This window comes from Neolamprologus multifasciatus, chromosome 13 (genome assembly GCF_963576455.1).
Source record: "Neolamprologus multifasciatus chromosome 13, fNeoMul1.2, whole genome shotgun sequence".
Classification (NCBI taxonomy): Eukaryota; Metazoa; Chordata; class Actinopteri; order Cichliformes; family Cichlidae; genus Neolamprologus; species Neolamprologus multifasciatus.
The window spans coordinates 28,328,264-28,450,159 of NC_140451.1; the positions used below are offsets into that span (position 1 = coordinate 28,328,264).

Below are 121,896 nucleotides of genomic sequence, written 5' to 3' on the forward strand. Positions count from 1 at the left end.
TGGGTACTCCCCATGGCTCTGGTTGGAGCTCACTGTAGGGAAACAGGGAGAGATGGAGATCAGGGTGGAGTGTGTATTTGTGTGATTCAGTGTGTTGAATGTTCCCATTAAAATGATTTTAACTACTTTAAAAAATAACTGAGGTTTGAGAAAGTGCACCCTTAAAGTTAAATATTAAACTGTTTCCAAAAAGCCAACAAAATAATGAAAAAATGCAAAAAACAATAAAACTTGATAGTCAACACTAAAGAAAATGTAAAAAGCTAATTTCCAAGAATTATGAAGTGTGGGCTTAATAGCTTTCCATTTCTGTTTCATTAATAAATACTCATAGACATACAGCAAATGGTACAATTTCCCCACATCTATCACAAAGAGCAAAACAGTCTTCTGGTGCTGTCTGTCCATCTGAACATTAAACATGTATCCAACTTGGTGTTGTGAAGCTGGAGTTGTGAAGCCAGTATAACCCAATGACACATTTCTCAAAATCAGTCATCACAAGCTGCACTGCTGAAACACTTTCAGCTGTCATCTCTTGCACTATCCGCCTCCTAATCCGTCATAAATGGCATCCATCTATTTTGTGAATCAGTGAATCAATTCAGGGTCAAAGGAAAAGCAGTGTACACCTTAAACGTGTCACTAGAACATTACAAGGCTAACACTGAAAAAGACATTTACGTATTTATGGCACAGAATCGCCAAGAATCACCAATTAATCCGACATTCATGTCTTTCCATTGTGGGTAGAATCCATAGTTTCCAGATGAAACCATTGTCCTGTACCTATAGGTGTAATGAGCTGCAGCGCAGCTGGATGTTACAGCCATGTCAAACATCCCATGGCTTGTAGAACCACCTTAAGCAGCAATCATTTTCCCTATGACTTTATCAGTTTCTCACATCACTGTGGAGGAATTTTGACCCACTCTCTTTTACAGTGATGCACTGGTTTATTGACGTTTTTGACATTCGTTTGTACACAGCTCTCTTAAGGTCCTACCATACCATTCCAATCAGATTGAGGTCTGAACTTTAACTGGACCATTACAACACCTTTTTCAGCCATTTCGTTGTAGATTTGCTGCTTTGCTTGGAGTCATTGTCCTGTTGCCTCATCCAATTATGTCTGACAAATTTCCTCACATTTGACTCCAGAATACTTTGGTATAAAGAGAAGTTCATGGTTGACTCAATGCCCAGGTCCAGCAGCTGAAAAATCAAGGTTTTTACCAAAGTGATGCTGTGCATTACTTTTCGCAAAAGGTCGGCATTAAGTTCTGTGAAATGTCTCTTTGTCACATGACTGTGGGGGGCTTTGTTTCTCAGTAACATGTGAGTGCTTTAAATTAGTATAATAATAATAATGGATTGGATTTATATAGCGCTTTTCAAGGCACCCAAAGCGCTTTACAAAGCCACTCTTGCATTCACACACTGGTGGTATAGTCATGTCCTTCCTGTGAAAAGCCCTAATATTACATTATGGAGCATCATCATACATCATCAGCAGTGCATTTGTCTGTCTCTTGTCTTGTGCAGAATTTAACTGGTTTGTCAAAACCAATTTTTCGTAAAATGAACCATTGTGTAGGTTGTGGTAGGTAAAGCATGCTTTACCTACCACATATATGGAAGGTAGAAGCATTTGTGGTTATTCTCCACCACCAGATGACACCATAAGTTAACATACAGTGTTGTTTTCTGAAATTTCCTTCCTCTACATATTTGGATTTACTTGTCCATGCATAAATAAATGAAAAATTAGTCGAAGTTAAGTTCTCTACCCATCATCCGTCTGTCGATCAGATATCTGGTTTTATGACCACAACAGTATGCCAGGGGCTCATGTTATGCAACTGTTGTCTTGCCCTGTACACATAGTACTGCCTCCTCATTCTTTCTCCTTCCCTTCGTCTCCCCCCCTCTTTTCCAGCTCTCTCTCCCCGAGGACTTATTCCATTTCCGTGTGTGACAGATAATTAGACCTAGAGTCTAGGCACACAGTCCCTCTCTCTCTCAGTCATCATCATCATTAGATTACAGACCGATCCTGTTCCTCTCCATTTCTGTTTAATGTCTCATCTGTCTGTTTGTTCTGCTTCTCCAGCATCAGCCTGTTTCTCTGTCTGCCTTCTTATCTGTCTTCCTGCCAATCACTTGGAATCAGTCTGTCTACATTCACAATGCAGGTGAAAGAGAAGACTTCTTTATTCTTTTCCTTTATTTTTCTGTTGCAGTTGTTTTGTTCACTCTGCACTAAAAGTGTTCCGATATTGTCAAGCTATTTATTCTGTTGTGGATAATTAATGCCATTTAGATTTATTATTTATGTATCACTGTGTAGTTTAGATGTTATTTCTCCATATTATCGGAGGATGAGCTCATTGATGCTTCTATTAAAGGACCATTGTGCAATTCTATAGCTCACCCACTGTGTGTACTATACCAGTTCCTCAAAATAAAGTATGTATTCTCTGATTTGACCTTAATTATCTTCTTAAATAATGCAATGCTGTTTTTATGTATTGTTAAACATGGCGTAAATGTACTGTGTTTATTTATTTAACTGTAGCAACACAGTGGAGATGAATATTTATAGAATCAAAACCTTAAAATTCAATTTACTTTTCATGTAAAATTGACTCATCATGTTTCTTTTTGTTTCTTTTTGCCTTTAAAAAGGCAGCAATTTAAACAGAAACTGTATTTATTTCATATATTGAAGTTAAATATCAATAGAAATGGTCCCATGATCCAGTCACGTTTTGTCTAGTTTGTTTTGTTTTTTGTGTTGCTGATGATAATGGTTTTAAATAAAAGCAGTCATCCTAATAATCAGTTTCACAGTTTAACAGGCAGGGTAGAAGGCCTGTAGAAATCCGTGGGATAGAGGCAGTTCGAACTGGGCAAGTCCCTTCACCCATCTGCTCCATTTGAGCTCTGCACTGCCTCCTGGGTACGACTCATCGGATCAGAGACTGGACTATTTAAACAGACGGCCGATCCAAACTTCCTGTATTGGGGTGTCGGTTCCACAGATCGACACAATATAACAAAAGTTAGAAAATAATGATGATAAATGAATGAAAGTGCCTATCAACTATTTATTCACATAACATGCACATGCAAGAGACAATGTGGATACTGTGCCCAGTAAATCACTTCCTTAAAATTGTTTGTCTGCTTGCCAATCAATTCCACTTGAACTTGCGGTACAATCAGCTGATTTCAGGAAAATAGTGACGCAGTCTACAGCACGGCAATGGACATCGCTTTTACTTTTTTTTTTTTGCACGAAAGGACAAGAGCATGATGGTAAAGTGCAAACTGTATCCAAGACAGAACTTTGAAGCACACAGACAGCATCCTAACACTAAGCTAGCCAAAACCCCAGAGTGATGTTAAAGCTGAGTGAACCGATCTTGAACTTCAACAGGTAACAAAAGCAGTGATGAAGAGTCAGGCTACAGCCTCCATTTCTACCTGTTCATGTTTCTCAGGAACCCAATGGGAATCAATAAGAGCAGTGATAAGGAGTCAAGTCGATAAGTGATGCTGACAACGGAAATGGAATTGCTAAATTCTTAATTTCAATTAATCCTTGATTTCCATCCTTTGTGCACATATTAATCACAAATTCCTTCTGGAGTTCAATGAGCGACTAAAATATTATTATTAACTTTTGTTTGTGTCTTGCTTGTATGTGCATTTGTGTATTTTAAAACATGTTTAAAACAATTTAACTATTACCTGGACTCAGTATTCAACAAATACTGAGGTCGTGGAGGTGCATTTGCATGCAATCCTCCTTCAAACCCACAACACAAAGGCTGTGTGTGTTGTGCTAAATGAAACAAAGATGAAGGAAGAAAGGATGGAAATCTTGGTTTATATTTATCCACATCAGAGGCAAAGCTAAAAAACAAACACTAACACAAATCAGAAGTATAGCAGCCCACGTTACCAGTTGCCTGAAATATTTTTGGCGGTGCAGCCAAGTAGCCATGGAGAGATACAACATATAGAACTGCGCATTTAAAGCTTTGCATAGCATTTAGACCAAAACAACACAGGAATATTTTGGAGTCACTAGAACTGGAGTCTGGAGACACAGATGGAGACATCCATCTGACGTTGCCTTGCTGTTTCCTGTTAAAAAAAAAATTTCTGTCTTTAGCTGCAATGAATGTAAAGCAGGAGGAACAATCAAAGTCTCTAAATGATTTACAATCACAATATTATTTTCATTTCAGTCTCTGGGCTTCTCCATTGCTTTTTCCTTTTCTCTTTCTCCCTTGAATGTCTACGTCTATAATTCTGTTGTCAACAGTAATTTGGTTTAACACATTTCCCCGAGAACAGGAAAATGTTCTCTCACCCCAAATGATTCTCAGCGGACCTCTTTACTCTCTTGGTAATGTCTCCTCTCTCTCACACTTCTTTGTCTCCTCTTTCTCTCTCCCCTAACATGATTTTCTCTTCAATTCTCTTCTCATCTCTTCCTCATAAACTCCATTTTCTCTCATTCTCTCCAGAGAGAACTCACAAGGAAATCTATAATTGTATAGATTTAAATTTGCATAACCCTTGCTTCCATCCTTCCACACATATGCACATAAACATCTACCTTTGTGAGGAGATTCACTGACATAGCCATCACAGCTGAACACCTAACCCTAGTCCTAACCTATAAAATACACTGCACAAAAACACTGCCTTAAGGGGACACTAAATCACAACAAGACAAAAACAAAAAAGTCAGTTAAACTTCAGGAATATCAGTCTCTGCAGTTAGGAACCATAAACAATTGTGAATCCAGTTCACCTGCTTTGACGCATATGAAAGTGACAACGGGTGCACTGGAAAGGCAACAACAAGCCAATACACCCCACAGGGAGTAGTTTTGCAGGTGGTACATCTAGGTCCATTCAAGTTGCACAGGCAGTCTAGCTCATGGCACATCAGTAGGTGCTGTCACAAGAAAACGCCTCTCCCAGCACAGTGTCAAGAATGTGGAGGAGATACCAACAGACAGCCCTTTATACAAGCAGAACTGGGCAGGGCCATAATAGGACATCAATCAAGCAGCAAGACCAGCATTTGCTCCTTTTAAGGAACATGAACAATGCTTACACAATGATCTCTGGCAATCTATTCATGTGCATGTTTCTGACCAAACTATCAGGAACACACTCCATGATGGTGGTAGTAGACCCCAGGATACCTTAGTGGGACCTGTGCTCGCAACGCAGTGTCATGCAACTGGCATTCACCAAAGAACACCAGAAATGGCCACTTAGATTGCAAACATCCTAAATTTTGCAACTGTGTCTCTAGAATCTTTCAAACCTGTCACACGTGAACCTTCGCATGTTTGATTCTGACAGGTTGGTCAGAAACATGGACATGAGCAGTACTCTGCTGAACGTTATTTTGTAGAGCCCTGGCAGTGCTCCTCCTGTTCCTCCTTACACAAAGGAACAGATACCAGTACTGCAAAGGTTGATGCCCTTCAGTGATCCTGTCCAGTGCTCCTTGTGTGTCTTGATATCGCCTTCATGCTCGAGACTATGCTGGAGGACATGGCAGATCTTCAGCATGTAAGAATTTGTCATCCTGTTTGAGCTGGACTAACTATTCGGTTTAGAACTATTTCGACTATTTAAAATGTTATCTTTAATGTCAAATATATAAAATAATAATCTAACACATCTGTTCATTTGCATACTTAAATTTCTCATCTGTTTCCACTCACAGTGGCAATCACTTTTGCTTAAATCAATAAAATATTTCAATAAAATCCATCAATAAAATAAAGTTTTCTTAATGACAAATAAAGTGTGACTGGTGCACATGTGGGACATATTTGTCGGGGGTCTCCTAAACTTCTCCGGAACAAATGCAGGCATAGTCAGGAACCATTCAGTGTGTATAGTTTATTCCTCCCAGGTGCACAAAAGATTGTTTACAAAGAAAATAAACAACTGACTTAATTCAAAACAAAACAAAAATCTGTATAGAAAACACAAGCGGCTGAGCCAGTCTGCATGTTACCCTCAATGTAACATCTCACAGAATGCCCAGGTAGGCCCCGACGGCCCCACTGCCCCTCCCACCAGGCATAATAGTCAAACCCCTTTATCATTTCTTTCCCCCAAACACTCTTTTTTCCTCAGCATGTATACACATATTTATGGCCACTTCCAGGCAGCCTACAGTGTTTCACAATAACAAAAAACAAAACAAAAACAAAAACAAAAACAAAACAAAACAAACCAAAATAATGCAGTTCACGTGACCTTTCCACTATTTGAACCCCGGAACACCATACCATCGGCTTGCATAACCACTCGTACAATCGGCGATCACGAAGAGTCTACGCGACCGGCTTTATTAAAGGTAAGTAAAAAAAAATATATATGTTTGCCACCCTCTGTGCCGCTCAAAATATACCTCTTACCCCTTCCTGTTATCTGCCCGGTCGACTAAAAGACGCGCAGCCCCGGTAACCCAGCGCTACAAGTGTAGAAACTAACGGTGGTGGTGCGTGTATGCGCTCAGGTCAGCTGTCTGCGGCCCGGGACGGTGTAACTCCGTCACATATTTAACAGCTGGTTCTCGCAATTGGTCTGCAGCTGACATTATTTACAATTCTGTGTATTTTCACAATTAGAGATTATCGTGGTAATTTAAAGACCTCATAATGTACCTGATGGGTGATAAAAGCTATGTTGTTAAATCCCTGCTATAAGGAAAAATTGCTCTTGGACATTCACAATGCAAAGTCATTCATTTGAGCTTGCTCACTGGGATCGGTCAATGCTCTCTTACATCGTACATCATCATATAGCTTCTTACTTCTTATTGAGGAAGAATTTGCTTCATACAGCACCATGGATTTTATTGTCCTATAAGGCAGCTGGGCAAGGCTTTTGTTCTTTCCACTTTAATATGATTTAAGACAGAAGGAGAACTTAAGTGATACACAGAGTAATGTAAGAGCGCAGGGAGAAGGCAAGCACAATAATTTTGGAGTGAGGGCGGCAGGAAAAAGAAGAGGGAGGGAACCCTTGTAATAAAAGATGATAGTGTTATATTTCACAAAACCCCGAGGGGACTGGATGCAGCTGCAGAGATAAGGTACAGAAGGATGAGAGAAATTTTGCTTGCATGTATGTGTTGGTGATTCTGGGTTAGATGAGCCTTAAAGTGTAAATACTATTTAAAAAAAATTACATTTAGATAAATAGGTTATGAAGCTTTGACAATGCAAACTTCCACCAAAGCTCACAGGGAGAAGTTTAGTTCATAAACTCAAACTTTGTTAAGAGAAGCTATAAACTTACTATGGTATGGAAAACATGTGGTTTTGTGTTAGAAGGTTTATGCCTATTATCCCCAAAACAAAACATTTGGCTGTATTTATTTGTATTTAATCGGATGTATTTATTGGAAGTAAATTAATGCAGACTTTAATTCTAAGAATTTCAAATATACACCAAAAATTATCATAGTAAAATAAAAGCCATGCAAATTCTGACACAATAACCTGAAAAAAGAGAAAATGCAGATTAAAAATATACACTAAAGGTACCGACTCACTCAAGACAAAGCATAAAAGTAAAAACACTTGAGCACCTGTCTTTTAGCATAAAACATGAAGTAGCACAAAGGACCACTGTGGCGGGGCGTGGTCTGCGATGCCGCTGCAGGCGAGATGGACACACCTGCATGGCATTTGCAGTCATGCCTCACCTGCATAAAAAGCTGGTCCTGACTGCCATGATTGTTGTTGTTGGTATGTTGGTATGTTGAACTGGCAGTGGGAGAGCTGCAGCTGTGTTTGAACAGCAACCATACGTGTGAAAACTGGTGTTAATAAAGATGCTGAAAAGCACAGGAATGTCATCGGGTCTGCCGTGGTTTGTTACAAGGACTAATAATAAAAATTCCAGACAATTTAAAACAGACAGAGGGAATGAAAAATAAGTAGGAGTCATCACAAAGAGCACTTTTCATACAACAACCACTAAAATTATCTTGAAATTCATTCTGAAGCAGACAGGAAGTCAATGCATGGACATCATAACTGGTGTAGCCTGTAAACCAGGGTGTCATCAGCATAACTGTAAAAAAAATTCAACCAATTCTTGATGAAAATATTGCAGTTAATTTTAAATTGGTTGAGATGTTCAGTGTGATGACTTGCAAGCTAATCTAGAGATTAGTACATCACAGTCATAATGGATTTATGACCTCAAAGTTTGACTGGACAGGAGCCAGGCTGACCCACCAGTAAAGGGCCTGCTGAACCTCACAACCAAAGAACAACTGAGTATCCAGTTCTTATTTTTACTCGTGTTATTATTTTATTAATTTAATTTTAGTTTTTGATAAAGAAAAAAAAAGTTTATTTCTTTCTTAAATATACACATCCCAAACATGCTTTTCGTGAAAAAAGCTCTCTGAGCTGTACTTCATTATTGTTTCAACTCTTACCTGGGAGCATAACTGCAAGAAGTAATATTAGTGCCACATTAAAAAGAAATATATTCATAATTTTGAGATTGAAATCAAAATACTATTCTAGGAAAAAAACTAAAAAAGAGAATAAAATCAAAATGTGGAGATTAAAGTTGTCGTTATAAGCCAAACAACTGCCACGGCTTCTGTGTGATCTACAAAATGCCTTGTGTTGATGTATTAGTGAAACAGCTGGATCAGCTGTTATATTGTCTCTTGTGATACAACTACATCCTCTTTATTGCACAGGGGTGTAACCATTAGTATCATGCCATGCCTCCTGATAACATTTCCTATGGGGAGCATGAGATTGTTCCCATTTCACATTGTTATTATTTTAAGCTTTTCATTTTTGTACTTTTTGCACTGTACTAATATATCTACTTTTGTATTGTTTTGACTTTTTTTCAAACTGTTATTTTGATTTTAATGTCAAAATTTTGACTTTAATTTCAAAATGAACTATTTTTTTTCCTGAATGTGGCCCTAATGCCCCGTTGTAGTCTGTGTTTATATATGTATGTGGAAAAACTTGGAATAAACATAGCATTTTAATTAGAAAACAAACAAACAACAAATAAATAAAAGAAAGGTCTGGCATGTACTTTAGAGGTTTTATTAAAGCTGTATTTTAATGGTTACTGGAATTTTTTTTCCAATAAGAATTGTGCTGTGTACATATATGCACACATTCCTGTTTCATATGTCTCATTACTGAAGAAAAGAAAAAGTCTGATCCTCCAAACAAGATGGCTAGGGCTTTGGTGCCTAGGCTTTTGTAAGTTGATGATTCGGGCATGAATATAAGCATGTATCTAATTTCACAATTAATCCTTGGATATTTATCTGGTGTTAAAGGTCAAACTGCGTCTAATAAATGCATGTGTACCTATCCAGACTGGTGACTCACTAAGGGTGTCATAAACTATAAAGGTTAGAAGCTTCTCATATTGACTGCTGTTGTGCATGCTGCATCACTTTATACATTAGCTGCACAAATTATACAGAAGCATCAAGCAGCTGCTCAAATTCAATCTGACAGCTTGTCATTATGCGTTACAGCCACCTTCTCTTCAATATAAAGTATACCATAGCACTGACTCAGTGTACATCCATTGACACTGAGGCAGAAAGAGTTTCTCCCGGAGAAGGGTTTAATGGTAAAAAGAAAAAACTAAAGAAAAAGAAATCAACTCAAGCCAATAGTGACATCTCTGTCAGACAAATAGGATCAAAGAAAATATCTTAAGGTATATAACACTGAACTCAAAGTGTGCCTTATTTTACAATAAAGTTTCACTGTGAGGAAGCATGACTGATTCTCAAAAAACTGCTATAGGGCTTATTTGTTGACTCCAAACGACTTAGGAAAATCATGAAAACCTAAAATGGTATTTTATCAACTCAAATCATAAATAAATTACCTTTTATCTTTTCTCTCATCCATCTAAAAAGTTAACATTTTCTTAGTACATCTCAACTGAAAGCATAAATTCATCCTTTATTGTGGGTAGGGTTTTTTTTTGGCACACTTTAGCACTTTTTCCATTAGTAATAGTAATAATAATAATAACTGTATTTATAAAGAGCTTTCAAACAAAGTGCTGTACAACTATTTGAAACTAAAGAGACAGATAAAATAAAAGTGATACACAATGTCGCTCATACGCCAACAGGGAGTGGGTTTTTAAAACTAACAGGGACACCAGTAAGAACACAAAACATAAACATTGCAGAACCGAGAGACTGCGTGCCATGCCCCCCGTGTCATCTTGAACACATACTCGTATCGACTCATCATGGGTTGCCACGATTCTATTCGGATCGACTGGTTTTCCATTACAATCCAGTACTACCTAATGTGCGTGATTTCGTCATAGCAACACTGCAAAGCGGGGTGGGACACTCTCACGACTCATCGAGTGACGCTACTGAACAGCCAACCGGTGGCATGAAGTCTGACGACTTCACATTTTAGTACCTGCTCAGATCACTTGGAACCCCGGCCGAGCAGGTACTAAAAAAGTACCTGGTACCACGTACTATGACCTACTGGAAAACCCTGATGAACTGTTGTGAGTCAATCCGAGTAGGTACTAATGGAAAAGGGGCTTTTGTGCTCCTTAGTAACCATCTTCTGATGGCTGCTGACAGAAGGATAACATGCCAAATCAGAAAACTCACACTGATTTCTTGAACAGCCTCCATGGTCACCAGATCTCAAGACAATAGAGCACATTTGGAATGTGTTAGAAAGGGAAACTGGCATCGTGGATGTTCAGCCAACAAATTTGCAGCAACTGTGTGATGCTCTCATGTCAAAAGAGACCACAGTTTCTGGGAAATGGTTCCAAAACCTTTCTGAATCTTTGCCATGAAAAATTTAAGGAATTAGGTCAAAGTGGGTCAAATCAAGTGCTAGCAATCTCTAGCTAGTACTGGATTAGTGATTAGTTATATTGTTATGAAAACAATTATTATATATACAATATTATGACATTTAGTTTTTTTGTTGGTGTACTGCAATATACATTAACATAACAGCTCTGATGAAATATGATTAGCCCTGTGAAGCCTTAACCATTAAATAATTGCCAGGAAATTATATTTTTTGAAACTATAATATTTACTGAACATTCCAACAAATTAAATTAAAAGAAATAAAATATCAATTTTCATAATTTTGTATCATTTTTACTACATTTTGCATTTTTCTGCTCACAGTCAGACTGTGTGTGTCTGATTGGTTAGCTACAATGGCAGATAAAGCTGTGTCATATAGCAGATGTGTATGTTGTGAAATGTTTATTCTATGTGAGTAATGGCAGAAACACAATCTCATCTTCAAAGGAGTATTAAAGTTTGACCACCCTTTGTAATAATTATTTAGAAAAAAAGATTATGAAAATATGGTAAATCAAGATGCACTATACAGTAAGTCATTAGGAGATGTTTCTCATAACATAACATGGAGGATTGCTGTAGGCAGTAGAAAGATGAATTGGTTTTGGTGATTTTTCTCTTACCTTTAGTAACATACCAAGTTAGTCCTGTTCATCTAAATATTTGTGTTATTTATATAAATAAATGCATTTCTTGCATATAGTTTTTTTTCTTAAATAGGATCAAAGGTAGAGTTTTTCCAAGGTAATAACACACGATCAAAAAATTGCATAGGAAGTAAGTGAGTTGTTTTTAGGTGACTGATTTTTTTCAAAATCTCTGTATGTCTAGAAAATGTGTCTTAAGTGAGCTCATTCATTAGCTAATGGACAACATTTAGCACATTTGACACTGAGGGGCAATTAAGGCAATTACACATAACAATCAGTATCAATGCAATTCGTTCAGGATGCTCATTAGGGTGCATTATCATCATTGCAAGTGTCTGACCACACAGCAGGGGTTTCAAGCCAATCAGCCTAAGTGATATTGAAGACATCTCAACCACAATATACGGCCATTTACCTTGTTAGCATGCAGTCAATTAATTAAACGTGCTTTTCAATTTGAAATGGGGACATTTTGACAGCAGTATTATGGATACATTTACAGTTGCACATCTTTTGATTTAAATACTATGACTGATTTTGTGTCATTCGGTATTCTTTAATAGCTGTATGTCTGTTTCTTTTTGACCTCTCCAGTCTTCAGCGTTAAAATAAAATCTTCCATTAGTTTTATTTTTATGAACCTTTAAAAAAAATCAAGAAACTCTTTGGCATCCAAAAAAGGGTTTAATAAATGAAGCGTTTTCTATCATTGAGGAACACATACATCCTTTCCCTCCAATTTTTATGCACATTCAGAATTCGGTAGTTACAGGCAAATATGCTTTGAATGTTCCTGTTGTTGCATTTAAGACTTTTTTGTGGATGGCTATAGCAGAGGTGCTAGAGTGGGGCATCTACAAATCAAAAGGTCAGTGGCTTAATCCCTGACTCCTACAGTCTATGTGTCAAAGCATCCTTGGGCAAGATCCTCAGCAAATTCATCAGTGTGTGTTTGATATGTTGTTGTTTGATAAAAGTAGTCAGGTATAGGTAAGCTAAATGAAAGTGTGTGAATGGGTTAATAGATAGTAGAAGAACTATGAGTGCTCAAACTGAGTAGAAAGATGCAGTGCAAGTACCAGTATACCATTTGACAATATTTTGACTTTGAAAGAACTAATTCTATTCTAGAATTTGGGCCTAAGGGTTAAGAGCCGGCATTGTTGTAGGATAAGATAAGATAACCTTTATTAGTCCCACACGTGGGAAATTTGTTTTGTCACAGCAGGAAGTGGACAGTGCAAAAGTTATGAAGCAAAAATTAGAATGCAATAAGAATAAATACAGTACAGAATAGAATAAAATAAAATACTATATACAGTAGAATAAAATAGAATAAAATATACAATAAGATAAAAATAGAATACAAATGCTTTATACAACTGAGTAAAAATACAACGATGCCAGAAAAGATTATTGCACATTAGTGTTATTGCACGTTTGTGGATGTGTGTGTTTGATCAGTTAAAGTCTTTGTTGTGGAGTTGTGCATCGATCATAGGTAGAGCCTAAGCGAAGCTTAGCGGACCAACATCTAGATGTTGCTGCTCATTATCACCAAGGTCCAGTTTCAAAAATATGTGGAACAATATTTCTGTTGGATATTCTTGCTTGTGCTCTTTTGGGTCTTTCAACCAGCTGCCCAGATAACCAAAGTTGTACCATACAAGAGTTCATGTGAAACTCAGTGTTAAAAACAATGGAAATTACCACTGTCTGTGTTTCTCAAGCTGCTTTTTTGAAAAATGTTTATTCTTTTTTTTTTTCTTTCCCCCTTTGTAGTAAATGACACAGTTGCTTCCTTTTCATGGTCAGGCCAAATTTTTTGCCAATCAGTATTCAACCTGCACAAAGCATCATCTGTGTCACGCTAAGCCCATCTCACTGTTTTGAAGAGTTCATACAAGCACATCTGGTTATGTACGTGCAATTCTTACCTTTCCACAGCTAAACGGACACAAATGCACTACTTTTCCAACCAGACAGCACAGACATATTGCCGTGGTTATCCACTGTGTCGATACCGGAAAGCAGTACATAGTGAAGATGTGTGTTTACTTATTAGGAAGAGGTAGTTCCTCTACTGTTTATTGCTGCTTTAATATGAAACATCTCTCTCTGCACAATCCACACAGAGGGATATTATAGTGTTAATGTACTTCTCATTCACAAGACATTGAGGCAACGTCGCTTACCTTTGCTTCACGGATAGTCTTTCTCTGAAACTATGAAAAATTGCCCTTTTCTTTTCAGTAGAGCTCCAACGATTTAATGCCAAGGCACAGTGAACCTGTGTGTGCTAGCTCACAACCTCGCAGCTAGTTTTAATTGGTTTCTCTTTGACTCGTTACCTGACTGTGTCTTTAAAACAGCTAGTGCTCAGCAGGACGCTAATGAAACTAAGAACATGTCACTTTGTACACATATTCTGAATCAGCATGTTTATAATTGTTTTTTCTTTCCTTGGCACTGAATCGTTGGTGTCATTTAAACATGATACAATCACATTCTTGTAAATTTCTTCTTCACAATGACTGACATTTTGACACATTCTGTAGCGGGTTCATTAGTGTATCTAAAGGTATACAAGGGAGACTACTGAGGGTTTATTAGTCTATTAGATGTATTTTTCATAACCACATTTTTTAAATAATTGCTGGCAGTGTCTGGTCGGGTGATTTGTTTTGTTTGACATGAAGCCAAAAGTGTTTGTGATCCACACATTATTGTTTAGTTAATTAAAAAAAAAGACTAGAAAGAATAGAAAGTTGGCACTTTACTTCAATATGTCTAACTTACCACTGCTGGGAGAGTCTTGACATGATTTAATGCACCTTTGTACAGAGTTTTCATGCTTAGCAGGGACTGCGGAGATTTGAGTGTATTTGAAAACCCCTCTGTGTGCATCTAACCCATGCTGGATTTGCATCAGCTAGCACAGACACTAATTAACCTCTCAGCTGGTGGGGTTTTTTTTTCAAATGCAATGTTACATTTATTTGTTTATCATTACAAAATAAGGAACATTTCCAAACTAATTGTTTTTGGTAGAAGCCTTCAGGGTCTCTCTTACTTTGGCTATGAGCTTTTTTTGATGGTTTCTTTCAGTAAGACACTCTTCCAAAGTATTTCATGAAGCTTAAAACCCCCCAAAACTAGTGACATACATTCACGCAACTACACATCTGCTCCTTAATGCAAGTATTTAATTAGCGCCCTGATGTATTTAAGAATGAAGACCTGCTAGATGGGCTTTTCTAAATATTTCACAAACTGGAAATTTGCAAACAGCCATCTCTAGGGTTTACATAATTTTATTAGGGATTATTAAAGTATTCTGATTCTGATACAGAGAATGTTCTGAAGAAGAGAAAATACCTCTTTATTACCCATTGAGAAGCAGCTCTATGGGCCAATATGCCTTGTTAAAGTCACAGGCCAGAGGAGAATAGCCTTTGCTTTCAGCAAAAGGATAGGATGGCAAAAGTAATTCAAATAACCACTTGTTACAACTAGAGCACAATAGCAACTCTGACTTCATAAAACCTTGAACCTTGAAGCAAATGGGATAAAACAGGACAGGACCTCACCAGAAGTCACACAAGTTAGCTAAGAACAGGAAACTAAGCGTACAATTTACACATGCTCACTAAGTTAGACAATAAAACATTGGAAAAAATGATGCTATGTCTGGTGAATCTTAATTTCTGATGTGACAATTTCAATGGTAGTGTCAGAATTCAACATAAACAAAGTGAGATCCATCCTGCTTTCACATTTCCTCAGGCTGCTGGTTGTGGTGTAATGTTTTAGGGACACTTGGTCCTCTTAGTATGAACTGAGCACCATTTAAACTCCACAGCTTACATGAGTAGTGTTGCTAACCATGCCCATACCGTCACGATCACAGTGTACCAATCTTCAGTTGGCTGCTTCCAGCAGGATAACACACTGTGCCATCTCGAATGGTTTCTTGAACATGAGGATGACTTCACTGTACTCAAATGGTCTCCAGTCAGCAGATCTTAATCCAATAGAATTATTGCAGCAGCTGTATGATGTCATCATGTCAATATGGACCAGAATATCTGAGGAATGTTTCCAGCCTCTTGTTGAATGTATGCCACAAACAATTAAGGTACTTCTGGAGGCAAAAGGGGCCCAACCAATAATTGCAAAGTATAACTAATGAAATAGCCATTTTTACACAAAGCTTATGTGTCACACTGTGAAGTTAACCTGCTGCTTCTGATGCTGAACACTAGCGTTCAGCATCAGAAGCAGCAGGTTAACATCCAGTCTGTGAACCTCTCTGGGTGGCAGAAATATTGCAATGCTTGCAGAAACAATATTTTTCCTCCTTTTCTAACATGGGATCAGTCTTGACACTAAAAATATTGCTTTCAGAATGAATCAAGCCAAACATGGCTATTTTATATGGGATATTCAGGAAAATGAAAAACCTGTACCTGTGAATTTCTGAAAGTAAAGAAAGAGGCTTGCAATGAAAAAATAAAACAAAAGGTAGTTCTATGTTGTCAATGTCCTTCATGTAACTAATTTGCAGATAATAATAATAATAATAATAATAATAATAATATTATTATTAACATTTACAGTCTTATGAAAAAAAGTCGATCCTCTAAATGCAACAGGATTTTTTCAAACAATGTCAATTTGTGAGTGCTGCACTCATGACATTAAATGACCGATGTTATCTCTTCACTTGTGCAGTGACTGGAAATGTTTTAAGCTTCCTACTGCCAGGTCAAAGGACAACAGGAAGCACAAAGAGAACATCTCTCGCTCATCCTCCTCTCTTCCTCTCTCTTTCAATGCTGTCTTGCTCTTCTCCTTCCCTTTCGGTCTTTAATCCTTCCTGTTCTTGTATTGAATGAATGCCAGGAAGACTGGCATTGGACGAGGGAGAACATTGTCCATTAAACCATCATGTTCCATTACCAGTGGAGCAGGGGATGGAGGAGGAGTTGGAGAAGGAAAAACAGGAGGACCTTAATTCGCACTGGAAGAAAACAACAGCAAAGTGCCTCGCATGTGCCGAAATACTTTCTTCTAGTTTCGGGTTCGGAGTAACTTCACACCTCACAAAGAAAAGCTAAAGCACTCCTGTTCTCTCTGAACGAGAGTGTCAAGTGTGCTTGGGTGTTGTGCTTTCTGCTACATCCAAAGTGATGCCACTGAGTCCTGGAGTACATCCACTACACCACGGGCAGAACGTCAGCCATGGGTCACAGAAGCTGTTAGTAAAGCTTTCTAATGTTACCAAACTGTATACTGTTATTTCTGAACACAATACTTCAGTGTGTGTCCAAATTAGAGTTCCACTTCAACAATTAGTCATTATTTTCTGCTTATGCTCAGCCGAACTTGGTTTAAAACATAATTTTATATGTTTTTATATGTTTTTTATAAATTATATAACTGTGGATTTTATGTTAGAAGCAGGGTTGGCTGTTCCTCGTGTTTAGTGATCCTTGCTCAAAGGTTTAAAGTATTAAAATACAGCACTACAAAATCATAACAGCCATTAATAAATACTGAAGATTACATAGGCTACACCATTACTTCTGCTTATTCTGATCGATTGGACAATATAATTAAAAAGCAGTGCATTAGGTGAACTATTTATATTACACAACTATCCCCTGTGTATAAGCTTATTTATTGTGGGCTGGCTGGTTATGTCTGTATTCACAGATGCAAGAAAGTGAAAAATAATGGTAAAAGTAAGAAAAGAGTAAAAAAGAAAAAACATAAATGCATGCTTTAAGCGACTCAGGAAGATGGATGAGGGTGATGCCTGTTTAAGGCATTTTTCATTTATCATATACTGAGGATTTGTTTCTTTTCACAAAGCTTTATGCAAGCTTTACACACGTCATCCCGATGAACGTCATCAAGATGATGGACAACTACAGTAGTATAAACTGAGTGATGACTTGGCTACACAACGCTGATTCAGCAAAGATGTAAAACAGGCCAATGTCCAATGTCTTATGAACAAGAAACAAGCGCAAACAACTCGGCAGGGCTTATTCCTGCAGTGTGAGGAATGATGCTTTAAATCACTTGCCCATGGGCCTGTGATCTATTCATATTAAGCTATTGCGTTGCATATTAGGGTCTATACAACTACTACAACTATTCCCAAGAAAGGTTGTACAATCATTGGTAAGTATAGAAATGATCCGATTGCTCTCTGATGTTATCATGTAATATAAGTGTAAAACCTCTTAAGTGCAACATTGAAATGTAATAAAATAAAATATATTATCCACTATCAAGTGAGCTGCCAGCTGCTTTTGAAAGCAAACCACAGAACATAACAGAATGTAGGTTAACCAGCTTTAAAAGCTTCATAATCTAGGTACAACTGTGCGTTCATCCTTGATAACGCACAGAAAGCAGTTAGTCACACACATGTTAGTATCACATTTAGATGTGTAATTTGACGAGGTAGTATGTGGGTCACAAAACATGCTGTGTGTGAGAATATGGGTCAGAATACATCATACATCCCCTTAATCGCTCTCTGTCTCTCGCCCTCCCATGTGAGATAGATGACAGAGAGACATATTATCACACCCTGCTGGCCCATATTCCTGCTTTCCCCTCATTTAATCATCAACCTCTTTTCTAATTCATTCATCTGCTACCATCCTTTATTGTTGCGTTAATCGCTTGTTTCGATTGCTTATCTCCATAAACAACTGCTGGCACACTAACCAGATAATTTAGATGATATTATCAATCATGAATTGTAAAAAAATAATCTGTCAGAGGATTTAGGTTATCAGTGTAGCATTGTCAAACTAGCCTAAATACTATATCTGCTTTGTTAGCATTTACATGATGAAGAATGAGTCTGAAGCATACCGAGGTTCACACTTGGCATCAAATTAGAATTTTTAATTCTTATTGTATTTTGGCTTACTTGTTATTTAATCTAGGAGGAAATAAATACTTACAGCTGTCAAATTAGGTCAATTCCATGCTAATTATAATGTGGATATAATGACGTAAGACTGGTGCCACTCTCTATATTGGTGATAGGCAATTAGCAAAGATTATCCAAACCCCGAAACATAATTTAATTAGCTAATTAATACAGATTATAGCCAGACATAGTTTCTGAAAACAAGGACATGGTCATGGTGACACCAGCCAGTGGTTTCTAGGCTTCATAACCCTCAAATTTAGTGTATTGCCTGCTATGTTGTTGGTTTTTGGAGCTAGAAGTTACTTTCTTGGACACAAGAGCAGCATTAGTTAATGTCAGGGTGCAGGTGCTAAAAGACTAATAGAATACTAGTATGTCACTAAGCAAAACTAGAGCACAAACTATAGCTACACACACAGCACACACTGAACTTTAAACCTGATAAAACTTGCAGTTGTTATAAATGGGGAACCATAAGCATATGACAGGTTTTTATAGCTAAAATTAGGGAATTCAACATAAGTGTCTGCGGGGATCTGTGGTTTCTGGTGCTTTCACATTGGCTTCATTTTTCAGTCCTAGAACATGCTGATTGGTTATAACATGCAAATGTGAGTGCTCAAAGGGTTGTTACAAGGTAACTATAGCCAACTATTTGTGTCCATTGGTTGTAGAAGCAAATAGGCAGTGTTGGGGAGTAACGGAATACATGTACCGCCGTTACGTATTTAAAATACAAAATATGAGTAACTGTATTCCGTTACAGTTACCGTTTAAAAAGGTGGTATTTAGAATACAGTTACTTTGTTGAAATAAATGGATTACACGGCAGTACTTCCCAGTTTCATATTGTGGCGGGTCAGGACTGTTCGGGTTTTGTTTGACAGCTATGTTCTGTTGTTCCAGGTGGCAGCGTTACGGTTGCCATGGTTACAGGGTGACGCTCTCTCTGCGTGTTTCCTGGGTGAGAGAGGCCTTTTTGTTGTTGTTGTGCTAAGCTAATAGGCAGAATGCTACCAGTATAGCTCTAAAGAATGTAGCATCATAGGCAGTGTAGTCCGTGCTGCAGGGAGAATGGACTGCCATACCCGTTATGTGTCTGTGAGCGAGGGAGGGAGAAAAAGGAAAAGTACGAGCTGTCATCGAGCAAAAACGGGAGCTGGAAGCATGTAAATATAATAACCACTGCAGCCAAGAAGAGAGCCTGACGAGCCCAGTTGTAAGTAAGCTATTAAGACTCGGCTGTACACCGTGTTTGTGTTTTCCAACAAAAACAATAAGTTCTGTTGGAGCAGCCTTTCAACGCCTCACTCTGTCTCTCGCTAGCAAAGTTGACCCAGACAACTAAGTAAAGCTAGTTTTCGGCTACGAGCCTGACACGGAACCCGACGTATTAGCCAGAGGTCCCTTTACTACGGTTCGGAGCCGCGGACCTTCAGTAACAGTAATAAATCACAGCAATAGTACATTCATGTAGTTGTAAACAGCATGATAATATATTAAGTAATCCAAAGTATTCAGAATACGTTACTCTCATTGAGTAACGTTACGTAATACGTTACAGAATACATTTTGGGACATGTATTCTGTAATGGAATACATTTTAAAAGTAACCTTCCCAACACTGCAAATAGGCTACCATCGTGCTGAACACAAGCATAATACGACAGCTGATTTTACACGGCTCCAAACAAAATCCTTCACTGGTCCACTTAGTTAGTTAGTTCAAAGTAAAATGTACTTGCAGCTGTTGGCGGTGTTGATTTGGCAAGAACCAGGAAGGGAAAGTTTTTAATGAGCAGGTGCATCAGAGACCTGTGAGGTTTACTGGGTGTCTTGTGAACTAGTTGTGTCAATGTGCAGAGGAACAGGAATATGTATTAATATTCTTTCGTGCACATATGAACCACATAGTCAGACTGTGGTGTGCACAACACTGAATAAATCCTTCCACTGATTGCAGTATATACTTTTTGTGATTGGTCAGTCATCCCTGGAAATCCAGTTTTGATTTATAATAACTGGAAATTATGATTGCTCAGTGAGCAGGATGGAGCCAGTACAGACTGGAAAATGAGCCATAGGAATTCAGGGAGCACTTTATATCCAGCTATGATTGGTAGTGTAAATCAAGACTGCAAAAAATAGCATGTTTGCACACACACACACAGACACACACACAGTAAGCACACCATACTGTCTGCTGTGTGTTCCCATGTGCACCCTTGACCATTTTCACTAAAGTCATGTGGGAAAATTCGCTAAAATAAAGTGTTTTCTCACAAGAGATTGTGAAGCTCAGATGCATTTGTAGATTAAGTGACTAATTTCCTGTCGCTGAGTCCTTCCACAAGTCACAACATAACACCTCCAGTCCCCTTTGCCTTACCAAGTGGAAAAAAGGCTTGAGCATAAAGGATAAAGGATAACATTTTACTGTTACTTACTGTTCTTACATTTTAGAGCACTGTCACTTCACACAAAACACCTCAGTTGAACTGGTTAGAGTTTCTGCAGGGCTGTTTCTTCTTGAGTGACAGGTGCCTTATCCTATCGCGCTTGACTGTGAGGTGACAGCTGCACCTGCTTACCCCACTTCTGTTCTCTTGTGGTTCCACATTGTTGCTCTAAGCAGCTGACAAGATGGCAGTACACCCTTACTCGCTTGAGAGTGTCCATCACTGTCTGCTTTCATCCATTTCTGCTGTGTCTCTGAAAAGGCACCCTGGGATGCATGCTGGGGCGAACACCAGCATCACTAAACCTCTTTAGTAAGTAGACCAACTGAAAAAGAAACTTCAGATTTTGAAAGCTGCTGGTGATAAAAACTGAACAAAGAGATTTTAAGATTGAATACTTTGTGGAACTGTTTCACTACAACTTACTTTTTTTTTTTTTAACTTGAAAAGATGCTACATTTCTTTTGTGCAGTGCATTTTGGGAGCATTTGTGCTTCAGTAGCACAAAAAAATAACTCAAAATAACTCTTCTAACAGGAACACATTACAAACTAAAAACCTGTTTAAAGCAAGCGTGTAGATACAAGGTGCAAGAAAGTCAGGTCACGTGGACTAAAACAATTACTTTTTAAAACTCCCGTTCTGCTTATATTACCAGCCATCCATCAGACTTCACGACTTGTATGAACGCCAAAACACCATGAAGTCAAAAACAACAGCTGTGGCTCAGGAGGCAGAGCCAGTTGGAAGGTCGGTAGTTCGATCTCCAGCTCCTCCAGTCCACATGTCAGTGTCCTTGGGCAACATACCGATCGCCCAAATTGCTCCCAATCCGATTAAACCCCCATGCAGAGTTTGAAACTGTGCACGATAGGCAGAGAATACTTATAAAGCTCTGTCAATGTCTGAATGTGATCAGAGTAGAAAGGCACTATGTAAATAATAGTTAATGTATCTATGTTTTATTCTTCTTCTTATTTTATTTGGTAAGTTTACCTGATAGAGTAGATTTGAAAATTTGAGGTAAGAATTTTGTTATAAAACTTTCAGTTGATATTTTACCTTCATTAGTAACACTGTTGCTCTTCGGTTGACTGAAAAAAAGTGGTCACATTGTGAGTTCCAAAAAAATGACTTTTTAACAGTTGTGTGATGACTTTCCTGTTACACAATTATCTCCATAACAACATTATCGCCTTTAAAGCCTGACTGAACAGATAAAAGCTGAGAAATTGTTCTGACATTTTAAAAAGAAAGAAGCAGAGGCAGAAGTGTCCACTGAGAGTTTGACAGGCAGCCACATGCCCAGCTGGGCAGTTTTTAGCCTCTGCGAACAACACTCATAAGGTTAGGTGAAAATTCAACTTGGAGTTGTTTGGAAACGGTGTTGAAATCTATAACGTTTTTTTCTTTTGCAGCTGTATACTATCTATTACATCTAAATCTGTCTGCTTCTCGCAACTTGTACTGTATCTGATATCCTGTACTTGTATTGAATTGCAGTAAATGCGTTTCTGTCTTTCTGTCAGGTCACTAAAGTACGATTATACCAAGTCCAGCAAGTGCTGAGTGCACAGGGCCAACTGGAGCAGTCTCATAAATAAAAAACCAAAAAAGCCGTAACATCATATTACAGAATTCCATTTCAGACAGACACCTCCCCTTTGAATTAGAAGACTGATGTCTTTCTTTCCCTGACCCTTTTCCCCTCACATGCTGTCTCAGTCTCTCTTTGGGCTTCAGTGTGTAAATCCTTGTGTTGCTTTGCCCTTTTAGGTCTTTCTCTTTTTTCCTTCTTTGTCAGAAGTGCTGTGCAGGGGATATAAGCCAGAAAAGGGTGGAGAGGGATAAGATGATAAAAAAAATTAAGGGAGGGGATGAAAAGCAATGTTTTAAATTGTGTTAAAACAGCACCTGCACCCCCTTTCCCGTCTGGACTCAGTCATAGACTTATACTAACATTTCCATGGATCAAGATGTTACATAACATGATGGTGTGGTATGAAATTGCATTATGAACCACCAAACATTAATTCCATCAATCAATACAATTGACTGTCGTGAGGAATTAGATGAGTAACATCCTCTGCCTTTGACTATCTAAGTAATCGTTACACATCTAGCTAATTTTACATGTGACACTGTTAACCATTTTTGAATGTATTCTAATGTTTGGCTTGATTATCTACCTCTATCTTTCAGAAGATGGAAGCTGAAAGTTGAATGGATGGATTTTTTTTTTTTCAACTGTCCCACCTGTTCCAAATTTGGTTAATTGACATTTCACTGTTACACAGTCCACCCTGTCAGGAAGTAGCCTTGAAAAATGTTTGGCCATCCATCCGTCCGTCCGTCCATCCGTCCAACCATCCATCCAATGTGATGACAATGAACAACTGAGCCAATAGGTCCATTTTCTAATGACAGAGCTAACGATCTGAAGAGGATGCAGTGAGTGTACTAAAGTCAGAGGGAGCCAGTGTTAGTCAATATTGGCACCAAAGACATTAGCAAAGACATTTACCCTTCACTTCTCCTTCCTCTCCCCTCCCTTGCACTTTCTCTTTTTTCTTATTCTTTAAATCGTTCCAAGACACCTCATCCAGTTTGGCCTTTTAATCTTAGAAGAGAAGCAGTTGTATCACTCATTTTAATTTCAGCCATGATTCATCACTTCTGTCGCTCATTTCTTCAGGTGGTGATAGATAGATAGATAGATAGATAGAATTATTTCTCATACACAATCACTTATAGACATAACTTTGACCACCTGCGGTATGTACTAAATGTCTACGGGCCCTGAGATCAGGGGTTAGTGAGCTGGAACAGCTTTGATATTTGCTGACCTGCCGGGCCGTGAAATATCCCTGTATATGCCCACGCCTCATATCCATTTAAATAGATTTAAATAAACAACCTCATACTGTGTCTGGATTGGATGAGAGCTCAGACAGATGGATGGATGGAGGGACAAAGAGAGATAGGTAGGTGAGGTAGAAGGTAAAATGCCGTTAAATGCAGTTTTTCCTCCTATTACCATAAAGCATGGGAATGTGATGATTGATGGTTTGGTGGCGGGATATGGCAAGCGCGGATAGACGATGTGTGCAGTGAGGAGGAACGGAAGAAGATTCTATTTCAGATCTGCCTTCATCTGACACACACGCATGCCATTGATCTTATATGTAGATTATGTTTGGCTTTTATCTCCTGCACAGACTTTTTCACTTAATACTTAGACAATCTAAGTGTTCACTAGAACATAAATTCTCTTAATTGTTCAAATAACCTTTATGACATTGTTACATCTTTACAGTTCAAGACCATTAACGATTTCATTATTATACCTTATGATACATTTCAATAGATGCCGTTTATTATATGATCATTAGCAGTTAATGTTCTTAACATTTATCATTTTGAATACTTTCAGCTCATTGAATAGCCATTTTCAGTTGCTTTTTAATTTGGTGTCATTATCTTCCTACAACGAGTCCTTTATTACCTAATCTTAGTTGAATGTTGGTTGTTTTACTGCATTGAATGGAAGTTAGAGTTGGTGTTCAGTTTAATATAGCAACAAAACTCCACCTTTGGAGACTGGTGACAGTGACTTAAAGCACTCAGTTGTAACATGAGTTTTAGTGTCAGCATTCAGCTTCAGTACTCATTCGGTACTTGGTTTTAGTTTGGGTTAAAATACACCCATTAACACCTTACTATGACATCTACACAACGAATTTATGGACATGCTGAAGGTGGAAGAGTGTCTGAATAAATCATATATTTACTCCATGAATCTCTTCACTGACTGCATTTTCCTGTCTTCAAGAAAAAGAAGACAGATGTGGATGTTTTTACTGGCAGCTGGGAAATGCATGCCCTTCTCAGGGGCACAGCTGCAATGAAGCTCAGGGATAAACTGCTGCCATGTGTCAGCCTCAAAACAACCAAATGCAGTGACACTGAGAGCTCAATAAAAAAAAAAATCACAACATGTTTTGAAATTCAGTCAAATATTGAAAAACACTGCAGTTAATATTGCATTTAAGCTCACTAATGCTGGATACTACGCTTCAGTAATGAGCAAAAAAAGAAAGAAAAAACATTATAAACAGTTCTGTGTTGAAAAACTGCAGCAACATTGCAAATGCTCTCCTTTTCAGCTCTGTCTGAATGCTACCAGCTCAGCCTGGAAGAAATACCTTGGCATATCGATAGAGCCACCCATACCAAAGCTTTTTTATCTATCTCTTCACTCTGTTCTTTTATTCATCATTCTATTTCTTTTCCTGGGAGGGAAGCACTGTCGGTGGAGGCCTAAACACCCTGAAGGGGATGGAGAGATTTCAGGTGTCAAGGGAGAAAGAGAAGAGTCAGAGAGGGATGTAAATAATAGATCAGAGAGGAGAACGAGAAAGTGGGAGAGAGTCAAAAGGAGAGAATGACGGCGATATTAAAGGTGTGAGCAAAAGAGTGGTGAAGAGAGGGAAAGAGAAACCGATAAAGGAACCGAGTCATATTCTAGAGGAAACTAGAGAAATTTACAGGAGTGAAGAAGGATGGATCCTTTTCTCGAAGGGCAACCTTGACAGAAAAAAACACATCTGCAAGAGTCATGCATCTGTCCATGCATCCAGCAATCCATCTGCTTCTCCATCTATCTATCCATCTGTTCCTCTGTCCTTCCATCTCCATCCTGTCTTCATTGTGGTCAGGAGTTGTTGCATAAGACAGCGATTCATCTTTTATTGAGATGGGGAGCTTCTATAAATATGTCTAACTCGTTCTCTGGGGTTTAAAAGCTCAATCTGTAATCCAACTAAAAATAAACAAAGGATTACCTCAATAACAAAAACAAATCTCATTATGTCTGGTACCAGTACGACATAATAACTTTGTTATTTCGCCTTTTTCTTGATTAATTTAAAGTAAAACTGATCAATAGCATTGTTAAAGACAATTTATGTTATGTTTTTTTTTTTTTTTCCCCACACACTGTCTCCAGACTGCATGTGACCAGGTTTGGGTTGGCTGTGTTTTAGCTGCATGCTAAATAAGACAATTTCTAGAAAATATTCCATAAAAGAATCAATTTTCACCTTTTGAATGAAGTCCCATAGATGCAGTTTGACCTTACAATTGTTCATTTACAGGCTTTTGAATATCAATATGCCATACTTGTTCCTTACCTGAGCAGATCAATTTCATCAGCATGAACCCCTGTTCAAAGTGTTTCCTATTGGCACATCTCAACAGGCAGGAAGCCAACTTCTACTGGTCTGTATGACACAGTGCTGCTATACATGTAGCTACAAAGACAGACAGAGAACAATGGGAAGATCAGCACATTAGTGAGAAAAAAATGTGTGGTGTGAGCCTAAAGAGGGCAGGGAAAGAAAACAAACGGCAGGCGGGAGGATGGCCAATGAGAAATACATGAAAGAACGTGAGAGATGCTGTGTTGCTTTACTGAGAGAGGGAGGAAGAGAGGGAGGGAGCAAAGAGTGATGTGCGAATTGCAACCTCCGAGCTTGGCTGTTTCGAAAGCCCCAGGCCACATGTGTGTGTGTGTGTGTGTGTGTGTGTGTGCAGGTGTATTTGTCTGTCTGTGAGGCAGTCAAGTGGCCACCCACACCATCCTTTGAGTGTATCTATGTGTACATTTGAATGTGTGTCTTTATTGCTCTTTCCAGAACATGGCCAAAGGGTTGAAGCGTTCCAATCAATAGCTGAACGACACACACACATAAAGGCAAATACTAGTAATTTACTACAATCTAATACTTGTAATACTGTATACTGGAGGCTTTAACTCTTCTACTGTAGTTGGACAACAGCTATGCAAAATAACAATAATGCCAGGAAAACACGTTAGCATCAAAAGTATAATTTTTGTAAGTACGACTGGGAAAGACCCTTTGAAAAATCTGAAAGCAAGAAGAAACCTGTGGATAAAACTTCCTCTGATTTGCTTAACTTTAGAGCAGCCTCTCTGTAAAATGATTACGCTTATTCCTCCTCATAAAGCCTTGTATTGCTAATTTATTTTCAGGAACAAACACCAAGATGCCAGCTTGAAGATTTCTTTGTTATATTTACTTTTTCCATTTATTTTCACCACAACTAAGCTAATGTTTTTCACATTTCAGAAAATGTATTAGTGTTGCTTAGGCTGCTTTTACCTCAGGCATGCATTTTGCATTAATCAATAGAGGCACTTCCTCCGTTTCATTACATGTCGACTTCTGTCATTCATCACGTCGCTCCACCGACTCACTATTGACATTAATGACACGGCCATTTTTAAAACCTTTTATTCATCAAGAAAAGTATTATTGAGGGTCAGGCTTCTTGTTTTGGAACTCGGAGATGTATTGCATGCCATCCGGTGAGGGAGGATCTCTATTTTTACACATCCAACAGGCTTGTTTAATTGTGAACATCTTTTTTTCTTCTCAAGAATCATGAACAGCTGCTGTGAAGCAGTGGAGACGTAGGTCTGTATCATGCATTCAGATACAGAAATTGGAAAAGGTCATTACAGACAGAGTTGAGTTTGGTAAACACATCCCGTGCTGTCAAACACATTGTCTTTATCAAGTCGAAGCGATAATATGTCACGCTACATTCTGATAAATCGTGAACACGTGGAAGATTGTAATGCCTCACTTCCTGTTCGCAGGGAGAGTGTTAGGAGCCTGCATGTGTGTGTTTGTGACTCATGAACCTGTGATGCTTTCTGCATTGTTATTATATAACTGTCCCTGCACACACCGACCGATATTACGGACAACACACTCTGGCAGCTAGACGGAACGATCTCTCCTCTCTCACACATTCATAGTGAGTTGTTCTCACTCCAGTCTTGTCCTGGACTATGTTTACATGTGTGTACGTGTGCGAGAGAGAGCAGAACTCTCAATCCCAAACAAACATTCAATAGGATGAGCTGAAGCTAAGAGAGGAACTGCTTAGAGGGATGAGTGAACTAAATTTAGGGGGGGGGGGGGGGGCTGTCTACTGATAAAGCACACTAAATTTCAATTAAATTAAGTGAAGATTTTAGTTTAGTGTAGCTTTGTCTGCTTTTTTGCCTTTTTTGTAGTAACATGTTACACTGTGGGCAGCATGGTGGTTCAGTGGTTAACACTGTCACCTCACAGGAAGAAGATACGAGGTTCCGATCCGTGTTTCCGTGTTCTCCCTCTGGCTTCCTTCCAAGTCGAATGAGGTGGGCGTTAATTTAATTGGCGATTAAAAATTGGGTGAAGCTGTGGAAGGTTTTCTGTTAGCCCTGTGATATGTTGGTAACCTGCCTATGGTGTACTCTGTCTCTCCTCCATGACAGCTGGGATAGGCTCCATCTCCCCCGTGACCCTGAATTTGATAAGTGGAAGAAAATAGATGGATGCTGCAGTGCTTGGATTTTTGTGTTAGCTGTCAGCCTTTAACAAGACAACAAAGCAGCACATGCCTTGTCCTTTTACTGCATTTTAAAAGTTTAATTCATATTCCATACCTTTTTATTTTTGATTGTAATTTCCCAAATCAAACTTGCAATCTACCATCAAGCATTTCCATAAAAGTGCTTTAAAATAAATCCTTTAAATTATTCAGTACCAAATTAAGACAGCAGAAAGTAAAGATTACTTTTGTTTTTTTGTCAACATGTAAGCACTTTGGCCTCAAAATATAATTTTATGTATATAGTTATGTTTGAATTCACTTTACACGAAGCTCTATTACAGATACAACAGCAATGCACATCATATTTTGAAGATGCACTTTATTTTTTATTGCATATATAAAATGTTATGTGTAAAAGTTTAAAAGCTCTAAGCACACAGAAATATATAGCTTTTAAAGGAAAACAAGGGAAGCAAATGGCTCATCACATCACAACAGCTACAAAGACAAAAACAAATACTACCCCCACACAAACAGCATTATATTTACACACAAGTTACTTCAGTGGGAAAATGGACCGGATTATTTAATCCACTTTATGGGCCAGATTTAGCCCACTGAAGAGTCCAGCCTGGCTGGATGTGTTTTTAAAACACAAAACTTCACAGAAGGACTTGTGACAAATTTTCTGAACTACTACTAGTTCACTATTTTTATTTTTTCTTTAACTGGTTTCTTACAGACAGTGACGTAACCAATGTCATGCCAGACCACAAAGCATAGAGAGATCTGGTCAGGGCTGGACTGGGACAAAAAATCGGCCCGGGCATTTTGACTAGAGACCGGCCCACCAAAAATGTGACGTCATTCAGGGGTAAAACCGCAAAGAATTCTGGGAACTTGTGGCAAGAGGTACTAGCGCACGCAGGCTTTCAATTGAACTCAGTTACACAGTGATAAAAAGAAACACAAAAAATGGCAAGAAGCTGTTGTATTATTAACTGCAATAATCTCCTCCTCTTGCCTCCCCTTTCCCTTATCCACCTGCTGGCCTCCACCACTTGCTGATGTTGCTAAATCTGTGGAAGCGATGCCATAGCTACCACCAAACAATTCAGTTATTTTTACACATTTGGCAGCGTCTGCCTGAAGGGCTTGTTTCTTTTTGGCCCTAATTTTTTCTGCACTTCCTTCCCTTTTTTTTGTTCTCCATTTTCTTTAGTTCGTCTATAAGATTGCTAAACAAGGGGGCGGGTGCATCCGACCTCCTCGGCTGTAATTGGTCCAGCCCAGAGTCGATCATGACCAATTGGCCAATCCAACACCTTTCATTATTTATACCCTTCCAAAAAAAAAAAAAAAAAAAAAATCGATCGGCCCATAAAAACAAAGAATCGCCAGCGGCCCACCGGGCAAATGCCCGGTATGCCCGATGGCCAGTCCAGCTATGGATCTGGTGCTGGCACAGTTATATTTACCTTCAGTGACATTGCTGAGATATTATGGAAATTTCATGTATTTTGCTTAAGACAAAAACAATTCGAGTTGTCTGTCATTTGTTTTGTAAATGGACTGTTCATTATTGTGATTTAGGTCTTTTCTTTTCATTTCTTTGGTATTTTTTTTGTGGATTATTATGCAATGGTTTCAGTGGCCTGGCCCTCTTGGGATCAAACTTGGCTCTATGTGGCCAATGAACTAAAGTGAATCTGACACCCCTGATTAAATAGAATGCACACAAAAGGAAAAAATACACTAGATATTCAGTTTTTATAGCTGTAAATTTCAAAAATAGGAATAATGTCATTTCTTCACAGAGCTGAGCTCTACGTAGTTGCCAACACAAGACAACTGCCAATTTCTCAACATTCCATGTAAATGTCCTCAGAGAGAGTTTGTTGGAGATGAAAGGCGTGTGAAAACTCTAACTGGACAAGCAGAGTGGGAAATAGTATTTATATCCTTTAGATTTTGTAATCAAACACAGAAACTCATCTACTATGCCACAGTTCTCCAGAGCTTCACATATGTTGCAACACATGACAACATGCAGACTGACTGATGACACTAAATACTGTTCTCTCTCTAAGCAGCCAAAGCAATAAAGCGTGGCAATACTACATGCATAACAGAATAGGGTTACTAATAAAAAAAATGAATAATGATAATAGTAATAATAACATCAACATCATTTGGAACAATAACAACGATTATTATCAGTTGTAAATTGAAATGACTGTTGCCTCACAGCTGACTGACTCGAGTGCTTCTATGTGAAGGTTGCATATTATTCTCTGTGTGCCTGCTTGGGTTTTCTCTCAGTACTCAGGCTTCCTCCCACAGTTTAAAGACATAATTTTTCGATTAAGTGATTCTTAATTGCGCGTGGCTGTAAATCTGACTATGGTTGTTTGTGTCCCTCTATCCGTGGTGTTCCCTGCCTCTCGCTCCACGACAGCTAAGCTATGCCTCAGGTCCTCTGCGACTCTGACCTGGAGGATTTGGATGGAGATGGATGAATGTATAATTGTTAATATGAACTAAATAGTAAAAATAATTTTGTATGTAATGAACTGCTTAGTTATTGTAAAGTGGTGTTTAAAACCTTTGTTAATAAATACTATGTAGTGAGTCTGTTCTTTTATTTAAATGCTATTATAAAGGTACCATACACTGTATGTAAAAGATGGACATAATCACTATGACTTCAGTCGGCAAATAGTGAAGTTGTGAAGCCTCAAGCAGAGTTTTTTATAATAATGATAAGGATGATAATAATAACAATAATGACAATATCAACCTAATAATAAATAATTTAATAAAAAGAATGAACGTTAAAGGCACTTGTGCTGTTGCGTCACTTTTCAGACCCAGAACCTACGCCCATCGTTTATGCACCGTCAGTGGTTTAAATTAATGATTACAATACTATTTTAGAAGATGGTGATAAGCAAACCTGCAGCTTGTGTCTCGTTATACTTGCCATTTTGATTTTTTTGATACTTTAGTTTATTTGTGCCTTTACTAGCTGGTTTGGTTTAGACACCAGACTTACTGGGCTGGGTATTGGTGCAAAACGGACATCACAGGCTTAATGCTAAAGAGAACGTTGTGTTTAGGCAGCTTTGACTTAATAACTGTATTTTCTGTTCTGGGAGTGAGAATACATGATTCATAAAACATACACCAACCAATGACTGATAAACATTTAGCATTTCATTGGTTGTTAGCAGTATTTTATTTCCTAAATTTTAAAAACTAATAGTTTACAATTTATAAGCAATTTTAGTGGTTTTATACAGAAAGTAGGGCCCATTGTCACAGTAGCTATCACACATTTCTAAGGTGCTACACTCATTCTGTAGCAAAACAGCTCCAGACACTGTGCAGAGCTTGTAATACCCCATAGATTAGAGAAAAGCAGACGATGATAGGAAAAGAAAAGGGGGTGAGGGTGAGGGACAGGAACAGTTAGAGAAAGAGAAATTGAGGGAATCAGGTATTGCCTGTAGCCACAACAGCACTCCATCATTTCTTCATCTCTATTTTCTGGTATTCCCTCTCTCTGATGTTCTTTCGGTGTCCCATTCTCCCTCTTCTCATCCATCTCCTCACAGCTCTCTCTGACAGTCTATTTGGCCCACACAGCCCTGTCATCCATTCAACCTGTCAGTCCTGGGTACGCCACCAATCTCAGAGCAACTCCTGATTCGAGCTGGGCAGACAGGACCCTTGGTTAGAGTGTCCAAACCACCCTTTAAAGCCCAGGAGTTCAGCTCCTGTGACGGGTGGGTCACAGAACTGAACCCCACAGTGAGGGGATCGGAAGTTCAGTCCCTGTGGAGCTCAGTGTTCATCGCTTGTTTCAAGGTTGTCACTTAATCTACGTTAACCCTGTTACTGCATTAAAGAATCCCTTCTGTGGAAAATCACTAAGTTGTCTTAATAATATATCACATACAACGCAACCACATGTATCACATTTTTAAAGACATATGGTGACATTAGTTATGTAATTTGTAGCATAGAAAGCAGATAAAGAGCATCAATTAATCTAATTCCACTGTGAAAGACACTGTAAAATTACTTGTGCACACAACTAACAAATAATATTTTGCTTCATTAAAGAGAGATTAGTGGGGTTTATGATAATTGCAAGGCTCTGTCATTTTTCCACATCCTCATTAAATCTTTGGATTCAAACATGCAAACATCAATTTCCTAAAGTTAACACATGTTCTTCCTTTGTTCTGCTTGCACCTCCAGGCACATTTACACTGAACTATTTAACCTGAAAGGTCCCTGCACACCGATACCAAACATGAGATGTCATAAGTTAAAAAAAAAATGTCTAAATAAATTTTTAAGAAATCTCTCAACACCAGTGTTTACTCCAACTTTATTTAAAGTATTTGTTAGAAGTTACAGTGTATGTGTCAGAGTAAAGTCAAAGGGCTTTTTGCAGCATTGACCTTCATAGCTGAGTGGAGACAGGCACCACTTAGATAACCCATGGCAGAGCTTTAATATTCTCTGGGGACTCTGAGCACTAAGAAGTGCCTGCAGCCCTGACACAGCAAGTCTCTTTTGATCAAACCGTCAACCCACATGTCACCGAAAATGTCACACATAATAAAACTGGAAATACGTCTTTTAACACAAGGACAGAGCTAACTACACTTTTACCATGTCTGGGGAATTTCATGTTTTTTGTCTTCTCTAGTTGTTAAGCATTTATTCTTTGCTATTTTGATTTCTCTTATCAAGTTGACCTATATGCTATCTGTACTTCTTCTTCTATGCCTTCTTCTATTTGTTACACAACCTAGTATTTGATCTAAGGGATAAAGTGACATTGGGCTGCAGCATTCCTCTTTGTTAGTTTTAATGTAACTGCAGGGTTGTAAGGCTACTGTACTCCACTGCTGAAACAAAGGAGTTAAAGTGTGTGGGAGGAAAGCCTGGGAGGAAAGCTGAGCAAGCGAGATAGAGATGAGCCTATCCAAAAATCACTACAACACGCCTACAATACTCCTATAGGGACCTACGGTGTTTGTGGTACCCAACAGTAAATTTGCCTTACATGTAATTGCCTCCTACAATTTGTGTTTTTTGTGTTTACGCTTTTATTTCTCCCCTGTGTCACAGAGTTCACCAATAATGTGCCAGCGTGGTGGATGTTAGATAAATGTAGAGTATGAAAATATATTATTTTACTCACAATGTGCATTTATTCAGCATTTGTTCATCTTCACGTTACAACTCGTCAATATGAATTAATACTTGGACACTTTTCAATTAATTCAACAGTTCAAAAGCCCTCTCCCACATGTAAAAGTTTAAAGTATAATTAACAAAACTACTTAAAATAGCAGTAAAAGCCACTAATTAAGCAGTGAGATTCTATTAGAGTTACTATACATCAATTTATAGACTATAACCACTAATGTGACAATTTATGAACAGCATTTGTTTGCAAGTCATGCTGTAGGATATATTATGTGTTGTGTGTATGTTTTTAATTTAAATGATCAAGCATGCAGTGACTTTAGTGCAATGTGTTTCTAGAGTTTGTGTGCAGTGTGCATGCAATTAATAAAATAAATGTACTTACATGGCACCAGCTAACACTTTATAGATTCTTGTTAATCTCCTCTCTGTCCACCTACTGGAATATTACATAATGTTATTCCGTGGGAGGCAAAATACTGTGAGGAGGAGGTCAACGTGAACTTACTGCAACCACCCCTCCCTGTAACTCCCTATTTAGTGTTATATCTTTCCATAGAAGGGTGTACGTGTTTGCAGCAATATGATCACCAGAGACAGAGAGAGTTTTTGGATGAGGAGAGAGACACAGAAAGCGATACAGAGCAATTTGCTGCTTACCTGCAAAAATGTAGGAATATGTGTCAGGATTCCTTTCACCAGCTCCTTAATGTCGCCTCACATCACTGACAACAGAACAACAACATCCCTGCTGGATCACCGGCACTCAGTCCAAAGGTCCTCGGAGAGCTCTCTCTCTCTCTCCCTCTCTCTCTCTCCCTCTCCCTCCTGGGACTTGGCCCACCTCCTCAGAATAGCGCTTCGTTAAACTCTGGGTGATACCCGAGGTTTTACCCTGCACAATGATCAAAACCGAGCGAGCAGGTGCTCCGAGCGTCCGAGCATCCTCGCCTCTGCGGTCCCGTACTCACAATCCAAACTGCCTCACGATCAGCATCACCACTGTTACTATCCTCCGATCCGGCAGAGCTTTATTTTCCGTTCTTCTTCTTCTTCCGCTTCTTCTATGACCATTCCTTCGTCGATAGCATCATCATTCTCATCTTCATCCCCGTCTTCGCCATCATCATCGTCATCTGTCGCGCTTTTCTTACCCGCATCCTCACCTCCCTCGCCTGCTTCTGTCCTCTTGCTTCCTCGCCGTGTTTCTGTCCCGTGGCTCTGCAGCCAAGTAAGTGTGTCATGCCTGGGAAGAGAAGCGCATCATCCAGGGCAGGCATATGCCAATAGTAAGACAGGCAGCCAGGAAATCCCTCACCAAAAACAAAGCGCAGTTACGCTCCGATACATTTAGGATAGCATTTAATTTAGGATGTATGAAATAATCAGTAACTGAAAGCAAACTGTTGAAACCATTAAAAAAAAAAGTTTGAACGCTAATATTTTAATGATGCCCTAACACGCAGTGGCCCACACTCGGTTTATCTTGGAGGTTTGATGGAGGTTACTCTATTACTCTAAGGTTATTATTTAATGTTTCTCACCTGGACCACCCAGCCTATAAATGATGCCCCGCTAGTTAACCTGCTATTAGGCTTCTGCGTTTGCACTTTGAACAACCTGGCAACTCATATGGCTCACAATCACTCATTGCCTTGCTGAAATTACTGACTTTCTCATATATATATTTTTTAAATTTAATAAAATACATTTATTAAAACTAAACTACATCCCTTGCCATTTCCAGCTGGCCACTTTCCCAAAGCTAGTTTTTGACAAATGGGGGCCTGTCCTGTATTTAAACCCCCAGGACCTCCTGCACACCAAGAAACGATCAATATTACAAATCCAGCAAATGTCATAGTGTGTTTAAAGCTTGCAGCCTGGAGGTTTCTACCTCAGTCCTCGATGTAACGGGAGCTTCTTTATCACAGATCTTGAGGTCAGACTGTACATTCCCTTGGGCAGCTTCTGTGTTTGTAGAAAAGAAAGCTAAAGTATAGCATTCATGTATTTTTCAAATACGTCTATGTTAGTAGCATCATTTTGCACCCTTGAAAAAAATGAAAATGATGTTCCCAGTTCAATATGGAAAAACAGGCAACCAGGGCATAGAGCCTTAACCTAGACCTCATCCAATACTGTTGGGCTTAACTGCACCCCAACTGTTAGCCAGGCCTTATCACCCAACATCAGTTGCCAGACCTCATTAATGCCGTTGTGGCTGAATGGAAATCCCTTCAGCCATGTTCTAAAATCCTGCAAAAAGTCTTCCCAAAACAGTGCAGGCTGTTACAGCAGCATGCTAATGCTTAGGTGTAATACTAAATCCCCACAGGTGAATTTGATTTTTGCTGGTTAATTTAGAGGCATATGCGACTGACTTTTCTGTTTGAGCAAGGCTGCACTGTCACAGTTGACCTTCGCATTGCTGTAATAATTATATATCAGAATAGAAAATAAAATGGAAACAAAAACAAACAAACAAAATAGAAAATTCTATTAAAAAAAACTTGATCAGACCATAAAAAAATATATTGTGAAGGATTTTCTATTAAAATAATGCCTGTTTTGGTGAGACAGTGGAGGTGTCAAACTGATGTAATGTCATCTGAGATTAATCTTTTAATCTGAAATGGGATTAGTGTTTTTAATGACTGGGGTTAGAAGCATGTAGTAGTTCAGAAAGTTGATTCAAACATGTCTAGAAAGACGGGGAGAAATTTAGATTGACCATAAGTATGATCTGTTCGAGAAAGAAGCTTCAGAACTGAGGCTCTTCACAACAAGTATCTTAAAATTTGCTTTTAATCTATTTTCCTTATTTACATTTTTATGAGTAAGACGTCTGAGTCTCCTGAGAGTTCTTATAGTAAATCTCATCTCACATAATTTCCAAAACAATAATAAGTAGCACTTTTCCCTACAATATTTGCTGTAATCAAGGACTGTTTTTATAAATGTATGTTAACGTAATGCTGTTGTAGATTCACCAACCTTATGGTCTCAACTGGCACCAAATTTCATTCTTCTTGTTGTCTATTTGTCATAATTCTGCCTTGGGGTTTGCCGTTATTGGCCACAACATCGTGCATCACGCTATCCACCCACCAGATGTCCTCAGTCTTCCATTGTTTTCTACTAGTCACCTGTCTGCCCGAACCCATCGCACCTGGTTCTAATCCCCTTCAGTCAGCTCACCTGCGTCCACTTCCTCGTTTTGGTCATCCCTCAGAACATAGTTCCCCACTCTCCACTTACCAGGTTGCATTTTGACCTTCATGCTGCTGCATATAAGTGACCATCTGTCTGTTTTTGACTCTGAAACCTGGACTCTGGCTTTGACTGCTCCTTTTGACTGCTCCGTTTTCTGTGGTTGCATTTTGTTCTTTTGATGTTAGACATGACCGGTTTGCTGTATTACTCTTTTCTGTTATACCTAAACAACAAAATCCCATAAACAACATTTAGTTGGGAGATATAATGTGAATATAATATGGAAATTTTCTTTAGATGTATTCACATAAAGTGTCTCAGTTTGGGGTGCTTTTAAATAATCCTTTTCTTGAAAGGAAAATCCTGTTTCATATCATAATCAGGATATCTTTACGTAACGGATTGAAAAGTACTATTATGTCTTACTCATCTTCTTAACAAAATGAACCAAATGTCTAGGAAAAAACATGGAAGGATGTATTTAATGGTTTGAACCACAGTGTGGAGACAGCGCACTTCCAGTTTTCTTGTAGAGCTAGCTGTCTGCTCAGGTAGTGCTGTTTCCCCTTTGCTGGTAAACATTGTATCTCATTTCGAGTGCACATTAACAGTATCAAAGATACAAACCTGTGACAACTGCACCCCTGCTACAATGTTCACTCCTAACCAAAAAAGTATGTATGCAGTGCTTTTCTCCCTGTACATCAATGCACATTTCCATCATATCTGAAATTTATATTTCATGCATAATTAATCAATAGTTAAGATAAAGCTGAACTTTTTTTGTGCTTTCATTATTTGCGCTGTCATCATTGGTGCAATATTTTGACATCATTTAAAATCTGCTTCGATTCAGCAGTGCCAGCTGTTCCAAGGCTCCTTAACAGGATATGGAGAAAACAAAGAGTGTTGAGCATGGAGAGGATGGAAGGAAAAAGAATATCTTTTTCTTCACATTGTGAAGCGTTTATTGTTCACAGGCAGGATGTTAGTCAAACAGGTCTCCTTGTTGAGTGGGGAAACATCTCGTAGTGCATTCTTCACTAGAAAATGCCTCGTGTGTCTTTTCTTTAGTCAAACAGGGAACCACGGCATGTCTGTTGTTCCAACAAATATGAGCTTTTAGACATGGGCAGTGTCTGCGTTTGTGCTCCTGTTTTTGTAGTGGCTGTTTTGAACTTGGGTTTATTTGTCAGTGTGTCATTGGGATGTTTGATGCAGCTCTGCTTTTGTGATGGTTGACTGCAGTGCTTTTTAAACCAGGAATGAGGGCTAGGACTGCTGCCAATGGGCATACATTTGGGAGGGGTACTGGTAAATTTCAGTAATCTGCTCTGCCATGACTTACACATTAAACCTTTACATCTGGCAATTCCACGATCTACCTATTTATCTACATGCCACAGCTTTATTTCTTGCCATTACAAAGACAACAGCACATCTGCTTTACAGACCGTCAGAGGACATGAAAACAAAAGCAACCCAATTGCAAATCCTCGTGCACAACACGAGGCCAGAACCTTTGTATGTCAGTGTTTAGTCTGTAGATGTTTGTGTTACACCGCGCTGAAATATTTGCACAGACAAGCAAAAGAAAACATTTTTCTCCTTCTGCAATAACAACAGAGACAGACCGTTTTATTTACGAGATTTTATCGAAAGAGCTTGGCGAGAAGACGAGTTGGAAGGCTTTATAAAAAACATCAGTTTATCTGTGACAATGGAAGAAATTCTTCACGTTTGATTGGACAGAAAGAAAATCCATTTTTCGAAAGATTGCTCCCTGTTAAAGCCCATTGACATTTATATTGGCTTCTTTTTACTGTAAGATCAAAGTGTTTCAGATCCAAAATACCACAGTGCACGTGTAATTCGGCACAGGTGCATGACTGTGGAAGGCACAACATGTAGATTTATTCATTTAAAAATAGTTTTTTTTAATGTCACCCTCTTTATGCAACATTTCTTTGAAAGTTTATTTTAAATGACTTCTAAACGAAAACATTCTTTGGTCGCATCGTAGACATTTTCTCTTGGCTGCACATGAGTCGGAAAAATTGAAGACATTTGTGCATTTCTTTTCCATTATTTTCTGCTGAGTCATTTTAGATCTGAGATCACAGTTTTGACAGTTTGAAGTATTCTTTAACTTTCATCTCGCATCTATAATGAATGTCTAAAGGGCTGGTGTCCTGCAGGTTTTAGATGTGTCCTTGATCCAACACAGCTGATTTAAATCGCTAAATTACCTCCTCAACATGTTTTGAAGTTCTCCTGAGGCCTGGTAATGAACTAATCATTTGATTCAGGTGTGTTGACCCAGGGTGCTATCTAAAACCTGCAGGACACCGGCCCTCGAGGCCTGGAGTTCGACACCCCTGATCTAAAGGGTCTAAAATATAAATGTTTCTTCTTACACTAACAATACTCTGTGTAAACTATTAGACCTACAATCTGAAGGATAATGTAAGGGTAGATTGCTAGCTCTTAGCACCTTTAAGCAAAAAAGCCATGTTGAAATCTTGAAATAAAGCTGCAAATATAGAATATCAGAAGGAAATATAATGCCTAAAAACCTACGCATATCATATACCTTAACCAAAATAATCTGAAGCAGTGCGAGCACTTAAAATGTTTCCCTTACAGATACCTGTGCCACTCTCTCACATTCATCTGTGCTATTTTTTTATGCCAACGAACAACAACAGCCGCTCTTGACAAGACAGAGCGCTCTCTAACTGGATTACATGCTGGAGTCATGTAAACAGCTACCCGTATCAACTCCTTTTGCATGTAAACACATACTGCACCCCACTTCAAAATTCAGACTTTCTTTGATCAGGCTTCAAAGGATTATCCATTTGCAGTCTCCATGTAATCTTTTTCAAGTATAAGCATGCCTCACTTTAATAGTCTGATTTTTGTAGTTTGACCGTAGCACAACGTTTAGCACATGGCTGCCGGCTAGTCCTGTCCCATCCTCACCACAAATGGACCAAAGTTGAGATGAGGCTGAGACACGAGTAGAAATGGGATGGAAGTATTTCTCTCTCTCCTCTCTCATTCAACATTTTTCTTTCCTTTTCAGTCTCTCTTCTTCATGCAGACATCTGTCACATCTCCCAGCTATGCTGCTTGCCTGAATAACTGATGACAGACTGGATTTGGTGTCTGTGCATCTCAAAAATCACAGTAAAAGCTATTTAAAATCATCCCACTTTCTTATTAGACTGAATTAGGGTGTAATTGTAAATGTGAGAAAATATGAAAGCTTGAATGCTGATAAATGTGCAGGGCTTGAGGGTCGTAAAGTCATTGTGCTCTCTAGAAGTTCATTGTTTAAACATGCAAAGGAAAAATATGTTGTTCATTCAGATGCTGAAAACCACTAATGACTGCTGGTTCTCCATTCTTAGAAGCAATGGTAAAAGTAGGGTGGTATAGAGTGTAGGATAATCAGTATTTTTAATGTGCATATGAATTATTTTGTAAGGCTAATTATGTATTCTGATGTTAACATCAAACGACTTGTGAAAAGGTTTATAAATATATACAGGTATTAGCTTGTAGGTCGATATAAGGCCAGTAATACTGCACTGAGTAAAGCCTGAGGGTGTAAGAACACTGGTCCTAATTTATAGCGTAATTTATCAGCTAGATCAAGATCACAAAATTTCCACTCTTGAAGTTTTAACTGTGTGTGTGTGTGTGTGTGTGTGTGTGTGTGTGTGTGTGTGTGGCTCGATGTCACTCTGGTATTTCCTTCTTATTCACGTCTGTGTCTGTTTCTCTGTTTTAACCCCGTGGACATGTAGAATGAGTCACGTCGCATATGGACATGATCACATATGGAGGTCTGACACCCAAATCCACTACAGGCCCTACAACAATAAAACTGCACGAACCTGAGGTGAATTTACGCTCATGTTAAAAAAGGAGAAAAACACAGGATATCCTCCAACTCGCATCTGATCGCTTGTCAAGGATTAAGGTGAGGGAGATCAGAGCTTTTCCTCACACGGCCCCACCATGTGTAATCTTTGACATGCTGGATCATTTTACACAAAGGAACAGAGCTGGTCTCGCCGTGTTAGAGAACTTGCTAGTATTTTGGTTTTTCAGACCCATGTTGACACTTTAAACCTGACAAAAACACATTTAGTGGGTTATCCTGGTAAATTCCACTTTTTCTTTGCATGAGACTTGCAGACACACCACATGGTACCTGCTGTTCTTTTTCTTTGTTTCTTGTTGTTCTTCAACAGAGTGATGTGACAGAAAATATTGTTCATGTTCGCCTCCTTTTCTCTTGGATTTCTTTCATGAGTCACAGGCACTTTTGATACTGAGTAAAACCTTAAAAAAATGTAAAAACTTGAAGATTAGTTAGGTGTTTAAGAATTCTCACCCCTATCATATTAATTTGTTGAACAGTATCTGGCCATTAAGGATCTTGGGATTAAATTTGGTTGATTATGTAAACAAAAAAAAAGCTTTGTGTTGAAGGAAATCACCCCATTGAGTTGTTTTTAGCCCATCAAATTGTTATTATCAGTCCTTCACATATATGCATATACTATAATCTCAGGGATTGCTATTACTCTGTGGAGCATTAAATATTTTCAATATGTAGTTTTTTAAATGTTCTTTCAAGCTGTATTGTAAGCCTTCCAGTATAACATGCTCTAGAATAGTCTTAAGTCACTCCTCATTTCTTTATATTCTGCTTGCAAAATGGCAAATATGTGCAGCTATCTATTCGATAATGTGCAAACACACATGGAAATACACTATATGAGGCAAAAACAGAATTTGTACAGTTCCAACAAACTTAAAAGTCAATATTTATTATCAGCACCTTTATTCTTCAGTAGAGTCTGAACTCAAGTCAAGTCCTCTTCCAATTTCTTTAAGTACTCTTAATAGTAATGGTTCTCCAGGCTTCTTGAAGGACGTTCGAAAGCTCTTCTTTGGTTGCTGGCTGAATTTCTCTGTTTCCTCTGTATTATTGTAGCGTCTTTACTTTACAATATAAAGCACCTTGAGGCAACAGTTTTTGTAATTTGGCGGCATATAAATAAAAAGGAATTAAAGTGCCTTTAGTTCTGTCAAGATTCCACAATACTTCAATAATGTTGAGTTCTGGGCGCTGGAGAGGTTATTCAAAGTGTGTTTTTCTGTCCAGGTATGCTTTTACTGTATTAGCAGTTTTCTTGGCATCACTGTCATGCTGAAAAGTTTCTTAAGGAAATGACTTTCACATGTTCATCTGCTGTAGATAGTCTTTTTTTTTTTCTTTTGCCCTTCACTTGTCCAGTTTCATTTCATTTTTAAGGACGCCCTTGACACCTTGCTGAGATTTGCCAAGTTTGCAGCTAATAGCTCTTTGGGATATTATATCCATTGATTCGGCTGAAGAAATCAGAACAAATTATGCATTTTTGCGACAGGCTGCTAATAAAATGCCTAAAGATACAATTTACAATAATTTTTCTTATAGTTGACTGATTCATAGGTCAGTTAAATAGATTAACAAACACACCAAAAAGCAAACAAACAAAATCATTCCACTGAAAATGGCCTGGGTTGAAAAAGAATTAAAAAGCAGCCAAAGAGTTTCAGAAAATCTATGAGGAGGACTATTGCTCAAGACCACTTAAAAATACAAGAACCTTTGGCTACTTGAAGTCATCTGGGGGTGGCTCAAAACTGGAGGCAGCCACTTACTGGCATCATGTATCGTACCATCAAATAGTGGAATTTACAAGCTGATGCAATTTGATATGGTTGTCAGAGCTTACTTGAATATTTTTTTTGTATAAAAATAAACCGGTGAGCTAGTACATCCACATTTATTCAGCACAGATGTCTTGGCTGTAGCTCAGGAGGTAGAGCAGCTCATCTACTAATTGGAAGGTTGGTGGTTTGACCCTTGGCTGCTCCATTCACCTATTGTACTATCCTCGGGCAAGATGCTTAACCCAAGTTGCTTCTCAAGCACCCAAGTGTGAATGTTTGATCTACCCTTAGGTGTAGAAAAAAAGTGCTTCTCTGAATAGGCGAATGTTAGGCGAAACAACATGTCGTGTAAAGCTCAAGCAGAGCAGAAATGTGCTGTGTATAAACAAGTCCATTTAACATTTTATAGTTCATTTGGTGAAATATTTTCTTCTGTCCCAAAGTGTTGGTAAAAATCACCAGATAAACAAAACATATTTGAGTGGATTTTTATTCTTCTACACTTACAAAAATTCATGTAATAAAAAGTAGTTGCTGTACACCATAAAACACTATAGAAAACATCGTGTTCACCATCAAAAAAAAGCATTTTTTCTTTTTCTTTACATGTTTTTTTTTTTAAAGAGTAAAGGCACATGTCGCTCCCTTGCAGACCTTAATGTTTTCACACAAGAGAAATGTGGTTTCTTTCCCTTTTTTGTTTTTTTTAACTGGTCTGATACTTGTTTGTATATCTACATGGGTACAGTCATGGTACAATCACAAGCACCCTTGCACACACACACGCACACACACACACAAGTGGACACACAAGCAGAAAGTTACATATTCACTCGAGGACTCATTCATGCATCAAACAATATTTTCTTTCATGTGCTGAAACTGAATCTAGTTTTCCTTTATACAGCAATTAAAAAAAGAGAGTGTCAAGTTTAAAATCCTTTAAATACAGTTATTTAGGCAAAAATAATAGCAACAATAAGAAAAAAATAAACAAGGTGAGGCCAGAGAAAGATCCCTATTAGGCACATTTTTTCTATATACATTTCAAAATAAAATCCCTTGTTGAAACATTAGACAGAAACAGAAGAAAAACACTTAAATGTTGTCTTTTAAACCACACTACATATTTTTGTTTCTTCACGTTCATGTGAATAGCTTTTTTGTGTTGGGATCCCACCCTGAGAGGTTTAATTTTCACTGCTTCCAAGGTGACTCCTGCAGCACACAGCAAATTCAAAAGTGTTAAATGTTTTGGTGTTAGTAGTCTTAGAGTTAATTTTACTCTAAGTAGAGTCACATTCTTTTAATGTAACTCTGAGGTGTAAAATAATAGTAGTTAAAATCGAGTGTTAAAAATGAGTGTTTCTATTTCAAATCTGGAGGTGTTACAATGGAAACATTAACTCTTGACCTCTTAACTCTGAACTCCTACAGGGGCTATGACACCAATAGAGTAAATTCACAGACTCCGCCCCCAGCACGGCTCCGATCGAAGCTGAAGTGAAGCCGTTTCAGAACATTTTGCTCTACATATTTGAGTTGTTTGCCATGCTTGGTAAGTCATGTTTTCAAAGATTGTTTCAATTATTGTTATTAGCTTTTACTTCTGTGGCTCTTTGGAGTTGAGACAAAGCTGTGTGAAAGGCATTAGCCATGTTGCTCGGTGATAGCATAATATTCTGTTTTAGCTAGCTGAAAGGTATTGTTTGCGGGCAAATACCACAGCCTTGAAAAAAAGCTTGCATGTGAATTTTCAGTCAAATTTCTTGGTCAAATACACTTAAAACAATGTCTAGAATGTGAAATGTTGATATAATGGTGCTACTTGAAGCCTGAAAACGATCTCCCATAAAAAACGAGCAAACAGCAGTAGCAGATGTCCCGAGTCCCGACTGAGTTCTACGTTAGCACTTAGATTCCTCCAGAGTTTTGTGCACACGGTTTAGGTAAAAATGAAAAAGGTTGAGGTTTTACATTTAGTTCAGTATTACCTGTTGTCTGTGTCCTTGTGTTTTGGGAAAATACTTTACACAAGTAATGGCTCAAAAAGGATTCCTTTTTTTTTTACTGTGCTGCAATTGATTTGTGCCATTAATTAGTGTCAACTAATTTTTATTCAATCTCCACATAGGATATGCTTGAAGATGGAATATGGGGGAGAGCAGAAGTGCGTTGAAGTTCCACAAAGTGATGACTGAAGGACATGCATATTGTATTTTGTATTTATTGAAATAAGTGATGAGAATGCTGTTATTTGCATTTACCAGCTCACCTATGTCAGACCTTTTGATAAACGAAATTCTAATGAAAGTGAGAACATGTACACTGTTACATCTTTCAGAAAATGTTTTGAAATTGTGGTGCACAGTTCAGAATAAATGTTTTTCAAAAACCATTACGTCTTTTAGTAAATGTTTATTTCCAAAATAAATTTCTAGAAGTTCAGAACAGTAAAATTCCCGCTTTTTAGAATTAATTAGAAGATAACTCTTATGTAGTTAAACTAAAATACTCTTTGAGAGTTAATATATAAACTCTTAACACCAAGTGTTAAATTATCAACTCCAGAGAGATTTGGTGTTTAACACTAAATCAGAGTTAACATACTAACTCTCCAAAAAGAGTTAAATTAACACTCTCTGGTGTGGACCCATATAGACACTTTAAAAGTGTTGAAATCAAATCTGACAGTGTTAATTTGGACATGCTGGATTTGCTGTGCAGGGGAGGTAAATGTCCTCCCACAACCACTGATAACCAACATATCAAATCAATTATGGCACTCGTATGGCTGTCATTGTCCTGTAGCGTGTTATTGTAATACTTGGAAAACGTTGGAAGTTGCAAAATCTGATGAATAAGTGTGGAGAAGCGGGTGAAGAGCTCAAGAAAATTCCTAAAAATGAAAGCATGCTGGGCATGATGGATTGAAAGAAACATGTTAGTCTAAACCAATATGTCCAAGTCTTGGTCCTGGCAGCACACAAAGAAAAAATAAATATGACACGCTCTGGAAAATATTACGCCATGTCTGACTATACGGTCCATGTTTTGGAAGTGTTTAATGATTGATGTATTCTACTAATGGATTTTTGTCATAAAAATGTATGTGCTACATTTTTATATCGTTTTGGAATGAGCTAAACAAGTTGGAAATACTGCTGGCCAAAATTGCTAGCGAATGTCCATCTGCCTCGAATAATGTGCCAGCTTTTCTCACCTAAGTACAGCCAGCACTTGTTTCTTTTAGGAAACTAGATAATAGAGCACCTGTCTCTGCTACAGCCTGCTGGTGTTTAACAATGAAGTTTTTCTTTTTCACGGGCACACCTTTTAAATAACAGCCATGATTACAATAATGGTGAACATACACACACGCACACACACATTAAAAAAAATTACTGTTACTTTTAGAGCCACGAAATAGCTTGAAATAACAAGACAAAAAGTTTTCCTCTCACTGCACAATGAAGCAAAATTGAACCAAAGTTTGCAAAGTTTGTTTCCATTCTTTGACTCAAACAAAGATGTCAGACAGAAAAATGAGCCATTGTTTGTTCACCGAGCGAGGACATGGATTATAAAACTAGCTAAAATTCTTAGATTCTAGAAATGTTGTTTTGTTTTGTTTTTAGCAGTGGTGCTTGTTGTGCCAGAATTTTTAAGAGATCTTTGAAGGTTTTTTTACACTTACAAAAACAGTGGGTTGCTTTTGACTAAGATCATGAGTGCAGTGCCTAAAAACAATGAGGAGAAATTAACTGAAGGTAAGAGTACTTAAGATTCCATTCCTGCCATTTTGAAGCCACAAAACTGAGATTGTGTTTGTTTGTTTTTGTTTTTTTAAATAAACTTAATATTTACCGGTGGGATCAGCCTTCTTTTATGAGGATGGCAAATTGTACAGATCAAAAAAACGCATCTTTGCTCTGAGGTGTTTCTGTTCGGCTGGAAAACTAATCATTGCTCTGCATTGTTCTTTTCGTCTTTCTTTCTTCTTAACCCCCAACCTCATCCTATGCTGCTCCTTGCCTCGCTCCCTCTTCCTCTTCAAGCCCATTTCTCAGGCTGGACTTGCAGGAAGTGAGCACAATGTGTTGGCCCAGGAGAAAGATAACACAGACAGGAAGAGGCGGGCACAACCTCCCAGATGGACAGGAAGTTGAGTCCACTGTTTGGTCTCACTGATTAGACGATGGAGAAAAAGACAGCGCCGAGGAGATACGGTGAGGCAAACAAGGAGAGCAAAGCTGAGACTGAGGAGAAGGAACTGGCTAAGTGTATATATATATATATTTAAACCCCAACAGGAAGGCGTTGAGAGGACTTCCAGCTATTGTCTCACTGTTTATCAAAAGGCATTCCAAGCAGGACTGAGTTTTAAGGGAACAAGTTCAACTCCGATTCCTGGGACTGAATAGCAGGTTAAATAAACTGAAATGAAATTACTTTTTTTAAAAAGGAAAAAAGAAACACACTAGGCTGTGTGTGTTCAGTAGGGTGGTATTATCAGCAACAATTGGTACTAGATTCACAGATGTCACAATAATCACAGACAATGGTGACCTTCTACCTTCGTGGTGCTTTATGAATGACTGCAGAAACAATGGTTTATTTCCTGGGCATTTGTTCGTACAATAATCTAAAAGATCTGTGATTATTGTTTAAACGCTACCGAGTGCGGCCTTGCGATTGGTTGTTCCTGATTACTTAAGAGACGGGGCAGGCCAAATATCCAGCATATCTGGAAAGGAAAAAAAGAGCTACTTTGGTTTTTGAGAAACTCTTGTGGGTATTTCTCATATTTATTGACATTTTATAGACAAAACTTCAATTTGACGCCAAGGAGTGCCATATCCGTTGCTAAGTAGAATATCCTTACTATCTAATGCTAAAATTCAAGGTAGAAATAATCCTACACAACTATTAGGAGAAACTATTACCTAACTTTTAGTAGCTATATTAAGTAATCATCTAGACTATCAAAAAGTTTGGGGGTATTTTTCATCTCAAGTTTTATGATCTGATAGCAGCCAAGAAGGTTTAGAGGTTAAAGTTATTCAAGCCACCTCAGAGTCATTGTGGCTGCCCAACTAGCTGCTTTTCCAGCTCTGTGCTTCCTGAGTTGTCTGAATTACTTTTGTTCCAGTAGGCCTCTGAGAATTACGCTTTCATCTCAACAATAACTGTGATGATGGGTTCTGTCAAATAAACCCTCGGAACATGCTGTAATTCTGTCTGAGAAGCAGTAGCGTCATTTCCTTTCTGTCCGTCTGTCGATTGTCTTTTCTCTTTTCAGAGCAGAAGATAACTGAGAAAATGGGCAAAATGACTTACTCGGAAAATGACCTTATTCATATCAGAGGGTTGGTTTTAGGAACACAAAGCGGGAAAGGTTTTTTAAGGTTTTCACCTTAAAAAACAGCAAAAAAAAAAAAAAAAATCAGGGACTTCTGATGCTTCTTTTGAATTCTGTTGACTACTGTTCAGACACCTGAGGTCATGTCTGGACCTCAGAAAAATCACGAACTCAGTGGGCACGTCACAAAATAACCCATCGGACTTAACGCTCTGATGAACAAAGTAGACTTTACAGAGCTGAACTTTCCTCAGAGACGGTCTCTTCTAGTATTTCAGATGAAGAAAACATAACTGGCATCTTGCTGTGATCAAACACTTCAAACCCCTTTGAGCTTAAACTCGTGTGGCTGCTCAGTTTCCCAGTACAGTAACCCCCTCAAGCAATCATATTTACAAATCAAATCATCAACTACAGATCAAAAATAAAATCACCTCGTTCTCCCCATGTTCGTGTCCCTTTTGTCAAATTTATATAAAAAAAAAACACACATCAAAGTTAGAAGAGATCACACGCCGTATACCAAAAGAGACAGAAAAAAAGAACGAAGGGGGAAAAAAAGATCAGCAGTGAGTTGCTTTCACAAGCAGCATTTTGCAGCCCCTGTTGGATTGAATTATTACGATTCCTTTAATTCTCTTTGTAGCAAAATGAACTAATCTTCAGAGTCTGCCATATTATATTAGCAATACATTTTAATGTTAAACAGGATATAAGGATTTAAATATATGAATTCAGTTAATCATACATTAACAGGCCAATATGATGGGGAAGGTTAATGCTTATTTTAGGGGATACAAAATGAATCGTTATAAACTTTTCATCTTCAATAGTCTGTGTCTTTTGCCAAAGTCACCACAGGGGAAAAAAAAAAAATCATATTTCAAAATGCTGCTGCAAAATTATTAAATGCAAAAGAAATTAAGTAATTGTGTAACATCACTGAAAGGGACTGGATTATCCATACCCATCCATACCCAACCCAACTGGCTTCACCTGCTTAGACCTTTTTCAGAATAAAAGGGTTACCGTGTAAAACTCACAACACTGCTGTAAAGGAAAATCCTCATGGTGTGGATCTCGTATTGTCACCAAATAATCAGTCCTCTTGCAAATGTATGAAGCCACTATTTCTATTATTTCTATCAAAGATGTCCTGGTGTTCTGTTCCTTTAAAAAATTTCCAATATTTCACTGGAAACAGGAAAAAAGAAGAGCCTCCTTGACTCAACTTCATGGAGTTTCCAGGATTTTGATTAAGCTTTTTCTTTTCTTTTCTTTTCTTTTGACTGGGAGTGAACAGACAGAGGCACAACACACTAATGGATTCACTGAATTACACATCATAACAGAAGTTAGTCATTGTTACTGGATAAAAGCTCCCTGATTTTGTTTTGAGGAGCTGGAGAAGTCTCTCAAGAACACGGTTATCTACTGTAGGTCTGTTTCTGTGCGAATGTGTATATTTCCTGCATGCTTCCGGTCAGTATGTGAGTGTATTGCTATGGCTCTTTCTGATTACTGTATCAAGCTGTATGTTTGTTATGTATGTGTATGATTTGTCATTATGTGGTGGTATGTGGTATCAGTACTGATGGTAGTAATCTGGGCCGTCTACACCATAGAGCTCCGCCAGGGTCCTGAACCTCGGGCCCCAATCGTTGAGAAAGTCATAATCCAAGTTCGAACCAGTAGAGGAACTTCCCAGAGAGCTGAGACTTCCGGCTAAAGACTCGGGTCCCTCGTAGCCGTAGATGTGGAGAGTGTCATAAGGGAATCCGTCTCGGTCGTGATCAGCTTCGTCTTTCTTTACCTCAATCATCGCTGCCATGTCGCCCTTACATGCGGTGGGCTGAGTGTGGTGGGGGGGTTTCTGGACCATGGCGTAGAGTGAGGGGTGGGGGCGGTGATCTTGGTGGCGAAGCAGGGAACCGTCGTGGCAAGCGGAAGTGAGGATTGAGACATCATAACTAAAAGAAAAGAGGATAGAGTGAGTAAATTTGCTGATCACATTTCTTCATCACAGAGATTTTCTGGGTACGGACTAGAGATGGCACGATACCACTTTTTTATGTCCGATACCGATACCAATATCATAAATTTGGATATCTGCCGATACCAATATGAATCCGATATAGTGTTTTTTAATCAATAAAACTGTTTTTTTAATATCTTGATGCATTTTGTATAAGTTCATACTCAAGTTTAAATAAACAACAACACTAAAGCTATTCTGTTATACCTGTATGTAAAAAATACACTGCGTCCAAAATATTTCATAGTTCAGCAATACTGATCAATCTAATAAACTTAAACCTACACCATCCTCCCTATTCTGGTATTTTAAAGAGTACTTAGCAGAAATATCAAGCAACCTAACTAATAGGGTTGCAAACTCCCAGCAAAAAACAAAAGAAATAGGGAACCACCCCCCACCTCATGATGCTTAATCGACGTAATCAACTTTAATTTGATGCAGTGTGGAAAAAAAAATGCACAGAAATAAATTATTTTTCAAGAATAATTAAATAGATTCAACATCTTTCTTCAACAGAATTGCAGACTGCACAGATGGTACCTTCCCAAAGGAAAAAGTACTATAGCTTGTGCCCCCTTTTCCCTGTTCATGCCCCACCTGCCCCCCTGGCTAAACTTTGCTAGACCCGCCCCTGCACAGTTACCAGTCGTCAGCTACGTAGAAAAAGATCCTGGTGTAGAAAGTAATATTAAATAAATTCTAACAACAGCTTATCAAGCTTAAACGTGCTGCTGTTGTTCAGCCGCTGGTTTCCTCTTTCTGGCGCGAAGTGGGCCAAAGACAAACAAGAGAGACGGACTCGACAGAAAAGCCGATCAGCTGATCATTAAGCAGTTTCACGATTGAAGTAGCAGCAAGAAGAGGCAGTCGCTCCAGGTATTGGTTGTTAAGCTTAACGCGGGAATGCTTTACAAACATTCAGAGATGAATGTACACACTTGCTTTACTTCTCTCTGGGATAACTTCCTCGGACATGAAATGCTGGTTTGGTAGGGAGGCTTCAAATACACACAGCTGCTCTATCACCTGATGCATACTGCTCCGACGGTTATGAGCCGAGTTACGCCATGTCGCAAGTTTTGTGAGGTTTTTTTTTTTTTTTTTTTATATTTAATGGATCGGATTACATTTTTTTATTTCTCTCCGATATCCGATCCAGTAATTTACGTCAGTATCGGACCGATACCGATACGTAATATCAGATCGTCCTTCTCTAGTAAGGACATTTAAATATGTCCACTGACATATTTATTACAGAATGCTTAATGCTACAGCTCAACTATCAAGTTATATTTTATCTTTTTGTCTTTTTAAAAATATTTTAGAAAGTCACCAATAGTAATGCAGTATCTTAGCTACTCTGCAACTTAGATATTCTTATATTAACTTGCGTTTGTGGCTTTTATCGGCAAACAGTGAGTTCTGGTACATTTAATATGGAAAGTTTACCTGAATTATGTGGATCTCTAGTGATATTTAGATTTAGATTAGGTAAAATTAAGTCAGTAGATAAGATTAGATTAAAGTGCAGATAAATGGAGATATAGGAGGTAGCACACTTTATTATTTGTTGTCAAGGATTTTATAATAATAAAAGGATTATGCAAAGAAACCATAAAAAAGCATAAGAAAGGCTGAATATATCTGTTTCATTTATTTTATTTTAAAAATAGGAATATCAGGATGTAAGCAATAGAAACATAGACAGTATAAGGTAAAGAGGAATGTTTAAATGTTTAAAAAGCTGTCTATGTTCCCAGTAGACAGTTTCAATCCTACATTTAAATAATTAAAGCTCCCTTCAGTTTTTGTGAGCTGGTTTTTTTATGCATGGCAGCCACAAAAGAGAAATTAATGACATAAAAAGAGCATTAATGGCCTCACTGGCATTGCTGAAAGTGTGAGTAAGAAGCAACATTTATTTTACATTTTTACTTAAAATTGATTTTCTGTCATTCTTTGACAAGACTTTATAAATTCTTGGGTTTTTGAGGTTTCATTCAGAGGTTACAAATCTTTCCTTTGAGAGGTTTATAAAGAAAATAGAATCAAATGTAAGTCTGCAAAAAGAGGGGGGGCTGCTGATAAACCATGTCAGCTCATTTCAGTTCTATTCAAGTTGTCAGTTTAAAAGTGTATGGTGGTGCTTCTTTTCATCTGCATACCCATTAGTGTCCATCTCTCCTCCTCCCTCCTCATCGTATGTGACCAGCTGCTCGTGAATCTCTCCGCTGTTTTTCATATTGGCCAGAGAATCCTTCTGGTAGCGTTTCCTCATCACGAACAGGATCACTATGACTTAAAAGCAGAAAAGAAACGTGTGTTTAGAATCTACTCGGCTGACATCCAGCACAGCGAATCAAAACTGCTGTTGGTAGAAAATGAAGACATCAACAGTAAAACAAAAAGACAGACTGCATTTACTCATTTATCCTTTCAGACCAATGGCTCTATGACTGTGAAATCATGATAGAGACTCGCAACCAAAGCAGAATAAGAATGGGGCCAGGAAACAAGTGAGAAAAGTAGAGCACTGACAAGGGAATGAGACTAGAGGACAGTGCAGTGACGAAGGAGAGAAAATGAGGAATAGATGGTTTAAGGTATCTGAGACGTTCGCCCCAAGCGTGAAAACCTTAAGTGAATCTACTCAGCCAGAGACATGCACAGAGTAACTGCACAAAGAAAGACAAGAAAGGGGAGCATAAAAGACAGGAAGGGAATTTCAGTAAACACAACAAGGGAAGTGGAAATGAGTGTGAGAAAACAACGTGCAGGGGTGTTGAGAAGGAAAGGAAAGAGAAGCAGAGGACGATGAAATAAACAATTGTGAAAGAGAGAAACGGGGGAGGAGGGGGTGTAACAATGGGAGTCTTAAATCACAAAATCAATAAAGAAAAACATTTGTTTCAGATCAAGAAACAAAGACAATTATCAGACTTGAGACTTTTAATTATGTCTGTCTCAAAAACAATCGAGGTAGCATGCTGTGCACAGGGAAAAATATTCTAGCAGAACAAGGCCTAACTCTAAACCTAATTAAACGTGCAAGATTATAGATTATATGAAAGTATAATCTGACTCGAACTGTGACATTAGTAACTTTAAAAATTCCACTGGAACATCAATCAATCTGTGTTCCTGTAGTAAGCAGCTATGAACAAGTATGCTGTTATTTATAAATGTCTTTTAATTCCACACAGGAACCCAGCTGTGAGGGAGGTGGGTTGCAAAGTGGCTTAAACATGTAGAGCAACTGTGGGAAGGCTGAAGCAGCTATGCATTTGATTAGATATCAACCAATTGGATGTGTAGAAGGATAACAGCTGAGCTCGACTTTATAGTCTGCATGAAATAGCTCTTTGCTATTGTGTGTAAAACAATCTCGGAGAGAATGATGGGCAGCCCTTTACGATAATCCCCTTATGATTTTATCTACAGGCCGTTACACTAGAGCCGGTCTGATCTTTCATAAACTGAAGCTATAACTGTAATTGTTTCCAGAACAACCAGGCTTACTCTAAAATTAAACGAATTGACTTGTACACAACATTATGATGACATTAAAGTGAGTTCAAAAGGCCAAACTGGTGAAAGAAGCTCAGTAAAGTTTTTGATTACACGCTGCATGTCAGTGGGCACAGAGTACAAAGGACAAGGAAGCAAGAGAAAAAAGAAGAAAACAAAAAAGGGGGGAGGGCACTGATTGAGGGGAGGAGGAAGTGGAAGAAACTGGCGACTTAGGGGTGAGGAAATCAGGAGAGAAAGAGAGCAACAAGGAGAGAAGGAAGGATACATTTGACATTAGATTAGGCCCAAGCCTCGGTCCCGATATGAACCTCTTTCTCTCTCAGCGGACGGGCAGCATTAGCCATGCCTTTTAGTTGAGGGTGAGTGGGACTAATTTAAGTTTGCATGGGAAACCAACAGATTAATCTTTTACAACACATGCTCTGCAGTTTAATAAGCTCTGGAGATATCAGACTTAGAGGGACAAGAAAAGAGAGGGGGGGGAAAAAAGAAGCCCTTTCTTTAGAGAAGAAGGACTGAGAAAAAATGTCTTTTCGTGTGTCAAACCCAGCTTCATGTGAGAAAATGTGCCTGTGAATGGGGAGCACGCTAAATTGCTTTGGGCCCTGACAGATAATGACAAGTGCATTAAATAGTTAATCTAGCCTGTGTTGGGGCTGTTTGATAAAGAGAAGGAGAGATAGAAGGGGGAAGTTAGGGAGACAGAGAGACCCACAGGGAAAGAAACAGAGGAAGGGGGAGATGAAGGGAAAAAATGAAGGGGAAAAGGCCCGATAGTGAAGGAGTGTATTAATAGTTAATAGGTTGAGTGTTTGGTGGTGCTTGATAAGCAGACGGCACCTAAAGAACTGATAAACTCCCCTCATTACCACTCCTATTCTTCTGCTGCTTTTCCCACAATTCTCCTCTTCCGTGTCTCTCTTCTTTAACCTCTTTCTGTCTCTCTGTCACTCAGCCGGTCTCATTCCACCTCAATTCACCGTCTTACATCTGTCCGCCTGTTTCAGCACTCTCCACATCCAGTATCTAAGTCTTGATATACACTTTTTTCCACGTGTCACTTTGCCTCCATCCCTCCTTATCTTAAAGTTGTCTTCTTTTTTCCTTCCTTCTTCAGTACATCTCATTCCACATCCCTCTTGTTTGGCCAAGTATCTCCAGTGTGCCTCTCATCCAACATGACAACTGTCTCTTTTTCCCAAAGAAATACAAAAAAAGGCAGGGGGCGAAGGTATCAAAGAGAATATTGAGCGCACAACTACAGGCATTATTTTCACATCCGCCGCTGCATTATTCATAAAACCAACAACACCAGAAGGGGAAAACGTTCCCCGCAAAACACAAATCTTATTTATCGCAAAGCAAGGGCAAGTGAATCTGTGCACGTGTCCCGATCACTCAGCACTGGCTTTTTGCATCTATCACTGATGCTATCTTCATGAATTTCTCTCAGAGAATAACAATATATACAGAAGTTCTCTGCTTACCGGTAAAAAGTTAAAGAAGAATGAAGAAAAGTACTATTTTTACATTACTGTCTGTCTAAACATTTAGGCATCTATCTTTGATTCAATCTTCAAATATTTCACAAAAGCGTGTTTATTATTTGTTGTGTGTAAACGCAAACAAACCCAAAACAAGGCGAGTGAAAATGTTGTTTTTTTTCCCTGTTGTTTAGAATTCTTTTTCAAGTCCTATTGTTCATTTTTAAAACTTTTCCTACTTCCAACAGCAACATTTTTTTTATCCAATCTCTATTCCAGGCATAAACATGGCTGTCTACAAAGTGGGTTAAAATGTGACATGTTTCATTGCCCTTTCTGTTTGTTGTATCTCCTTTTTCACTTCCAGATCCCCTTGGGTGTGCTTTGCTTCATCCATACCCAAATTATGTTTTTTTCAGCTGCTATCTCATTAGTTTATTTGATTTGGCACATTTTTTATACCCCTCTCATTTTTCCAAGCATGTGACCCCTTTCAGCATTTTTTGTGTTTCCTCCTGGTCTCAAACCAGAGATCTTTCACACATAAGGTGAAAGTGTTAACAACTACACCACAAGACTCCAGATCACACCCTGGAGTACACTTCAGTGAGTCTCTGAGGGTGAGAAAACACATCTGACCACTGGAGAACAGTGGAAAAATAGATTTTTAGGTAAGATAAATTTCTAGCTTGGAAATCAGTCAAAATGCTTTTGCATTTCACGAGCCAGACCGAGTGCAGAAATTAAACGATTCTGCAAAATGAAAATGGTTTTGTTTCTGAATGTTTATTGGCTTTGTTATTCCAAGCAAAACAGGAGAAAATATTTTTTGGAAAATAGTCAAATGTTGGAAAAAGCCAAAAATAATTACTATTGTAAGACAGAAGATGACATTAAGCAGGTCCTCTGGTATTAAAGGTGAAAAGCTATGGTCTTAAGAAAAAACAAACGTCATTTGGATATATGGATTTTCCTGTTGTATTATAATCCCATCATTATGTGCACTGATATTGCACATGCCATTATGTGTAGCTTGGACAGATTCTACAATACGAATGCAAAAAAATGCAATAAATATTTCAATGCATTTCCCAGACTTTCAGCATAAATGCAAATATTCTGGGAATGATATGTTTTCACCTTTCTATATATTCTAACACAGACAAGCATAAATAAATTTAAAACAATATAGAGATAGTTACTCAAGCAAATTCACATGCAACCAAATCAGGATCTATTACCTAATATTATAACAACTTAAAACTTCATTTTCATATCATATTCATGATGGACAGTCTAAAAAAGGATGCTGAAAAAACAGATATATCATTATGCTTTCTTCCTGTCAAAACCTGACACCTACAATACCCAGAATGCAACTCAACCACTGATAGATCTGTCAGATATCTGTTCAGGTTTCTTTTGGCCTCAAGCAAAGATGAGCAGAGAACAGACGTCGTTGATTTTTATTAACTCCATACCTGCACAACTTCTAGTCATCTGTGACATCATTGAGGTTCAGATTTTATGCCGCTAAAAAATAATTTTCTTATAAAGATTAATACTCTTAAAAAAGCCTGTACACAGACTATAGCATTAAAAATCTCAAGGTTAACCCTTTAAGATGGTTCTAAAAGTCAAAACAATGAAAGAAGGTAGAAAAAACAAGTAGTATAAAGAAAAAAGTAAAAAATAACTTACCGAGAATTGTCAGTATGCAAAGCAAAATGGCTGTCAGAGCATGAACACTGACTCCCATTCTCCGAGCCTCAGGTTTGCAATAAGTACGATTCCGGTTGGGATCACACTGGCATATCTACAACATATTACCAATCAGTCGGTCAGTACCTTGCCTGAATGTCCATTTACTGAACATTCATTGAAGCTACATATTTACTGCATTAAAACTGAGTTTACAGAGACAAAACATTTCATCTTTGCAATTATTTAAAATTATCAGTGCTAAAATAATCTCAAGCAGCTTTCAATATCACGCACACAAAAAATGCATACCCCAACTGATACTGTGGAGACGCTGCTCTTGGAGGGATGTCCTCCGTCACTGACCCTTATATCCACCTTGTAATTCTTGGGGTCATCCAGGCTGAACGGGCCCTGTTTCACAATGAGAGCTGCTGTGCCATCTATACAAAGAGATACAAGAAAACACACATAGCAAGTTAAGTACAAAATATCACACCACCTTTGCTTCACCAATTTGCCTCACTCATCACCTCGTTTCACTAAAGCAGAACTAATGCTCACCTGCTCAGTCTACACAGTCTATTTATGTGAGTCATGCTGAACAGATAAGACGAGATTTGAGATAAGACAGCGAGGAGAGAGTGACTAAATAAAGGCAGAGAGATCATTTGTGGTTACGGCTTTGATGCATTTCAGATTGGAGTCAATTAGGATCATAAATAATCACAGAACATAAAAAATCTGCAAAAGCAAATCCTACAAGGAGCCAAGGCTGATTTTAAATGAAGTGGCAGAACAAATGTATTAACATAGATCACTCTCCTTTGCAGAAGAATGTTGTTGTCATTGGAAATATCTCTTCATTACAGACTACTCTGTATGTAATTTGGTCTGTCAGTGACCAGACAAAGTCTGATACAGAAAACTTTAGTCATCTCATTGCCATAGTTTACATTTCGTGGCCTCTCATCGATTCTTTACTGCTTTTCTTGCCCCTCACCCCCCATTTCCTGGCACATGGGAACCCCCAGTGTTAAGACAGAGGTTTGCCTTCTCACTCCCATTCAACAAGAGTAATTGCCATATTGACTTGTTGTAATAATGTATGCTCTTCAGTTACAATAAAAAAAGGCACCTTGAGATTACTGTTATTGTGACGTCATTAAAAAAAAGCTATTAAAAAAGAACTGAACTGAATTGCAGTTTTAGTTAAAAGAAACTTGTTGAGTAGATTACATCGATGTCCTTTTCATAGACCTGAGCAACAATACAGTCATTAGTCAAACTCCTGGCAGGCAGAAATTTCCTGCCAAACGCTTTCCTCCACAATATCCCACCACTAGAGGAATTTCAGAGAGCACAATGGCAGGAAGGACCCTTCTGACTACTCTCAAATAAAGAAACACATCCAGTAGCTTTGGTTTAAGGTCAAGTTCAAACAAAAACAACTTTGCGATTTTTGACATTTGGACTTGAAGTTCAAATCCAGAGTGTTTAACAGAAGCCCTGATTTTTCACCAGCACGAATAACTTCCTGCCTGAAAGCATTTTCACAAACACTTGCACAGAGTAAAAGTATGTTCTTACACTTAAAGTCCTTTAAAGAGTTGCAATTCTTTTTCATGTACAAGTATTTCCAGCGAAAATCAGGTCACACTGTCTTGTGTGATTTGTATAGGGGAATACTGAGAATGTTTACTGAAAAGATCTATTCAAGTATTTGTCCCATTGCGTGTTGAACACACAATCATTTCTACCTTGGAAATGAAAATATATTAAATACCTGCACCACAATTTATTTATTTATTTATTGTTTTTAAACTCTTCGTGAAGGATATGTGACATTGTTGCTCTTTGAATTTGCAGTTGAAAGAGTGCTCATGAACACAAATGAGTATATAAACTCTAAAATGTTGCTGCAGGTATTTCAAGTGTCCGTGTATATGGGAAAAGCAGCAATAATGAATACAGGAGACGATTCAGTTCTGTAACAATTCCTCAATGCTGTATAGGAAATAAACAGTGATGACACTCTGGTGGTATCCAACCACGTGTTGGTCCTTTTTGCATTGATCTTTAACCTATGCAGAGATTACAGAGACACACTTGTGTGTATTATTCCAAAAGGCCAAGAGCACATAACATGCAGGACAGTGGAGCTCATTTCAAAGAGAAAAAAGTACATCAAAAAAACAAAAAACCAAACATAAAAAAAAAAAACATGCTTGAGAAGACCTGCAATTTCTATTGTTTTTAACCATTTATCTTCGCTACAAATACATTCTGTATCTTCTGAATTCTGATTTCTCTGCACGATGAACTAAACTAAATGATGGGACAAAAACATGAATGAGACTAGTCTATATACACAGAGTCTTCCACATAATTTTGACTCTATTCCCAGTCACAGGACATAGGGATGAACAAGGCTCTGCATATAAGGTGCTTAACTAAGTTTACTATCTCAATAACCAAGATAAACCAGATAAAGCCTGTATGACAACATCTGCAAAGGTATGTGTGGAAGGATATGGTTGTAAATGAAGCCTTAACTAACCGAATAAAAGATGAAACAGCTTCTGTCCGCCCTTCATCTCATCCCTCCTCTCCGTCTCGTCTCCTGCTCCGTTTTTGTTTGATTTAATCTCTTTCCTCTCTCTCTCTGGATATTTCTCACTATCCTCTCTTTCTCTTTCTATTTACATATTTTTCTTCCGGCGTCCTATTCATCTTTTCTTATTTTTTTCCTTGTTTTCCTACCTCTCCTTCCCTTTTGTCTGTCCGGCATTAATGGGCTAAGCTTCATGTAGTCGTGTGGTCTGAACATGGAGTTGTGTCACTTCACTGTGCAGCTACATTGACTGTTGGAGTGTGAGATTCTTTGTGAATCCCATAATGAAGGTTGTTTTTTTGCAAGTTTTAAAGAGCTGGTAGTCGATGAATATTTCAAAAGCCTTCACTTTGCAGCTCTTGTTGTGTGTGTGTGTGTGTGTATGTGTGTTTGTGTCTCTAGGCCATGTTTTAGTTTGTGTGTTAAGTGGTGTGAGGTGTTGTCAGATGGGTTTTGGGGGCACAGTCTTGAGCCACAGAGGAAAACATCGGTTTGCACTGACAACCAGCACTTTATCAAACAGCTACCTTCTTCTCTCTTCTCTCCTTTTCTCTTTCCCACCTTTCTTGCATCCCTGTTTCCTCTTCACCTTTTTAACCACTGCTCTTAAAATGTGGTGTTTCTAATGTTCTTTCATGTCCTCATCTTCTCTTACTACTTTGTTCTGCAAGTGTCCTTATTTCGTTTTTCATCCCATGCTCTTCTTTCTTCTCCTCCCCTCTCAAGGCACTGCTTTTCCTCCCTCTTCATTAGCTTTAGTCCTCTTTTATCTCAGGTTCTCATCTACTGTTATTCTCCTTCTTCACCCTGGCGTTGTTCCCGCTAGTGCAGGGTCCGCTCTTCGGCAAAGGTTTCTCCATTTGGTTCTGTCCAAGGCGTCCTCAGGTGATGCAGTGACGGACTTAATGTCTTCCTTGATTTTGTCGGTCCACCGTTCCTTCAGTCTGCCTCGTTATTCTCTATTTAGTTGTTTTGGATTTCCTATTTTTCCTTTCCTTCTTTAATCTTTACCTTACGTAAAGCATCCGTTTCAGTTTTATCTTCACCTTCTTTTTTTCTTTTACTGCTTGTAAGTCTCTTTTGGTTCAGCTCCTCCCTCTCTCCTCTTAGTTCTGAACTTCTTGCCTTTTTTAAAATCTTTTCTTGCACCTAAGCCTAATTTTTCCTTGCTTTTGCACTACTCTGTCTTTCTTTCCTCCTTCAGTTCAACAAGTCAACCCCTCTGGGCACGTGCACGAGTGGAATTTGTTGAGTAAAATTCACATCATTTTTCTGTTTATCTTCTTTTCAATATGGTTCAGGTTTCAGATTAGATAGATTAAATACTAACACCTCACCTAAATCTTTCATCTGATTACCTTAGGCTTTCATCTACTTATATTTTTCTTATTTCTGACTGCAACAGTTGGTATGAATTTCCCTCTGGCTGTCATGGATAATAACTGAATATGATGATAAAAATCATGACTGCACTTTTACTTGTGCTGTTATGTATCCTATATTGAATGACCTCTCCCCTAAAGCTGATGCCAACAAATTTCTCTCAGGATCACACTCTCCATATGTCACATCAGTTAATTCAAGCTAAACCTTTTTCATTTGTAAATATACACCTACATATTTTCCCCCAAATGACATCAGTACTATTCACTCTTTGAGCTCTTTGCATATGGAATAATCAAAATGAGATCTCTGCATGCTGGTGCCAACTAGCTGGTTCATTTTAGTGTCTACAGACATACTACATCCTGAAAAAGACCACTTGCATCATTTAATGAATAAGAATCAAACAGTAGCCATCATGCCTTTGAATCCTTTGACTACTTTGAAGACATTAGTTACAGAGGTTTTAGTATTGTGTGTGTTAATATTAATAGGTTTTCTCTGATTAAAATTCTTGGTTCATCCCCAATATATTCCAATGTGTTAATTACTCCTCATTTAATGAGAAAAACTAAAGCATTATATAGATATACTAAATTAAATGAGCAAATTAGCATGTCAGCACAATCCACCCCAAAATACTAACAATACTGGTTAGTTTTACATGTGATCTACAGCAGTTTCACTGTTTTTTAAGCACAGGCACAGACAGTTCATCTTCATGTGCAAAACACAAGACGTGCTTTTTTTTTTTCTAAATTAAATGTAATCACAATTAGCATCACAATTAGCACTAAACCTGTAAATCAGTTAGCGTGTCTAATTTAGATATTCTTATCTTTATATTTTGCGGCTAAAGAACCAAATGGGACAGGCAAAAAAAAAAGAAAAGATATTCTTATCTTTATATTTTGCACGTTGAGAAAGGAACTCCCACTGAGAAATTTTGTCACTGTGCTCTTGGTAAATACCCAAAGTAATTTTTTTATGCCAAAACCCAGTTTGCAGTGCTACAAGTTATTAGTAAACCAGGCCCATAAAATATATATCACCAGTCTGTCACAGGGGGATCACATAGAAGCAAACAACTCACACATACAGCCTATTTAAATTAACCACTTACTAATATGAATGTGTTTTGCCGTACCTGGTGAGAACCCGAGTAGGCACAAGGAGATCATGCAAACTCCACACAAAAAAGACCCTAGCCAGCCACTGAACTTGAGCCCAGGACCTCTTTCTACAGTTCCCATAGTTAGTAATTGTCCTCTTGATGTAGTTTCTCTTTTTTCCGTCCTTGAATGTATTATAGACCTCTCAACAGCACCACTTTGTGTCACTATGCTCTTTGAACATCATCAGCTGTGACAAGGTTACAACACAGAGGGAGTTATCTTCAAGCCCATCAAACCAATAGCTCTCGTTATTTCCAGTCTTTGTTGTGCATTTTAGATAGTACTTATGGTCCCAGACAGGCTCTCAAAATCTCCCGTCTGGCTTAAAGAACCGAAGGATGTTTTTGGAAGTTAAAATAATTTTACATTTCAAAAACAGAGCATTGGGCTTCACATAGAGTTCCAGTTGTTGCATAGCAACAAGTTCCAAGGCTAGTGCTTGCTCAGAGCACCATTTAAAGCAACAAGCAAGAAAAGAAAAGTAAATAAATGTTCAGTACACAGAAGGACTTACTGCCATAGTTTCTGATGGAGAAGTTGGAATTCTCACTCGCCAGACTGAAAGTGAAGGCAACTGGCTGATCGTCTTTATCTGTGGCAGTCAAGGTTCCAATTATCTGAGGAAAGACCAAAAAATGACTCTAAAGTTAATCTTTCTGCACATTGACTGCACATTTCTGCAGTCAATGTGTGCAGCCCATATATGTAAATTATATATGCACTGATTTATGCAGACATGTATGGCATGCATGTGAATCATTGAGCCATCGACTGCCATGTACATGGCACGTGACAAAAACACTATTTTAGGTTGGGATCCAAATTTCAGATTATTTATATTAAAGTGACAATTAGAAAAAAAAATCAAATAAGAACTTAATTGTATAAATAATAAAAATAAATAATGGAGAAACCTATTGTAGCTTCCCAGGCTCCGTTATTGAGGAGACAGACAGTTAAATATGCGTTTAGGCTTTTATGTAAAACGCATTCATTACCCCAGCTCATCACATGCTTGGCTTCACGTGAGTTTTAATTCAGAAGACATATCAACAACAATTCAGCATGATCTGTTGGCGTTTAGTTTCCATTAAGATGCATCCTCTAATAATAAGAAACAAGCTTCTCCTCATGTTTTCTCCTAACCTCACACAGCAGATGGCTGCCCTTCCCTGAACCTGGGTCACCAGAAGTTTTTCCTTCCTACCATCACAAAGTGCTTGCTCATAGCAGATAATTTGATTGTTGTGGGATTTTCCTGAATATTTAGAGTCTTTACCTTATAGTATAAATCCACTTGAGGCTAATGTTTTTGTGTGATTTGGTACTATATAAATTAAAAAATATAATTAAAATCTATAAATAGTATAGGTATAAAAACTATCACCTCTTACCGTATTAGACTCGTCGTTCTCACATATATAGATGTCGTCAGCTCTGAGTTCAGGTTCATTGTCATTCACATCCTGAACATTAATGTTAACTTTTACAACTGATTCTAAACCTACAAAGGGAAGAAAACATCAGATTAATGACACGTCTAACAATGAAAATAGTCCAAATAAATGCGCAAAAGCTGCAAACAGAGATTCAAGAGGGCATTCAGTGATAGTATAATTTAGTCTCATTCAGTATTTGTTTAGGAGATGCAAATGTGGAAACAACTGCACTTTTTGTTTCTGCAACACTTGTCAACTGTGTCATTTATCTTAAAATACTGAAGCCATATAGAAATGAAATACAAAAGTTCTTAAACTAAGGATTTAGTTGTAATTTACCTTGATGCGCCAATGTAACAGTGATTAACTATGCTGGAGATTAGTGTGCATATCTTTGTCACTGAAGGGCTAGATTAAAGGTCAAGTAACTGAAAGGATTTCTATTTGTGAGCTGTTTGTTGGACAGCTATTTTCGTCACATTAAAACATCTTTTACATTTATTTTATATCACTGATGTTCTTTTTGAATATTCATCTTTTGATAAATATGTGAGTCTCTTTTTTTGTCTCTTGTACTAAGATTTTGAATCTATCTTTAGTACAGAACATGTACTGTATATCGAGGACCTTGTCAAGCTCAGGGGACCATTGTCTCCCTTAAACGCTGTGACAAGCCACTAAAATAGATCTCTGGATTTCATTCATTGCTGATCTAAAAATATAGAGTTTGGTTCAGAAGCTGGAAGTGAACAAAGAGGCAGTCTAATGTGATTTTCCTGCGTACTCTCTCCTTCTCATGTGGGTCGACCAGGTGTTATGGTGATGTGTTAAGTCTGTAAAAATCCCTGTTAATGTGTTACACTCCCATCCTTCAATAAATCTACAAGAGATGTTCAGCCAAGAGAACAAACTGTCTTTTTTGGCCTTTGTACTTTAACTCCCTCCCTGTATGCACATTGCTGTTGCTGTAAAACACGTGGTTTCAATTTTTCATGTGAGGATGTATTGTTTAGAGGAAAGGGATTAATAAACCCCCGTACAGCTCTTATGAGAGTGTGTGACATACCACTTGGCTCCTCTTGCGCCTTAACTTGAAACATGTGTGTGGGCTTATCCTCTCTGTCCAGATTTCTCAGAGTGTACAGTTGACCTGTGAGTCGGTTGATACCGATAGGACAGTCCGGCTGCATGATGGAGAACCTAAACAGAGAGACCAAGATCACTCTAACAAACACTTTACAGGATTAGTGACACTATTACTTATTTGGGGAATGCGTGCAGCATACTGTATGGTCTTGTTGGCTCTGTCAGGATCTCTGGCTTTGATGAATCCTATGTTGTTCACGTGTATTTCTTCCTTCACGTTAAAGCTGTACATGTCCTCAGAGAAGATCGGTGGCTCATCTACATCTAACACGTTGATGTTGACCTGGCAATTTTAAATGATTGCCAACAGTTTAGACCAACATTGGAATTTTTATTTTTTCTATAATCCTTTACACAGCATCACACTGTGTCCTGCTAATCCGAATCTGTGAAAAGTATTTCTTGACAGTGAAGCATTAAATACATTCCTCAGCATTGATTCTCTTTTTTTAGAGAATGAAAATCAAGTCGGCAACTGGCTTTGAAGATGGCTAAAGTGATCAATAAAATAAAGTAAATAATCAATTTGAACTGCAAATCACAAACATTCACTTGCTGACTCGTGAAAGTTACAGTTGCCCTGTTTGATATTTACCTGTGCACTGGTGATTGCAGCGTTTGTGTTGTCAGCGGGAGTTCGGACATTTTCTTTCATCCGGACAGTGAAAGAATAGCTGTTTGTCTTCTCAAAGTCCAGAGCCTAGGGAGCAAAGATAGTGTGAGTGAGCAAACAACATGTCAGTGCTAATTAGATTAGAATTGATAGCTGTGACTCTAAGCTTCAGTGCAGAGTTGATATCTTTATTAAATAAATATACACAACAGTGTCCGTAGTGGAAGGTTGCGCTCTTTTAAACATTAAATATTTCAGATTTTTGTTGTCGTTAATTTCCATTTTTTTTAAGGCATCTGAAATTAGATTATGTTGTTTGTTTAAAGCTGTCACTAACACAGAACTCAACTGTATGCTGTGTGAATCTGATGCATTTGGGTTCTGTTACAATTTCTTTCAGTCTTCCACGAAATTAATAGTAGTCCTTCAACAATATGTTACTCTTTAAGCCTGTCAACTTTAAATCTTTTGACCTCATTTTCCTTGTAGGTCTTTGCTTGTAACTGGGGACACACTCCATTAGCACCTTAGTGGGGTTTTTTTTGTTGTTGTTGTTGTACACCTGCATCAGTCCACCAAGGACAACTCACGATTTCAGGTGCAAAAAGGCTGTAAATGTTACAAATCAGTCTATGCAACCTGTGTAGCTCACTTTCCTCAATTTTTAAAAGGTTCTATATTTTTGGGTGGGGGGCAAAAACAACTTTTAGTTGCAAAGTTTTATGGAAACATTTTTACATTGGCAAATATAAGAAAGCTTACTGCCATATTCACATTGGCACTATAATTTATTTCCTATGTATTAGAAATACACAGATATTCTTATTTTTTCTGCCAGACTCTTTTATCAGTGAATGGGACACTACAGGTAGAGAGGAATATTCTGCTAACTGGATTATTCATGGTTACAAGGATAGTCAGTCCCAAGGTATCAAAGGCATTTGTAAACAGCTTAACAAGAATAAGACCTTAACCACAGTGTGGCCAACAGCTGGCTTATTCTGTATGTGTAAACACAGCCGTTGAGAAAGATGAGAAGGGCTCGAGAGCTGAGGGGAAGATTGAGGTACGATTTGATTCCAGGCCAGCACGGGTGCAAGCTATTACAGAGCTCATTTCATTAGAATACATTTCCAGCTCTCTGATGTCCTAAATACTTTATCTGAAGAGCACAACCCAGTGAAGTCAACCTGCTAGAAATCCCGCAAGCATAAATATCTTTAGAAACCAGAAGGAGGCCAGGTTTCAAGTCAGTCTTAAACACGTCACACCTTATACATCCTGCAGGAAAAAAAATCTGAAATTTGACATTGCACCTTTTAATGTTATATGTAATTAGCGGCCATGCGGTGGCAGAGTATGCAGGAAGGCTTCAGAAACCACTTTGAAAATGTCAGTACATTAGTATTTTGAATTTGTGGAAATCCTGTCACCATGCTGTGGCTATGATCCTCGTTGGTAATGGTAGACTGCAAATCTATTTTTGTGCTAAAGCTGTTTGGGCATGAGGTCCCATCAATTTGGATGCTGTAAAAAGTGTGAGGATACAACACTTCCCAAAACACTCTGATTTACTTCTGTACATATATAAATAAAAATAAAAGCGAGTTGCCCTTTATGTATTTTGGGATATGCATCCATTTCCTGGTGCTGCATGGAAAGACTAAGCTAGTTTACATAGCACATTAAAACTAAATTGATTACATAATATTTATGCGCAACATGTGTTTATGAGGAAAATGAACACACTAATAAGATTTTTAAAAATCCATGTATTGCAAAATAAGATGATACTATGATACTATGGTAAGTAATAATATTTCACTAATTTCACAGTTTTTTGTTTGTTTGAAATACAGAAAGAAAACCCACATAAAAATAATGTCTGATGCACATTTATAATATGATTTACTACAATCCCTTGATTGGTAGCAATGGGTCAAGTAGCTAATTGAGTTTATAAGCCTAGTACTGATTAAAATTGATCATGTATAATAAATTTTTAAAGGCAATCACTCTGGAATGGTGCCACTCCTCGTGGTAGCATGAATGATGAAATTTCACCTTTATCATATTTTGACCAACAACCAAACAACTTTGGCAGAATAACATGTTTGAATCAACTTAAATAGCACAGTCAAGGTTTGTTTCAAAATAATTCAAATTAATCCAATGAAATCATCATGTCTTTTAAAACCATAAAATAAAGATGAGGTTGAGCAAATCAGAGCTGTTTACGTGCACAGGAAAAAAAAATGCTGGGAACCATGTCTCTATTTTATCGCCAAACTGGAGACAGTAATTACAAGAGAGAAATCACTCTCTAAATGAATTATACAAAAATATGGGACAGCCATGGCAGTTCAGGAATGTTAAATTGAAATACAACAGAAAATTATACGTCAAATATGGCTGCCCCACATTCCTCTTATAAGCCAAACCAGGAAATGAACCAGCAGAGCTGTTGGACAATTTCAGCTGGGTGGTGACAAACATAGCTATATACATTAATTGTAGTAAAAATGCTGATAAACATACTTGTAATTCCATCAGTTAGACATATCCATAATATATACTATATAATACTAGCATAGATTTTATTAACATAAGATTATACACGATTGATGGGGAAAAAAAACCCAACTTATTTTGTTATGGTTATGTTATGGCTCTCTTTCTACCATTTACACATAAGTCTCTTACCTCTTTGAGCACGAGGTTTCCATCCTTGTTATGGTTGGGTTCAATATTGAATATGTTGCTATTAAGATTTTGAATGGTAAATATGGGCTCCTTATTCTGAATCTCATCTTTATCCACCAATTCCAGAATCCCAATCGTCTCATCCACTTTGTGGTTTTCTGGAACGTTCAGATCATATTTTGCTGTGGATGGAAAACACACACTAATTAAGACTGAATATTTCTGTTGATTCTGTACAATTTGATAATGTAATGCTTCTAATGGTTCTAGAACCTGACTGATGATAATCTCTTCTTTTTAAGCATCTCTTTATCATTACTGTAAATGCTCATAAAACGGTTCCTTACTTCTGGTAAAAGAAGCAATGTTGTCATTGATGTCAGTTATCTTAATAGTGACCGAGGTGGTGGCTGTGCTGCCAGAGGCCAATCCTCTCATGTCCTGAGCTTTAACCACCACCAAATACTCCTCCCTGGTTTCCCGGTCCAAAGTGTTTATCTTGCAGCTGATCACACCTGCAGAGGGACAGAGAAAGAGCGAGACATTCGGAGAGGGTGTTATCTTTCAGGTCAACTCTGACTCATATTACAGTAAAAATAGCTTGAAACCCTAAAGTATGATCCTAAATTTATTTGCCAGGGTGAAAAAAGGCCGCTACAGCATGGCAATCATGGTGGGTACCACTGGAGTCAGCCTACCTGTGATGCTGTCGATTTCAAAGGCTGAAATGTCTCCATGGGTCAAAGAGTACCTGAGTTCTGCATTAGCAGTGGTGGGGTCATCTGCATCAGTAGCTTTCACCTCAACCACTGTTTTTCCTGGAAGAAGGAAATAATATACATGTATGATAGAAATCATCATAGTAAATAGCTGATCATGTTTAAGTATATGTGTTTTGCAGATGTGAAATGGTTAATGCTTCATGACTAAGTGCCAACACTGTAATTAAAGTCACCGAGTTGTGTTTTTCACAGCGAGATGTACTAATGATTGTGACAGGTGTGAGCATAATGTTTCGTTTTTCTTAGGATTTTCACACTTCAGTCTATTTTGAATCTGTCTCGTTACCCCTGTTTAGCAGATGCCACATGCATACTTAAAATAAATAATGTTTAGCAACTCTGAAAATTGTGTTTCTGTACCTTTTCTTTCTGAGTTTGGGTTCCTTCCTTAACATTAACCACTACTTGAGAGTGTGATGCCTCATTATACTTCAGCTGGAAGTCTACATTTTAGATTATAACCGAAAACCCCTATTAACTCTACACCACGACCTTCCTTGCCATTCAGCCGTGGTAGGCTGCGTTAACCTCATGTGTGGTTACAATTCGCAGGAGGTGCACGTGGAAGGCTACAATCTAGGGTTAAGAGGGGTTTCCAGTTACATCGTAGGTTTCCACTGCACAGTTAAGGCACGAGGCAGTACAGATAAACGTAAATGCATGAACATATTTTTTAACCTGAAATAAGCTGCTGGCAATTCCTTCTACAAAAATAAAAAATCCTTGATAATACTTACCTATTCTAGACCTTTCCTCAATGGATCCATTGTATGATTGAGTGAAAACAGGGGTGTTGTCATTGATATCTGTCACCTGGACAACAAATTCTCCAGGGTTTTCTATTGGGTTGCCATATGCATCTGACATCATAGCAGTCAAATGGTAAGCATTCTTCTTTTCTCTGTCCAGAGATTTGGTGACAAACAGGTCTCCTTTATGATCCACGATGAAGATGTCGTTTGCTCCTTCACCATCTATTTTAAAATGCCCACCTGTCATACTCTTGTCTGACTTGAGCTGAGAAAGAAAGAAAATAGACCTTTTAATAAATTACTGCAAATAAACTATTCTGAAAATAAAATATTCAGATATGCATGAAAGAGATTCTCTGCAACAGATAATGCCCCAGATTCACTTTACATGTTATAGCTTCAACCTGAGGGGGCGTGGCAAAATACCAAAATGCTTTCTCATAGACAGCCATGGCAAGAAGAATTCTGTTTTTGACTCTGAGGTGAAAATACTAATAATATACCCGTCCTATCTTGAGCGGAGTCACAACAGGTTTCTCCTCTTCTACATAGAGAGAGTTCCAGATCCAGCTTCTTTTTTGCCTGAACAGCACAGGATGGGATTCCTTCTTGACAATGTCAGCTGGGCCGAGATTCTCTCTTTCTACCCCAGGAAGTCCAGAGTCTTGAGCAGTGATGACAGTCAAGGCCATAGTGGCCATAAGTCCTGTGGTCCACAGCTGGAGCCAAGCCATCATCTGGACAGAAGAGGATAGGATCAAGAAGAGAGAGGAAAGAGAGGAAGAGAGGGGTAAAAGAATAAAGATGAAAGAAGGAAGAGGCAAGACAGGAGTGAAGGATGCAGAAAGGAACATTGGGGGAGTAGAAAAGAGAGAGGAGAGAGGGACCAGAAAGGAACAGAGAGAGGATCACATTAAAACCACTTATCAGCTACGGACAGACCCCTTCACTGTGCACGGGTGAGACTTAGAGTGAAGGCCAAGGACTCTCTGTCCTCCCCTTACAGTCAGCTGCTGAGCTCGAGGTCTAGCTATCATTTAGGACCAGGGCTCTTAAAGCTTTTCATCCTGGGACTCCAATGAAACATTTAGCCCCTCATCATGGGACCTGGAATGAAAGCACATCACCACTGTGGTCATATGGGGATCTATTAAACATAGGCTTGTGACCTATTTTAGGTCTTGACCCACTGGTGTAGTGCGAGAGAGCGGAACAGACAGAGAAAGAGAGACTGACAGAGACGAAGACGGGAGACGACGCTACAACCACTTACGATGTCTGTCTTAATCAGCCATTAGAAAGGCCACTTTCCATAAAGGGACTTTTTGACATTTGGATTTCTGGATTTTCTTTCTGGATTTTCTTTGTTCTTTTTCAATGTAAGGTAGCTCAGGTTTTGTATTCAAAGTTGAATAATTCCGGCAACTCATCCAACAGTTGTGGAGACATAATACTCAAAGCCAAAAAGTTAGCCAACATCATTATTATTCATCAAAAATGTTTGTACAAAGCAACTATAATTAATATTAGAGATGGCACGATACCACTTTTTTATGTCCGATACCAATAACGATATCATAAATCTGGATATCTGCCGATACCGATATGAATCCGATATAGTGTATTTTTTAATCAGTAAAACTGTTTTTTTTTATATCTTGCTGCATTTCGTATAAGTTCATACTCAAGTTTAAAAAAAGAAACAAACACTAAAGCTATTCTGTTATACCTGTATGCAAAAATACACTGCACCCAAAATATTTCATAGTTCAGCAATACTGATCAATCTAATAAACTTAAACCTACACCATCCTCCCTATTCTGGTATTTCAAAGAGTACTTAGCGGAAATATTAAGCAACCTAACTAATAGGGTTGCAAACTCCCAGCAAAAATAAAATAAAATAAAATAGGGAACCACCCCCACCCTCCGCCTCATGATGCTTAATCGACGTAATCAACTTTAATTTAATGCATGTGTAAAAACTTTTTTTACAGAAATCAATTATTTTTCCACAATAATTAAATAGATTCAACATCTTTCTTCAACAGAATTGCAGACTGCACAGATGGTACCGTCCCAAAGGAAAAAGTACTATAGATTACTAGGGTATATTAGACTTAACAGTTACTATATACAGTAATGGACTTCTATATATTTTACATCAGATCAAAACTTTGGGTGTAACATTCAGATAATTATTTAATAAAAGCTAGACATTTTAAATGAGAATAAGAAAGAAAAGTATTTCTTTGTATCCCCCCTTTTCCCTGTTAATGCCCTACCTGCCCCCCTGCATAACTTTGCTAGATCCGCCCCTGCACAGTTACCAGCTGTCAGCTAAGTAGAAAAGGATCCTGGTGTAGAAAGTAATATTAAATACATTCTAACAACAGATTATCAAGCTTAAACGTGCTGCTGTTGTTCAGCCACTGGTTTCCTCTTTCTGGTGCAAAGTGGGCCAAAAAGAAACAAGAGAGACGGGAGTTGCGACAGAAAAGCCGATCAGCTGATCATTGATCAGTTTCATGATTGAAGTAGCAACAGGAGAGGGAGGGAGAGAGAAGAGTCGCTCCATATATGGGTTGTTAAGATTAACGTGGGAATGCTTTACAAACATTCAGAGATGAACTTACACACTTGCTTTACTTCCCTCTGGGATAACTTTCTCGATAAATGAAATGCCGCTTCAAATGCTCAACCAGACCGCTGACAGGTCTCACAAGCCATAGCCGCTCAATCACGTGATGCATACTGCTCCTACTGCTAAGGTTATGAGCTGAGTTACGCCATGTCGCAAGTTTTGTGAGGTGCTTTCGTGATATTTAATGGATCGGATTACATTTTTTATTTCTCTCCGATATCCGATCCAGTAATTTAGGTCAGTATCGGGTCGGATCGGACCATCTCTAATTAATATATATGAGACTTTGCATTGCAATTCATTCTGATGCATGAAAGTTAATCATGCTGCTAGTGTAGTTAAAAATATGAAAAACAATGGGATTAAAGACATTTATAATACACTGCACGGAAAAGACTGACGCAACCTTCAGATCTAAAGAGTTAAACTAATGCAGAAAAGCCTTAAACCTGCATTATTTCTCATTGCCAGCAGGGGCAAGTGCTCTGGTTGTGAAAAGACAATCCTATAGAAGTCAACAAGAAAACATTCTCACTTGATTTTTGACTTCAGTAGGCATTATCCTGATGTCTTCATGGTCCCAATTGTTTCACATCTTCTTTATTCCAGAATGACATTAATATTTAAATGATGGTTCCTTTCAAAGTTAGATAAGCGAAAAAGCAGGATATGAAGTAGGGACTGGCTACCTTGTAACTGACAAGTCACTACACTATGAGAGTGCAAACCCTCACTCATCGCTTCTGATTTCAGTCGAGCGATATTACCAGTATTAACTGATATTGACCATTTTACATACCTCAGCTTTTTTCCAACACTTGTAAGTCTTACTGTTTTCTCGCATTTCCCACCACTTCACTCATAGATTGCATCATAAACCATTGACGTGGTGTGTACTGTAACACATGCAAGCGATTCGCATTTACCTTGACCCAAGCTATCTAATCATGAACAACAGCAATCACTGGATTCATTTATATCAAATTCAAAATTGCTTCCATTTATCGTAAAAACTTGGGCCCAACTGTCACCGCGTTTGATTTATGGCTTTTGACTGATTACAAGTTGGAAGGCGTTTCAGTGCGTTGCATCACTTCTTCCTGCCTTCAAGGCATTTAACACCATTTAACCAAAATGAAAGTGTATTTGGTACACAAACACCAGCAGTGCAGCAAATCTTCACTTTTGTTGCCAGTCTTTCTTATACTGTTTCACCCTCTCTGTCTGTGTTTGTCTTCCCCATCGTTCTTGTCTCCCCCCACTGGGCCCTATCTAATAAAGCAGAAATGCCAGGGAAATAATCTTCAAAACACTTTAGTCTATATGCACTCTGTACTTCAGTAGATATTTCAGCACAGCCCCTCGCCATCCCAGCAGAGATTAGTGCATCTTATTGTCTTCCAGCCATTAGCAGCAGGGAGGAAGAAAGCAAGATTATGATGAAGGGATTATACTGGCACAAAGTCTCCTCACTCTAATGGTCTAATCTCATATTCGCTGACCTCCCATGACCTCTTCACACGGCTCCCCGCAAATCAGCTCAGACAAAGACTTAGTAGTGTTTTTTGGCCTTTAGTTGACGTCCCTTTGTTTGGGTTTTATTTTTTTCTCTTGTGCTTTCTTTCTTTAGTTTCCTTTCAGGACTAAATTAATTAAACAGAAGTGCATTGTGTTCTATTGCAGTCTAACAGAGACTTGAGTGAACATCTGAGCACCATGTTCATAAAAGTGCATTTGTGCAGCGCTAATAAATATTTGTTTTTTCCTGGCTGTGGATCCCCATACGTCTGTCCCCGTGGGCAGGTAATAAACACAGTGAGATCAAAACTCAATTAAAAGTTAATACCACTGAGAAATAATGTTGCCTCCTTCACTTGCTATTAACCTTCTTTTGCTTTATGATTTTTGTTACCTTTAAGTAGCTTCAGCATCTGTTTTCCATAACACTGTTATTCTATTTTCTAAGTAAATATTTTTTATTACTTTTACTATTATTTTAAAGCAGTAATCCAGGTATTTGGTGATTTGACTTGATAAAATTACTATTTGTGTCGCTACATTTAAATTTGCCTGTGATGGCAGTTTTAAATCTATCAGGCAACCTACATTTGCCTTATTGGAAATGTCCCCCAATCATCAATCACATAGGCTGATGATAATCACCTGTAAACACCTAAAGTTAGAAACACTGACGGATGGGTAAATGTGACATCAGAGGATACAAGGGAGAGTGTGAGATAAAGGCAAGTGATCCGCTGGTGTGACCCCTGTCAGGATCAGCCCCCGAAAATGAGGAAGACTTTGATCTTCGGGTTCAGGCAGCTGTGGCAAGTAGCTGTCTGTTAGGCATCACCTTTTCTAATTTGAATTACTAAAGTGTTCATTTTTTGTTTGCGGACAAGTCAGCATCTTCCATGCAAATTATGGGAAACCATGGCAACGACAAGCATGGCAAAGCTGCCAAGGAGGTCTCTGTGAAGCACCTTAAACCCCTTTGAGACCAATTTTATTGCTAGCGACAGCCAAAAGCTTCTACCTTCCACTTGCCAAATGGTCACAGAAAACAGTCCTTTGGTCTCTAGACCTGCGTGAATGGAGCTTTAGCAACTGATTTAAAAGCAAATGCCAGTAATCTCCAGTATCCACTTTCAGTCAGTCAGGTCTAGACACTGGTTGCTTCAGGTTTCTAGACCTGTGGTAACTGAAAATGAATTTTGCACTAATTAGCAAGTATGTGTGTGTTTGTCTGTGGAATGAAGCCCTACAGTCTATTACTGTAGCTTGCCAATCAAGCTTGTTAGCTGATAACAGCAACCCATTCCAAGTATGATCACTTCTGGCTCCAACGTGACAAATATGCCAGCCTTGAGGTTTTGAAACATCGGTTTGGGCCACAAACCAATGAATGATGCACGGCTGCTACAGCTGTCTCTTATGTAGAGTTGACAAGAAAAAAATGTCAATGATGATCACGAGGAGAAGAGTCTGAAACTATTAAATATTGCCCCTTTTTTATTTTCATGCAATACATTACATCTCAAAGTTTATCTTAATTATATTTCAGGGGTGAGTGTGATGTCACAATGCCAATCTGTAAATGGATGACAAGGTGATTTATTTCCCATTCATTCCGCTCCTCATTCCTTTCAAGGATTTGAGGAAGGAAGGGTCCATTAAAGGAGAATTAGCTAACTTTCTCCTTTATAACTTGTTTAAAAAGTTAAAACATGAAATTCCACATGAGGAATCATATGAAGAGCTGAGTTGTGGGAATTCAGATGTTTTTAATAGTGTTTTTCTTTCCTTTCTTCTATTTTGACCTCAGCACGTTTAGCTAATCTGTCTTTCTGCTTTCAAATTTTGTCCATTTCTGATCCATTTAAGTTTTTTTTCCTCTGAAAAACTGGAAAAAAAAATATGCATTTGGTCCCTTCAAACATTTACATCTTAAGTAAATCATATATTAACAGTACATTTCTAATCACTGTATCACCTTTGTTTAGTTTGTCAGCTTCTATGCTTCTTCTTGACATAATCTGAACAAAGAAAGCAATCACACTTTCTGTTGCCTTTAAAACAAAAAACTGTACTCACTAAACTTGCCTTACCTACAATTTGAAGAAGAATGTTTTACATTAAAACAAAATAAAATAATGCAAAAAAAATATTTGAGAGTTAATCAAACTTATTAACCCTCCCTAAATTTCCACAAACACCATAAATGAATCAAATTTAAAATACATAACAAACATAACATAACATAACAAAACTTCTTAGGTGACCAAACCTGTGATTTGTCCCATAACTGCTTAAGAGGACTGCGACTCATTCAGTGTATTTTGATGGCAAAATGAGCTACTTAACTATTCGAATATTTACTTAAACAATTGTTGACTTTATTTATGTTATTCCTGAGCAATAGAGTTGAAATAAGCACTAAAAAAAATTAAAGAATTGCTTCACCTTAGTCTCAGCAGCAGCAGGGGGACTTTTTAAACTGACAACTCAAACATTAATGGAATTGTGAAGGGTAAATCCCCACCTTAGTTCATAATTTAGTGAGTACTTAAAAGTAAAAGACCGAATCAGAGATTGGCGTTATTTTGAGTCCTGTGATTCACACCTACTTGTTCATTTTGTGAGTTGTATGTTTAGCCAATATGAACTAATATACCACAAATATAAAGGAGTTTAATAATTAATTACTAATAACCATTAATCATTATTACCTTTAACATTTCCACCTTAGAATGTCGACCAGTAGTTAGAATGCTGCCCTTGTATTTTATTTATTTATTTATTTATTTAAGTGTCCCCACAGTGTAATAATTTACACATTTGACTAATAACCGAATGATCCCCAATTCAGTCATGGAAGGAAACACAAGTCCCCTGGATTGTGTCAGGAAAGGCATTCTGTATAAAAATCTCCCAGATTAAACATGTGGAGCTTCACACTGTGGCTACTAAAAGTAGCTTCAGATGAATAATAATAATTGTTTGACAAAGCTGACCTTTAGCTGTGATTGCATACTGAAAAAAGAAAGATAAAAGTCAAATATCTCACCATCACAACTTAATTTTACACAGAAATGTCACACGTTCATTCACAGTTATTTCTGACAGAGAAAAAATCTGTTGGGGGCGTTTTCCCCAAAGGGGCTTTTCTTTTTTTGAAACAGCAATTCCTCCTTCTCTTTATCAGCAAACAGGAAGTGTAAACACAATGCCTTCTGGGAAATGCTGTCGGGTCTACTAATGTGGGGTCATCATTAGTAAGTGGACACACCCTTCCTGGTATTCATTCCTGCTGCTGACTGTACATTTGTCTCAGTTTCAGACTCAGTGTCTCACTGTGTTTGACTAACATTTTGTATTTTGTTTCATTCCTTTTTTAGTTTCCCCGTCTCTTTCTGCCCGTTGACACCTCGCTGTCTCTCTTCCCTCCACGTCTTCTTTCTTTTCTTTTCTCTGACAGTGCTTTCAATACATTTTTCCTCTTAAAAGTCTCCACTTATGGCTTGTTGTATCTCTCAAGGTGAAAGTTGCATGTTGTTTTCATACAGTCTATTTCTATCCCCGTCTATCATTCCTTCTCCCTTTTCTCACCTTTTTTCTCCCCCTTTCCTTTTCTCCACCCCCATACTCTCTCTGTCTCACCTTAAAAGCAGATCTAGCACCTTATAAGAACCCGGATAAATAAACACACCAGTGCACCCAGTTTACCCAAGTTCACCCCTTTTTTTATAGTTTAACTCAAGTTTTTTAATTCTTTGAATTAAAAATGTAAAAACAGACATGCAGATTGATGTATGAAAAGTTACAGGAGTTTTCACTTTAAGTGTATGTTTGTTTGTTTTTTTAAATACATGACAGTATATATATAAGCTTATATAATAATCACTTTGTAAACTGCAAGTGTCAGGCACACACATCTCACTTGAGGATTATACAAAGTTATTTATGGCATCATTTATCAAAGGCATCTTTCGGAGCTATGAAGAATAAATAACATTCAGGAATATCTGTAATTACATCTGTACATTGTCCGCAGGCAAGTGAGTGTGTGTGAGTGTGACAGAGGAGCAGAAACAGACAGACTCAGAGATACAGTTGTCATTCTCCGGGATGTTTTGTGACTGGCAGACAGGTCTGACCTAGTTCTTCAGTCTACCAAAGGCTAAAGCACAGAAGCGAGTCAACAAGACTTCATAATCCTAGCGGTCGCTGAAGGGTATTTGAAGTTCACGTTGAAGTCCCGTTGTCGCGTCTGTGTTTTTGAAGATGGAAATATAATTTGATTTAATCCTTTCTCACTATGGTGGGACAAGAAATCTGTCTTTCCTTCAGTCTGTCATTCAGCATATCTTGACACTTGGTGGATTTGAGTCAATGACTTTTTCTCACAAAGAAATTCGGGCAGATTTGGATTTGCAAGAAGTTAATTACACTTACCAAGTTTACTTCTACTTTTTCCTATCTTTGTCTTTTACTTATCCTAAACCAAAAGTTTTAATTAAGGGTGCCACAGTGATAGGATGGCTCCGCGACTCAAAACACCACCTCTAATGGGCAGGAAATCTGAAGACAAATCTTAACCTAATAACTCATAACTAAATAACTGATGTAATTTATGATGTAGATAAGTAACTTGATGTAGTTACTTATCTAAGGTGGAAAGTTTTTTGTTTTTTTGTTTTTTTCTTGTTTGTTTGTTTGTTTGTTTTGTTTTTGCTTTGTTTTATTATTTGCTTCGAGCCCTGTGTACAGGAGCTGCATGCTAAAAGATCTTTTGTTAAAAGGGTTGGCGTAATAAGCAAATGCTTCAGCCAATACCTTTTGATTAGCCTTGTCTCATGCTTTCTTGCTTTGTGGTAGATCTTTGTTCTGTCTTCACTGAGATATTTGAATGCTAATCAATAAAAACATATCACTCAATAACTAAAACATTTAAAATGACTAAGATAAAAATGTGTCCATTCAAGTTTAACTAGTTCCAACGCTCTAAAATCACATCGCTTTTTTTAGTTGTTAAAACCAACCTGGTCTTGAGAATTGGCATCTGTTCCTCCAGTATTAAATTGACTAAGTAAGATCCTTGATGATGATATAATGGTAAATGATAAATGGCCTGTATTTGTATAGCGCTTTTACTAGTCCCTCCTAGGGACCCCAAAGCGCTTTACATTTCCAGTCATCCACCCATTCACACACACATTCACACACTGGTGGAGGCAAGCTACAGTTGTAGCCACAGCTGCCCTGGGGCAGACTGACAGAAGCGAGGCTGCCATATCGCGCCATCGGCCCTTCTGGCCATTACCAGTAGGCGGTAGGTGAAGTGTCTTGCCCAAGGACACAACGACCGAGACTGTCCGAGCTGGGGTTCGAACCAGCAACCTTCCGATTACAAGGCGAACTCCCAACTCTTGAGCCACGATCGCCCCTTTCAGATGATTCCTTTCAGATTCTTTTTGCCATAATATAATAACATGTCTACAGATGAAATTGTAACTCATTTATGATTTCAATATGCATAACTTGAGCATATAAAATCAACATTCAGTAACATCTGTCCAATGCTTGTGTTGAAGCAAAAGATCTCAACAACAAATCACCACATAGACATCATATCTTTGCTGTGGATAATCATCATCTGTACCTTTAATTAAAATAAAACTAAACGTTTGTGTGCAAAAGCGGGATCATGTAAGTGGCATTTACATGGTAATCTATTAAAGTTATCAGCTGGTTTATTTAACATGGAGACATTATCGTAAAATGAAGCAGGTTTAGTATGAGATTTGCTTGGACTCCAAATCTTTTGAACCAATTCTCATAGCTAAGAGCTGATGAAAAGCAAAGCAGAGCCGAAAGCATTTTAATGAATTCTATCTCACTTTACTGATATTATTGATCACATTTAAATTCATGTCTTTATCTGTTCTGTCTTCCCCAAGTTTGCATATTTTAATCATATTTTGTACATTAAATAACAAATTATACCTGCAAAGGGACACTAGTTTCTTTTTAATGAACACATCACCATCAGTCTTTAGGTTGTGTTACACAAATATCAGTGTTTGACACTATTTAGCTTTTTTTTAGCCGTTTTTGTCACCTTAAAATCAAGAGGTTGTTTATTTGTGGGCACTAGGAATGCAGAGTGATTTCACAGATCTGTGATCTTTGCCTATTGAATAGTGTAGTGTGTGTTGTAGAGATTAAAACAGGTTTAATCACAGAGCAGCTTCTAACAATCTGTCTGCCAGAAAGTCACACCAGGAGTCATTCACACACACACACACACACACACACACACACACACACACAAACACAGCGTCCTCGCTGACACAGTCACTGGGTCACATCAGACAAATCCCATTTCCATACAGTGAATTGGTTATGACTGATGTTGGCCAGCGTATAAGCGATGGTGATAACAAACAGTCATTTGAAAGTAATTTAAAGCCTCAAGTCTTATCCTCATTGGTTTGGACTCAGCTGTCAGCCCCTCTGCTGAAGGCAAATTTTGCAACTACAGCACTACATAGCAGATAACCAAAAATAAATGAGTCTAAATACTGGACATATGAGTTTCCTTTCATATTAAACATAATTTAAATGACCAAAAAATACTATGAGCAATATTTATAATCTAATTATTTCTCAAAAATCGAGCTTCATCTCCAGTAAATACTCCATAACTCTAAGTGGTGCTGACTGAATGTAAAAACAATAAATACATGAATGCTGATTTGCCAGATCAGATCAGTTTGCTGCACTGGAAAGCTTTTAATTCCCCACAGTGGGCATAGTAGTGTGCGAGCTGGAGACCAGTTGGATTATTCCTCCCTTTTATTCTTAATTTTATTGATGGCATTTTCCTATTAATCAGTTTCTTAAGCAACCACAAAAAAGAAACAAAAAAGATTTCAAAAAATCTGAAGTAACAAATGACATTGTGCAGATACACAATGGAATAAGGTATACTGTGTAAAACAAAGAATACAGGTCAGTCCCTTTAAGTGAAACCTTAACTGGGTCTTTCAGTAGTAATCAGTAACTTCAGCTGAGCTAACATCGCCACAGCTGGGCAGCTTGTCAACCACACTGACATATCTGAATGAATGAACGGCTCTAATCATGAATCTTGTGTGTGTGTTTGTGTGTGTGTGTGCGTGTGTGTGTGGGAGGGTGAAGTCTCCCAGATGGCACCCAAAGGATTTCTCTCTCCAGGAATTAGACCACTGGGTTTAGTTGCATCAACGGCTTTCAGTGTAACAAACAAATCAAATCACTTCTATGACTTTGAGCCATAGATCCAGAGTACTACAAAACAACTGTTCCCATATATACAGGGCATATATGCAGGTACACAGAAACACTTTGTCTGGGTAATGATAGCCACAGGCAACTACAGCACACTCTGAATAACCCAATAGGAATTAAAATGTTACTGTAAGGTGTTATTTTCTCTATCCTTTCATGTGCAGTTTGGCATGAAAGGTTGATAAGAGGGAGCCTAAACTCACTATAACGCAAGGAAGTCTTCTGCTCACAAATTGACACCACTCAACTGACAAGAGCTACGCTACTTTTTAATATTAGATGTGCGTCATACTTTGTTTCATCAATATTTAATCACAAATGAACTTGACATCAGCTTGACAGTTAAGTTTTTTTTTTTTCATTGTTTAACTCCTCAAAATTGAATAACTGAAGACCACCCGGTGAACTGAGATTGGTTCTAATTTTTTTCCTGCTGTGTCTCCGGATCATCCTGTATTGTTTTAATGGTTATAACCTCTTGTCTCCAGGAATGACAGTGCAGCCTCTGGGGGGGAGAACAGCACTCAATTAAAGCATTCAAATCTACACAGAGCTGTCCGAGATCATTGCCACAGCATATGTGAACAGTGACGGGGGCTGACAGCATGTCCTTAAAAGGGGTTATAACCATCATTTTCAGTTATTTCTGTACCTTCTTGGAGGCAGTTTTACCAGTATTCATGAGCATTTCACCCTGGAGTGAATGGGAAAGTAGCCTGTAGCGTTTTAAAGGGATCTGGGCTACATTTTCTGGGTACGCTGCAGTGCACTGCTTTTCAATCAGAAAGAACTGCTTCACACTTTCCATTTGCTGAACATGAAAGCGCACACCCTTCACCAACTCACATTCTCATTATTCAGGTACAGACACACACGTATATAACGCACATGCACAGTATTTTTCTTTCCAAGACATAAAAAGAGAACTTACCAGTCAAACTTAAGTCGAAGCCAGGCAGAACTGCTGTTCAGATCTTTGTCGAGGTATAAAATGAAGCCCAAATCCTTCAACGTGTTCACTTGCTCCGACTGGAGTTATGCTTTATTAATTTCGCAGGTAGAAATCAGTGGTTGGTGGGTGGTCATGAGCTGAACAGAGGCAAAAACCACCTACTGATACGACTACTTCTTTTCCTCTCTCGTACTCCTTTTTTTCCCCCTGATGTAGAACGAGAGCAGCAGGTGTACAAGCAGGGATTTCTCTCTTTGTTAGATTTTTACTAGGCTTCTGTACAAATCCCTTCCTGGACTGCCAGAGAGATAAGAAAGTCTGTGATGATGAAAAATGGGTTGATGCCTCTTAAGTTGTATCCCAGAGATGGATTTCCAAAGAAAAACTGAGAATAAAATATATAAAAAAACCACTCATCAGATAATTATCAGTTTTTACTCAAGTGGGTATTACAGTTGTCTCTTAGTTAGTAAGATTTTTATCAAAAAAGTAAAAGCTCCAGCTACTCCAACAGTGGAGTTTTTACCCCAAAATGTCTTTGTCACCCTCTTTCTCTTCTCAGGTTGTCGAGGTTTTTCCGCAGGTGTGAATCCAACAGGTTTCGAGTCTCTCCTGTTCTCTTTTCCTCTCTCCCCTCTGATGTGGTTTTCTCATCCAAGACCCAAAAATGGTGAACCACAGCTGTCTGACCGCAGTCCTCTCTCACACAGGTCACTGCCCACTTCCTCTTCCTGTTATTCTGGTCAGTGTTGTCCGCTGGTGCTCCCAGCTACTGCTCCTTTTCCTGTCCTGGAGGGGAAAACAGAAAGAGATGGAGGTATGGGGTGGATTGGTGAAAAGACAGAAAAAAAGGGAGAGAGCAAGAGAAGCAGAGAGGGAGTGCATATGTCAAAACAGCTCAAAAACACTAGGAGAGGCAGAGAAAGCAGCCGGCTCATGTTCATGAAGCAGATGGAGTGAGTGTGTGAGATAGGAGAAGGGAGGGAGGGTGATGGAGAGTAAGGTGAGAGAGGCGTTACTTCTCGGTCCTTCTCAGAGAGCGGGAGAGCGCCGGGGAGTGGGGGAGAGATTTATTATTCATGTGTGTGAGATAAGGATTAAGTTAAACAGGTTATTGGGGATAATCCTCAGAGATTTCCCCACATGAGGCTAGTAAATATTTCAGAGGGCTGACTTTGTGTGTGTGTGTGTGTGTGTGTGTGTGTGTGTGTGTGTGTGTGTGTGTGTGTGAGTGTATCTGACAGAGAGATGTCGTCTAAGCTCGAAAATGAGATGAGAGGGACGCCTTGCCACACGCACGCACGCTCACACACTCCTTATCTTACTCCCCCCGTCTCTTCGGGGGTGAGTTGTTCGTCAGTAATTTGGCGAATTGGACAGGAAAGCCGGCTGTGTGTTTTTAAATTGAAACCTCTCCTGTGGCACTAGCAGTCCAGCCTTTCTTTTTCACTCCCATCTCACCCTCCCTCCCTCCCTCTTTTTCCCTCATCTTTTTCTCATTCTCCCCGCTTGCTCTGTCTCTTGTTTCTTTTATATTTTATTTTGCAGTTTCAGCTCAGTTCTACATAAAATATTGTCATTTCATCTGGGAGCAGCTTTTCCAGACATCATACATCAACATTTACTTTAAATCTACTTTATGTAGCACTTGTGTATGTACAGTCTCTCTCTTGCTCTCAGTTCTCTGTTCTCTGATCTGATTAGTGAGGGCAATACTGTTATTTTTTTTCTCTCTAGACACAGTCCAAACTTTAAGACAAAAGGACTGTTTGTCATTGCTTTTCAAATAAGAAACAGACGGCCTTCACAAAAACAATGCAAGCTTCTTCTAATCAGGAACTTCTATAATTAATGAAGGATTTTCTGTGAAGCCTTTGCTGTGTATGTTCTATACATGAGGATTACAGACTTTACAAAACAGACAAATGTCATGTATGAGGCCACACCTCAGAAAGCAGCCCCACCCACAGCCCTAATTTAAGTTTTTTTCACTATGCAAACACAATGAAAAATCTGCTAGTTTCTCTGTATTGCTAAAACTGACATCAGCACTGCATGAAGCACAGCAACAGTGCAAAAAGCTCGAGGAGAAAAGAAGTGCAGAGGTGTGAGATGGCTAAACTCTGACCAATCAAAATGATAGAAGCACAAATTTCTGGCCATTTAATTTGCAGTGTGAATACCTTGTGTGTGCAGTTTTTTCCACTCCATTATCGAAATGGAGGATGAAGTGGTCTTGCACTATTATAAAAACATCATCCTGCCTTTGCACTCGAGAGTCTTGTCTGCTCTGTTCAGTATTCTTGTTCAACCCTGGTGAACCACCCTTCCTAAGTGTTTTCTTGTTTCTGACCAAGAAGTAACATCAACCTTCAGGGAAAATCTTTCACCCGCTTCACTCCTTCTCTGTCGGAAAATGACTGTGTGTATGTGTGTGTGTGTGTGTGTGTGTGTGAGAGAGAGAGAAAGACTGTCATTTTAAACAGATAAAAAATAAGAAACTAGTGACTTGAATGGCAGCTGCACATCAGGGGGAACAAAGAAAGCTTGAATGATGGTGTTTTAAAATGTGTCATTTTTATTTGTTAGTCCATCGTTAGATTTAATGAAAATTAAGATTGCATCCTTTACATTGTGTGCAACATTTAATGACATTTGGAAGCTCACATCATAACCATCTTTAAATCACCCATTAATTGGGCTCAGTATTACAGAGCAGAGGCAGTGATGTACGTGAATAAAGGCAACAAGCGCAGGAATAAGAGAGGAAGATTTTTTCCTCGTGTTGGCTGTCTGTTTTCTTTCAGTAAACAAGGCGACATGTACAAGACTGATGGTTGTCTCAAGAACAAACAAACAAAATGTCACAAATATGATGGAAACTCTCTTGTTTACACATCTCTTTCCCTCTACCCCTCAGTGTATCTCTGTCATTCTGTCTTTTCAAAAATCCTCATGCTCTTGGCCTACTTTCCTAAATAACACTTTGGCACTAAAAATTGCATCCTCGTTCCACTCATGACATGTAAGGAAACGGGCGATATTCCCCCACTAGTGGTTTGACTGGAAGAAGACCATTGGGGGCTGAACATCAAGGAGCACTGAGAGGGAAGAAAGAGAAGGATGAGCAAGAGAGGAATATGTCTAACATGACAGATGTTTTTTAAATAGTGTCTATGTGCCTAGAGGGTCCACTTTCATCATTAACACATATAATGTTTTTCCTATAAATATAGATCCCTGTTGAAAACACTACCTCAAAGGTGGGTCCACGTGACACAGGACTTTCCCTACTTATCTGTTCCAGTATGTTCCCACTGCTCATTGCTGATTAAAAGCAACAATGTTCACAAATATCATTCTTTTAAGGGTTCAGTTGCAGCTGACCTTTAAGCAAATTCAGCTTTTAAAAGTAAAAGTAAGTTGTTAGAATTTCAGAGAAAATTATTGGCTTTTTAGTTTGTCCAGCTGACTCCCACAGGCGTCAACAAGGCATTTATTTTAAATGAAGATCCACCCGATTTATTTTGACTTAGTTTTCAATAATAAATTAAAAGTTTGAAAGCCACGCTCGTACTGTAAGGAACCATATGTTTTTTCCCTTCAAATAATTTTTGTTTTTCAAAACTGCCAACAGGGACTTGTAAATTTTGTTTGTTTGTTAATTTATAAGCAGAAGACTTCTTTAGGAGAAAAACTGCTCACAACTGGGCTTGATTTATATCTGTGTAATTTTTGCACAATGAATTCTGCTGCTTCATGACTCTGCGGCTACACCAACCATGTAACATATGCAGACACATGCTACATCATTATGTTACTACCACAATATGTGAAAGTGGTTACGCCGACATATGCACTGCTAAGATCTGCTCAGATAAACCAGTCTCTTGGTTTTATTTTTATCTTTTACCTACACTAGCATTTGGTATTTAGCATTTTGCCAGCATCAGCGCTAACACCTTTCCTTAAATACTCTGCTGTCTCAATCATTTTTTATTGTAAGCAAAGCATGCAACTGTGCTGTCATTATTGTAGTGAAGCAGTCAGTCAAAGCAAATCCAGCATTAGTTCTTATTTGCTGGTTATGTTGGTTTGGTTCTGCTTGGTTTGGTCCCACCTCAACATACAGAAGCCATGAGTTTGGGTCTCTGTTGGTTGTTCTGTTTGATCTTAATCTTGATTAATTTCTAGCTTTATTATTAATACTTTTGGAGTCTAGTTAATGTGTCTCTGTTTCGTTGAGATTGTGGTGGGTTTTCTGTAGCATCGTGTTTTAGTTTTACTTGCTGACTGTCTTCCCTTTATTGCTTTCAGCAGCTCTTTATTAGTTTCATCTGCATTTAATTTACACTCCTATGTTAAACCCCCCATTAGTGTGTGTCTATAAATACTTCTATAATTCCTTTGTTCAGTATTGCATCATCCATTTAGCTGGGTATCTGCAGCAGTTTGTTCCTGAGCTTGTGATTCTAGTGATTTTTGGATTTCTTGATTCCCTGGACTTTGCCTTTTCTGTTTTCTTGGATTAGAAGATTTTGGACTGTGTATTTCTTTGACTTATTAGCAATAAATGTTTATTTTTGTACATCTTCCTCCTGCGCCCTACACTCGACATAGAAATTTATTGTCATGACGAGCTATGTCGAGCGGGCAAGAATGATGAAATCTATCTAAACACTGAAAAGAGACATAAAAATTAAGTCATTTTGTTAATGAGCAGTTTAGAAGATAAATGTCTGTATTTGTTAAGCTTTCTGTGCCTCAAATCTTTGGCTCATTCTCTAAAAGAGTGCATCTTCCTTTAAATTATAGTTCCCATTTCTATTTTCTTTGTTGTTTTGGACAGTTTTCATCTACTCTTGAGACAAGCATCATATTTTATCCTCCTCAACCCTTCATTATAAGAAACAACCATACAACCATGAATCACAACAAATTCCATTCCCTGCATTGTTATCTATAAGCACCAGGCAGCACATAGTTAGAAAAACAACAGACTAGAGCATTGTAATCTGCCCATCTGCCCATCCTGTATATCAGAATATTACCTAATTATCACATAAAACTAAAATGATCACCTTACGCATTTATGCCTCCAACAGTCAGTTTAACATCATGTCAGTGTGGACAACAGTCTAGAAGAATTTAAAGCAATTTAATAGGTGGGCATCAAATCGGTATCAAATCAAATTTAAGTATACACTGAAAAAAAGGGATTGGCCAGCTCTTGGATTTACGTAAGCATCTTGTGTGTATTTAACACAATTGCCTCATGCTTTAAAGTTAAGTGTAACTATGTAGTGTAGAAACTACATGATATGCAGAGAGGGTAGATTAAATTGTTCATATCATGTTCAAGTGAAGTAAGTCAATAATATAGCAATGTTAAATCCCGCGACACTGCACGGGATTTTAGTCTCGCACTCTTTGGATCGTGGTTTCAGGAAGGCATCCATCTCAGTCAAGTCGAGCAGCCACCTCTGGGTGGTTGTTACATTAAAAAAGTCTACCTTGTAATTTGAACACAATAATTTCATGTTTCTTTGAACGTAATTAAATCATGTAGGATTTGCATGGAATTCAAAAACTTAATTTGTTCTTGTTGAGATGACACGATGCAATCTAGTAAGAGTGGTTAGTTGCTGAACTCATGAAATTCACAAGATCGCACAAGATTTCAAACTGCAGGAAAATCACTGGAGTTATAAGAGGCAGAGAACTACACACACACCAAATGCATGCTATTGCTATTTATTGTGGATTAACCTGTCGAGGACAAAAACAAAAAAATTCTGCATCAAATACAGGAAATCATAGCTTTCCTGTATTTCCTAGATTGTTGGCATGGTGGTTAGTGCTGTTGCTACACAGTAAGAAGGTCCTGGGTTCAAATGCACAGTCTGGCTAGTTTGCAGTGGCTTCTCTCTGGGTATTCTGGTTTCCTCCCACAGTTAAAAGTCATGCAGTTATTAGAGTTAGGGTTAACTGGTGATTCTAAATTACCCGTGAATGTAAGTGCACGTGGTTGTTTGTTTCTATGTGATAGACTGGTGAGCTGTCCAGGGTGTACCCTGCCTCGTAACCTATCACTTCAGGGTTATTTCCCAGCCCTCCTGCAACCCGGAGGATGGTAGTCATTGTAAATCCATTCAATTTTTATGGTAACCAGACTGTAGATTTTGTTGAACATTATGTAATATGAAGACAACATGTAGTATTTAAGTGACCAAGTAGCATTTGGATAAAAGTTATTGAATAGTGTTGAAATAAAATGACAAAATTGTGAAGGATTAAAATATTCCAAGAGCTCAACTTACTTGATCTGAACATGTTTCAATCGTGTTTTATGAACACAAAATGCACAGGTTTACTGAATATGAAACAGTTGTGTTGATTTAACTCAGTTGTTTAGGTTTCTGCCAAAGCAAAACATTTGTGTGCAACAAATGTCCACTATTGAATCAAGTAAATCCAACATGGCCTTTTTTTCAGTGTAGTGTGAGAACAGTAACGGCATTGAATTAGATTTTTTCGAGAGAAGTGGACCTTTTATCATGTGGACATAAACTATCATCACATCATTATCATTAGACATTTGCATGAAATTTCTTGAGGAAGGAAAAACATGTTTGTGAGGTCACTTGACATTTGATTACTAAATTCTATTGAGGTTTTCCATATATATGACCACTAACCACATGAAGTCAACATGTAATCATGGTGAGACTATAGGATCAAGTGAATAAAGCACCAGTCACAGAAACCTAGAGACCAGTCGGTGACCCCTTGGCAACTATCTGTTGCTAGGGAAAAATGTGTATTCTGTAACTAGTCTGCAAAAACATCCTTTTTCTGCTTTGGTCACAAGCATATTGTTGCATACAAATTTTAATTGGAACCAACTGGCTTGTCTATAAACACCGGTGAAACTGTTTATAGACAAGTGTGAAATATGAGAAAAATAATACACAAACTGGACCATAATGGTGACCATTTGACTTTCAATTAAATATGCTTGTGAAACATGTGGGCTGTAGTGCTGAGGCAAAACTCTTACTTTGAAGGCTAACCTCTATTTCTGCTTTGAGTTGACATTTGTCCTAGTTTTACTATACTGCTCAGGAAGTAGTAAGTATTTGCAGACAAACATGGAAAAAAAAAAACCATAGGCTAGCAACCAAGCGATCAATACAAGGTTTTCATTGTAGCACCTTCATTGCAACCAGTTTCACTCAGCAAGCTCCAGGAACCACTGCTAAGTAGTTGGGCGATAGAAGTTTCCTTACTGGTTGTATCATGTCCGATATGGTTGGGAACCAATCTCTGACATCACATGAGAAACCCCAACTGACTTCAATTTCAAAAAAAAAAAATCTTCTCTTGATGCATTACTGAGATTCCCTTCCCCAGAGATACCTCATTTGCAAGAACGGGATGACCTTGACTGTTGACCTGTTACCGTCTAATCACTTCATCATTGAATGCGAGTGTAAATTTCCATCAAACTTGAAGAAATCCCTTCAAGGTGTTCAACAGATATTGCTTTCAAGAGAATAAGGCAGGCAGAGTGAATTTTTACTATGCCTCTAGCCAAAGTTTTACTCTACTTCAAAATATGATATACACCATTACGCTTTGCAGTTACCGTTAAAATGTATTTTTTATATAATGTTTTATTTTAAGATGACTTCATTGGGGAAAACTGCAGTTTCTTTATCTCTCCTCATCAAATTTTCACATTTTTATCTGATAAAGAGAATGATTACAACTCTTGTGACTGGAAGGAGTCTTTCTTGCTGTCATTTGGCCAGTGCTTGCATCATCAGGTGTAGGATTTCAGGTTGTGAACAGAGCCTGCCAAGAAGATACAGAATATTGACAAGTGAAGTGGAGTATAAAGGCATGTCATAGGATGACAAAAGCATGGAGCTACGGTTGAAGAACTGTGAAGTCGTTACTGAAGTCCTTCCTATCTCTTTAGTAAATAATTTGAATCCCATTCATATTGCTAACAAATACTTTGAAAATATATTTCCAGTGCAACAAGTTCTGAAAAGAACATTAAAAATCTTCATTGCACCAGTCAAAATGAAGCTAGAAAAAGATTTCTTACTGAAAGAAATAAAGATAAAAATAATTCTATTCAAGTCAGGACACCAAGGTTAGATTTGTAACTTTAAGGACCTGAATGGGTAAATTGATTTGGAAATGTTTAACCTTGAAATCATCAGCCTAAAACTACTTTATTTTGTTGCAGATTACACCTCGTACATGCTAGAGTCTGTTAAATCCTCCGCGCTATACGCCCACCTCACACCATGCCGAATAACAATGTTTCAATGCTTACTGCACAAGCTGATCACTAAATACATTTCAGCATGTAAATTCAGTCATGATTCATTAGTCATGCTGCAACACATTTGTTAATCGCCTAACCACCACAAAAAGGCTGTTAGAAAAGCATTATGTAAATGGCTGTCAGTAAATTTCAGCATAGTGACTGAAATGGTTTAATGGTTGTACAGACCTCCTCGGTGTGTTGTTGCATCAGATTCATTTCATGTGAAAAAGCTGCATATCTTTACTGTTAGATCATTCTTAGCAGCTGTTGTGCATTTAGGTCAAACATACTGCGATTAGATGACCCTTCGTCCTGGCAAGCTTGTATTAGAGGCTCATAGCCTCCATGTTTCTAGTCACCCAAATTATGCACCTCAGCCCTGATTTCCACTAAATGTTGTATTTTGGCTCTCGTTCCTAGAGCAAGTTGGGAAGAATTATCAAATGCCATGTCTGATGTTTCTTTCAAATCTCTACTTTTTCCCCCAAATCTTAGGTCCAAATATTTTATATAACATAAACTGTAACTAATGCAGAAGACCCCCCCCCACACACACACACACACACACACACATATTTACAGTAATATAAAGTTAGATTATCTACTACAAAGCAGATGGCTATTTCCCATTTATAGTCAGTGTTGGCTTCATTTAGCCATCTTGATCCTTGTCCATTTTCAACCAACTATTTATGAACACAACACCAAAGCCCCTTTGACTCAACATAGATCACACACACACACACACACACACACACACACACACAAATCTTCTAAACCACAGTTAACAACAGCTTTTTTTCACAAGCCATCTTAGCTCTTACCAGCAATAAGTAAGACATGTTTCCACTAGGTGTTGGACTCTGCAAGACCTGCACTCTGTCACTAATTCTGTACATAATTATTATAAACAGGATTTCAAGGAGTAGTCAATGGGTGGAGAGTATTGGGTTAGATGGTTTCAGGAGCTTATTTCTGCTTTTTTTTGCAGATAAATCGCATCTTCTGGCTGGTTTGGGAGCACCTTGGTCTCACCAGAGGCTGGAGAGAAGGTCTGTGCATCTCCACTTAGACTGCTGCCCACAACACAGACACCGGTGATATCATAAAACCGGTTACATTTTTAACAATTATTCTTGCTAAATAAAGCAGATTAAAAAGCTCATCTATATTGTTCTACCTGCCTGTAAGAGGAAGTACAAACCTAACCATCCACAGGGAGAACATATAAAATCCACACGCATGCAAAAATAAAGTGTATCATCTGTAAAACAAAGATATAATGGAGCTTCCAGTAAAAAAGCTCTTGTATGCCGATCCACCATATATCTTAAATATGTTATGGCTACAAGTGAAAAAAAAAGATTTGTGGCCATAACATCATTTACTAGCTATCAAAACCCAAATTAGAGCCAAACAGACGAGTTACCCTTTTCTGCTTGGCTGCCTCAGGCAGACTGTGGGCATCTTGCTTCATCACCGCAGACAGTTTTAAAACAGGTCAGACTGAGTTGCAGATGTATGATTTAGTGTTTGTGTCTGTATCTGAAAAGCTGAGGTATCTAACTCTCCCTCATGCTGTCAGTCAGCTGTGACTCTAAAGCTTGCCACCTGTTCTTGATTTCTCATCACATTAACCTATACAATTTAGGAACAGCAGTTAAAACAAGGATTGAAACCAGCCTGTTCTGCAAAGTGTACTAGTATCTAGTTTCCTGTTAAAAGACGCAGTATAATATTTGTTCCACTTTGCACTTAGAAGGAAAAACAGAAGAATTTTCTTTAAAATTTAAGGGAAAAAAGTCCAACCTTTAACCTGGAGACTGACTTGATTTGTATCTTTAATGTTATTTTTTGAATTTACAGTAAAATCTAATGTATTGAGAGCTTTTGTAATCTGAAAATGTTGTGAAAATGAAACCAGGGCAAACAAGGCCTCCCTCTCCTATGACCTCAGTTTAAAAAAAAAAGTCATTTCAGTTTTAACCAGCTTGAATTGTTACGACACACCAATCAAGAGAGATATATGTTAGGACATTAACCCCTCCTGCGTGCATGCGTGTGAAAATCTTTTGTGTTACTACACATGCGTCTAACATCATTTGTGTGTGTGTCTTTGTGTTGTGTAAATAGACAAGATCCCCGAGGACAAATGATGAGGAGATGATATCTTGTGAAGTGTGCCCTTTAAAAATAGCAGGGTCGCTGTCAACATTACTTGGCTCTGGATGAGCTCTTTGTTTCTGTGTCCATTTGTCCGTGTTTGTGTGTGTATTCCAAGATACCACAATGATCTTTGTGTGCGCTAATGTATGTTTATTCCTGCGCTGTATCATTCTGTGTTTTCTGCATGTGTTCCGATGAGAAAAAGGATCAGTTTTCAAGCATGACTGATCACTGCATGCCCTTTGTGTATGTGTGTAATAATAAATATGTGTGTGTGTGTGTGTTTGCAAAGAGGAATGAGGTGTATTCATCCAGAGCTAGTGTGTCTGATGTACATAGTAATGTGAAATACTGCCCCGGGGTGACTCAGGAAGAGAAAGAAGGGGATGGGGGGGTAATAAAAAAGGTAGATGAGGAGCCAAAAGAGCAATATAAAACAAACATGCTAAGTATTTATATTTGTATGTTAGCTACATGTAATTTAATGTTCCTCCATCTCTATTTTAATCCCCACAGTTTTTGACATTGCTTCTGTTATTATCGCCCCATTGCATTTAAATGTGAACAGAAAGAAAGTGTCACCTCTATAGGCTAAATCATACATAATCCTAAAAGCTCAAATGTAAAGCATCCACCGCTCACATCATAGGTGTAGATTTAACATTTCTGTGGGGGTTGGGGGTGTGCATAAAAGACAAGATTTATGAATCAACTGTGAAGAAAAGGAAGGGTCTTTTTACTCACAAAACATAAATGATGAGCTCACATAACCAATCTTTTGTGGTAAACAACTGTGACACACACAGAGGGAGTTTTGTGATCTTAGTCAGCAGCTGCAGCATTTCATCTGGTGTTGGCAGTTGATGATCAGGGAGGAGGCACACGGAAAAAAGGGTCGAAAGTCAGGTATTCTGACATTTTTCCACAAGTTTAGAATTGTTGCTGTTTGCAAACCAGCTTGTCAGATGGGTTCAATCATTACATGCTGACTGTCACATCTGGGGGAGTGAGCATCAGACAAAACACAAAAAGGCAGAGCAAATTTATGCATATATATGCGTTAACTCAGTAGGGATAATAAAAACAAATAAAAACAAAAAGTCAAGAATATTTTTCCCCCAGGACTCAGGAAATTGTGCCTGCAGCTCAAAAATGTATAGGGTGTAACCCCACCCGACCCCTCCTCCCGATGCTGAAATGAAGCTCAAGCCCATGACTGTCATTATTAATTATCTTATCTAATTCTGCATACATCACGAGTGGAAAAAAATGAACCAAACAATGAAAGAATTTGATTTTTTTCTAATCAGTCACTAATGACAGATGCATGGCTGTATTAGCTGTCTGACAGTGCAAATTAAAGCTGCTTAAGTAAACAGCTTTATCTTAACACTGAATCAAATTATGTTATTTATGAATACAAAGCCAACAATTTAGCAGATAAAGATTTACAGGAAATCTGTGGCAATCATTTCTCTGAGGAGTAAATGAAAGCCAAATGTTGAAAGCTAATGTTGGACCTTCAGGGTTTGGTTGAAACGATCCAAATCCAAAATCAGAGGCTGATTAAGATAAAGTAAAAGTAGCCTTTTATTTAGGCTGAAGGAAAACGCTCAAAAAACAAAGAAAAGACGAAGAAAAATTCTAAACAAGAACACCGAGACAAACAGGTCAAACTAGGGAAACAAAAAGGTGATCTCACAAAAGCAAAATCTACACAAAGACACACTGAAGGTAATCATGGGTAAGAGAAACACCTGAAACCAATCAAGGATAACAAGACAGGGGGACAGAGAGCTGACAACATGATGACATAAAGGAGGCAGAATCCAGCAAAACAGAACACACATTAAAGGAAATAAAAGCTACACAAAGAAACGTGTTTAATTTTTAGATTTTTTAAGACTCGTTAAACTAAAGTTCGTTACACCAAATAGACACAGAATATATTTAATTTTAAATAAAATTCCTATAGTGGCATTTGAACCTTCCACCCCACCGATCCAACTGCCAAGAATATAAAGAAAAACAGCAATAAATATAAAAACGGGAAACAATAAAACAAACAGAGCAAACAAACAAAACATTAAAAAAAAGAAGCGCCATATAATACCTCAAAATCCACGGTCCCGACGCTACCTTCACTGGGTAGCCTGAATCACATCTCCAAACTGAATAGCATTGTTGGTATTTGACTGTGTGACTTAGCCAGTTATTTGTTAAGCTGTTTGTTAAAAATGTTTCTGAGAGTAAAAGAGTAGCGTAACATCCTTGACCTAACAAAGTACTGATGCAAAATGATTCACTGGTAATAGGTGCTGCTGTGCTTCAGCTGCTTAAAAAAAACAAAATTGGAAAACTGGAAACATGGCAGCAACTTAGAGGCCTCAAACCAGGGTGTTACTTTAGTTGAATGACTATGTACTTTTCATGTTATCCAGAGATTAATATAAAATAATTCATGTTATTTGGGGTATTTTAAAGCAGAAAAATGACCAAGCATAGAAATATTTTCTTCCAGCTGATCTCATAATATATTTAGTAGCACAGTTTCCTCGTGACACCAGAAAATACTACTTGTCTTTTGTTCTGGTGTTTTGAAAGACAGTCTCTAGTGTAGAACACTAGGGAGAAAATATGGAGGTGAAGAAGGGAGAAAGGGAGGTGAAAAGAATAAAGACACGCTAAAGGATACAGGACTCACTTTCTTACACGCACACACAAAGGATTTATATGCAACATCCCCATTAAAGTCCAGAGATAATGACCTACAAATTTCTCCCAAACAGACTTTCCTTCCTTCTGCCTCCTCTTGTTTTACTCCCCCATATCTCCTTCTCTCTCCCACCTGTCTGTCTCTTATTGCTGCTGTCTTTCATCACCCCCTCCACTCTGTGGCCGAAACCTATCAGAGGTTGAATCAATGACGAGATGTCTGAGGATGTCTCTGCATGTATATCTGAGATCTGAGTGAGAGAAAATGTGTGTATGCATTTGCACATTGTGAAAAGAAATCTGTGTATGTGTTTCTTCCTCATTATTGAGAGATTTTGCGATTGTGTGGTTTAATGTGCTCTGCCTAGCTCCCATTTCAGTATTTCATACATCAAAAAGTGTGAAAAAACACATTTACGTGTGTGTGCGTGCGTGCGTGCGTGCGTGCAAGTATGTGTTTTTGCATGTGTTTGAGTGAGCTTTTTCTTTGAGGATGCTAACTAGTGGATGCTAAATAATGCAGCATTCTGCCGAATGCCTCTCCTCCCCAACAACATCCTGATTAGTGATTCGGGGTTTGAAAATGTTAATGCTTTTAACACAGTCACTTCTCATTCACATCAAACTGTTGAAAACAGCAGGACTGAATAGGCTCACATATAGAGCATACACAAACATGGACAGTGGTAGAACCAGATAGACATACTTGTACCAACTCACATGTAGGCAGACAGATAAAAGCATGGAAAGATACCCCTTCAAAATATAGAAACTGACACTTACATTATTGCATATCCAGAGAGAAACAGGATTAAAAAAGACATTGGAAGAGCAGGTTTAAATTATTAGCTTTTGTTTGTTTCTTCATTATTGACCTTCATTAAACTATTAAGTAGTCTTTACTGTTGAAGAGAATTTAATTGAATTGTCTTTATTTATGTTTCGTCAGCTTCACAGACAGAGTTACATCTGTGTCAGTTTTTTCGAGTAGAGCCATGATGTAAATTAGCCTTTATATGTTTAGTGTTTCCTGGCTTCTTTAACCCTGATCAAGACAACATACTGAAGTTCAAAGTGAACATCAGAATGGGGAAGAGAGGTGATTTAAGTGACTTTGAATGTGGCATGATTATTGGTGCCAGACAAGCTGCTCTGAGTATTTCAGAAACTACTGATTTACTGCAATTTTCCCGCACAATCATCTCGAGGGTTTACAGAGAATGGTCCTAAAAAGAGATAATATCCAGTTAGCAGCAGTTCTGTGGATAAACATGCCCTTGTTCACGTCACAGGTCAGAGGAAAATGGGCAATGGGAACTAAGATGTGCGAAAGAACATCTCAGAACACACGACACACTGAATCAAAAACAGGATACTAAGAGTATAATTCACTTAGGTGAGTAGATAATACAGCAGAAGATTGGAAAAATGTTGAATTGATTAGTTTTGATTTCTGCTGCAACAAAACTTGGTGTAACCAACACGAGAGAATAGAGCCATCCTGCTTTGTATCATTGGTTCGGGCTGCTGTGGTGGTGTAAAGGTGTGGGGGATAATTTCTTGCCACACTTTCAGCTTCTCGGTACAAACCAAACATTGGTTGTACTCCACAGCCTGCCTGAGTATTGTTGTTGACCATGTCCATGCTGTTTCCACCATTGTTACATGCCTTTTCACAATCACCTAAAACTGTTTTTGTGAGCATGAAAATAAATTTAGTCTATTCAACTCACCTTCACAGTCACCAGATTTCAATCATAAATAGCACCTTTCGGATATGATGGACCGGGAGATTTGCATCATGGATGTGAGGCCAATCAATCTGCAGTAACTGTGTGATGCTGTCATGTCAATATGGGCCAAAGTCTCTGAGGATTATTTCCAACTAGGTCCAACCCAATACTAGCAAGATATACAAAGTGGCTGGTGAGTGAACAATAGGTCCACTTGGTAATCATATGTTGTCTGTGTATGTGGGGACGCTGTTCCCTCCTCACCCCTAACCAGTGATGGCAGACTGCTCCCCCTCCCTGAGCCTGGTTCTGCAGCAGGTTTCTTCCTCTTGAGAGTTTTTTCTTCCCAATGTCACCAAGTGCTATCTCAAAGGGGCAAGTCTAACTATTATTTGTCCCTCTATTATTGTAGGGTCTTTAACCCAAAATATAAAGTGCCTTAATTTTATATGAATAAAATTCATTGAACTGAACTGAATTGAATTTAAAAAGCTATACTGATTAGCATTTGGATAATTTTTCTGTGAAGTAGAGTTTAACCGACTGTATTTGTGTCTAGCTTTCTCACAATGCTAATGTAATGCAAGATTCCTGTCTATGTATATTTTATAATTTCCATGAGGTTCAGACATTTTCTCTCTTTCTTGCATCCCAGTAAAAGTACTTTTTTATTCAATATTTATTAACACCATGTCCAATGTGATCAGCTCAGTTTCACTAGTGGTGAGAGAGCAATGCAGACTAATCAGCATGTAAGTATAAATGCAAACCCAATTTTTTAAATTTAACACATTGACCAGCTGTGATGAGCAGAGTGAAAGAACTGTGTTTAACCTTCACACTACTGGACCACCCACACTACCTTGTTTAACACATTCTCACTTTAAATGACAAACAAGGTAAAGTACTACAGCAGTACTTTCTATTACAGCTCAGTAATAAAGTGGTAATAGTAGGGAAACAAGAGAGAAACAAGATTCCACAGGGGAAGATCAAAGGTTTTTCAGTCAATAGTTTCCCCCATTCACTCTGCTTCCACTGCAGTAAAACTAAAGAAAGAAAAGGTACAGCAGTTATTTTGGTTTATTATGGATTTATATGAAATGTAATTAATTAGTTTAATAATTTATGTTTTCCTTATAGTTGTGAGTGTTGGTCACTTTAAACTGTCCCCTTCAACACTAGGCACTGCTGGAAAGAGCCACCTGCCAGGAGGTGGCAGAATGCTGGGAGTTTGCACTTTCTGTTTTATCACTGGATAAAGACAAAGAAGAAGTGGGGCGCCACCTGTTAACTTTAGCCTCCTTTTGCCCCCTTTTTGGCTTGCCTCATAAATCCATGCTCGTATAAACCAATCGATTATAACACAAATATCTGGAATCAAATCCACATGCTAGCTACGGCTGTACTGCAAGGTGAGTTATATTGTCTTGTTGTTATTAATTTAAGCTACATACTATTAGCTCACACTAGAGTATCTAACAGTGCCTTAGCATCAAATTTTTAGCTTAGTTCTTCAATAAAGAAATAAAAACTCAGAGTGAATAAAAGTAAGGTTGTCTTGAAATAAGTTGACCATTATTATTGTAAATAGAGAACTAGAGCTTATTAGAAAAAACTACCATAGATGTTTAATCCAGAGCATTGAACATAATATTTAAATTATTGCTTTTAAGCAAAGCAGAATGCTGGGAACCTACGGTAGGATTCTTTTAAGCATTGTAATATAGTAATACTGTCCAAATATGACATGAGCCAATATTACCTAATAATTCTGAGGTTATTACAGTGAAAACTTTAAAAATGTGAAAATTCAAACCCACAGACATTACTTTCTTATTTCTAGCAGGTTATCATATTGCTACCTAAGTATTACACTACTATCAGCAATTGGTTTAGTCTCATGTGAATGTCTTTATTTCCACATTATTATCCCCAGTTTGGGGGTAATATTGGTGTAATATTACTCAACTGTTAATATTTCTTGGCTATTAAGTAGTCATTACTTTGGTAATTGAGTAGTAATTATCATGTTATTACATTCTTGTTTGTGCCTTGTTACCCTACTATTACCACTTTTTTTACCGAGCTGTAACAGAAACTGCTATCAGTATTACATTTTAAAAAAGTATTACTATTTAATATTTTTCTAAACTGTTTTCTGTCTTCTTGCTCTACAGTCTCAGCATTAGCTTACAGAGCCACAACATCCGCATGAAAAACAAGCGATATTTCAGATGAAAACAATGTCTCATTGTCTCAGCTCTCAGCCTTTCTGCCTCATTGTGACAGAAAGGCTGAGAGTTCACTGGAACTGTAGTCAGCTTTTGAAATAACCAGTCATAACAACAGTGTGAGATGGCAGTCAACTACACCATAGCTGCATTTCCATACCGCAATTCTGCCTGTGCATTATTTTAATCAAAGGTATTTGAAAATCCTTCACTTGGAACTTGCAAAATCTTACAACTGCACCAGTGAGCAGCACATATCAACACTTTGTTTACAGGCAAACGGAGTGATGCTCAACTTCTGAAATGAGGCAATAGAAAACCAACTCGCACTGCTGCATAGAGTATTAAAATGCAGAACCGTGAAACTGGCATGTGTTTTATTCTGCTTTGTTTGAATTTTGGGTAGCGCTCAGCAAACAAGGTGAAAAGAATGAGCTCCTGCTTTTAAAGGGAAAAAAAGTGACAGAGAAAGACTTTATCTTTTCAAATGACTGAATTCAAATGAACTCACAGTGCAAAAGAAAATGTGTTCAGTTTAAACTGCCTGAGGCAGAAAGGGAGAAATAAACATGCTCTGCACGCTTCCTTTTTGTATTCCTCTTGCATTTTGGTTTGAAAATGAAGCATCTTTAGAGACATTCTACATGTCTCATGCTATTTAAAGAGAAAAAAAAGGATCTATATGACAAAGGTATATTTTGGTTGCTTTTGCTTAATATTAAACATCCACAGTATATTTGCCACATAATAAGTACTTAGCATTCTTATATATTCATGAAGCTTTTGTGTGTTTCCGTCTTTGCTTCACAGGCATTCTTATTTATTTATTCTTTTTAATCATTTTGCCACAGGCATAGCAATATTGCAGTACCACAGGAGCAATGCTGTACTATTGGGATTACTGTATGTCTGTCTGGATCTAAACCTCCGCTAAATGTGTTAAAAGGTAAAAATGCAAATGATTTTGTTTTCAAGGTCACCAGACTGTGTGATTTTCTTTGACATCCAGCCATCCAGCTGTGATACAGAGAGCATCAAGGTTAAAATGCTTTGATGCTTCCAGTAGGTGATCTCCCTCCCTCTCTCTCTCCCTCTCTCTCTCTGATGATGCAACCTCTCATCACTCCTTGCCAAACGGTGCTAACTAGTGCCCAGACTCTACAACTGCCTCCTTCATGCCATTTCTTTATATTTTTCTTCCATATCGCTGTGTTTCCCCCCACTGAATGCGATTCAAATGCCCTCCCTAGAAGCACACAGAGCACCGAGCAAGCCAAACAAATCTGACTGAGTTGTTTATCACAAGAGCTTGAATGTCAACTTGGCAAAACCTCCAGCTATAGTGTGTGGAAAGGAATGAGAGTAATTACACAGACTGACAGACACAAAAACACACACGCACACACAAAATTGCAAGAGATGCAACTGTGCAATCAAAGACACAAACAGACACACACACACACTGTTTTTGTATAATAAACAGACTGAGGCAACGCTTTCATGTCGTCTCTCAGTTAAATGCGTGATGAAGCCATTAATTGTCTTTCTCTCTCTACCTTTTCCCTCTCTTTACTTAGGCTCTATTCACCTCTTTCCTGTTTCCTCTAAACCTTCTTCATTCTCTTTGTCTCTTCCCACCTATTTCTGTCTTTCCACCTCTCTCGCTTTCCCCTTTGCCTCTTTTTCGCACATGGTTCAATGATTGGAGAGTTCAAATTGCCACTGAATTTCATCATAGAACCCCACTCCTGCTCTCACTGCCCTTGTAGCCTCCTGCCAAATACACCAAGATATGCAAGAACACACACAAGCTCAATATGCCACCAGGACAAAAATCCATGTCGAAGACAATTGGAGAAAAGGGGGGTTTAGGAAAAAAACAGAGAAAAAAAAACAATTTCTTTTGCAAAAAATATTTGGTGCAGTGTTTGATCCACATAAATCAACAAGGGACGATAAGAAAGACTAAAACATTACACTCAACTAGGCAGTGTTTTAAATGTAGTGCTCTTCCTGTGGCTGTAACTAACCACTTTTTGTTGAAAAATGTATAAATTAAAAATTGCCATTATAATTTTGGGCATTTCTTTGATCCGTTCTTTTTTTCCAAGGTGCAGCGACGTTGTACAGAACAACAGATTTGAATTTATTTTTTCTTTTCTCTAATCCACACAGGTGGTCGTAGGTTTAGGAACGTAGGTGTAGGCTAACAAGTTGCAACTTGTTAAAAGACATTTAAACATATATTGGTGGGGGTGTATATGTGTATATGAGCCTAGTTTGAACTAGGCTTAACCTAAAAAAAATCCCAAATAAACTCAAATTTGTGCGTGTAATTCTTTTTTTGTTTTGTTTTATCAATCATTAAAGATGTATACCCTACAATCATTCCACCTTTGAAAGACAAAAGATCAAAGGATTTATATAAAACCAAAAAGTACCATGACATTTATGACAATTACGAGTGTGTGTAAACTTCTGACCACAACTGTGTATGCATATACAGACTCCCTAGGCAAAGGTATTTTACACTTTGAGCTTGACTAATCAGGTTTGAGTAGGTTTGGGCTACATGCAGGTTTAGAGACCCTGTAGCGAGGACTGTTTGGAGAAAAAGAAAAAAAAACTGCTGTTGCCCTCAGAGCCCAGGGGAACTAATCAGGCCATCTAGTTGTTGATTATTGTTTCTCAAGTCCATATTACTGTAATGTTGATGTATATGACCGGTCATTTCTTCCTTTGAAAGTTCCTCAGAAATAAAAAATAATAATTTTTTTGTTTTTGCCCACAGTTATAAGCAATTTTCAGTTAAACGGGTCACATTATAAGGTGGGCAGCATGTAGATGGATTGTATTTTGAGGCTTTTTTGGGCCTAATTTAAAGTTTCACTTTCGCTCACTGTTTACATTTAGTTAGACACAAACAGTTTGTGGTTAAGGTAAGGAAACGATCCAGGTTTAGCTTTTTAAAATTGGCTGTTTAAAAAATAAATAAACCAAGGCTACAAAGCTTTATTCTACAAATTTCCCTGATGCTAGGTTTCCCCAAATCTAAAGGTAATGGCACCGAGTTCGAGCTAATTTTCACTCAAGGTATTACATCAGCTCACACAGATGGCCTAGCCTCTCCCTTTCTGAAGGACAATAGTTTCTGTTTTCCCTAATTCCAACGCAACTATGATAAAAATCCACTTTTCACTAATCTACAGATCTTTCCAATGAAGAATCCTCCTAGAAAGAGAGAAGTGTGCGTTATGATTTAATGAGCATTACATCTGAGCTGTGTTTAGCAGATGTTCTTGCAACAGTTAAATGAGTCTTATAGGAGAACAACAGGGATCTGGACAAATCAATGCTGTGAATCAATCATTTTTAACTTCAGATGTAATTATTATCCATCGTTAAATTATATCCAAGCAAAATAAATGTTTTCACTATCCTCTCATTGTTCTATCAGTTATACTAATACTGGCAGGGCAGCAGTGTAAGCAGCATGCCTAGAGCTTCTGCTTCCTGTCCACTGGATCCAGCTCTTCTTGGGGAATAACAAGGCGTTCCCTAGACAGCCAAAGTACATAATCTCTCCAGCATCCGCAAGAGAGTCCTGGGATTCCCCAGGGGTCTCCTCCCAGGTAGACATGCCCAAAACACGTCACCAAAAAAACATCCAGGAAGCATTATAGTGAGACGCCTGAACCACCTCAGCTTACTGCATTTTATTGAATTTTTTTTAAAATATATTTGGCATTAGTCAAAACTGATGTTTTCATATGGGGATCCCTGAAAACTGATTCTGTTCATCTGGATGTTGCATTTCGAATATAACATCCAGATGAACAGAATCAGTTTTCTGGGATTTCCTTACCTGTATGATTGAGCATACTTCAAGACCTTTAATATGGGAGGTTCAAACTACTATTGTCATAGTAAAATAAAATAAAATAAAGGTTTATATCTGGGACATGGAACATGTCCAATATCTTTTATGGCACCTTAAGAATATAAGATATCTCATGTGTGATTTCAAAGTTTTGAGACTGTGTTGTTCAGCAGTTTTACTGCTCCTTGGTAAATCATATTTCCTAAGAACATGGCCAGTCTGGTGACCTACAGACAAAGAAAGGTAAACTCTTAAAAACACTATCAGTTACTTTGGGAAAACAATAGATACACCCAGCAATTTTTTACAAATTTTGTTGTGTTTTTTAAAAACACTATTATTTATGACAGTGATGAATAAATGAACAAACAAACTTCCTCTTCTGCTAACTGATAAAAACACCAAGAGGTCTCAGCTCAAACCTTATCTTCTTCTAATTACACTTTGCTCTTTGAAGTGAGGTCATGTTATTGTAGCACTGTATACAAAAGGAAATTAGTCACAGAGGTAAAAAAAAAACAAAAAAAAACTCAAATACTTTTCAGACTGAGTAAAATGTTACGACATTTACCGTAACAAATCAGTCAGCTGGCTGGCTATATTGCCTACAGTTGAATCTAGATTCCCATTTAGGGAACTGAGGCTCATATCAAAAGTCATTTCCATAAAAGGATTTCCTCCTTGCTCACATCTGGAAAACCAGTCCCACAGAGTGATGTGTTTGTGTGTATTTGTTTGTGTTTCAGTGTGAACATGTATGGTGTGTGTGTGTGTGTGTGTGTGTGTGTGTGTGTGTGTGTGTGTGTGTGTGTGTGTGTGTGTGTGTGTGTGTAATGCGTGGACGCGCGCATGAGCACGTGTCCACTTGTGCGTGTGGGTGAGCCAAGTGAGATAATAGAAACAATACTTAATCTGATCTAGCCAGTCCTTAATCAGGTCTCCCCAGTCCTTCCTGCTGGTGGTTTCCATAGCAACAACCCTTCACTTCTTTCAAGTGCTCCTCTGATTTGTTGTTTTGTACTAAAAGTATGTTTGAAGACACTCGGCTGAACCTCTAATAAAAACATAATGAACAAAATTAACAACATGCTGCTTAAATTGTAGAAATCGTTTATAAAACTTGGCTGTGATACAAAAAAACATATCAAAACATACTAATAAGATTGTAAGAACAGCATTATAGGATATATCATAAATACTTAAAATTCACAATGGCTTCATCCTGGTCACATCTGATAGTGTTAAAACTTAGAACCTTTCTCTTCAGCTTTACTTTTGATAACATATTCTTATAGACATTACTTACTTTTCTCATTTGCCAGCACATTGTATCAAAGTTGTAAAGTTTTTTGTTTGTTTGTTTGTTTGCCTGGGGGGGGGGGGGGGGGGGGTCCTAATTGAATTGACAATTTTAATTAATTTTATCCAGTATTACTTTATTTTTTCACATTAATGTTAACTGGTTTCTATTTTAAACTCCTTTATTTTGCTGTATTTCATTTTTATTGCTATTATTGTTACAAATTTTAGTCTATGTGAGCTTTAAATTGCAATATATTTTAATTTATTTTTGTCTTTTTATTAGATTTTTATTTAATTTGCTCTATCTTCTTATGTTGTTAGCATTAGTCTTCTCTGTAGCCCTTTAATTTGCACTGATCTCAAGACAAGCTGCTATGTAAGAGATTGTTTTGATGACCATGGTTAGCTAATTTACTCTTTTGGTTTTAATTTTTATCTTCAACCCTCAAAAGTGGCAGTAGAGGAAATTGCAGAGGAGTTCTTAAAATATTCCAGTTTAGTCACACGGGTTAGGGTCAAGGACCCTTTGTAAATGAAAGTGAATTTGCAAGTTTTGTCCAACTAACATCACTTCATATAAGTTTTTAGTTCATTATCGCAGTTTTATCCATGACACCCATAAAACACGTTTGGCTGCATCGAGTTGAGTTTTTACAGTGAACTTAAAGTGACGTAAAGTAGTTATCCAGCTGCACTGGTCAGAAGTTTCCATCAACTCAACAGGAAGGCAGAGGTTATGGCTTTTCACAGTGCTCTGTGCATGTGTGTGTGTGTGTGTTGCATGCTGCTACTGTTTCAATAGTAGGAAGTCAGTGTGACCCCACACAGTAGAAAAATTCCTCGGCCCAAAGCATTTCACACTGGTAACATCACGTTGAGGACGTTTACTCTCCTGCAAGTTACTGTTGATGATTTGTGGCAGAAGACTGAACAAGCAAGCAATCAAACTGGATTTGAGGTCAAAATAATGTAGCGTAACTCACAGATAAGTTTGCCAACAAAAAAAAAATCATAACTCAAAAGTTAATAGTGAAGAATTAAAGCGATATGTAGATGAACATGAATAAGGATGAAATATTTTTTATTATTGCATGGAAATAAAAAAAGGACTTTTTAAATTTGCTAATACACTCATCCTGGACTGTGGTGCTGACACTCACTAGTCCCTGGCCTCCTTCCTTCCACCTAGCAGCCTCAGGGTGCTGGTGAAACCCTCAATGCCTCGTCTCCCCCTTTACCTTGTGAAATTTACCTTTAAGACCTGAGGATTGGATTTTAAAAAAAAATTATAATGACCAGAGACGTAAAACCAAAACCAAGAATTTCCCCTTTTGCTCCTCTTAATGAAAAGCATTTCATCCAACACCACCTCTTTCTTCCCAGAGAGGATTATGTTTGTGCACAATTTTACAAGAATAAAATTTTTAAGTGGCTGATGCTTTTGTCACTTTTTGTGCAGATGTAGTTCCCCAAAAGATTTTGCCAATATGTTTGACTTTACTGCCAAAGAGTTGTGGCTTCATGCTATTGTCCAAGTGGCTACAGCTACTCTTGTGTCTTTTGCACACCAGTGATGGTCCACAACGTTTCAGTACAATGTTTCAGTAAAAGAAGGCACTTCTCACCGGACATCCAGTTATCCGGTTCTGCTTGTCATATAACATGCTGGAGAAGGTGTAGGTGTTCTTCTGAATCGCTACTGAATACATAGTTAATTAAATTAATTATTTTCTTTTCTTTGACTGACTGCCTTAAAAGTGGATGTTGTTGTAAATAAACAATTGAAATTAACTCTCCTGTTCTAGCAGCACTTGAAGTTGCCATTGTGATTCAAAAACTAGCTAACCAGTGACTACCTGTTCTTCTCTGAGCTGTGACAATGTGAAATGTGTGTGAACATGGGAATGACGTTGAATTGTCCAGTCGACTCCGACACTCTGGGCCTGTGGAGGTCTGTCAATGCCTAAAGCTTGGGTCTGGAAGAAGTTGGTAATTCCTTAGAGCAAGGCATTCGGTCAGCCTTTAAGTGATTCTGACAAAACTCACACTACTCAGGAGGGGGAAGCAGCTTCTTGCTGACACTGCATGCAGTGGGAATGGAATGCTGCTGACTTCAATACAGGACATAGTTGGACAATGGAAGGAATAACTAGACGACCTCCTCAATCCTAATATCTTCCACAGACAGAACAGAGTCTGGGAACAAAGGGAATGACTTGAGGACTTGAGGTAAATAACTCCCCCAAGGTGCATGAGATTCACCCCAAGTTTCTCAAGGTTTTGATTGTTAGGCTGCCTTGGTTGACATGCCTTATGAAACATCACATGGAAGTCAGCGATGCAAACTGGGGTGGTGACTCCCCTTTTTAAGAATGGGGGCCAGAGGAATGTGCTTAGAATTAAGGGGTATCACATTTTACAGTCTTCCCAGGAAGGTCTATGCCAGAGCCTTAGAAAGGAGAATCTGTCTGCTTGGTAACCTTTGGAACCAGGAAGAATAAAGTGGTTTAAATTGTAGTTGGGGTATGGGGAATGTAGCTTGATGAAATTGTGTAACAAATGGGTAAAATTAGATGAACAGAATAATTATTTCAGGTTTATGAAGTATAATTAGCACACTGGAATGTATATCCCAACAGACATGGTGCAAGAGGCTGAGTAGATCCCAGACAGTAGTCCATCACAGGCCTAAAAGATAGACATACATATCCATATATACTATATAGAATCTCCATTTATCATAACAATGTGGGAGGAAAGTGGAGGACACGGAGAAAGCCTAACTGTCAATCATGTCATTGCTTTATTGCACATCTCCAGTCTTACTATTAAGTTTAGGTAGTATCACACTTTTCTGGCTGCAGATAAATCTTTATGAGTCTATCTATAAGTCTAAGTTATTTTTTCTTTAGTCTAATGTATAACATAATGCATGCTTTCTTTCTGTGTATGCAATGTCTAGTATTTGCAGTGTACATTGTTTGAGTTCAGATCGCTAATTTATTGCGTTTGCCTATATTTTTGCTGTTTTTTGTGTGGACACCACGGGAATTAATGCTTTTTGGCTTCTGCTGGTTAGTGTGAAGTAGACATAGATAAAGAAAAACATTTACCTTTTAATAAATTACCAGGATGTTCTTCAGTTGTTTAATTATTCTGTGATTAAAGAAAATTACTATAAAAGAGATAAGCTGCTAAAACACAACTCAAGTTAAAGTTGTTTTTTTTTTTTTTTTTAAGTGCCTGAATAAAAAGCTAATTTCTTATCTTACATACTTTCTGTCTACTTTTTGTCACGCTTTCCTTTCTGGATATGGTAGTTTCCCGGTGTTAGTAGTTTTCTTGTTTTCTTGTTTAGTGAACATCATAAAATATTGAGCTTTCAATTTTTACCCATAAATCAGTTTATGATAAATACAGAATCAAATACAGGAGAAGAAGTGATAACAGTGGGAAACTAACGGAGAAAGCAAAGTCCAATAAGTTTACCTTTTAAAAATAGTATTGCAGTTCAGTCTCTTGGGTGAAAATCATTTCTTTCATATCCATAAGACAGAAAAAAATGTCTCATATGCCTCAGCTTCCCTTTCCCTCTTCTAGTATATTTTGGCTCTAATGTTTATTTTAGTGATTCTATGTGACCAGCCATCACTTTGGTCCAGACTCTCAGTCTGAATTGAAAATGATTCCTTAATTTTCATCTATTGCCACTTGTTTGTTTAAGAAAAATAATCATTTTAAGTTATTCAAATTGCAAACTATATATATATAAAAAGGAGGTACCCACTGCAATATCATTCACTCACTATTATAGGAGTATAGCAGTTGTCATCTTGGTTTTCTAAAGCCAGAAGAGGCTATCATTTGATGAAATGCAAAGATTTTTGGCTTAAATTTAAGCTACTGATGTTGCTAAGATAAGTGTATCCACTGGCAAAAGTTATTATTGGCAAAAATGATTTGCTAAGACACAAATACTGGCTAATAAATGCTAAATGACACTGTAAGGAGCACAGACGTATTGCACTGTGAGTTACTACACAGCAAACCATTTTATTTTTCAGATAAAAATTCAAACAGCACAAACACAGTCCAGTTCTATGATTTGAATTTACATAAAGTGAAGGCGAGCAGACATCTCAGACAGCTACAGCTGCCTGTGTAGGCATCTATCTGCCAGTCAACATGGTTACTTATCCAAATAATGCACCCATAAACCTATAAATAGGTTCATTTTAACACAAAATTAAGTTGCAGCTTAGTTATGTTATTTGCTCTTTAGCTGTGGCTTTTTTCTTGTATAACAAATTACTGCACTTCCACGTTGAGGTTGTTTCCTGATTAGAATCAATAGTTAGTGACATCATCAGCTTTTTCAACTGCTCCCAAAATTAATTGTTCAGGAAAAAGGTAAGGTGCCATAGAGCCATTGGACCTGAGTGCTGTAATCAGGTAAAGATTTCAAACTGGTGACCAAATTGGGTACAATCGTGCCTTGCTTCTGTTTTGTATAGTACAAATGCTGGAGAGCAAATCCAGTACTGAAACTCCATTATGTGGACATTCAGTCCCAAACAGATTCTCTGAGAGTTTAGCAGTGACAGCTTTCAAGCCCAACTTTCAAATCCTCTTTCTGTCCCACCCCATTTACACAAATCCTCACCTCTATCTCTGTTTCTTTCGGTTCTGAGTTAATGCATTTTACTTTATAAAGGCTTTGCATTTATGCAGACATGACAATCCCTCTTGGGGTTTTTGGTGTGTAAAAATAAAATAAGTACGTATATACAGCTATGCAATTCAGCTTGAAATAGACATACCAAAGCTTAGTTAGCATTAGTTTCATGTTTGTATTTTTGGTCAGGAAACTAGCCAGAGGGGTTTAATCTAAAATGAAAGTAAAGTGGAAAGTTTTCAGAATCTTGCACAATAATAACATAATCAAAGGTTTGGCTCATGCAGAGCGGGGACTGTAAAATCTGAGATAAAAACTAAGTTCCAAGAAATGTCCCAGTTCCACACAGTTTAAAAGCAGTCAGCAAAGTTCAGGGTGAGCAATGCTTCCTCCTCCTCACAACATGTGTGTGATTAAAAACAGCAGCACAGTAACAACCCTAGAGTCCCATCACCAACAGCAGAGGGCCGTTAAGACGACTGCACACTCCGTTCACAGTGCTGCCGAAGCAGGCGCGATGCAGTCTGTGTCCAAAGGCTGCGACCAGATGGAGGCGTGAGAGGTGAAAGGTTTTCTCATGCTCATGTGTGCTCGTAGTGATTTGTTGGACTCCAGATCAAAAGTTCATGTAAAACGTGCTGATGATGCCAACTGGAAAGAGTTTGGATTTTCACTGGCATGCAGTTCAAACTTTAGTGTACACAAGTAAAATATTCCTGTTATGGTTGTTTATTATTACTCTGTTATAAAAGGCATTTACAGCTACTCTCTTCATGAAAATAAAGTACCAGGTTGAGTCACCTCTAAACCTAGGTTTCTCAAAATGCGCCCTTCAAGCCAGAGGTGGCCCTTGATAACATTCTGCGCAACTCACACACAACGAGGACTGATATGGTGCATTCATCCACAGTTTGTGACATACATATTGCATTTCAATTTCAACTCTGTTCTCGCCATCTTTGCAGATTAAATCCTCCTAATGTCGGTTCACTAATGATAAATGGTAAAGTGCTTTTCTACTCTCCTGAAGACTCAAAGTGCTTTATACAACACACCTCATTCACTGATTCACACCCCATGGTTAAAAAATATAAACCAGCACAAAAGATATAATTATAGACATAAATCTTCATCGTCGGATAGATTACAAACATTAAATTGAAAAAAAAAGTTAGTATTTGCATTTTTCTTCTGTAGCCTTAAGTCAAATACTAGCACACTAAGTTGGTGCTCGGTGATCAAAAACCTGCTCTCGGCATTTTATAATCTCCTGTTTAGTCAATTCAGTTTACTTGCAAACTAATGAAATTGCCACTGGTCATTGCTGTACTTTGTTTTTAGTGCAGATTTTGTGGGGAATCGAGATGTTGAATGTATTATATCAGCTCAAATTTTGGAGCATTTGTGAGCATATTGGTATTCTTAATTTTTGCCTCTTGTGCCAAAGTACAGCTTCACACAATCTGAGTGTGGCAGGAGACTTGGAAGATTAATGAGAGCTATTTATGGTTCATATGCAGAAAGTGTATAAAAGTTTTTACACCTTTGTTCCCAAGATCACGACCCAGTGGTACAGGGACCACAGAATCTTTATCCTGTTACTCCAATTATTCAAAAAGTGTGCGGAGTGTCATTATTCTCAGTCACTACCATCATGAAAAGGTCAGGAAAAGCCTTCAGGTATGAAACAATCACATCCACTCATAAGCACATGAGAAAGAGGGGGTGGCTGACATCGGCTTTACCCCAGGCAACAACAGCATCTGGTGTGCGTGTGTGTTTTAATCTGAGCAGAGTGTGTGTTTAAAGCGCAGTGGGATGATCTCCCCTCATATCCAAAAGAAAGAGTGGAAAAGTGAAGGGGGGGTGGTCTAAGCTTGTTATTAGGAACACCCAGATTCTGTAGAAAGGGATGGGAAATCCCTTTCTGTCTCTTTTTATCTTTCTCTGGATTTGCAGTCCAGATGCCCCATCACCCCATCTATCTTCCACTACTGCTCCTATGATTGCAGCTTAAGCTGCATTTTCCCCACAACAACAGAAAATTGATTGTTATATTGTTAAGCCAGTTCTAATGTCTACATAAAATCCTCTTCCTCACCCCCACCCACCACAAAAAAGAAGCACAGGAATGGGATTATAATAAAGTGCTGCAAGTATAGTGAGACCTGCATCCTGTTTTTCATCATCTGAAGATGAAGGATTGTTAAAACTATAAGTGAAAAGATTTTAAAGTTAAAGGAAAACTCCAGCTTTTAAATTTGTTTACACAATAAGCGTGGCATTTCACAATACAGAGCCTTGTTGTGCTCAGCTGTATTTTTGTAAAAGTTGCTTCATTGTTGGACTGGAGGTCTCTATCTGAGCACCTCTACGGGAATGTGTGCTGATGTCTGGAAGTCTTTTTTGAGAACCGAGTTTCACAATTAAGTGAATCTGATGACTTTCACCCAGGAGACTTGAGCTCGAATCCAGTTTTTGGATTTAAGTTTCATCTTCATAGTTTTCTTTTCACCCACGATTTGGTTAGTGATTAAAGTAAAACTCTGTACTATAATGTAAACCACATGTTAGAAAGCTTGCTAAAATAAAATGATGATGGTTTTCATTGCACTTTTTCACATGACTGAAAGAGATCTCTTGGTTTATTTTCTAATCTGATCACTGATTCTACGTTTTGAATAGGTCAGACTGGATGATAACACCTTTTCTGACCTTCTAGTATCCATATCAATGTAAAATATATTGATTTCCTTCATGGCACCACAACAGCTTTGATCTGCCTGTTCATGGAGAAGGGGTGCCTGTCATCCAAATACTGATAAATACGTTTTGGTTTGGTGGTCATTTGTCCCCACATGAACAGCTCAGCAGCTGTTGTTGTTTCTGGATACAACATTATAAAAATGCCTGGATGTAAAACAGGCAGAAAAATGCAGACATGCTGCTCAGTCAGATAAATGATAGTTAGTGACAAATAAAACAGAGCTACCAGAGCAAAGAGGACAGAGGGCAGTATTCATTTAGCATGCAAAGGCCAAGCAACGAGTTCACCAAGTCACTATTTCTGGGAAAGCGGATTCCGTGGAACGATTGGATTTCAGCACCGTGGCCCGGTGCCTCTGGGCTAGTGACTCTTTACTACAGGCTAATAAGACACAGAAGATCAGTCAGCCATAATGAGAAGACAGACAAAAATAACTAACTAACTAAATAAATAAAAGTAAGACAGAAGGACACAATAGCAGCAGGTGGAGATATTTGGTGAACTCCAGTGGTAATACATGTACACACACACACACGCCCAGGGGGGTTTAGTTATTGCCCAGAGGGCAGCAGTTGTATTTGATGTGTGATTAACAGTTTAATCTGTAGTCCTACTCGATATGATTAATGAGCCATAAATAGCTCTCATTAATCTTCCATGGAAATAATGACATTAGCATCATTAAGAGGATCTAGATTGTTGGCATAATTTGAATTTTTCAAGGCTGCTGCCCACTTTGTGATTGTATGTATGTGGTTATCAGATCAATCATAAAGCACTGTCGAGAACATCTTTAACAGTTTCCAGGTTTGAGTCTGTAAAGTGTGCGACATTGAAGGGTTGGTGCACTGGTTCAAAGGTAAGATGACAGATTAAAGCCCTAACTTGACATTGCTGGAAGCTTCTTCTCCTGATGGCAACCAAATGGTTTTAAAAAGTGAGAACATTTGTCCTCATGTTATTACTATTACATCAAAATAAGGAAACTTACTGCATATGTTTTAATTTAAATCTGAATCTGTTTAATCCGTTTGTTGAAATAAAGTTCAAAAATGTTGTTTTTAGAGAAGGGCCCAGAGTCAGCCGTTGTAGCTGGGTGTGCTCTTGTCCTCTCTGATGCCTGCAATTTGAGACGTGAGGCTTGGGTGAGACATTTTGGCTTGTTCTTGCTTCTTTGCACTTGTGATGTTTAAGAATATGATTCACTTTGTTTGGTCTTCTTTTAGCTTTAACTTTAGGTTAGGCTACTTGCATGTTAGATGAACTGTACCAGCACAACTATTTAGAGTAATTTTGCAGTGTGTTTAATGCTAGGCTCAGACAATACAGTATAAACTTTACTTTACTTTATTTTATTGATTTATACAGCACTCTTCACAGGATAAAAACCACTAAGTGCTTCATGATAATATAAAACAAATAAACAAAAAACAGCACAATCAAACATACAGCACAAATCTAATCAAAAGCTAATCTAAATAAATGAGTCTTAAGATGATGTTTAAAAGAATAAATACAATCCAGGCAACGTGAAGATGGAGAGAATTCCAGAACCTGGGGGCCACTGCTCTAAAAGATCTATCACCTCTGGTCTTAAAATGTGTTCGTGGGACTACCAACAGCCTTTGATTAGATCATCTCAGGCTGCAAGAGGGAGTGTGAGGCTCTAAAAGATCAGAAATATAGATAGGAGCATCATGATTCAAAGCTTTAAAAGTCAGGACTAAGATTTTAAAATGAATTCTAAAATGTACTGGAAGCCAGTGTAATGATCGTAAAACTGGTGTAATGTGCTCTCTTTTTCGTGTCTTTGTTAAAAGCCTTGCTGCAGCATTCTGGACTAACTGGAGACAGTCAAGATTATTTTTGCTCAAACGGAGAAAAAGACTGTTACAGTAATCTAAGCGAGAAGAAATAAAAGCATGGATAATCATGTCTAACTCAGATTTAGACAAAAAAGTTTGCAGTTTGGAGATATTTCTTAGCTGAAAAAGGCAGTTCCTGCGTTTGTGTTGTCTGCCCAGATTATGGGCAGACAACACAAACATTGGTTCGGGGTGGAAATAAAAATGGGTTTTACATTACAGCCAATTGTTTGTTGACCAATATATGAACAAAGCACTTGCCTTCACCTGAGTTTTTTTCTCTGCTCATATATATACATAGACATGGCACGGTGAGAAAAAAATAATGTTGCTGGTGCAGTTATGTAAAGCTGTGACACAGAGTACACTAGACAGCTAGTATCACACACACCGCTTCAGTTGCCATTGTCTCTTTACATGATTTTTACATTCTTTTCCTGAAAATGGTGAGCCCCACATGCAAAGGTGAACCTTGCTAAACTACTGCAGTGCATGCTGTGCACCTTTTAATCGTGTATCTAATATGTAATATATCATGTATTGTGTAATCGTGGATCCAACCATGTAGTGGACACCTGATCGTGACCTGCCTTCACACCTGCCCCTCACCCTCCACTCAGCATGCACACATTTTCCAGCTTGACATTTACCTTTGGTTTTGCTTGTCTTCCTGATTGCTAATGACTCTTTTTGTTTTGATTACCTGCTTGTCCTCATTTTGGATTGTTGTTGTACACTGACTGCTCCCTTGCTCCTGACTCTTTTCTGAATTTGATAAATTGCCCTTTTCAATTTCCTGGTTTAACGTTCACACCAAACACTAACATGCCAGCTCCTAGGATTTTAACACCTCAGCACACGTACTCAGTTCCTTAGTTTATATTTTGGAGATGCACAGTTTTCTTTGGATAATAAAGACTTATTTGTTCAGATAGAGAGGGTGACAGCAAATTCATTAAATGCAAAAATCCCAAGCGCTTTATCCCATTTCTGACCCTTCTCCTCTCTCTAGATGTTGACAGCAGCATATAAAATGGTAACTCTAGAAAAGGTTCTTCTCCTTAATAACATGAATCGCCACTGTAGTCGTATATATTTAAAAATTATATTCCTCATTTTTGGCCATCATCTATGCCCGGTGTTGTGGAGTAACGGAATACATGTACCGCCGTTACGTATTTAATAAAAAAACAACAAAATTAAAAAAATAAATAAATAAAATAAAATAAAAAATTTATTTTGTTTAATAAAAAAAAACAAAATATGAGTAACTGTATTCCGTTACAGTTACCGTTTAAAAAGGTGGTATTTAGAATACAGTTACTTTGTTGAAATAAATGGATTACACGGTGACGGCGGTACTTCCCTGTTTCATATTGTGGCGGGTCAGGCCTGTTTGGGTTTTGTTTGACAGCTACGTTCTGTTGTTCCAGGTGGCAGCGTTATGGTTGCCATGGTTACAGGGTGACGCTCTCTCTCTCTGCGTGTTTCCTGGGTGAGAGAGGCCTTTTTGTTGTTGTTGTGCTAAGCTAATAGGCAGAATGCTACAGGTATAGCTCTAAAGAATGTAGCATCATGGGCAGTGTAGTCCGTGCTGCAGGGAGAATGGACTGCCATACACGTTATGTGTCTGTGAGCGAGGGAGGGAGAAAAAGGAAAAACGGGAGCTGGAAGCATGTAAATATAATAATAACCACTGCAGCCAAGAAGAGTGCCTGACGAGCCCAGTTGTAAGTAAGCTATTAAGACTCGACTGTACACCGTGTTCGTGTTTTCCTCCAAAAACAATAAGTTCCGTTGGAGCAGCCTTTCAACGCCTCTCTCTGTCTCTTGCTAGCAAAGTTGACCCAGACAACAAAGTAAAGCTAGTTTTTGGCTACGAGCCCGACACAGAACCCACCGTATTAGCCAGAGGTCCCTTTACTACGGTTCGGAGCCGCGGACCTTCAGTAACAGTAATAAATCACAGCAATAGTACATTCATGTAGTTGTAAACAGCATGATAATATATTAAGTAATCCAAAGTATTCAGAATACGTTACTCTCATTGAGTAACGGAATACGTTACAGAATACATTTTGGGGCATGTATTCTGTAATCTGTAGTGGAATACATTTTAAAAGTAACCTTCCCAACACTGTCTATGCCAATAAGATATATGAGATTAAAAAGAAAGAAATAGTAACAAGTAAAAGAGAATGCACCTAATAATGAATGCAAAGCATTAAGGAGGAAAAGGGTCGATGAAAGGAAATAGAGATAAATGAAAAATGAAACAGATGCCTTCCTAAATACATATGCCTATCTGTGGAAGGCATATAAACATGACAAGTACATGAAAAACACATTCTTCCACACCCGAGCACACACTACCACTTTCAGCTCACTTTTCCACTAAACATCACTGTCACACAGCCACCGCTGTCCAGCTGTGCTCACAACTGAAACACAAAACACCACTGTAGGATAGAAAGTATTATATATGTATGGCTGCACACTAGTTCAAAAGGAGAACAATCTGAGAAGACCAGATAAAGTGTCTGAATATGTTTGCGAAGGTAAACGTTTTCGCTCAAATTGTATTGAAAAAGTGGAAAGTGGAAAAAAACACTCAAGTAAAAAAAGTCACTTACCTTTTCAACCGTGACAATTACAAGCACTTGCTTTGGCCAGCGGGTACGTTCTTGCTCTGCCTTTTGCTGACTGAATCTGAAGTTTTGGTGCGTGCATGTGTTTTAAGGTCTGATGTTAATAGGTCTCGTTATGAACAACCTCTAATCAGTAAAAATAGCAATGTCGGTCAGTGTTTAGTCTGCACACACATTCACGCAGTGCAACGCACACACATTTTCAATGCGGTTCACATGATCATTAAATTTCAGGGTACATATGTGTGTGCGTGTGTGTGATTACATGGTGTCGGGGTCTCTGGGGCCACTTAAGCCTCATGTTCGAACAGGGCCTCAAATGCAAGCGCACTCTAAGAGTGAGGTCATTGGAGAAGGAGTGACAGCTTCAGGAAATGAAACACACCTCAAATTACAGCTAAACAACATTAACTAACATTTAAAACATGTGGTTTCGCATGACTCGCTTTCTCTCCATCAGACCAGCGCGTTTCTTGATTGAAACCTTGCCTTTTTTCTGTCGACTGCTTTAAAACACAAACAGCAGAGTGTGAGAATGTCACGCCGTGAACACCGAGGACTTTCTCTCCAGGATGAATATCGCACCGTTTTTATACTCACTATTTGTGCCAGACTTATAGTTTTCCCCTTTGCCTCTGCGTTGTTCCTCTCGGTGCCTGCACACATTTGGCATAGCGGGAGATATCGAGGCTTGTTTTCCTCCCTTCAGAAGCCATCTGCTGTTGTTTAATATTAAAAGACAAGTTCCGGAGTTAAGTAAACCATCATAGTAAACATGCAGGTTTCTGCTGAGAGTTTTTCCCATCCACACATTCATTAAGCCACTTTTTGCTTTCTGTCAATCACTCGACACCACAACAGTTCTCTGCCTGAAGATAACCTTTTAAAGACATGCAATGCCTGAACTGAAAGTACAAAGGATGTAATAATCACCAACTAACTAAATCACATATTTTTGATTATTTAGGACATAATCATTTATGAAATGGCTTTTATGTAACTATGGAAGATGGTGTTGTTTGCCATAGTTTACTGCAGTGTTGCAAAGTTCAGCTTTACAACACTGATGAAAATCTAAAATTGTTATTCCCACAAAAATGACTAGATAGTTTGTGCATGCTCACAAGACTATAAAAGGGTCTACATTATTGTGCAAAAATCTTGAGTCATATAAAGACATGCTGCTGCATTTAGTGGTGGAGGTACTGTCCCATGGTTCCACAAAATGCTCTAAAAGTGTATCTGTTTCGCTTTATGCCACAGAAACATAAAGCACCTGGATTACAGGTTTAGTTCAGAGCTGTATATTCTTTATCCTCATTTGTACTCTGAGTAGTCAACATGCATCCAAATGCACGATCTGATATCCTCGTGTTGGTGTTGTTCCCAGATCATCATACTAAAGGTTGTTCCAGGATCAACATTGCAAGTGACCAATCAGAATGTTGTGATGTCATACTTTTGCGACTTCGGGAAAAACCGGCGTAAAACAAAAAACTGTTCTTAAGCTGCGAGAAACCGCCTTTGTCCGCCGATCAACGGACCCTAACCCTGACCCTAACCCTTTAATAAACGCTAAGCAGAATTGATATTGTCCTTGCAACATTGGAATTTCATAAATGCACGAATGGGTTGGTGCGCAAAAGAATAACGTCACAACAATGTGATTGGTCACTTGCAATGTTGAACCTGGAACAACATTTTCATGATGATCTGGGAACAACACCAACACGACGATATCAGATCATCCCATCCAAATAGTAATCTCAAGACTCTCAGCCTTGCTGGATGAATTTCCAACACGGGAAGGCGGAATATCTCTCTCTTGGAAAATGTTGTCTTTCAGCTGCTGAGGCCAGGGCTGGAGAGAAGGAAATGTGTGCCACAACGTGATTACTGTGATTACTACGCAGACTAATTTGAGCTGAGTAGGTGTGACTCTATGATAAGTTCCAGTGATTTGTGTGCAGATAAGACAGTATAAACATGAAATATATCTGTCTGAACTGAAAAAGTAAACCCCTTTGCTGACATTTAAATGACTGTGTGTTTGTAACCTGAGACACTGTTGGAAAAGTGACCCCGTCCATTAAAGGGTTTAAGCAAGTTGGCAATAGCACACACACTGACATAGACAGAAAATGTTCATTTCTGATTGTTTCCTGAATCTGAGCATGTCTCAAAAAATCGGGTGAAGAAGGTGCATCTTTAACACTGGTGGTATGAAGTTAGAAGAAAAACAAGATGGGTTGGAAAAAACTAAACATATTTTTTATCCTTTATTGAATGCCAGAACAATTCAAGGATGGCTTATTAAAATGATGCTTTCCTTAAAAATGTGTTATTTAGGGTCCCTCCTTAGCTCACTTTGTAGTCTACTGCAGAGAGTTCCTGGGCCATTTGCTGAACGCCCCACACCTCTCCCTCCCTTCTGTCTGTCTGTCTCTCTCACTGTCTCTATCCAATAAAGGCAAAATGCCAGAAATAGATCTCAATGTCTCATTTGACAGTGAAAGACGTGCTGTGAAAACTTTGTAGTTTTCTGTATTTCACTGAAGCTGAGGGCTGGGATCCATTCACAGTGGTTAGAGTGGATTCCAGCTTTCATGGTGGAGACAGTTATGGCATAATCCACTTCTCTGCTGGAGAACTGTATACTCTTTATGCTTCAAACACTCATATTTTTGACCAAATTTGACTAAACGAACTGTTTTCTTTTCATTTCACATGCATGACACTGCAGCTCAGTTACTGATTGTGCTGTAAACCAGACCCAGATGTAAAAGGGCCATACTGACTCTGAAGGGAACCAAGAGCCTTTAATAGACTTGTCTTGACCAAAACGCTCATCGTTAATCATCAGCAAAATCACCGACTTATAAAAGAGTAATATTATAGTTTCTTTAAATGTTGGCAGAAAAAAATGATCCAATAACCGCTTGCTAAGAAAGTGGATTTAAAGTGTTGTGGAAGGAACCTTTCAACCAACGCAGACTGTTGGCTCAAAGCCATGATGTTATTTGTTTTTTGTCCTTGATTACATTCACGCTTACATTGATTTTCCATTGAGTGAGTGCTAGCACATGAAACCATCTCTTTATTTGTACAGAAAATGAATATTACCACTATGTACCTGACACTCCATTCATATTAAAATTAATGCATCTTAAGACCATGGAGGGGAATTATTTTTAACTCGTAAGAAAAGACATTTCAGGGGAAGCAGGGGAATTTACTATTTATTTTAAAAACGTTTCTCTTATTCCTGCAGGGTGAGAATTAAACATTGGGTGATATGTATGTAAAACTGGGAATTTCTGAGAGGCATGTGGGAGAGTATGAGTCTGAAACTTTGAAATGTTTAAGCCTATTAGAGTAAACAACAACCTGCCTGAGACAAATCAGACTTATTGTTTTTTTTAACATGTAAATTCTGACTTTAAGTCTGCTGCAGCAAAGCAAGTTTATCAGCATAAACTGTGAAAGATGAGGCTGAACACGACAACTAGAAGCAACATGGCTGGTAAGAGAAGACATCATGAAAGGAGACGGTAATAAAATGGTAGTACGTGCGCATGTGTTAGTGTGAGGGGATGGACTTTGACAAGAGGATTATCAACACACGGCTAATCTCGTTATTCCACTCTGATCTACATCACCCCATCACAAAAAAACAAAAAAAAACAAATACACTTTCTCAATAACCAGCTTCTCCTTACATACTTATAAAGTGAATCCACACATATAAACACGCATGATCACCATGGAATGTGATGGAGACACACATGATAAGATGTTTCAGGTATACAGAAGTCAACATACTCTCAAAAGCAGCCACACAGGCGTGTATACTGGCAACATATTAGATATGAGTGAGAATGACTACACCCACTGGGGCACTAGTGTCCTTTATCACTAAATTAAACAACAATGACAAAGCAATTAAAGTAATTCATTGGTTTGTGTGTGTGTGTGTGTGTGTGTGTGTTTGTGAATCAATGCTAAAGTTTTGATGACTGGAGTGCAAATGTAGTTGGCCACACAGGAAAATCCACACACATCAAACATGTTTGATCTTTTTAACGAGTCATTTCTGGTTTATTTCTTCTTCTTCTTCTTCTTCTTCTTCTTCTTCTTCTTCTTAGCCAATAGTGAGTTAGCTGAAGAAGATTTGATGAGCTATAACAGCTGGAGCAACATGAACTGAAAGTAAAGAGAAATTCTTCTTCTTCTTCTTCTTCTTCTTCTTCTTGTTCTTTCTTCTTCTTCTTCTTCTTCTTGTTCTTCTTCTTAGCCAATAGTGAGTTAGCTGAAGAAGATTAACAGCTGGAGCAACATGAACTGAAAGTAAAGAGAAATGCTCTCCTGGTTTCATTCAGCAATGCATTGTCATAGTATGATGTGAACTATGGATTAATGAAATGTACAGTGATGCATTCTTTCCTTGTAGTACTTGAAGGCTGCATAAAATATAACTAAGAGCTGCCCTTAGCTTACTTTAAGAATCCTGCTGGTGCTAAAGGTAAACTGCAGCAGTAAGGTTGGGATCGCCCCTGCTCTAGCATTGCACCTTCATTTGCCAGAGCATCTGTGGCAACAGTCTGGAATCTAGATCCCAGTTATGAGGAATACAGATTAGTTTTAAATGTATGATTCTTGTGTTAACCCTACATTATTTCTGCTTCCTTGTGTTTTTTGGATTCTGTTTCTCCTCTCATTTGGAGTTTTTCTTGGACTTGCTCCCAGCAATAAAGCTCACTTTTTGTTTGCAAACTCTATCTCCTGTGTAGTGCATTTTGGGTCTCCTACAAGAGTAGTATGTGAAACTAAATTTAGCATTTTAAAGGAAATGCTAGAAACAAGGAAACCTACCTGGAGAAAAGGTAGAAAACCCTGGTTTGGCTGCAGAGAAAGAACCAAGAAAGCAAAAACTGAGATGTCGTCTGCCTTTTCTGTGGGTTACAATGAAAGTGCTTACGTTTTACTAAACTATATCACTTTTTTATACTGTTTTTCATATTAGATCATACCAGGAAGGGTTCATAAGAAGCACGGGTGAAAAAAAGTTTACTTAAGTAAATTTCTCAGTGGCACCAGACAGGGAAATGTTTGCTTAAGTAAATTCTGGTGAAACAGCTGCTGCAGCTCCTGTGCAGAGTGTTTCAGAATGTGAACAGTTGCAGGGAAACATTTGATCACATAGTAAAAATGTTACACTTTTAAGGGTTTAATATTTAAAGCCAATCATCTCACAAAGGATAATAGTAAAAACAACAAAGAAATTTAAAAAAATATAATTGATTTGTTTCTATTGGCACACTCATGATTCAGTTAGTTTAATGTTTTAAAAAGAACAACTAATGATTCTTTATTCAACTCAAAAGCCAACATGTCCACATCTTTTAACTCCAGTTTATAATCTTGACTGTCCTCGCTGAGTAATAAATAATAATAATAATAAATAAAGTAATATGTGTAAAATGTGTAAAAGTGCTTCCTTACCTCTAAAGGCAATGAAAAAAAAACTAGCTTTAGATTTAGGTTTAACACAACCTAAGAGACTGCTAATCAGTGAAGACCACACAAGTTTAAGTCTATACATCTTTGTTTTTAACAAGAAAGGGTACATTTCTGCACGGAAAGATTTTCTGCATTTTCTCCCTGAAAATCATTGCCTGCAAATAGTTTTTGTTTCTTTCCATGAGTGTGAAATGTGAGTAGAGAGGCAGAGTTTCCAGCAGAGCTGTAATGGCAGCGAGTCTTGGCAGAGTGGTGGTAAATTGCAGGGAATGTAGGGGGTTGTGTCACGTCATATTTTG

General features: G+C 38.1%; 2 protein-coding genes and 1 long non-coding RNA gene across 4 annotated transcripts in view; all 3 read right to left on the minus strand.

Annotated features, from left to right (window-relative positions):
* Nucleotides 1-34,936, minus strand: part of bean1 (brain expressed, associated with NEDD4, 1) — a 51,407-nt gene extending 16,471 nt beyond the window's left edge. The window contains exons 1-3 of the mRNA XM_085182280.1: nucleotides 34,303-34,936; nucleotides 26,196-26,315; nucleotides 1-32 (exon numbers count right to left, since the gene is read on the minus strand). The exon at nucleotides 1-32 is cut by the window's left edge and continues 172 nt beyond it. Of these exons, the coding sequence (XP_085038406.1) occupies nucleotides 1-32; nucleotides 26,196-26,220 (57 nt within the window). The 5' untranslated portion in view covers nucleotides 26,221-26,315; nucleotides 34,303-34,936. The remainder of the gene's footprint in view (nucleotides 33-26,195; nucleotides 26,316-34,302) is intronic.
* An 8,135-nt stretch (nucleotides 34,937-43,071) lies between these two features.
* cdh5 (cadherin 5) lies at nucleotides 43,072-116,081 on the minus strand. 2 transcript variants are annotated; one of them, XM_085182278.1, is made up of 16 exons: nucleotides 116,063-116,081; nucleotides 81,728-82,537; nucleotides 69,824-70,057; nucleotides 69,306-69,585; nucleotides 68,485-68,604; nucleotides 68,134-68,301; nucleotides 67,787-67,968; nucleotides 65,066-65,170; nucleotides 64,611-64,753; nucleotides 64,391-64,524; nucleotides 63,280-63,389; nucleotides 62,400-62,502; nucleotides 57,026-57,156; nucleotides 56,714-56,828; nucleotides 52,163-52,295; nucleotides 43,072-49,929 (listed from the first exon to the last, which is right to left on the minus strand). In XM_085182278.1, exons 3-16 carry the CDS (start codon nucleotides 70,055-70,057, stop codon nucleotides 49,545-49,547), a joined length of 2,343 nt encoding a protein of 780 aa, XP_085038404.1. In that variant the 5' UTR covers nucleotides 81,728-82,537; nucleotides 116,063-116,081; the 3' UTR covers nucleotides 43,072-49,544. The 2 variants fall into 2 exon arrangements, with proteins under 2 accessions (XP_085038404.1, XP_085038403.1); XM_085182277.1 differs by lacking the exon at nucleotides 116,063-116,081 and having other exon boundaries at nucleotides 81,728-82,726.
* Nucleotides 59,423-62,393, minus strand: LOC146505738 (uncharacterized). The gene is made up of 2 exons (XR_014877507.1): nucleotides 61,628-62,393; nucleotides 59,423-61,563 (listed from the first exon to the last, which is right to left on the minus strand). It is a non-coding gene; the product is annotated as an uncharacterized LOC146505738 (long non-coding RNA).
* Nucleotides 116,082-121,896: the final 5,815 nt, after the last annotated feature.

Bases quoted from the DNA above. Each gene is read 5' to 3' on its own strand.
- cdh5 (XM_085182278.1), bottom strand. From the start codon at position 70,057: ATGATGGCTTGGCTCCAGCTGTGGACCACAGGACTTATGGCCACTATG. The intron at 56,829-57,025 runs GTATGCATTTTT...AATATGTTGTAG, and splicing joins TCTCCACAGTATCAGTTGGG to ATATGCCAGTGTGATCCCAA. The intron at 49,930-52,162 runs GTATGCAGATGA...CTTTTCTTTTAG, and splicing joins GGAGAGATGGACACTAATGG to TTATGATGTCTCAATCCTCA.